The sequence below is a fragment of the Taudactylus pleione genome, unplaced genomic scaffold (genome assembly GCF_031769625.1).
Source record: "Taudactylus pleione unplaced genomic scaffold, aTauple2 ptg000019l, whole genome shotgun sequence".
Lineage (NCBI taxonomy): Eukaryota > Metazoa > Chordata > Amphibia > Anura > Myobatrachidae > Taudactylus > Taudactylus pleione.
The window spans coordinates 19,113,300-19,257,478 of record NW_028284421.1 but is presented as its reverse complement, the minus strand read 5'-3'; the positions used below and the strand labels follow the sequence as shown (position 1 = coordinate 19,257,478).

General features: G+C 45.4%; 2 protein-coding genes across 3 annotated transcripts; both read right to left on the bottom strand.

Moving 5' to 3' along the window:
• Positions 1-24,581: 24,581 nt before the first annotated feature.
• On the bottom strand, positions 24,582-37,064 carry LOC148540382 (cathepsin L-like proteinase). Of its 2 annotated transcripts, none has more exons than XM_088443603.1 (8): positions 37,034-37,064; positions 34,281-34,384; positions 33,324-33,466; positions 32,983-33,171; positions 32,346-32,528; positions 29,571-29,730; positions 27,076-27,193; positions 24,582-24,886 (listed from the first exon to the last, which is right to left on the bottom strand). In XM_088443603.1, the coding sequence occupies exons 2-8, from the start codon at positions 34,381-34,383 to the stop codon at positions 24,784-24,786; spliced, it is 999 nt and encodes a 332-aa protein (XP_088299729.1). In that variant the 5' UTR covers position 34,384; positions 37,034-37,064; the 3' UTR covers positions 24,582-24,783. The 2 variants fall into 2 exon arrangements, with proteins under 2 accessions (XP_088299729.1, XP_088299732.1); XM_088443606.1 differs by lacking the exon at positions 37,034-37,064 and adding an exon at positions 34,886-34,932.
• A 12,843-nt stretch (positions 37,065-49,907) lies between these two features.
• Positions 49,908-112,650, bottom strand: LOC148540381 (uncharacterized). Its single transcript, XM_088444562.1, has 6 exons — positions 112,573-112,650; positions 107,136-107,318; positions 69,820-69,979; positions 66,429-66,546; positions 53,206-53,320; positions 49,908-49,994 (listed from the first exon to the last, which is right to left on the bottom strand). Exons 1-6 carry the CDS (start codon positions 112,648-112,650, stop codon positions 49,908-49,910), a joined length of 741 nt encoding a protein of 246 aa, XP_088300688.1.
• Positions 112,651-144,179: the final 31,529 nt, after the last annotated feature.

Below are 144,179 nucleotides of genomic sequence, written 5' to 3'. Positions count from 1 at the left end.
ATCAGTTCGGCTGCTGACTAGTCTGCTGCCACCTCACCTTCCTGTCTCTTGTACCCCTGGCTGTGCCCTTGCGTCTCCATGTGGCAGCAGTGTGCTCTGGCCAGGGGGTTTCCTATTCCGACTCTGGTAGGTATGTTTTCGCACCTCCATTTTATTACTGGATGAAAGCATTCCAAATTCATTGGTCTAGGGCAGTGATTCCCAACCTCGGTCCTCAAGGCACACTAACAGTCCTGGTTTTAGTGATGTCCAGTCTTGAGCACAGATGGTTAAATCAAAATAACTGAGGTACTAATTAAGTCACCTGTGCTCCAGAATGGCTATCCTCAAAACCTGGACTTAGTGTGCCTTCGGGACCGTGGTTGGGAACCCCTGGTCTAGGGGGATAAATATTGTAAAAGATAAAATTTGCTACCTCTTTTATGGCTTATGGGAGAGTTTGTTATGTGCTGGTCTGCACGGTCTACCTCACCCATTGCCAAGTTATAGTCAACCACAGCTATGGTTTGATTTTGGTTGTGTGGGATCTCTGGGCCTGATTCAGAGCCGGATGCTCTGACCAGAGCGCTCGCTCTGAATCAGGGCCTTCCTACCTAAAAATGTAGTGGCCTCTTGGACGCTTACAAAGCTGTGGGTTACCACCCACAGCTTATGCGAGCGTCCATGATGATGGTCGTGATGGTCAAGACCATCGCGACCATCTGGCTTGCGACGAGACCCTGCGGTAGGGTCTCGTCGCCGCAAGCCCTGGAGTGATTTTGGCTCTATCAGAGCCAAAATCACTCCCACTGACATCACTAGTGACATCACTGACATCACTAGTGATGTCAGTGGGGCCGGACCCAGACGGTAGGCGTTCCCATGGGAACGCCTCCATCTGGCAGCCACGCCCACCAAAGGGGGCGTGCTGTCAGTCACCATCGACAGCGAGACCCATAGCGACAGCTTGGCTGTCGCTATGCGGGTCTCACGCATGCGCACGACGGAGCTCCCTCCGTCGTGCGCATGCGCATTAGGGCACCATCAACCCGCTTGCGAGCGTCCCTGAATTAGGCCCTCTGTTTCCAGTTTGTAGATATAAACATCTTTTTTGTCTTTCCACCTATTCAAACACACTTTTCCTTCTTGAAATCCTCCAATATCTCCCTTTCATATTTTTTTATTCATTTAGCACTTCAGGGACATTTTTCTGGGTCATCCTTAGGGTTCCATAGGTGTCAGGGCCTGATTCAGAGCCGGACGCTATTTGCGGACGGTCGTTCTGAAAAAGGGTCCGGATATTTAAATTAAGCGCTCGCTCTTTGCGGTCTGTTGACGCCTCTCTGAACGAGCGAACGAAACATGCGCTCGCTATTTTGAAAATAAACGCCCCCTGGCCGCTCGCATCATACGTCATCTCCGCTATTTATTAGATTAATCGAGTACATTGAACGGCGTATGAACTGCTCGCTATTCTTGTGGTAGCATTTTCCTACCGCAATCATGCGAGCAGTTCAGGCTAAAAGACAACCAAGTGACGTGGTCAATGGCGCTGCTTTGTTAATTATGCACACCCTTAAAACGCCCGTTTTGACCGTTTGGCACGCCTGCGTTCGGATCTCTACTCCCCGTTTTCAAGCACCTTCCCCTGTTACCACCCACAAACGCCTCATCCTGTCACTCAAATTAGCAGGCACTCGCTATTTTGCGAGCACACAATTTCCGACCGCACTGACTGGTTCGCGCATGCGTATTACAACCCATACGCATGCGCAGATGTGCGAACATCGCTCGGAGCGAACGAGTGGCTCTGAATCAGGTCCTCAGTTCGATGGGTCACCAATATATATCGGCCAGTTTATGTATAGCCAGGGATGTATAGAAATCTGTTGTGAGGTGATATCCCTTATTGAGTAAGGGCTGCATCAGCATCATGACTATTTGTGCAGATAATGGTAATTTTTGGTAGTCTGCGTCCAATACAGTCCCTTTGCCCGTATATATACAGTATAATGCTGGGTTATATGTAGCCTAATTTTGATTCACACAAAATATGTAAATTTGTATTCTTAACCTGGAACATTTAGTTGGTATATACTGCTTCCACCCCAGTCTGCCTTTGTACAGAAGCAGACTTTCGTCAATGGAAACACCTCATTCTGGGGTCAGAATTTCAGTGAAATGCTTGGCCAAGTATGTATAAGCAGGCCATATTTTCTGGATTTTGGGAATGAGATGGATATTTTCTTGATTATTTGCAAAATGTAGGATTTTTTTATTATTAAGATAAACTACATCACTTTTAGACCAGTACCACTCCAGCTAAGGTTTTTGTATCAAGCCTTGCAACACTAGCAGGGAGATGAATACCCTTTATTTCAGCAGCCATTGTTGGGACTTAATCATTGCCCCTTGAAAACTGGCATGGAGTTGTACCATATATGCTCTGTTCAGCATACTGATTTGTCGGTATTTAATTGGACCAAGTGGTAGTCAAAGAACAACTTGAAGTAGCCCAGAATTCCATTTTCATCACGGTGGCACTGGACTTCAGTTTTGCACTTCTATTGCACAAAATTGGCACACCTCCTCAAAATCTGGCTCTTCCTGGATGGCATCCAAAGCTTTTTTTCTTCATCACTGGAATACTGTACATGTCACTTCCAGAATCCATATCATGGATGGATGACATCAATGCATTCTTAGGATAGATAATAAATAGAGAATGGATTTCACCAAAATATGGCTTCTGGTATTTGATTTTGTTTATCACAGGCTGTGCTGACACAGTTTAGAAAATGTTATAACGTTTTATTATAATTGTGTCAGTCACTGTAATAACAAACAATTGTATCACTCACCTCAATCACTGCTGTCTTTCTTTCTCTCATCAGCTACACTGTCAAAGTGAAGGAAGTCCATTGACAATAGACAGGTACTAACCATCGATGGTTTACAATTAGCAGAGATCCAATGGTTCTGCATGAATACTTTTTTCATTCCCTGGTACCCCTGATGTTGACCTATGAAGCCCCACACCACCTCTGATTGGTCCGTTGCGTGGTGATTAATAGAGCAGGAATGACCATCGGTGGGTTATACCATCAATGGTTCCCCGATGGTTTCATAACACTGATGTCAACCACTGATTGCACCATTGATGGTTATTCCTAGTCACAGGACCCACAGTCCTGTAAGAAAATAAACCAGCAGCAGCAGCAAGGGGTGGGTGATCCTCATAGGATGTAGACGTAGGAGGAAATACAGTGTGTGTGTGTGTGTGTGTGTTAGGGTATGAGAAGAAGATCAATCTGCGCCGAGGGTTCGGTGAGTATGTTTGTTTTTTGTTTTTTTTCAACAAACAGCAGGATTCTACTTGAGAAGAGGACCTAACACCTGGACAAGGTGAGTATAGTGTGAATGTAGTGTCAATTTTTTACTTTCAATGGTGTGTCAGTACTGTCTTCGATTTAAAATTAGCTTTAAAGGGGGACTATAGGTACCAGCAGGCCCTTAATGCTCCACATGGTGGTTACCAAGTACCGGCATGCATGGAGGCTTGCTGGGTCCTGTAGTCCCTCAGCAAAAGACACTATTACTGTAACTCTAACTTTTACCAAAATACTATCAACCCCACACCCGCTGCTCAGGGTGCGGGGAATAGCCCTAAGCTTCAGCCCCGGCTTGGTGTTACCTGGAGAGGGGGGACCCCTTTTTTGAGAGGGTCCCCACTTTCTTAGGAATCCCAGGCCTCGTCTGAGTAGTGTGGGATGATTAATGCTTTGACCGGGGGACCCGTGAACTGTGTCCCCCTCCTGTTGCATTACACCCCCACTAGTTAGAGCCCAGTGCTGATTGTTTAAAATATGGGGGGCCACTACATCTTTTTCCACCCATATTTTCACAACCAGGACCTGCTCAAGAGCGCGGTGCTTGTTGTCGAAAATACTGGGACCCTGCCTCTTCTCCCTCCCCCATATTTTCACAACCAGGACCGGCTCACACAGCCCGGTACTGGTTGTACTGGGGGCTACGTCATTTGTTTTCTTTTTTTTTTTTTTAACACTTTCATACACATAACACACAAGAAGCCTGCTAAAATCTGCAGCATGAAGCAGGTCTATAATTTTGTGGATTTTGTGTTCAATCGTGTGGGATTTGTGTTCGATGTTCAAATCGAATATTAGTAAATCAGGGGATCCTATGTTAGTCTATGTAGAAGTACCGATGTTTTGACAATATTTGATTTTGAAGGAGATTAGGTTTTATATTCGATTTTACATTAGATTTTGACTTTAGTAAATCTCGGATGTTCATATTCGAATGAAAATCACCATAAATCCAAAATCGAACAATATTGAACTTTTGTAAATATACCCCATGGTGCCTGTATTATTATGCATTATAGTTTTAGTCCATAATTTCTTATCTTTAGGACTTCTTTACATATTTTGCAGCCTTTTTGCTAGTTGTTTTTATAAATCACACCAATAAAATATATTAAGCTTTAATATAGGAAATATAAACTATTTTCTTGTCCTTCTTATCTTGTATATACTTTCCAACGCAACATGCCAGGTTTTGCCTTCAATAAATTAGCTTTTTTAAGTCCAGCTGGCAAAATCTTTATTTAAAAAATGAAACCATAGCATTCAGTAGAGGTTACAATATAACCTCAATTTTAGGATGAGTTTTAACTTTAAAATGGCACACATGCAACATAATTATTATAAGTGGGATCCTTGATACAATATCGTAACCAATTACAAGTGTATTTGTCCCGATACAACTAATGCTGTGTACATACTGTACTCTGCGACATATCGTTTGTACAGCCGATGATTGATATATCATTAAATGTGTCGGCTCGTATGTGGACACAATATACTGCCTGTGAGCAATATTGTTCACAGATATATCATGTTTAAATACCCAGTTGTGATATCTGGCCAGACATATGGAGCGGTCGATGGTAAGTGTTTATGGTTACCAATTTGGTCACTTGGTACGCGGGGATGGTCGGCATTTTAGAGGGATATCTGGGGGAAGTGAACAGCATAGAAAGTTAATCTTACTCCTACTCCTGTCAGGCGGTCTTCCAGTAATGCAGCTCGTCTCTCCCACAGTTACCTCAACACACCTCAGCCATTGCCTGCACTTTTCATATGCTCGGTCACGTGCAGAACTTCTTTCTGCCCACAGAGCGAGCAGTTTCCAAATGCTTCTCACAACTGCCAGCTGTTTCTCCCACAGCTACCATCAGCCAGGGGGAAAAAGGCAAAGAACCCCCTGCAGAGGTCCCAACAGTGCCATATACCATCAGTAGTTGTCACAAACCGTGCTAGAGACCTCCGGCTGAGACCCCTGTATCTCCCCATGCGCTTATGCCATCGCGCCTTGCTGAGTCGCCAGCCGCTCCTGTCAGTGGAATCCAGAGTGGCGCCTATGCCTGAAGGTGGTTTCCTGCATCCCTGCTGTTGCCTAGGTGTCCCAGCCACACTTCCATGCACTTCAGTGTGTCAGACCTCCGGATCATGGGTGCGGCCATCTTGGATCAAGTCAGGTGGTCCAGATCCATCCAGTCAGCAGCATTCTCCAGTTGCTCCAGCCACTCAGCATCCAACCAGGGGTATAAAAGCCCTTCCCTGACTCTGTCTCATTGCCAGTACAATAGTGCTCTTTGCTACAGCAAGACCTATGTTCCTGAGCTCCGCTGGTTCCCGTTCCAGTTTGCCTGCATCTAGTTCCTGTATACTCCAGTCGGGAGTACTCCTGCTTCCAGTCCAGCACACTCCATCCCGGAGTCCTATTCAAAGTGCTCACCCAATCCAGCACACTCCATCCCGGAGTCCTATTCAAAGTGCTCACTCAATCCAGCATACTCCATCCCGGAGTCCTATTCAAGTGTTCTCTCCAATCCAGCATACTCCATCCTGGAGTCAGACTCAAGTTCTCACTCCAATCCAGCATACTCCACCCAGGAGTCACATTCAAGTACCCAATTCCTATTCAGTAAACTTCAGCCCGGACTCTATTTCAAGTTTTAATATTCCTCATCTATTTCTACAGTTCCAAGTCTGCAGTTCTTGTCGACACGTTACTTCGTGTACCCAGAGACTTTTGTGTTATAGTTTTATTCAGTATCTTTTGTTGCGCATCTCTGCATAGAGGACATTATTCTACATATCATATTAAAGTCCTCATTCAGCTGTATGACCAAGAATTACATTAAACCATCTAAATTCCAACTACCCACTGGTCCAGGTGTCTCTGTTCATCAACCCAGTTCGAGTTCACCAATCCCAATTACCCGAGCCGTGACAGTAGTTCAATAAACCTGAAGGGGCAGCAGGCATTAATATCCATGTCTAGGGCAGCACATGTGTTTTCTTCACAGGAGTGTGATGTTCCTTTTTGGTGGGATATAACACTGCACCCCAAAATTCTGAGGGGCCCTGGCCTCTCTGGAATCTTGAGGAGCCCAGTTCATGTATACCCCTTGCCTCGGCTGTATTCAGCAGGGCACAGAGACAGTCAGAGGGAGGCCGACAGCCTAGTACAAAAAAGTTTTTTCTTGCCAGTACAGTGCATGTGACATCATGATGTCATGCTGCTTGGTTAGATAGGAGCTTTGCCCAAGCCGCCAGAGAAGAGGAACAGCAGGCAGCAGGTAAGTGTTGGCTGGGGTGGAGAGACACAATTCGAGTGGTGGTTGGGGGGCTGGAGATGAAGACATGGGTCTGGGGAGATGCTGGGGCTGTGAAAACAAGCTTGGGCTTTAAGACAAGGGCTGGGGCTATGAAACACAAGGGTTTGGGCTGTTAGACACGGGCTGGGGTTTTGAGACGGGCTGAGTTTGGGGTTGTGAGACGGGCTGGGTTTGAGGCTGATAGACACGGGTTGGGCAATGAAGCTAAGAGGCATGGGCTGGGGAATGAAACACAGTGGAGTGGATGAAGCTAAGAGACACAGGGTGGGGGATGAAGCTGAGAGACATGGGAGATGAGTGGATGGCTAGAGATAGAGAGACATAGGAGGAAGAAGCTGGAGACACATGGATGGTGCTGGAGAGACAAGGGTTGAGGCTGGTGCAACACAGGCAAGGATGAGGCTGGAGAGACACGTGGAAAGGTTGAGAGACACAGTTGGGAATGTGGCTAGAGAGACAGTTGAGGATGAGCCAATGGCCAACCTGCATGTACTTACTGGGAGGGGATAGGGGGCCCCAAAACATGTGTGCCAGGCCTCAGGATTTCTGTTGCCGGCCCTGGCAGTACTGCAGTCCCTTCACTTATTACACACCGCAGGGATGGGTTCCTTTTGGACGTATTTGAATACATTCAGGCAATCTAATTTCATATTGCTGTTAATAGCAGTGGAAGTAATTATAATTATTGGGTCTACGACCCAATAAATAATAAATATGTCCCTATATCTACAGTATTAATTACATATTCTTTTTTTCATCTGGTGCCCTTTTATATTACTGTTTGTAAGTAAAATAATTAATTACATGAAACAATATAATTTAAAGGCATACCAATAAAATTTTAAGTCATACTACAGTGCACCCCAGCAAAATAACTTTCTTCCCCCTACAAATCTTTCTGAGAGAGATTATGACTGTAATACAATCAATTGCTAATTTCTATAATAAACCTAGATATATGGATGTGTGACATAATGTTCTAAAGTATTGCATATTAACACGTGTAATCCCCTACTCCCCCCAAAACAAAAGCAAAAAAAAGAGATTATCATCAGTTGCAAGCTAAGTGAGCATGAAAGTTATACAGGAGGGACAGTAGCTGGCGCTGTGTCATAAGTTATCACTGTGTAGTCACCCTGTTGTGAAAATGCATTCATTTATATCTAGTGTACAGTAAAACCTGTGTGTTAATGCTTGGGCTTATTCTGTATCACAAATATGGTACGGACACCTGGCAGCACTAGCAAATCCATAGCAGTAGAATCTAGTGGTCAGAACTAATGAATGCCTTTGATCCACATATCGACAGGTCACTATACCGACATGGACAAAAAACTGACAGATCACTATACCGGGCATGGACAAAATCCTGACACATTCTAAATCCCAAACATAACAAAATGGAAGCTGCTCAAATCAATTTGGCAGTACTCTTCAGGTGCATGAAAGGAAGGAGTCATACTAAACAAAAAAAAAAACAGAAGGGAGGGTGCAGTGAAAAGTATAGAAATACAACCCCCTAGCACATCCGTTAATGCAGCCTCTAATAGACAGACGTGGGTACCTTATGCCCCAATAAGGATTTCTGAAACATAAACTATATGTGTGACCGCCAGATGTCACAAAAACCTGTTAAGTTAGAAAAAAAACATATTACTGTTTTTTTCGCAGATCGTCTATCCCGGCCTCTCCTTAGGTCTCTGAGCAACTTCGGCTTCTGGACTTCCCTCGTTGTTAGGCAGAGAGATGAAGACTCCCAGAGCCTTTTAGCAAAGTCACTACTCGATAGGACAGTGACTTGGTATTTTATTTTGTAGGGGCAAAGAGTTGCTCTATTCAATAATTTGTCCTGAAAGAGCTCTGTGCGATAAGGACTTAAAGCAATCACAGTGTCCTTGTTTATTCCAGTGTCTTTTAACAAGTTAAAGTTAAAAGACACTGGAATAAAAGGTGGTCACACATATAGCTTGCTTTTCAAAAGAGGGGGGGTGTCCTCCAGCACACTAAATTGTACCTGCAACTATATTTGAAAACTATATGGTTATAGAAATTCAGAGATGCTTATTGTATGCATTTGCAAATACATGGTAAGCCACCAGGCCAATTTCACGGCTTCTCTGATAACTGGTGGTCCCTACACTGCATGATTACAGCACCTAGTCTGGGCCATGTAATTGTCTATTGTAAGGCCTCATGATAAAGGCACATACAACGTTGACAGTGCTACCCTATCCCTCTCCAAACAAACATATTTCAAGAACCTCATCTCCTAGTCTTCAAATCCCCGGCGTCTCTTTGCCACTTTCCACTACCTCCTCTGCCCCTCCCCTCCTCTCTCTCTGCCCTTGACTTTGTCACCTTCTTTACATCTAAAATGGACTCCTTACGTGAGGACATCAGACCCTCAGCACTTCTGCTCCTGCTACAATTTTCTCCCCTGTTTCTGGAGAGGAAGTCATGGCCCTCATCCGGTCCTACCCTCCTTCCACCTCCCCTCTTGACCCAATCCTTTACAGTCTCCTCAGTTACCTATCTCCTGCCTGTTCCTATCTTGCTCACCTCCTTAATCTCTCCCTATCATCTGGCACTATCCCTTCTGCATTCAAACATGCCCTTGTCTCCCCCATTCTCAAAAAACCTACCCTTGATCCTAACATACCCTCCAACTACCGACCCATCGCTCTTCTCCCTTTTGCTTACAAACTCCTTGAGCATATTGTTTACAAATGCCTTACCACCTTTCTTTCCTCCCACTCCCTCCTTGACTCATTTCAATCTGGCTTCTGTTCTCTCCACTCCACTAAAACTGCCCTCACGAAAGTTAGCAATGGCCTCCTTGCTGCCAAATCCAAGGGCCACTACTCTCTGCTCATTCTCCTTGACTGCTCTGCTGCATTTGACACTGTAGATCACCCTCTCCTCCTGCAAATCCTTCACTCTCTTGGTCTACGTGACATGCCCTCTCCTGGTTGTCCTCCTACCTCTCTGATCGTTCCTTCTCTGTCTCCACTCATGACTCCTCTTCCCCCCCATTTCCTCTAGCAATAGGAGTTCCCCAAGGTTCTGTTCTTGGATCTCTCCTTTTCTCCCTATATACGTCCTCTTTAGGTGAGCTCATAAACTCCTTTGACCTCCAATGTCATCTCTATGCTGATGATACTCAAATTTACCTTTCCACCCCTGAGCTCTCCCACTCGCTCCTCACCCGTATCTCCAACTGTCTCTCTGCTGTCTCTTCATGGATGTCCCAGCGCTTACTTAAACTTAATATGTCTTAGACTGAGCTGAGCTTCCACTACCTCACTTCCCACAATTTCATTATCTATTGATGGCACAACTATCTCTAGCCCCAAAGTGCGCTGTCCTGGAGCTATCCTAGACTCCTCCCTCTCCTTTAAACCACATATTCAACACCTCTCGCCAGTCCTGCCATTTCCACCTAAAAAATATCTCCAGGATTAGACCCTTCCTCACCCAGGACGCCACTAAAATCTTCATCCACTCGCTGGACTACTGTAACCTCCTATCTGGCCTCCCAGTCTCTCACCTTTCTCCACTACAGTCAGTTCTCAATGCTGCTGCACTGCTCATCTTCCTCTCCAGACGTTCTACATCTGCTTCCCCTCTCCTTCAAGCCCTACACTGGCTCCCCTTCCCCTCTAGATGCCAATTCAAGGTTCTTACACTCGCCTACAAAGCCCTCACCAAATCCTCTCCCACATACATTTCTGACCTTCTCTCCCTTCACACCCCCGCCTATCCACTTAGCTCAACAAATGAATGCCGCCTCTCTTGCCAACTGATTACTTTCTCCCTTTCCCGCATCCAAGATTTTGCCCGTGCTGCTCCCTACCTTTGGAATGCTCTCCCTCTCTTTATCAGACTCTCCGCCTCTCTACAAATCTTCAAACGGGCTCTCAAGACCCACTACTTCATCAAGGCCTTCCAGCTCTCATCCTAACCCACTTCATGCTCTTTCCTCCCTATCTTCCCCTTCTGTGTCACAAATGTCTGCCCCTCCCCTTTAGAATGTAAGCTCTCACGAGCAGGGACCTCTATCCTCATGTTCTTCTCTTTACATTTTCTTCTACTCCTTACTCCCCATAAGGGCACCTAACACTTGACTGCCAACTCCGCGCTGCTTATTGTGAGTGCTTTAATCGCTATTGCAGCAATGTATATAAATCGGGTCCCTGTCCTGCACTGTAATGTACTGTAAGTTACTTGTTTCTTGTTCACTTACTAGTTTTATGCAGTGGCGTAAGTAGGGTATTTGGAGCCCAGGGCAAATTTGAAAATGGAGCACCGCCACCCATATGTGCGCGCACCGAAGGGCATGGCCACTGAAAAATGGGGCGTGTCAACATGACACACACCCCTTTCTTGTCACTGGGAACATTTCTTTCCATTTGCACCTTAATGCAGTGTCCCTTATACAGTCCCCCCTATGCAGTGCCCCTAGTAGTGGTCCCCCTTATGCAGGCCCCCAGTAGTGCCGCTTATACTGTACCCCCAGTAGTGGTCCCCCTTATGCAGCCCCCGATTAGTTCCCCTTATACAAGCCCCCAGTAGTGGTCCCCCATATGCAGTGCCCCTTACACAGTGCCCCCTGTAGTGGTCCCCCTTATGCAGCCCCCCATTAGTTCCCCTTATACAGTGCCCCCAGTAGTGATCCCACACATGCAGGCCCCCAGTAGTGATCCCCCATATACAGTGCCCCCAGTAGTTGTCCCCCTTATGCAGTGCCCCCTGTAGTGCTTCTCCCTTTTCAGTGCCCCCTCTAGTGGTTCCCCCTGTGCAGTGCCCCCAGTAGTGAGCCCCTTATAAAGTGCCTCCAATAGTAGTCCCTCCTATACAGTGCCCTTTATATAGTTCCCCCAGTAGGAGTCCCCCTTGATGCAGTGCCCCCAGTAGTGGTCCCCCACAATGCAGTGCCCCCAGTAGTATCCCCCCCAGTAGTGGTCCCCCACGATGCAGTGCCCACAGTAGTATCGTCCCCAGAAGTGGTCCCCCCTGAAGCAGTGCCCCCAGTAGTATCCCCCCCAGTAGTTGTCCCCAGTAGTGGTCCCCCACGATGCAGTGCCCACAGTAGTATCCCCCCCAGTAGTGGTCCCCCCGAAGCAGTGCCTCCAGTAGTATCCCCCCCAGTAGTAGTCCCCAGTAGTATCCCCCCAGTAGTGGTCCCCCCTGAAGCAGTGCCCCAGTAGTATCCCCCCCAGTAGTTGTCCCCAGAAGTGGTCCCCCACGATGCAGTGCCCATAGTAGTATCCCCCCAGTAGTAGTCCCCAGCAGTGGTCCCCCCCGAAGCAGTGCCCCCAGTAGTATCCCCCCCCTGTAGTTGTCCCCAGTAGTGGTCCCCCCCCGAAGCAGTGCCCCAGTAGTATACCCCCCCAGTAGTTGTTCCCAGTAGTGGTCCCCCACGATGCAGTGCCCACAGTAGTACATACATGCCTACCCTCCCGGTTTTCGCGGGAGGCTCCCAATTTTTCGGGTAACCCCCCGCACCCCCGGAAGGGTAGGCATTTCTCCCGCATTCTGCCCACTTCCTAGTGAAGTGGGCAGAACTAGGAGAACACCCGCGGCAATCGTGGGTCTCTGTGAAGGGGGCGGGGCTTAAGCTGTGATTCTGCATGAATCACAGCATTTGGCCCCGCCCCCTATGTAAATTGTGCGCAATCGCGGCAATTTTACCGTGAGGGGGCGGGGCTTAATGACGCGAATCATCAAGTCCCGCCCCCGTCGGCCCCCTGCTGCTTCTCTTACCCGGGCTTCTCCCGGGAAGAGAATATTAAAGGTAGGCAACCCTGCAGTAGTATCCCCCCAGTAGTAGTTCCCAGTAGTGGCCCCCCCACCTGTAGCAGTGCACCCAGTAGTAGTCCCCTCCTTTGTAATAGAGCGCGCCCCCCCCGAAATACACATTGAAATTAAACAAAAGAAAAATACTTACATGTATCCACGCTCCTGTTCCCGCCGCCGTCCGCACGTCCATCCTCCTGGGCCGGGCCGCTCTGCATTATGGGAGAGACGTCATGATGTCATGACGTCTCTCCCATTACACACTGCAGGAGCCCGGCTCTTGCAGTGGGCGCGCAGCAGTCAATGAGAGTCTATCTGACTCTCATTGGCTGCTGATTAACACACACATCGCTGCCGCTCGGCGGTGATGTGTGTGCAGCAGCAGCCAATGAGAGTCTGTCTGACTCTCATTGGCTGCTGATTAAAACACACATCTCCGCCAGTGCTGGCGGCGATGTGTGTGTTATGCACAGCCTGAGCCCGCCTGCCACCCTCCTCCTGGCGCTATTAGGCAAGCGCTCGGGGGAAGGGAGGGGCTCAGCTGTGCAGCACAGGACCAACGCTGGAAGCCTAGCGCCGGTCCTGTATAAATGTGTAGCGCTGACCGCACACACTGCGGTCGGCACTACACTGCCTAACTATGGTGGGGCGGTACCTTGGCCGGCGGCATGTACCCCGCTCGCCCTGCCCTAGTTACGCCACTGGTTTTATGTACTATGTAAGGCACTGGGGAACACTTGTGGCGCCATATAAATAAAGGATAATAATAATACAGAAACACATCCAAATTGAGAGCCAGCTTACCTGGGTGTCACCTCTGGGACCTCCAATTAGCACTACAAGAACCAGCATGCCCCCCAAATGCTGGTTCCATCTATGCCTACACACACATAGATTTTTTGAACGATTATCGTTAACAATATCGTTTATCATTCAGTCGTTGAAAAAATCGTTCACTTTCTAAGTTAAAACGACGAACGATTATCGTTCATGCGCGTTCACATTTGTAGTTTGTAGTTCAGTCAGACTGACCAACTCAACGATTCTCATTAAGGGAATGTGCAAAAATCGTTTGTAGTTCAAAAAAATCGTTCATTACACTTTAAAAAATCTGACAGAAAATCGTTGGTAACAAAATCGTTGTGTGTGTATGCAGCTTTACAGTGGAAGCTGCTCAAATCAATTTGGCAATACTCTTCAGGTGCATGAAAGGGAGGGGTCATACTAAACAAAAATATAGAAAGGATGGTGTCCCACATATGTCCTCCAGCACATTCTAAATCCTGTCACATCAAAATTTTGCCATGGACAAATGCCAACATATTAAAATCCTGACAATATACTTACACTCCATATGGGTGGAAATTGTGCAACTAAAGAAATATAAATACCTACAGAAGTGTCATCATAAGCCCATATTTTAGCAGATAGCGTCAATTACTCTGAATATGGGTTTATGTGGACACATTTGAAGGTATTTTTTTTCTTTTGTTGCACGGTTGACACCCATATGGGACTACAAGTCTGGGTATGGGAACACTTCTTATTATTAACAATGGGTGTGTGACTATTTAGCAGATAGTATCAATTAGTATGAATTAGGGGTCAGCGGGTTCGGATTTCTGAAATCCGAACCCCCCCGATCCGAGGCAGATCCGAGTCAGGCTCAACTTTTCCCGCCTGACTCGGATCTGAAATCGAGGCAAAACGTCATCATCCCGCCTTCCGGGTCTCGCGGATTTTGGATCCTATATAAGGTACCCGCGTCGGCGCCATTTTCTCACTCGGCTGTGGACAGTGAAGAGGGAGGGTGGGAGTTAGGGCTGGCTGGGCTGTGTAGTGTAGTGTAGTGCAGAGTAGTGTTGTGCTGTGCTGTGCTGCGCTGTGCTGCTGTTGTCCATAGGGGCTGTGTCCACTACTTCAAAGTCCATAGGGGCTGGCTGTGTTGTGCTGTGCTGCTGTTGTTAGTAGGGGCTGTGTCCACTACTTCAAAGTCCATAGGGGCTGGCTGGACTGTGTTGTGCAGTCAGTTCTCCATAGGGGCTGTGTCCACTCCAAAGTCCTGTGCAGTGTCCCAGTCCTAAAGTGGTGCTGGAGTGTTGTCCAGGGGTGCTCCCCCCAAGTGCTAAAAAAATTATATTTTTTTATGTGTTTGTGAATTGTGTGCGCAGTAGCCGCACGTGCATCAACAAAGTAGTGCCAAGCGTGCGCCTGTGTCATAAGTAAAGGGCCGGTTGGCTTGACCGTTAAAGGGTGCTGTAACCCCCAAAGTACACTCCAGTCCAAACCAAATAAAAAAATATTTTCTGTGTTTGTGAATTGTGTGGGCAGTAGCCGCACGTGCATCAACAAAGTAGTGCCAAGCGTGCGCCTGTGTCATAAGTAAAGGGCCGGCTGGCTTGACCGTTAAAGGGTGCTGTAACTCCCAAAGTACACTCCAAAACAAATAAAATATTTTCTGTGTTTGTGAATTGTGTGCGCAGTAGCCACACGTGCATCAACAAAGTAGTGCCAAGCGTGCTCCGGTGTCATAAGTAAAGGGCCGGCTGGCTTGACCGTTAAAGGGTGCTTTAACCCCCAAAGTACACTCCAGTCCAAACCAAATAACAAAATATTTTCTGTGTTTGTGAATTGTGTGCGCAGTAGCCGCACGTGCATCAACAAAGTAGTGCCAAGCGTGCGCCTGTGTCATAAGTAAAGGGCCGGCTGGCTTGACCGTTAAAGGGTGCTGTAACCCCCAAAGTACACTCCAAACCAAATAACAAAATATTTTCTGTGTTTGTGAATTGTGTGCGCAGAAGCCGCACGTGCATCAACAAAGTAGTGCCAAGCGTGCGCCTGTGTCATAAGTAAAGGGCCGGCTGGCTTGACCGTTAAAGGGTGCTGTAACCCCCAAAGTACACTCCAAACCAAATAACAAAATATTTTCTGTGTTTGTGAATTGTGTGCGCAGTAGCCGCACGTGCATCAACAAAGTAGTGCCAAGCGTGCGCCTGTGTCATAAGTAAAGGGCCGGCTGGCTTGACCGTTAAAGGGTGCTGTAACCCCCAAAGTACACTCCAAACCAAATATCAAAATATTTTTTCTGTGTTTGTGAATTGTGTGCGCAGTAGCCGCACGTGCATCAACAAAGTAGTGCCAAGCGTGCGCTTGTGTCATAAGTATAGGGCCGGCTGGCTTGACCATTAAAGGGTGCTGTAACCCCCAAAGTACACTCCAAACCAAATAACAAAATATTTTCTGTGTTTGTGAATTGTGTGCGCAGTAGCCGCACGTGCATCAACAAAGTAGTGCCAAGCGTGCGCCTGTGTCATAAGTAAAGGGCCGGCTGGCTTGACCGGTAAAGGGTGCTGTAACCCCCAAAGTACACTCCAAACCAAATAACAAAATATTTTCTGTTTGTGAATTCTGTGCGCAGTAGCCGCACGTGCATCAACAAAGTAGTGCCAAGCGTGCGCCTGTGTCATAAGTAAAGGGCCGGCTGGCTTGACCGTTAAAGGGTGCTGTAACCCCCAAAGTACACTCCAAACCAAATATCAAAATATTTTCTGTGTTTGTGAATTGTGTGCGCAGTAGCCGCACGTGCATCAACAAAGTAGTGCCAAGCGTGCGCCTGTGTCATAAGTAAAGGGCCGGCTGGCTTGACCGTTAAAGGGTGCTGTAACCCCCAAAGTACACTCCAAACCAAATAACAAAATATTTTCTGTGTTTGTGAATTGTGTGCGCAGTAGCCGCACGTGCATCAACAAAGTAGTGCCAAGCGTGCGCCTGTGTCATAAGTAAAGGGCCGGCTGGCTTGACCGTTAAAGGGTGCTGTAACCCCCAAAGTACACTCCAAACCAAATAACAAAATATTTTCTGTGTTTGTGAATTGTGTGCGCAGTAGCCGCACGTGCAAAGGAGCAGCGCCAAGCGTGCGCCTGTGTCCCATAAGTAAAAAGCTGGCTGGCTCATTTCTTAAAGGGTGGTGTAACCCACAAAGTGCATTACTCTCCAGCAAAAATAAAAAAAAAATTTCTGTGTTTAGCCGCACGTATATATCAAATCGATATAAATGGAGGACCAAACTTTCTCCGATAAAAATAAAATAGAGAAAGATCAAGAACCACTTCCTCCTAGTGCTGAAGCTGCTGCCACTAGTCATGACATAGACGATAACATGCCATCAACGTCGTCTGCCAAGGCCGATGCCCAATGTCATAGTAGAGGGCACATACAATCCCAAATGACAAAGTTCAGGAAAATGACCTTGAAAAAAACATTTAAATCATCTGAAGAGAAACGTAAACTTGCCAATATGCCATTTACGACACGGAGTGGCAAGGAACGGCTAAGGTCGATCCCTATGTTCATGACTAGTGGTTCAGCTTCACATGACGATGGAGCCCTCCTCCCACTAAAAAAATCAAAAGAGTTAAGCTGGCAAAAGCACAGCGAAGAACTGTGCTTTCTAAGAAGATATCACAAATCCCCAAGGAGAGTCCAAGTGTGGTGGTGGTTGCGATGCCTGACCTTCCCAGCACTGGACGGGAAGAGGTGGCTCTTTCCACCATTTGCACGCCCCCTGCAAGTGCTGAAAGGAGCACCCACAGTCCACTTGCTGATATGCAAATTGAAGATGTCTCTGTTGAAGTACAACAGGATGAGGATACTGGTGTAGCTGGCGCTGAGGAGGAAGTTGGCGAGGAGGATTCTGATGGTGATGTGGTTTGTTTAAATCAGGCTCCGGGGGAGATAGTTGTTGTCCGTGGGATGAAAAAGCCCATCACTGTCATGCCTGGGCAGAAGACCAAACATTCCACCTCTTTGGTCTGGCAATATTTCTATCCAAATCCGGACAACAACTGTCTTGCCATATGTACAATATGTAAAGGTGGAATAAGTAGGGGTAGGGACGTTAACCACCTAGGAACATCCTCCCTTATACGGCACCTGCAGCGTGTTCATAATAAGTTACTGTTAAGTTCAGAAACTTTGGCTAAGACCGTAAGCAGTCCAGGGACACCTAAATCCCATTGTCCTGTTGTATCCAAGCGCCTGCAAACCACACCGTCAACTCCCTCCTCGTCAATTTCCTCCTTAGTCAGGATCGAAAGTAGTCCTGCAGGCCATGTCACTGGCATGACTGAGTCTCCTATCCGGGATTCCTCCGAAGGATCCTGCATTGCTACGCCTCCTGCTGCCGCTGCTGCTGTTGCTGCTGCTGGGAGTCGTTCATCATCCCAGAGAGGAAGTAGGAGCACCATTACTTTTACTAAACAATTGACCCTCCAACAGTCCTTAGCGAGGAGGATAAAGTACGACAGCAGTCATCCTGAAGCAAAACGTATAACTGAGGCCTTGACTGCTATGTTGGTGTTAGACGTGCGTCCGGTATCCGCCATTAGTGCAGTGGGATTTAGACAATTGATGGAGGTAGTGTGTCCCCGGTTCCAAATCCCGTCTAGATTCCACTTCACTAGGCAGGCGATACCGAGACTGTACAGAAACGTCAGAAAAAGTGTCCTCAGTGTCCTGAAAAATGCCGTTGTACCCAATGTCCACTTAACCACGGACATGTGGACAAGTGGAACAGGGCAGACTAAGGACTATATGACTGTGACAGCCCACTGGGTAGATGTATCACCTTACGCAGCAACAGCAGCAGCGTCACCAGTAGCAGCATCTCAGAAACGCCAGGTCGTTCCAAGGCAGGCTACGCTGTGTATCACCGGTTTCAGTAAGAGGCACACCGCCGACAACCTCTTAGAGAAACTGAGGGAAATCATCACCCAGTGGCTTTCCCCACTTAGACTCTCCTGAGGATTTGTGATATCTGACAACGCCACCAATATTGTGCGGGCATTACATCTGGGCAAATTCCAGCACGTCCCATGTTTTGCTCACACAATAAACTTGGTGGTGCAGAATTTTCTGAAAAGCGACAGGGGCGTGCAGGAGACGCTTTGGGTGGCCCGAAAAATTTCTGGCCACTTTCGCCATTCAGCGACTGCGTGCCGAAGACTGGAGCGCCAGCAAACACTCTTGATCCTGCCCCGTCATCACCTGAAGCAAGAGGTTGTGACGCGGTGGAACTCAACCCTCTATATGCTTCAGAGGATGGAGGAGCAGCAAAAGGCCATACAAGCCTATACATCCACCTATGACATAGGCAAAGAAGGGTTATGCACCTGACTCAAGCACAGTGGAGAATGATTTCCGCGTTGTGCAAAGTTCTCCAGCCCTTCGAACTTGCCACACGTGAAGTCAGTTCAGACACTGCCCGCTTGAGTCAGGTCATTCCCCTCATCAGGCTTTTGCAGAAGCAGCTGGAGAAAGTGAAGGAGGAGCTAAGACGGAGCGATTCCGCTCGGCATGTGGGACTTGTGGATGAAGCCCTTCATTCGCTTTGCCAGGATTCCAGGGTGGTCAATCTGTTGAAATCAGACCACTACATTTTGGCCACCGTGCTCGATCCTAGGTTTAAAGCCTATGTGGTGTCTCTCTTTCCGGCCGACACAAGCCTGCAGAGGTGCAAAGACCTGCTGGTGAACACACTGTCAGCTGAAGCGGAACGTGACACGTCAACAGCTCCTTCTTCATTTTCTCCCGCAACTGGGGCTGCCAGGAAAAAACTTAGCTATCCTAAGCAACCCGCTGGCGGTGATGCAGGGCAGGCAGGACCAAGTTTGGACATCTGGTCCGGACTGAAGGACCTGGCAACAATTTCTGACATGTCTACTGTCACTGCATATGATACTGTCACCATTGACAGAATGGTGGAGGATTACATCGGTGACAGCATCCAAGTAGGCATGTCAGACAGTCCATACCTGTACTGGCAGGAAAAAAAGGCAATTTGGGGGCCCCTGTACAAACTGGCTCTATTTTACCTGAGTTGCCCCCCCTCCAGTGTGTACTCCGAAAGAGTGTTTAGTGCAGCCAGGAACCTTGTCAGCGAAAGGCGTAGGTGGTTGCTTCCACAGAATGTGGAGAAGATGATGTTCATCAAAATGAATTATCAGCTCTTCCAGGGAGACCAGCCTCCAGAACATACAGAGGGACCTGTGGTGGTGGATTCCAGTGGGGACGAGTTAATACTCTGTGAGGATGAGGATGTACACAACACTGAAGAGGGTGAGGAATCGGTGGATGAGGAGGATGAGGATGACATCTTGCCTCCGTAGAGCCAGTTTGTGCAGAGACAGATTAATTGCTAGCTTGTTTTGTGGGGGCCCAAATGAACCAATCATTTCAGCCACAGTTGTGTGGCAGACCCTGGCGCTGAAATGATTGGTTTGTTAAAGTGTGCATGTCCTGTTTATACAACATAAGGGTGGGTGGGAGGGCCCAAGGACAATTCCATCTTGCACCTCTTTTTTTTCTTTGCATTATGTACAGTTTGGGGCCTAGTTTTTCAAACTGCCATCCTGTCTGCCACTGCAGTATCACGCCTAGATGGGTCACGTGTTTGTGCCGCCCACTCGTGTCGTTTAGCATAGTCATCCAGCTACCTCGGTGCAACCTTTTGGACATAAAAACACTATTGTGAGGTGATCAGAATAGACTGGAAATGAGTGGAAATTAAGGTTATTGAGGTTAATAATAGCATAGGAGCAGAAAAACCTACAAATTCTGTGATTTTAGCTGTTTTTATGCTTTTTTCAAAAAAATACAGATCCAAAACACAAAACCCAGAACCCAAAACATGGAAGGGTGGTTTTGGCAAAACCAATCCAGATCCAAAACACGAAGAAAGATCCAGATCCTAAACCAAAACACGAAAAGTGGCCGGTGCACACCCCTAGTATGAATATGATTTCTCCAGAAATCCGAATTTCGTGAATCTAGGTAAATCCGAGTCTCGGTTCAAATCTCCTAAAGACATTCGGTTAAATCCGGGTCGCAGGTCTGATCTTTTTGCAGTTTGGAATTCGGATTTTAAATCCGAATTTCGGGTTTTGAATAGCATAAATTACATGATTTTAACTGTTTTTAAAACTTTTTAAATATTTTTAATTTTAAAAATCCAGATCCAAAACCAAAACACTTGAGGGTCCTTTGCAAAACCAAATTCAGATCCAAATCCTTGGAGGAGATACAGATCCAAAACACGGGGGTCGGCGCATATCCCTAATGAGAACACAGCTATAGGTATTCTTTTCCTTTTGTTGCACAATTGTTACCCATATGGAGTGTACATGCATTGTCGGGATTTTCATATGTCGGAATTTTGAATGTGTTGGGATTTTGATGTGTCTGTATTTTGTCCGTACCGGGATTTTTATGTGTCGGATTTTGTCTTTGCCAATATTTTGATGTTTCAGGATTTGTTTTTCCATTGTCAGTATTTTAACTGTGCCGGGATTGTAAGTATTAGTATTTAGGTGTGATTTTCACTACTTCTTGTTGCTTTTCATATATACTGTATACAGTACATTAAGAGATTTTTATTGATCTTAGTACTGCAAAGCCCAATAAAACGTTACATTGATGTTATGCGGACATCTGTATTTGCTCACATTGATTTTATTTTCTGTAAACCCTTACCTGTTATCAGGGGCATATTAAGACAGGAGGGGACGGTCTCCGTCTGGGGCCCCCGATGGCCGGCACTAGCAGCGCACTGAGCACAGCGCCACATCAGTAGACTCTAGTCTGGCCAGAGTCTACTGCGCATGCACAGGTCATCGGGAAAATCACGTGGCTGCCATTTTCCCAGCGATATCCCCACTGCGCATGCACAAAATGCATTTTGTGCAGGGCTTTGGAGAGGTAAGTATTAGAAAATAATGGTGCAGGCAAGGACGGCGCTACCAGTAGGCAAACTTAGACAGCTGCCTAAGAGCGCCGGCCACTGCAGGGTGCCTCTGGAATAATGTGTAGTGCGTACCGCACATAAGTGCAGCCAGCGCTACACTACTAGTAACAAACAAACAGGCGCCGGCAGCTGTGTGCTTGTTTTAGCAACCGAAGAGAGTCAGACAGACTCTCATCGGCTGCTGCGCCCATTGCCGAAGCCGGGCTGAAGCTCACTAATGAGCTCCATTTTCCGGCTCCCACAGTGGGTGATGGGAGAGATGTCATGACATCTCTCCCATCATGCATTGCGGGCCGGCCCGGGTGGACAGAAGAGCGGACGCCGGAGCGGGGATTAAGGTAAGTGGAGTTTTTTTTTTTTTGTTACGTGTGTGTCTGTCTGTCCCTGAGACCACTGCTTGGGGTACTGCTGGGGGGGGACTACTGGGGGCACTGCTGGGAGGACTACTACTGGGGGCACTGCTACTGGAGGCACTGCACTGGTGGGTCCACTACTGAGGGCACTGCATAGGTGGGGATTACTGCTGGGGGCACTGCATATGTGGGGATTACTGCTGGGGGCACTGCATAGGTGGGGACTACCGGGGGCACTGCATCGGGTTGACCACTACTAGGGGCACTGCACCAGGGGGTTAGTACTGGGGGCACTATATAAGAGGGACTACTACTGGGGGCATTATATAATGGGGACTGCATAGGGGGACCACTACTGGGGGCACTGCATAAGGGCTTGCTATCAGAGGGTGGGGGGAGAGGGCGCAAGGTTGAAGAAATGTCTAGGGTGCCAAGAAACCTTGCACCGGCCCTGGGTGCAGGGTGTGCTGTGAGGGTCTCCAAGGACCCAGGGATGCAGTTTAGTTACTGGCGTCCGGAATGCCAAAGCCGGAAGCCCGACTAAGTATTAAAGATAGGCGTCTAAATACCAACACCTATCTTTAGCTAGACGCCGAAATCCCGATGCCCAGCATCCCGAACGAAGGTAAGTTGAGGCTGTTACTGTTAGCAGCGGGGAGGAGGGTTAGTTTTAGGCAGCCCCGGGGGGGACTTATGGTTAGGCAACCCCTGGGGAGGCTTAGGGTTAGGCTAGGGGAAGGGGGGGTTAGGGTTAGGTGCCACTGGGGGGAGGTTAGGGTTAGCACCCCCCAGGAGGGTTAGATTTAGGGTGCGGAAAGGGGGGGTTAGGGATCACCAGGGGGAGGTTAGGATTAGGCACTACCGGGGGGAGGTTAAGGTTAGGCACCACTAAAGGAGGGTTAGTGGGGGGAGAGGGGATGGGTAAGGGCACGTACCAGCCCCAGTTGGGATCCTGATGGTTCAGGCTTCCAGCGTCGGTATTTAGTCCACCGGCAATACATCCGGCGGCATTACATACCGACTGCACCCAATATAAATACACCCCTGCCTGTTATTTGTTGTCTTTTTCTTCATAATTATGTGCACTGCCTTTGTTTTCATTTATAGATTGTTTGAATATTAATTTCATACTATTCAAGCGTGTATATGATTCTCATTTATTATTAACATATATGGTCAGATTCAATTAAGTGTAATAGCCACCATGCCAGATTCCAGACACACACTGGGTTAGGAGCAAAGCAAAAAAACAAACAAACATTTATTTTTTTTGGATGCCGAATAAATCATGGCTGCTTTTACATGTAGCCAACAAATGTGGAAAGCTTTATTTTTACGCTGTAATTTAGATTTGAGTTGGACACCCCCCCCCCCAATCTAAATCTCTCTGCACATTTTACATCTACCCCACGTGCAGTGAAGCATGGTTTTACCTTTTTGCTTTGCTCCCAACTCAGAATCAGCTCCAGGTACTAACTCACAGTAGCTGCTCACAGCCTATTGATGTTTGAGCAGAGATCAGATGTCATTACTAACCTGAGAAAATGCACAGTGCGAGCACTCACGGCTAATGTAATCTGGCCCTTAGACTTTCCAAACTCTAATCTCCAAAAATGGTAATCGCACCAGGGTTTATTTAGCAATAAGACGTCCCTATTATGAGGATTGTTAGATGTTCTCACATCATATAGTAAATCTCTCTAAAGCTGGGCATCCACTATACAATTTTCTGTCAGATATCTGTCCAATCTGGCTGGTTGGAATGAAAACCTGGTAATGTATGGGAGCAAATGACAGTCGATCATATGGTTTTAAACACTGAAAAAGGGACAAACAAATTTGTTCAAATTGGTTACATTTGTGTGGTTTTTGTCTGAACAACCATTTTTGTCTGTTTTCCAGTGTTTGTGAGCAAATGGACGATTGTCATTTGCTCCCATACATTACCAGGTTTCATTCCAACCAGCCAGATTGGACAGATATCTGACAGAAAATTGTATAGTGGATGCCCAGCTTTAGACAAATACATTTACATGACTCAAAAAGGAAATATAGACTCTCAACAGAGCGCACAATTGGATTGTAGATTTGTAATCCTTAAAATTTAACTTTTATTCATTCATATTAATAACCACATAGCAGTTAGTGGTACTTTATTAAAATCGCAGCAAAGTTAAACAAAAGTAATAAAGTAGGAAAATGTAAAATAAGGCTGTGCTTAGTACCTATCCAGGGTGGACCTGTATAAATTGATTCCAAATGTCTAATATTATTCAATATAATTTTACCTATGTTGGGAGCCTGGCCCCCGGCATCCCGATCGAAGGTAAGCCGGGTGCGGACAGCCACGGGGGGAGGGTTACGGGCTCCCGGGGGACTTAGGGTTAGGTGCCCCCCCGGGGAGGGTTAGGTTTAGGCTAGGGTAAGGGGGGGTTAGGGTTAGGCACCCCCTGGGGGATGATAGGGGTAGGTACCCCCCAGGAGACTTAGGTTTAGGCAGCGGGGAAAGGGGGGTTAGGTTTAGACACTTAGAGGGGGGATTAGTGTTAGGCACTAGGGGGGTGGTTTGGGTTAGGCACCCCTAAGGGAGGGTTAGGGGGAGGGGGTTTAGGTTAGGTTATACTTACCTTAGTGTAGTCGGGAATTTCATCCATGTCGGGCCGCTGCTCTCGGTATTTGAACCGCCAGACATGTGGCCGGCGGTAAATCATACCAATCCCATTAATACAGTATGTACAAATCTGCAAGACAATTGTGAACTCTGCTGAGAGTATATCTTTCCTTTTTGCTCAATAGACTTTCCAACCAAAATACATTATGATAGAACATAAACAGACTCAGGCTCCAGCTTTATTTAATAGGTCTAATTGTGTATTCTGCATGTTATCCCAGCACCCCTACACAATAATGTTGCTAAAAGAAATACATATTTAAAAATGTCAACTTTACTTATCTATGGTTTATCTTTATTTAGAAACAGAACCAATACAAATAGCCATGAAGTGATGGAGGTCATATATCTATAATGATAACTCTACAGAAATAATAAAATACATGGTAACAAGGATTTACTTTTAAAAAATTGTATTCTTGTCACATTCATAGACTTCTGGTGATTCTTCTGTAATATATGAGTCACTAGGGAACTAGTGGACCAAATCCAGGGAGGCTGCCATCGATGTTATACCACACAAGTTAACGTTACGCCTCATCTTTGCATAACCATGGTCTCCCCACTCCTTGCCCCAGCTGTGTGAAGAAAATAGAAAATGGATGCTAGCAATGATACTTGCAAATGGCGTTGGGATGTCATGTCCAAAGCTCATCATCATCATCATATATATTTTATACTGCACAATTAAATGTAATTGCTACATGCCTGTAAATTAATCCTGGAATGAGATGGTGCCTGGACTGTCATTGTATTGCTTATTCCTCAGCAATCAAATGACAGACTACAGTGACATCCCTGAGTGTTCGATCCGTGTATACACTATATTGTTTATAATTAAAACCAGAGATATGTCAAATTGTTTCTTAACCTACTAACTTATATAACAAATGACACTTGTTGTGTGTGTTCTGTGCAGTGTACTGTGCTGTAAGGAACCTTTGGATAAAATAACTGCCTTACATTCAGTAAAACATCCCACATTCCCTGTGACTAATCCGAACAGTGGCCATAATACACACAGCGGCTCTGAAAGCCAATAAACTTATTTTAGACTTAAAAACTCATCGTGAGCGAGAATCAGAATTACCTCAGATTCCACTGAACATCATATTTGCATCAATTATCCTGACCTGTGAAGTCATCTGATTACATTAATTGTATTCAAAGAATATGGCATGTGTGTGGCACAATTGATTCCAGACACTCTGAGCTCTGCCTGATCAGATATACAATATAGCCCTCATTGAATTAACTCCTAAAATAGAATCTGCATTTCTGCTTCTTCAGCCCAACCCATGATTAGTGCCATAACAATGCGGAATCAATTCCCGGCAGCGGCAGCCCGACACTGGAACAGATCCTGGCAGCGTGAGCCCGACAGCGCTGGAAATCCCGATCCTTGTAAGGTAAGTATAGACTAACCTAACCCCCCTAACCCTAACCCTCCTTAGGGGTGCCTAACCCTAACCTCCCCCCAAGTGCCTAACCCTAATCCCCCCTGTAAGTGCCTAACACAAACCCCCCTTCCCCGCTGCCTAAACCTAAGTCCCCCGGGGGGGGGTTCTTAACCCTAAGTACCCCCCGGGTGCCCTAAACCTAACCCTCCCCCCCCGCGGCGCCCGGCATCCCTTCGATCGGAATGCTGGTCTCCCGGCGTCGGGGAAATGAGCGGCGTCTACATCTAGACACCGGGCATTTCCGGGATATGACAGTCAGGAAGCCGGCTGTCGGTATAATGTCAGCCGGTTTCCCGATTGCATCCCATCAATGCTGGGTACATGGATAATAATAAAGCATTGATTGATTTGTCATCAGTCTCACACATTTTTCCTGCTATCATTAACAGTGGAAAAATGACATACATCTGACCTCAGAGAAGATTAAGAGAAGACCTGGTCTAAGAAGTCTTTTTGCTTTAAGAGTCAGAGTGCCTGATTCATAGATGTGCGCAATGCCGATATCTATGCAGTTGTGCGATTATTGGCTAACTGAGCATGTGTCATGGTCGCTGTGCGCACACACCGAGGTACCTTAGTTATGCTGCTCGCAGTGAGGATTTCTGTGCAAAGTGATTGACATTCAGGGACCATTTGGGGGTGGCTACAGGAAGTGGCGGCAAAAACGTAGGTGTGTTGCGACCATTTTTGGGGCATGTCTCATCCTACAGCTATGCAGATAAAGTCGTTCCGATGTCTCAGTTCATGGCGGCTATTCTGCGTGACCATAGGGCCACTTATTGAATGAACTGCGATGGAGGTTGCGTATGTGTACGCAATTGCTTGGATTTGCGATGGCCCTGGTGGGCATCTCAATGCATATCCCGGCGTCTGCAACATTTGCATATTTTTGCACAGCAGCGGATCGCAGCTGCGATTGCTTTAGAGTACATATGTGAATCAGGCCCAGAGTTGCATCCAAAAATCCTGATTAGTAAAAGAAAGTTAAATAATATATAATAATTTCCTCTGCTATGACAAGTTCGCTTTATAATAGAATTAGCACATAGTGTTCTTAAAGTATTTTTTCCGTGAAATTTATGCTTAGTAAGACATGTAAAAGAGATATCATTATTAGGAAAGGTATGTACATAGTGGCCCTGTATAAAATGGGCATTGATCGGGGATAAATTGTACAGTTTGTTTAATACAGTAGCTATTATAGCTTTCATGTTTTGAATACCTGTTCTATAACATTACATATTTGTTATAAGAAGAGTTAATATTCTGTAGTTGGCTGCAGTGAACATTAGCATTAACAAACATACCTGTTCTTTATGATCCAGTAATCTATATCCTCATCCTCCTTTTCATCATGCTCTGTGCCATATCCCACAATAATGACTGCATGAGTTGGATATTTACTACATTCACCAGTAAAAATACCTGATATAACAATGTATATTATTAGCATTACTATTATTCCTTACTGATAAAAGTATACCACACTGCTTTACAAAGTGAGAACATGCATATAGGGCTTGATTCAGCATGGATCGCTCTGGCGGTCGCAGCTGTGATCACGCACACAGGTCTGCTGCGAAAATATGCTAATGTTTGCAATTACACAGCCAGGATAGAGACGCCCACTACACTCTGCGATGGCTTTATGTCAGCGTGCGTGATCACAGTGCGATCGCAATTCTATCCCACGTACTAGCACTCCAATACATACGCATGCACAGTACACAGCAATCGGCCACATGCGTACGTGGTTGCATATGCGATCCTTGCTGAATCAGGCACATAAACTTTATATTCTATTCCTTGACATGTCAGTTGCTCTTGATCACATAGTTTGCCAGTGCACAACTGGCAATTTATGTGAGGAAACATAATTTGTCCCTTGTTATCTTATATACACACTATAATGTATACTGTACATTTGTGTGCAATTTATAAGAGGTTGGGTATGATATCCCAGCTGTCGACAGCTAGAATCCTGACACCCATAGGACTCAATGGTGAGTAGTTTTCTAACCCCTACCCTAACCCACCCTTCCAGGTTCCTAACTCTAACCCTGCCCCCTAGTGCCTAAACCTAACCTCCCTGTCCCCGGTGCCTAAACCTAACCTACCCCCGAGTGCCTAAACCTAACCTCACCCTCCCTGCACCTTAATCCTAACCCTGCCTCCCTAGTGCCTAACCCTGCCCCCTAGTGCCTAAACCTAACTTCCCTGTCCCTGGTGCCTAAACCTAACCTCCCCCCTAGTGCCTAAACCTAACCTCCCCTTTCCTGCATCCTATTCCTAACCCTCCCTCCCTAGTGTCTAACCATCCCCCTAGTGCCTAACCCCGCTAGATAACGTTACTCTCCCCCTGCACCCCGATACATACCTTCAGGATGCCGGCAGTCGGGATACTGGTGCCGGGATGCCGACTACATCCCTTTATAAGGCATCATTTTAAGCATTATTCTGACAAAGTACAACACATACAATGAACATAACTATGCATTTACTGATACAAAATGTAAATGAACATATGCATTATAAGAATGGTATAATGTAGTAAACTCAAAGAAATTTCATGCAACAATCAATTCTAGTGTTAGAAACATATTGTGAGTGAGCCGAAGAAATAATCCCCTTTGCTGCACAGTTGCATAGTCTCTGGTTTGGAGCCAGTATCAAATTTCTAGGAGGAGTAGGGGTGCACCGAGAGTGGGGCGAGCTGTGTGCTGCCCATAGCTTTAGAGAGGTTGCACACAGCCATCTACAAAGGCTGCACTGTCCTTCTACAACCCCTCCCAACACTTACCCTGATCTACAAGCTGGTAAGCTCAAGGGTGGATGGTATCGGGGGGCTCCTGCCTCCAGGCTCCAGGGCTTATGTTCTGTCATTCATTGGATCTGTCAGTTACAAAAGCCGCAGGTGGTTTGGAGGTATCTGGTCAGATGGTCAACAGACACTAGAATGTTGACATAGTTCATCATGTCTATGTGTTGGGAAAATGGAAAGAGAAGGTCTGGAGCACAGGTATGGAACTCAAATTTAATTTTTTTTTATGAGGGGAGGAGGTAGGTATATTCACAGATAACATGGTAAATATCAGCCTCTTAGGGGTAAAGAAAGTTTGCGTGGAGGTGCATCCAAAGAGTATAACAAATATATCAAAAAATAGAAAGAACAGTACTCTCTTTTTGGAGCACTCGTCTACCTGTTATGACAGATCTTCTGTATAAACTTGGTTCATCATGTCAACATCCTCAGAATGTTGACTTGTTGAAAATGTAGACATGTTGAGGATGCCTTGGGTTAGGGATATTTGGGTGAGGTCAGGCTGCGGGGGGGGGGGTAAAGGTTAGATACTAGAGGATGGGGTAGGGTTAGGGGCTAGATACTCAACAGAATGCCACTGCTGGGATGTCACACCTGACCGGTGTGACCCGGAAGAAGACACTGGAGCCACTACTGCCGCCGAGAAAGGGAAAATCCACTAGACCACCAGGGACAGATAATTGATACTTTATCACGTCGACATATCATCTGCTGAATGATGATAGTTTGACCATGTCGACATTCTCCTGACCAATAATACCACACCCGTTTTGCAGGGTCAGAATGAGGGTACTAAATAAGGATAGCAGAACTGAAGCAATCCCAAACTGATCAAGTGATGTTTACAGTGAAATTAAATAAAAAACAGAATTCTCGCTTACAAGAATAATAAGCATATGCACAGGCTTTTCTTGAACCTCTCAGAAACAGGTCAACAAAGTAATTCAAGGTTATAATTGTATCTTATACAATGTGACTTACCTTTACAGTACAACTGAAAGTCATTACTTGCATCAATTCCAACTACAATCGGTCCATCAAGTGCCACAGACGATGCCATATTGTCTTCTCCAGGCAGCGAGTAATACTTGCTCACATTAAACATGATTGCATCATCAGGTTTGTATAAACAGGTGAATTGCTGAACAGGATAACATGAAAAACATGATTGATCAACTAATATATTTTAAATAAGATCTTTAGCTATGTGGATTAGTCCACAGCAATTAAACCGCTTGTGCATGAAAGTAAGATGTCCAGGAATGGCAGGTGTACAGTACCAAGTTTGCTTGAGGATGAAACTGTAGGGATCCTGTAACTACTTAGAGTATATTTGGTCCTATAATGCCAACTGTATCATGTTTGTTATTTATGTTATTTGATGTGTCAGGCTTTGCAGGGATAAAACTGCAAATCAAATACATTCTAAAAGCATAGTAGTGGGATTAGGTGACTGGGTTTGTTCGAGTTACTGAGGGCATCAACAAGTCTATTACAGTAGGTTTGGGAGGTATATTCACTAAAATACAGTATGGCCTCTGTCCATAATGAGACAAATGAACAGTAAATGCCAGAATCTGGGATTTCCTCTCAATTCCTGAACGCTGGAGAGATAAAGCTACTGTGGGTTATGGCTGCCCATTCTATAGGAAATCATTCAAGTAATATAGTTAATTTTCTTCTGTTTGTCTAAATCTTTGATGCCCAGGACCTGCACTAGGCTGTTTATCCACTGATTGAGGCTAATTTAAGGAGTTTCTGTGAACAGTACTTTTGGTCTATTCAGCAGCAGAAAGATGGACAGAAACATTGTCTGGTTGTATTTACCTGTTAATAGAAAAGTATTGTGCCAAGACTACTGCTCACCCTCCACTATGGTTTATGGACAGAAGTCCCCAGGGCACTATTAACCCTCTCCACAGTTTGAAGGACGTACTACACTGGGCAAAGTGGCGTAAGTTCATCCCAGATGCCCGGAGTCAAGTTATAATTTGGTGCCCCCCACCGCCACAGCCTCTGACACTGTAATGTAGCAATTGGCATGCAGACAGGCTATAGATAGACGAAGGCAGCAGCTGATGATCTGACAAGGAGCTCTCCGCTAGTGTATGGTGGCTTGTCAGGTACCAGGAAGGGGTGCCATGTGTTAGGCGGCCATAAGGGTACACTCTGAGTACATAGTTACAGCCCTAAGTGGGGTGAATATGTTGTGGACAATGGAGGAGGTGTCCCATCAGTGCTGGAGCCCGGTGGCAGGCGCCTCCATTGTCTCCCATAGTTCTGCCCCACTGGGCACAGTGATTATTATGAACTAAACATCTTATACTGCTGAAAGCAGCTTGACATACAGTACTAATCCTCCTCATGCACAGCTTCTCTACCTGTAGCTGCACTAACCACAACACAGGCAAAATTGGGGACGGGCTTACTGGCCTTGCTTGCAATGTAATATAAATTATTGTGTTATCAAACGTCTAAATTTTAGGTACATTTTGTAACAGTCCATTATATAATTAATTTGGATGATTGCAGTTGAACTGTGGTTCTATTCTATTTCAATACCAATATTCATTGGCTGGAAAACATAGAGTAATAGGAGCAGATCAGGAGTGGACTTTTTTTACATTACATTATCCATATGTACTCCTGATGTATTGTTACACCCCCATCAGGGATTTATTACAGCATAGGATTAAGGTTAATTGAGACTACCATATTACATCTAAAACACCACAGTTTTGCTATAAGAAATATTTGGCCTGGTAGCCAGATTTGTATGTGTATATTCTATACATCAACTTATATGTATGTTATTCTCTGTGCAAATTCCATTTTAAGTTCAGTCATTGCTTCTATTTGTTTCTTTGCTTACTCTTTGTCATTTTTGTCGCTCATAAAAACTAGTTTGTAGACAGCATGAAAGACAGATAAAACCTAGTTCCCTACAGGACAGAAAGAAAGCCACAACGTATAGTAATTAACATGGATTTTGGTTGCAGAAATCCACATTAAGGTCCCCATTTATTAATGATCACTATTGCAATGCGATCTGGACATGACATTACCGCCCATGATCGTATTGCAATATGCGATCATAGTGCCCAGATGTATCATCCGGAAAATGCGGGAACACGGGCTCCGAAAGGAACCTTTCCCTGCGATGTGCCCGGAGAGTTATTGGGGCTGCTGCGCATGCGCGGCCGCCATTGCCGGAGAGGGTTCTGAAGACTGATGTTTTTCTGTACAAGCTTCCTATTTTGTTAATAAACTATATGGTTCAGCAGCTGCATAGGTTCAACTGCATACTAATGACGAAAACAAAACTACCGTGCTTTCATTATTACCCTGGGAAGCAGAGAAAGAAAGTATGGATGCGGGTGGTAAAATATATTCTGATATTTGGTGTGCTCATACATTATATGTAAATATGCTGTCCTACACACTAGTATAATAATTATTTAATTATTACATGAATTGTACATTTGACTAATAAAAGTTCTGAATCATGAAATTAAAATAAGACCTACAATCTATCGATAACGGTGAATGATAATCATGGTATTGTCAGATGTTAATTGATCGCTATTATTGCTGGGTTGCAGTGGCCAGGAACCCATTGCAATGGTTCCTAGATACATTACTGAAACACTGACTGTCATGAATGTAGCAATGCATGGCTAGGGATCTCCATATTGATCCTCCATATTTATGCCTGCTTATAACTGTACAATAAATAATAAAGTTAAGTGATCCTACCTTTGCTGAGTACTCGTAATCTTTGGCCAGCATGACACCATGACGTGCAACGTAGCCCAAAGCATTTGTTGGCAATCCTCCACAGCAGCCCCCATCTCCACTGTCACAGTCTACAAGCTGCTGCTCACTCAGTTCAAATAGCTCCTTAGTCTTGATGCAAAGATGCGACTCAACCACACCCACCTTAAAACATACATTGCAGCATTTTAGGAGTATTCTTTTGTAACAATGGGGTTAATTTTTACAGGTATTATTCATCATTGAATGCAAATGATTTTCTTTGGTTGGTGGTTGAGAAGAAGTCACTATTTCTGCTGATACAAAGAATAATTAAGTACTTATTCTTGTCATAACAGAACTACTCTATGTATATTTGTATTTTGTTCCCTCTATTTATATATATTTGCGGCTGTAAATCAGCTGCAAAAAGAGATCCACACACTATAAGGAAGGTATTTTTCCATTCATTTTATACATAGCTCCATTTTACCAAAAACCTCTACTACTGAGTATATGTTTCCTTTATCTCCCTATTGTACATTGGTAGAATGAGCTAGTGTTTAGAACTATAAGATAATAATTATTGTATGTCTATGGTTAATTACATGACATCTATGCAGATATAAAGTTGTACTACCGTTGCAAATGCCCAACAGGATCCACAAAGTCCTTGATTTTTAATCTTTGTGACACATTTTGAATCCCTCCAATCAACTGAATCTGGTAGATTCTGTTTTTTTGCATGAACCTGCTCAGGAATATTTTTTTTGATCGGTGAACGGTTCTTTGTGTAAAGGCAATTCTTGGAGCTACGCTCCTCTGGTGTCTGAAACAACACAATTAAAAAAATAAATCAATACAATACTGTACATACAGTACATTACATATACCAAATAAAAAAGATGTATTAAAAATGGAACATTTTAGAATTTTTTTTTTTTAATTACCCTTTGAAGCAGTTTAAAATTAGAAACTCACCATATCGGCAAACTGGTTCATGGCCATCGTATACTTAGCGACACCCTGATCAAACAATTGATTGTGCTTCTGCACCTTATTCCAGGTTTCCTCCCAAGCTTTCCTCCGAAACAGCTCGTCATGTACAGTGACATATTTCTTTACTACACAAAATGTATTATATACAATCAGTAATTACAGGATTGTATCATTATTGTCTCAAGATAATGATTACTTCATGCTTGATAGATATCTGTTAAATACATTTGCTCAGTGGTTCTCAACCCCGCTCCTCAGGACCCCTAACAGTTCCCATTTTCCAGCCCATTTTCTGCTCCACTATTTCTACTTTAATCTGTAACCTTCCTTCCTTTGACAACATTTGCTTTTTTTTTTGCGTGTGATCCCAATAGTATGTCTGGATACGTACATTGTGTTGTGGGAAAATGCCACCTAGGCACTGGAGCTAAATGTCATGCTTTTACTAGCCTTATGTAATGCTTATATAAAAGCATGTAACCTGGTAAGTAGATGGAACTGATTGATTCCAATGACTCCATGCCTGATTACAGAGTGGGGAGCAGCGGCGATGCTGCCTCTTTTTGATGGTGCCATAAAGTGAGCCAGTGGAGTGTTTTTAATTATCTTCCCAAACCGCATGGATAAGCATTGGTCACGCACCACAGGTCAAACGCATTTATTCAGTGCCAATGCTCTTATGTTATTGCCGTATGGTAACCACCCTCACAATGCATTCTTGGATATCTAGTCTGCCACAATAGTATTGTTTGTATGTGTTATATAAAACTTTTTGTTGTACTTCTTCTTCCTTATATTATTGCATTAATTATGTAAATAAATACTACTAACTGCTTTACATTGTTAATTAGTGTAGAATTGTGAGCTTAGGGCTAATTTATCACCTAGAGCCATGACTGCTTCCAATACTCAATATACATAGAAAATAGTGGATGTTACCATTTTTGGTTTTCCATGTGTCCCATTCCTGGTCAAGGAGGTGTGAGGCAGAGACACATATGAGGATAGCAGACAAAATCCACAGTTGCTTATCCAAATGCATCCTAAAAGTTAAATATTTACCAGCAAATTAAATCCAATATGTTAGTTGCTGTCACAATAAATTGGATAATATTCATTTAAATAAAAAAAAGACATGTTTTGTTATGTAAAAAATTAAAATTTAATCCCTTTCATGATATTTAAGTGCTTTGTCTTGTTGATGGATTATCTACATTGCTAACTGAGAATTGTGGAATTGTTACATTTATTTTTTAATACAATTTGTATCTTTTTGTTTAAACGAAATATTAATCTCAGCCTCAGCAATATATTAAATAAATGTACTACATATAAGTCAGCATAGCAAGACAATAATGCAGAGGTTCTTAAACTCCACAATTATAGTGCAGGTTTTATAAATATCGATGCTTGAGCACATGTGACTTAATTAGTACCAATTTGATGTAACCATCTGAGACCTGGACTGCAATTGCGGAGTTTGAGAACCTCTGCAATAATGTATAAAGATAATGTATGACATTGGTTTAAATAAATAATGTTACCAGTGAAATAGGTGGCACAATTATTTTCCTTCAAAATCCTTTATTACATCACTTAAATGTTTTCTGTAAAAAAAAAGCGAAACAATGTACATATACAGAAGATACACCAATGACCATAGGAACCAATAATCTCTCTGGACACTTGCATTTATAGTATGAGTTACACATGCTCTCATAATGTGTAATATTAAATATTTTTCTTGTGCAGCAGATTTCTTCCAGCAGAGCCAAAAGTACGGCTGGGAAGAAAGTGCTAAAGGGAAATAATTAATTTTTCACAAGCATTGTGTATTATCTTTTTATTTTACTGTTAAAGCTTAGGTAAGCAAATGGTCGGAAGTCATTCTGTGCAGAGAGCATATATTGCCTTAGCATTGACCTGGATTATACAGCGTCCACCAGAAAATCCAGATAGAAGAGTCAACTGTAGACTATAAAATAAATCATATATGTTATGTAACACATCATTTATACCATCAGTGTACAATAGTATGAAATATGATCATACTTATTTACACTTATTTTGTGATTATACAAAAGACAAGAACATAACAGGTAACCCTGTTGGGGTAATATCATATTAATATAATAAAATATAACTTTTAATATTCAATTTAAAATTAAGGATAAAACTAGCAAAGATATAAAACAAACATGAGCAAAATGATAACATAGTAGTAGAACAATATCTCAGTAAAAAAGGTGTAATCACAGATGGCAATATTGCCTATATAGGCATCACATCTGAATTGACAATCCTTTATATAGGATTAATTTCTAGGGTTACACCACTTCTGCAATTTAGCCATCTGTGGTTACACCTTTTATATACTGCGATATTGTTCTACTTAATATTTTGTCATTTTGCTCATGTGTGTTATATATATTTGCTAGTTTTATCTTTAAATTTAAATTGAATATATAAATGTTATTCTATTAGTGAGAGTGTGTCCCAACAGGGAGACCTGCTCTGTTCTTGTCTTTTGTATATTCTCAATTTACTCCAGGGATCACCTCCTATTTGGTACTTCACAAATTTCAGTGAACCTATACAAGTAAAGTTATACAAATGAGATTTTGATAAAGATACATTTTGATCTGAACATAACAAGTATTTACAATACTATTTCCTGTGCATCCGAACCCCCTTACCCCAATCCTACTTATTTTTGTGATATCAGATGACAATTTGTTTTCCTTGTATTAAATAAGCTATATAATCCTCTAATAGCCTCAAATTTCTGTATGAAGCTGCATATCTGCATTTATCTATGGGATTTTGCTCCTTACTATGACTTTCATTTATTGGCTTGTACATGCCCTCCTGCAATTTTTACTTAATTATTTGCTTTGGGCAAAATATAATAGCCAAGTGGCAAGATTTTGCCAATTTAGCTGCAAATATTTAAACCAGCAATTTGTTTAAAAGCAAAATCAGGTTGGCTTTCCTTTTAAGAAAAAATTCTACTTTCAATCTTGTGGCCAAATCACACAAATCTTGTCACTTACCACAACCAACAGGCTATTATTACATTTGTCCTTTCCATCCATGTTTGTCTATGAGCATAGAGATAAATGTGTTGCATTAGCATAAGACACAAGTGTGCTCTCTGCAGTGAACACAGGTGTATCTAAAAAACTAATTTGCGTGTTCCCTGGGACAATTAAAACAATTCTACCTGGTCATATAAAGCCTTCACAGAAAAACTTAAAAGGAAACTAGAAACCAAAAGCAATTTAAATAGTAAAACCTAAAAACTGCATGAGGGCATGTACAGTACAAGTCAATAAACTAAAGTTATCTAAAACTGCAGAGCCAGAGCAGGAGATGTGATTAAGAGAAATCAGTCATGGGGGCTTATGTAATAGAGTGCAAGCTTGTGCTACTGCGGGAATAAATGCAAGTTTTCTTGTATTTTTAAAGCGGCAAACATTTTGGAAGCAAAACCAGCTCAGATTTGCCTTTAAAACAGTTGCCGCTTTAAAAATACAGGAACACTCGCATGTATTCCTGCAGTGGCACAAGCTCGCACCATATTACAATACCCCCATATCAATGGAACAATGCCATATAGTGGCCAAATGTCTATATCAGCCACTGTCTGTTCAACAAAGACACGAGTACGATTATTTTTCAAGGAAACTGACCTGCAGGATGTGCGTTAAGCAGTGAGTGTTACAGCTGTACATGAACAAATCTATCTACAGTATATATATATATGTCCTCTATAATGTCATCAACACTATCTCTCAACCAGTAATCAGTTCGGTCCACTGTACAATCAGATAACTGGCAGCAGTTAAACATACAATGGTGATAAGATACATGGTTTAATTTAGGACATGTCAGTGAGAACAAAATAGATATAACAGGGCTGATGAAGTGCTGAACATTCTCAGATTTGCAACTCATATGTTCCGTGAGTGCCTACTCAATTATGCTATATACAGTATATGCTATTTATTGGGTCAATTCCCCGATCCCCAGACGTCGGGCCAAGGCATTGGTGAAATCTAAAATGTTGGATTTCCCTGATTTGCCAGTCCTGACCAAAATATGACCGTGATCAGCAAATTGGGGATTTTTAATATGAAGCATTTCACAGATTCCACGAATCATCAATGGCTGCCGATTGGGATTTCCAACCAGCAGATCGGCAGTTCCAGGCCAGTCGGGGAATCGGGTGGCAGATGTATGGGGGCCTTAAGAACTATGGCCCTCATTCAGAGCCACTCGCTAGCGGCAGTACGCTCGTTCCGAGCGATGTTCGCACATCTGCGCATGCGTACGGATCGTTATACGCATGCGCGAACCAGTCAGTGCGGCCGAAATTCATGTGCTCGCAAAATAGCGAATGCCTGATAATTTGAGTGACAGGATGAGGCGTATGTGGGTGGTAACAGGGGAAGGTGCTTGAAAACGGGGAGTGGAAATCAGAACGCAGGCGTGCTTAAAGGTCAAAACGGGCGTTTTATGGGTGTGCATATTTAAAACAGCAGCGTCATTGACCACGTCACTGGGTTTTTTTTAAGCCAGAACTGTTCGCAAAATTGTGGTAGCAAAAACCAACCACAAGAATAGCGAGCAGTTCATACGCTGGTCGATGTACTCGATTAATCTAATAAATAGCGGACATGACGTATGGTGCGAGCGGCCAGGGGGCGTTTTTAAAAAATAAACGAGCGTATGTTTTGCTCGCTCGTTCAGACTTAGAGGTGTGAACAGACTGCAATTTGCGAACGGATCATTTGAATAGCCACCCCTTGTTTTTGAACGAACGACCGCAAATAGCGAACGGCTCTGAATCAGGCCCAATGAGTTTGCAAATGGTTCAGAAGGGAGATAATTGCAGGACCACACAGGCAAGTGTTGGATGTTGTCCTGCTTTAGTCATTTTCCAGGTCAAATGTTCCCCTCTTAATCACCCCTGTTTAACTCCTATGTGACTCCTACTATGTCTTTGACATTTGCAAATACTCTTGTAATAAATTCACACAGAAAAAACAACACAAATACTGTCTAAACTCTGGTTTAGACAGCCTACACAGATTGAATAAATATAGTTGAAAAGTCATGTGGTCTGTATCTGCAGTTATCCCCACTAATCACACACTACAATGATAGCAATAAAACATTCATAATTTTGCAGTTTAGAACATCACTTCACATCCATTTAAAGAAAATTGGTGCAGAGATAGAATGGGATATTTACTAGAGATGAGAGGGTCTGGTTCTCTGGAAACCGGACCCACCAGAATTTTGGGGATCTGGGGGATCCGAGACATAGCTCGAATCTCCCTGCCTGCCCCGGATCCCTAATCGAGGCAAAACCTTGCGATCCCGCTGTTCGATCGCGAGACTTTGCATCAAGCAGGCTTAACGCTTATTGGCTGAGAGAGCTGTCTGTCACGGCTCTTAGCCAATCAGCATTAAGCCCATTGAATATGGGCACAGGAAGTTAGGAAGATGCCACCCATCCCCCTTGCCTGATACCACGGCACCCCCTGCTGCCAACCCCTACTGGCAGCATCCCCCGTTGCCGACACCCCCGCTGCTGAAACCCCTGCTGCCGACACTGCTGGCACCCTGCATTGAGGACACCACCGGCACCAATGCACTGACTACACCATTAGGACCCCCACACTGAGGACAGCGCTGACACCCCCGCTTTGCCAACACCCTGCACTGAGGACACTGCCAGCACCCCTGCACTGCTGCCCCATGTACTGAGGACACCGTCAGCAACCCCACACTGCCGACACTGTCAGCACACATGCACTGAGGACACTGCTGGCACCTCCACTTTGCCGACACCCTGCACTGAGGACACTGCCATCACCCCCGCACTCCCCACGTACTGAGAACACTGTCAACAACCCCACATTGCCGGCACTCCCACACTGAGCACCCCCGCACTACTAACCCACGTATTGAGGATGCCACCAGCGACCTCGCACTGCCGCTACTCCCACACCGAGGGCATCCTCGCACAGCCGACACTGTCAGCACTCCTGCACTGAGGACACTGCTAGTACCCCTGCTCTGCCGACACTGCCAGCACTATGCACTCAGGACACTGCCAGGACCCCCACTCCTCCAACACCACCCCACTGCCAACACCAACGGCACTTCTGCATTGAGGACACCACTGGCACTCTCGCATGGAGGACACTGCCAGCACCCCGCACTGCCGACACTGCTGTCACAGTAAGTGCACTATTGGTGTATCCAACCCACACTGTATAACATACTGTATTTGTGTTTGAAGCTGAACTGCCACATGTTAGTGCCGCCCACTGCTGTCGCTTAGCTTAGTCAGCCAGCTAGCTGGATGCAACCTTTTGGCCCTAATCTAGATGGAAAAAAATCTATATTGTGAGGTGGTCAAAATTGATTGGAAATAACTGGAAATAAATGTAATTTAGGTTAATAATACTGTAGGAACAAAAACAGGCCCAAAATATGTGATTTTAGCTGTTTTTGTGATTTTTATTTACAAAAAGTACAGATCCAAAACCAAAACACGCAAGGGCAGTTTTGGCAAAACCAATCCAGATCCAAGACACGAGGAGATACAGATCCAAAACACAGGGGGGTTGGTGCACATCTCTAATAATTTGTAAATTAATAACAAGCAGTCTAGTATCAGATACCAGCAGATTGGACCAGTACATGCAATCTCCACAACTAATTGAGGGTAGTCCTTCCAAAAAATGTTTTGTGGGGGCCCAAACAAACCAAGGAGTACAGCCACGAAAGTTTCAGTCCTAGTCACTAAAGTGCTTGGTTTGTTAAACTGTGCATGTCCTTTTTAATATCCCACATGAGTGGGTGGGAGGGACAATTCCATCTTGTACTTCTTTTCTTTACATTTTGCACAATTTTGGGTATTGCCGACTGACATTATTATAGTTTATTAAACTGCCATCCTGTCTGCCACTGCTGTGTGGCAATGTATCATAGATGTCCTATATTTTTTTAAACTGCCGTGTGTGCGTTTGTGCCACTGCTCTGTTGCTTACTTTAACCAGCCAACTCGTTGCAGCCTTTGGCCTATATATTGTGAGATGTGAGATGCTTAAAAATACATGGAAATGCCTGAAAATGATTTTTATTAAGGTTAATAATACTGTAGGAACAAAAATATGCCCAAATTCTGTAGTTTTACCTGTTTATATAATTTTTGGAAAAAAATACAGATCCAAAACCAAAACCGAAAAACAAAACACCAAAGAAAAAGATCCAAAACCAGATCCAAAACCAACACACGGGGGTCGGCGCACATCTCTACAAATTATTGTAATTTTGTTAAACAAATTGCATGAACTCGCTGCAAATGACGTAACAGGGAAAAGGTGACTAGATGGTTAACGTCCCTTCCTCTGCTAACTTTGGCTTTACAAATGGAACAGATGCTTTCACAACTGTTACCAGAATTAAGATTAAAATAATTCCACACCCAAGATGTGGCTTTTCTGGCTTTCTTTTTATCATGAGCAAGAACTGCTGCCACTGGTGGCTGATTTACGCACACCACATCCTCATCATCAACATCCACATTAGCATCAGATAGGACACACATTTTCCCCCTCTTCCTTCTTTTGCACTTTCTCCTCACTATCATCCTAATTTTTTATTATTTCACAATACTAGCACAGCCGTCATGGCGTCAGTGATCCGCTGTGAAACTGGGTGACAGCTGTTATACTTACTTCCTCTATCAAAGGACTGTTTAATAGTCATTTTTTTTAAATTACTAGTAGTCTACTTGATCCCTTTCTGGGGTGAAGATCCACCCCCAGCAGCAGCAACAGGTGTAGCACTCAAGGATCCTTCTGAGTAATCACGGATAGGATAGGAGTCAGTCAAGCTTATGAAATTGGATGCAGGACTACTTCTGATCATGAATGAGGATGTTGATGATGATGCAGGTGTTGGTGGTGTAGATTGCAGGTGCTTGGATCCAGATAGAAGGGAGCAGCTAGGTGACACTGGACTGATTGTTGTTTGGTTTTTTTTGTTCCCAAAGTTTTAGAATTTGAAATACCCTTTCCAATTTGATGAATGCGCTGCATGTGACGTAACAAGTAGAAGGTTCCAAGATGGTTAAGGTCCTTACCTCTACTCACTGTTACTTGGCAATGGTTACAAATGGCTTGTCAAAGGTTGTCCGGATTTGGGTGGAAATAATTCCACACAAAGGAAGTGGATTTTTTGGTCCTTTGCCCAGGTATGGCAACAATGGGATTTTTCCCACCATGGGCAACAGCTGTTGCCTGATTTACAGTTTTTACACAAACATCTTCGGCATCAACATGCTCATAATCATCAACATCCTCATCATCCTTGTTGTTATCGGCAACTAGATAAATATCCTCCTCATCCTCCTAGTGCAATTCCACAGAAGCATCCTTGATTTCTATGTCAGAAGGCACACAAATGGTGAAAGGAGGATCCTCTTCAAGTACAGTATAAGAAGAAAGGTCAGGCTCACACATGGCAACCGCGGACACACTTGGACTCTCCTCAGGGATTTGTGATTTTCCGGTGTCTTATTCGTCTTAACAATTTTTTTTTTTGTACAAGCAGAGGAGCTTAAATTATCATTAGAACCATCAGTCATAAATACAGACCAATGCCTTACCCTTTCCTTGCCACTTCGTGTAGTGAATGGCATATTGCCAATTTTTTGTTTCTCTAAAGCTAACTTAGCTTTAGCTTTTTTTTTTCTTTATCAGGGTAAAAGTTGATTTTTTCCCATAGCCTGACTTAAGCCCTGGTGCATCGGCCTTCATAGATGACATTGATGGCCTTGCAGTGTCATCATGACTGCTGCCGGCAGCTACAAGACTGGTATGTGGATCCTGCTCTCCTGTCATGCGACTGTCCTTCATACTCACTGCGGTCTTACAGCAGTGTAACCAAGCAATTATAGTGCAGCTCAGTTGTGGCTAATGCACACAACCGAAAAATTGTTTGTTTTTTTCACTGGTGGTGTGGCTGGCTAACATGCACACACCAAAAAATTAGTTTTTTTTTCACTGGTGGTGTGGCAGGCTAACACACACACACCAAAAAAGTTTTTGGCCTGCAGCCCCTTGACAGACAGCAGCACAACACCTCTGCACACCTACGCCGATGACAGGTGTGGCTAACATGCACACAGAAAAAAATTGTTTATTTTTTTGGCTAGCAGCCCCTTGACAAACAGCAGCTCAGCACTCCTGTGCACCTATGCCAATGACAGGTGTGGCTAACATGCACACAAAAAAAATTGTTTATTTTTTTTTCACACTGTGGGTGAACCTCTGAAACAGGCAGCAGCCCCTTGACAGACAGCAGCATAGCCCCCCTGCGCACGTACGCCAATGACATGTGTGGGTAACATGCACACATAAAAAAATTGGGGTGTTTTTGGCCAGCAGCCCCTTGACAGACAGCAGCACAGCACCCCTGTGCACCTACGCCAATGACAGGTGTGGCTAACATGCAAAAAAAATATTTTTTTTTCACACTGGGACTGAACCCCTGAAAGAGGCAGCAGCCCCTTAACAGACAGCAGCACAGCACCCCTGTTCACCTATGCCGATGACAGGTGTGGATAACATGCACAAAGAAAAAAATTGTTTGTTTTTTTGGCCAGCAGCCCCTTGACAGACAGCAACACAGCACTCCTGCACACCTATGCCAATGACAGGTGTGGCTAACACACACACAAAAAAAATGGTTATTTTTTTTTTCACACTGAGGGTGAACCCCTGAATGAGGCAGCAGCCCCTTGACAGATAGCAGTACAGCACTCCTGCGCACCTACGCTGATGGCAGGTGTGGATAACACGCACACAAAAAAATTGTTTTTTTGTTTTTTTCACACAGGGGGTGGGAGAAGAGCACCCCCTGGACAACACAGCAGAACAGCCAGCCCCTATGGACCACAGCCAGCCAGCCCCTATGGACCACAGCCAGCCAGCCCCTATGGACAGGACAACAGCCAGCCCCTATGGACAGGACAACAGCCAGTCAGCCCCTCTATAGACAACAGCCAGCCCTTATGGACAGGACAACAGCCAGCCCCTCTATAGACAACCGCCAGCCAGCCCTTATGGACAGGATAACAGCCAGCCCCTCTATGGACATTGAGCAGCCAGCCCCTGAGTGACAACAGTAGCCAGCCCCTATGCACAGCATCAGCAACAGCACAGCACAGCACAGCTCCCAGCTCCCTCCCTCTTCATTCTCCACAGCCAGAATGAAAAATGGTGGCGATCGCAAGACCTTTATAGAATCCAAAACCTGCGAGAATCCAATAGCGAAATGATGACGTTTTGCCTCGTTTTCAGATCAGAGCCAGGCGGGAAATTCCGAGCTGACTTGGATCTGAATCGGATCCCCTTAGTTCGGGTGCGTTCGGATCTCTGAGATCAGAACCCGCTCATCTCTAATGCAGACAGATGATGACATTGCATGAGGTCAGAATGTGGTCATCGACTGATCAACATCTGATTGATATCTGTACGATATGGGGCAGGATCTATGTTTGTTGTAAATTGATCTCATTGGCTCATTGTATTACTGTGCATATGGACACCTTCAGACAGGGTTAATGAGAGTAGGGGGTCATTATTTAAAACTATGGACTTGACAGGTACACTTCTGTATTAGGAAGTACTGTAACATCCCGTATTGTGATTTTAATGTTTTTATTTGCTTGTCTCTTTGTTTAGTTAAGTGCTATATAAAAATAATATACAGTATCTATTTTTTCATTACATTTTTTTTATATAGCTGGGGCAAGAGATGGGGAGATAATGGCTATGTAAAGATGAAACGTAACATCAACCAGTGTTCTATATCATCTATGCCAGCCTCTGTGGATTTGGTTTCCTAACATCTCATCAATGGAAGAATCATTAGCGGTCAACATGACCCCAGATTATGTGAAGAAAGAAAATCCTTGTAATCTCTACTATACTCTACTTTTAACTCTCTAGCTATCGTATATAACTATATTCCCTTGATGAAGTCTTGAACTGACGAAACGTGTTGGAGCCTGCTGTTGCCATACCTGCCACATGAACTATTAAGCTGCTACCTCAGATAGGCTGCTTTACCTATTTATACAGCTCATTTTTTTGTACCTAATCCCGAATCCCCCTGTTGTGTATGTTTATGAATTATCTTGTCTTTTAAACAAATATTGTTTTTTTATAACTATTAAATTGATTTTTAACTTTTACTGGTTGCACTTTTTCAGTATAATATCGTACTGAGTTAGTTTTATATATACTATCTCCTTGCACTTGATGGTATGTATTTATACCTATATATGAAATAAGTTAAACTACAACTGTGTATTATTTGCACATTTTTTGCACTGTCACTTTATAATTTATCTATTTATTTATTTATATACATATTTATATATATGTTTTTACGTGGTTTTCAGTCACACAATTTACAGTTATAATCAACTAGCCGGTCGCTCTACATTTAATATCCATGTACAAATATATATACAAATATCTACATTATTTCATGGGGCTCACAAATTCTGTTTAGAAATAAAGAGACAATTTATAGAAGCAATTTGAGATTTTTAAAACTTTAATTGTGTTGTAATTTTGTTTATAAACGTCATCAGAGAGAAGTTTTTTGGATAATATTAGGAACACACCGATATTCCAACCAATTAACTGAAGGTGGAATTGAGGCTTAAGTGTTGGAAAGTATACAGATTAAAAATACTGAATAAGTAATATAACAAAAAAACAGACATACTCTGAGACAAGTAAGAGAGGATCATCAAACTATTTAAAAATGCAGTATACAAATCAAAATAACAAATAACAATAAAGAGTTAAAATTCACCTAAAACTAGAGATGTGGGAAGACCCCCATGTTTTGGTTTTGGTTCGAAAACATCATCATATTTTGGTTTTGGCAAAACCACCCTTGTGTTTTGGTTTTGGATGACATTAAAATGTATAAAAACAGCTAAAATTGTGTAATCTGGACCTGCTTTTGGTCCTAAAGTATTATTAACATTCATTACCAGTCATTCCCCAACGAGCTGGCTGACTAAACTAAGCGACAGAGCAGTGGCACAAACACATGGCAGTTGAAAAGAATATAGCACATCTATTAAACAGTTTAATAAACTATACAACCCTATAGAATGTTTTCAATAATTAAGATCTAATAGCCTAAAAGTAAACGTCTAGTACACTACAAAATATAATACGTATATTACGAAATCACAGGCCTCGAGCCAATAAAAATTGATAATTGTAGAAAAACAATTATCAGAATGCAGCAAATCACAGGCCCAATAAAATCAAATCATACAGATACAAGATACAGAACAGAATGTAAGCTCTTGCAAGCAGGGCCCTCTACCCTCTTGTGCTTCTCCCTACTTTACTTTCATCTACTTCTTACCCCCCACTAGGGCACCTAACACTTGGGCCCTCATTCAGACCCGCTCTTAAGCACTATGCACTCGCAAGGGGGTCGATGGTGGGGCACCCGCTCCGGGGATTGGTACAAACGGGGTAGCTGTCGATGTTGAACGACAGCTCGCCCCGTTTTGTAGGGGGGAGGGGGGGTGGCTGGACAAACGGAGGCGTTCCTGAAGTAACGCCTGCCGTTTGTGGGCGGCCCTACTGACAACACTCGTGATGTCAGTAGTGAGCTTCCTGCTCTATTAGAGCAGTAAGCTCACTGGGGCTTGTGGCAGACGAGACCCTACCACAAGGGTCTCATCGCAAGCCCGATGGTCGCGACCATTGCGACCATCACCTGGCTGCTCGCAAAGCTGTGGGTGGTCATCCACAGCTTAGCAAGCGGCCAGGAGGCCGGCTTAAAAAAAAAAGTGGCTGCCCTCATTCAGAGCAAGCGCTCACTTTTTGCGAGCGGCTCTGAATGAGGTCCTTGGTTGCTTAAGCTCTGCTGCTTATGTGGGTGTTATGGTCGCTAATGTGGCATGTATATTATCCATGTCCTTGTCCTGTATTGTATTGTATTGTACACCTATTTGTTTTCATACATTGTAAGGCGCTGCAGAACACTTGTGGCGCCATATAAATAAATGATAATAATAATAACAATAATAATAACAATGTCTTACAAGCGGCTGTCCAGAAAGAGATGTATGCTGCTGCTGTGACCTCTAGAGCAGAGTTGAGAAGCTGGAGTTGATACTGAAGGAGGAAATGCTGCAATGAGCAACTCGGATGATCTGCACTCGTCATAGTCAATTAGGGGGAATATAAAAGAGAGTCTCATTACCAGAGGTTGCCTATTAGTATTTTCCATAAATTCGGTTTGGCTAACATTGGGCCTGATTCAAAGATTGATGGATTTGCACAGCAGCACACAAGTCAGACACCTCCTTGCTGCATTTGTGATCCCAGCGCTGCAACTGACATCACAGGCTGAGATCACTATCGAGAACATCGCAACTGATGGTCACTCCTTTGGTCAGGCTGCGGGAACTGAAGCTTTCAGCAGCCTGGCCGGTGTATGATCACGCAAGAGGCTAGGAATCTGTGTCCACCAACGCAGATCCTGTCCTTGTCTCTTTCGGAAAATAGAGGTGATATGCCCCCGTTTCCAGGAATGGTGACCAGGCATGCCACCGCACAGCCCCCGAAATGCCGGGCATTGTCAATCATGCTGCAGCTTGGAAGGTCTGCGATTGAGATCGCAGGACCTGTTCTGCACATGCACTGCACAGGCGCAGATCCCTAACCATCAGAGATGTGCAATTCTTAATATCATCATCATCACACAATATTAGGTCATCCCTACTGGAATCCACCATTACAGTCTCTGGGCCTGATTCAGACCTGCCCGCGAGTGCATAGCGCTCGCAAGCGGGTCGATGGTCAGCCAGTGCGCACGGGCGGTGTGCGCAAAGTGCACCATAGCTAGATTGTACAAGGTACTTACACCAGGGCCCCCGACAATGCAGGGGCCGGCAGCCAGGCACTGCAGTACTAAAAATGAGTCACACTATCAGTGTCACTGACTTATTATAACAGTATTATGTTTCTGTGGCTGACCGCAGGGCTGGCCGTAAGGAAGGAGAAGGCGGTCCAGCAAGAGAAGAGGAGGGGGCCCCTCCCCTTCTTATCCTAGTTTTAGCTGTCGCTAGACTGCCTGAGAGCCAGCCCCTTCCCCTGAGCCCCGCTGCCTCCTGTCTGTCTTTTCTATAGTCACCCTCCTGTCTGCATTATATGGCGCTCACTGTAATGCTCTCTGCATTATATGGTGCTCACTGTGATGCTCTCTTCATTATATGGTGCTCACTGTGATGCTCTCTGTATTATATGGTGCTCATTGTGACGCTCTGCATTATATGGCGGTCACTGCGACGCTCTCTGCATTATATGGCGCTCACTGCGATTCTCTCTGCATTATATGGTGCTCACTGCTACACTCTCTGAATTATATGGTGCTCACTGCGACGCTCTCTGCATTACTAGGCAATCTTTGTGATGTTCTCTACATATATATGGTGGTCACTGTGATACTCTCTGCATTGTATGGCACACACTGTGATGCTCTCTGCAGTATATGGTACTCACTGCGACGCTCTCTGCATTATATGGCACTTCCCCACAGGACCACACCCCTTTTTTGGTTGCGCGCCTTTGGCAAGCAGATAGTCCCTTGCTTGCAGTGGGGTGGGGGCCCCAAAGCATATTGTTGCACCTGGGCCCACCACTCACTAGTTCTGCCACTGTGATGTCAGGGTTGTATTTTGGAGTGTCCGTGTGCATTTTTAGTTCCGGGCCCTGGCAGACTGTCAGGTAAATGATTCTGTACAGCTGTGTTGTCTGTCTGCATGTGACATGTCAAATCACATTTATGATATCATTTTAATCTATTTTATACCATTTGTTACACATTAAATACGTTCAAGTTTACAACATTTGTTACTTCTTATACGTTCAATTTAAGAAAAATATACACATTTTGTATAAAAAACACCATCTGTGCCCTTTAAGACCCCATCTGTGTCATTAGATGCAGACTTCCTGGACCCAGCTGACCAGTTGCAGTGGCCAGTCTGAAGATCCTGCAGCTTATGCAAACTTACCTAGGTCTGCAACCAACAAGACCAGTGGTCGTGATGGGGATCCGATGATAATCTTCAGCGCAGCACTCGGATAGCAAATGCATGCAGTAGGCATCTATTTCCTACAGGCACCTAATACTCCATTTGCATTTTAGTTGTACAGTATTGCACAGCCGCTACCCTGCGGCTGTCCACATCAGAATCAGGCCCTGTGTGAGATGCTAATTTATACACTATCTTTAAAATATTCCTCCACCATTCTAATGATGAGGTGTCAATATATGTGGGCAATTCTTTTAAGCCTGACCAGGCGTCATAATAATCAATCTGGTGTGCTCAGTTGACTCATCATCATCACCATTGGGTCTCTTGGAAAAGGTCAGTTTTTTACTGGTAGCAGCATTTGCAGAAGAAACTGAAGCAGGAGACATTGTTGTGTCATATGCCACTTGAACTTCCAACTTCCTCGCAAGGAGTTCTTTGCATCTCTTAAGATCTGTGTCAGATGGAAAGAAAGACATTACATGCAGCTTAAATTTAGGATTAAGCATGGTTGCCAAAATGTTGTGATCCAATTGCAAGATGATGCAAACCCTTTGGTCCTTGTGAAGTGGAAAAATAACTTGATCTAAAAGTCCAGCATACTTAGCAGAGTAGCATAGTTTAATCTCCTTCTATAGCTACCTTTCCAGTAGTTTACGTTTAGATGACTTGTTGCTGTTCCTCCAGTCACTGGAGCATATAAAGGGTGAAATTTAACATCTCTACCTCTACTTACTTCGGCATCACAAATGCTACAGATGCCTTGACAAATATTGTCAAGATTTGGGTAAAAATGTGTCCACAAGAAGAGGTCGATTTTTTGTCTTTATCAGAATCAGAATCAGGTTTATTGGCCAAGTATACAAACATATACAAGGAATTAATTTCCGGTTAGCCACTTTTCCCATAAACTTACATAAACACAACAGTACTATAACAATGACAAGCCACATCCCAATAATCAATCGGTCAATAATCACAACTACTAGCTACTTACTAGAATTTAAAAAAGTTACAGCACCCTACCACATGCTTCCCACTCCCCCAACCCCATCTCATTTATTTAGCAAAATAACGGCCTGTGGAGAAAAAACTATTTAAGTGTCTAGAAGTTTTTAAACCCTGCAATCTATAATGCCTGCCAGAGGGAAGCAATTGAAATAGATCATAACCTGGATGTGTTCGATCTATAACTAACTGGATAAATATAATTCCTGAAGAGGGAGGAGGTCAACGCCTATAATACTTTCCGCAGCCCTTACTACCCTTTGAATTCTATCCCTATCCTATTTTGTAATTGATCCAAACCACACAATGATCAATGTACAGAGAAAAGACTGAATTGTTGCCAAATAAAAAAGACTCAACAACTCCTGCGGCAGATTAAACTTTTTAAGCTACCGCAAGAAGTACAACCTCTGCTGGGCCTTCTTCACAATGACATCAATGACTTCAAGTCCCAGGAAATCACAGAACCCAAAAACCTGAAGGTATCCACCACATTCACCACACTATCATTAATAGTAATGGGTGAAACCACCGGTGGATGCTTCCTGAAGTCCACTATCATCTCTACTGTTTTTATTGGATTTAACTCCAAATTATTCCGACTACATCATGGGCACAACTGTTCAACCTCTTCTATAAGATGACTCCTCACCATCCTTGATAAGACCAATGATTGTAGTATCATCAGCAAATTTCAAGAGTTTCACAGACAGATCACTAGAGGTTAAGTTGTTTGTGTATAAAGAAAAAAGCAAAGGGGAAAGGACACATCCTTGGGGAGCCCCCGTACTAATTATCCGGCCACTAGATGTAAACCTCCGCAACCTCAACTGTTGCCTTCTATTTTGTAAAATGTTAACAATCCAGTAACAAGTAGAAACTGGATCCCTAGACTAATAAATTTAGGAAAGAGTATTCCTGGAACAATTGTGTTGAACGCCAAGCTGAAGTCCACAAACAGGACCAGCGCATATGTACCCGACAAGTCAAGATGTTGTAGGATATAATGCAACCCCAAATTGACTGCATCATCCATTGAACTATTTGCTCAATAAGCAAACTGCATAGGGTACAAAAGGGGGCCTGCAGTGTCCTTCAGATGGGTCAACATTTCCATGACCACATACATCAAAGCAACCAGTCTGTAATCATTTAAACCAGCAATAGAGGATTTCTTAGGCACCAGAATAATTGTAGAATACTTTAAATAAGATGGAACTTGAACCAGAGATCTATTAAAAATATATGTAAAGATGGGGGCCAACTGTTCAGCACAGATCTTCAGGCTAGTTGACGACACCTGGTGCTATCCTAGACCTGAGCCCTCTGAACAGTTCAGCCACCTCCTTCTCTGCCACCCTTAATGCAGGTGAAATACACATACAACATGGTGGGGAGATAATAAGAGTTTCTGTTGATTGGCCAGAGTGATCAGGAGTAGCAAGTAAAATCATATCAGGCTTTTCAAACCACAATAAAAAAAACATTCAGCTCGTCGGCCAATTTCTGGCTCATAGCAGAGTGGGTAGATGTCTTCCTATAGTTGGTAATAACCTGCAGGCCTTTCCACACTGACTCAGGATAATTAGCTGAAAATGTATCTCTCAGCTTATCAGCTAAGCACCTCTTTGCCACCCTAATCTCCTTAGTCAGTGTGTTCCAGGAGCAGTACTATGGGAGAAAATGGAGGCTCCTGCTGCTGGGCTCCAGCTCTGAAGGAGCACCTCCTCCATTGTCCACAACATATTCAGCCCACTTAGGGATGTAACTACGTACCTGGAGTGTACCATCACAGCCGCCCAATGCATGGTGCTATCTTGGACCCGGCACCTGAGAAGCCACCATACACTAGTGGTGAGCTCCATGTCAGACCATCAGCTGCTGCCTTTGTCTATAGTTTGTATGCATGCAAATTGCTACACTACAGTGTCAGCGGCTGTGATGGGGGGAGGGGGCACCAAATTATAACTTGCCTCCGGGTATCTTGGATGAACTTACGCCACTGGTGTGTTCCTGGCCTGGTTATACAGGATTCTATCCCCACCTCTATAAGCCTCCTCCTTGGCACGACAAAGTTGCCTAAGCTTTGACGTAAACCAAGGTTTGCTAGTATTAAAAATACAGAAGGTTTTTGTTGGCCCACCCAACTCCTCACAAAAACAATATATGATGTTACTGTATCAGTAAAATCATTCAAATCAACAGCTGCAGCCTCAAATACACTCCAGTCAGTGCAATCAAAATAGGTCTGAAGTTTCAACTCTGCCTCCTTAGTCCATCTCCTCATTGTCTTAATCACAGGCTTAACAGATCTCTATTTCTACTTATTAGTTGGTAACAATTCAACCAAACAATGATCCGAAGGACCCATAGCAGCATGAGTGATAGAACAGTAAGCATCCTTTAAGATGGTATAAATATTTGCATCCCTGGTCGGACACTTAATGTGCTGCCTATACTTTTGTAATTCCTGACTGAGATTTGCTTTATTAAAATCTCCCAAAACAATTAGTAGAGAGTTTGGATGGTCTTGCTTCATATCAGTTATAGAAGAAGCCAAGTGCTGTAGTGCTTCAGTTACACAAGCCTGAGGAGGAATATACACCCCAACCAAAATTAATGAGGCCGACTCCCACAGTGAATAAAATGGCCTATGTACAACATGACCTATGTACAACTGTAACATCCGTGCATCATCCTTCATTAATATAAAAGCAAACTCCCCCTCCCCTTGCTTTCCCTGACAGCTCCATAACACGGTACCTTCTGTAAAGACAGAAACCCAGCAGGTGCAGCAACTCATCAGGGCATTGCTGTCTGAGCCAGGTCTCTGCGAGGCACAAAACAGCCAATCCCAAAATGCACCCACTTGCCTTGCCAAGGAGCAGCAGCAGTTTATCCATCTTATTGGCCAAGAAGCGGACATTCGCCAGTAGCACTGCCAGGAGGGCAGACTGATGTCCTCTCCTCCACCACCTAAGCAGTGCACCAACCGCAGGGCCGTAGCTAGGGTAGTGTGGCCGGTGCCATTGCACAGGGCACCGCAGGGCAGGGGGCGCTGTTTGGGCCTATCAAATTTCTGTTTATTATCATTCTTGCTTGTAGCTTCCTCTTATTTCATCCATAGTAGCTCCTCTTCTATCTCTTCCCTGGCCCTTCCCCATGAAGCCATGGCCCTTTTTTGGGTGCATTATGTTCCTTTGAAAAATGAGGGGGGCGCCAATACTCTTTCTGGCACAGGGCACCAAAATGTCTAGTTACGGCTCTGACCAACCGTCTCACCCACCGGCGCTTCCTCCTACGGTTGCCAGGAGCCATCCACCTCCACACTCCTCTACAAACAGCAGCCACCTCCTCCACACCTCCGGCCCCAGACTCCACAAATTCCACAGGCTCCATAGCCTCCACATGCTCCAGCCACCTCCCTTACCGGTGCTCCCACCAGACACATGGGGAGCAGCCGCACCTCTGGTCCTGCATGGAGCTGGCACACCTCTAGTCCCATACACAGCCTCCACAGCTCCGGTCCCAGAGATAAGTGTCGGGATTCTGGCGTTGGCATTCTGAACGCCAGAATCCCCTCTGTCGGGATTCTGAACGTATCCCTAATGTACAATTGTAGTTATTACTATTTAAGGATCATTGCTGAGAATAATTCCTATATATTCCTAAGTATTGCATTTGTACTTGAGCTTTCTTGACGACTTTCAGCTTCCGGAGATTAATAAAGTGACTGAACTCTATAAGTAAATTGTTAATTAATGTGTCCAGGGACTTGGGGAAGTCTTGCCTTTTTGTCACACTTTAATGGTAAGGAAGAGAATATCCTTTGGAATATTGACTCAGATCGTGTCATCAGAAGTGAAAGAATCACCAAACAGGTGAGACAGGTGAGAAAATTATCCTGCAGTTTAATTATTCAATGTGTTCCAAAATGACTCCTGCAATGCTTTGTCCTGGAGTGAACCACTTCTATAGATAGACAGTACATTATAGCATGATTATAATCATTTGCTGGATACAGAGTCAGAACATCACTTCCTGATGTTTACAGACGTTTGGCTGATTAGTCATCTTCTCATCTGTTCAACTGCTCTCATTTATCTGATTGCTCTGCAGATTGTTTGTGGGGAAAACATCACCATGACGAGGAAATATGTATGAAATGTAAATGTAAAATGAGGAGCCTTTCATTCCTGTCTCTGGGCCAGTTTCAGAGATGGTTGGTAATGTAGCTGCGTTCACAGCTGCTCTCGCAATAGCGGTTGTGGGAATGTGCAAATGCTAATATCAGCCTTCCCTTTGTGCTTGATGGAGTATAGGAGCGGCGAGACACCCACTTTCAAGCTCCATGGTCTGTGCATTTGCAATGGAGATTGTAAACACTTCAACATCAACGCACCATCAGTTGCACCATCAACATTTGCGGTAGCCTAGGGTGTTCTCTAGCTACTTTCCTCTAATCCAACTAAACATGTCCTCTAAAGCTGTGGATTTGCGATTGATAACGTAAGAGTGTTCCCAGACATGCCTGTAACACATGCATGAAATGGCCCCATTTTTGCAATCACTTTAGGTCACCTCCCAGGCTCCACCCTGATATACCCAGGGATCACACACTGTATGCAAAACCATATGCAATTGTGAAAGGCATAGGACATAAAGGTTTTGCGTGTGCGCAGTAAGGGATTTCTGGACTTTTCGTGCATGCACAGTAGCAGAACATCGTTTCAACTACGGGAACATCGGCACTGAATCAGGCCCTCTATTACATTTATTTTTAATAGATAGAGAGTATCTATTGCGCTCCCCCTATTAGTGTATTTGTGATGTCCAATTACTGGTGTCTACTTTAGTCCCTATCAATATGATCTAGTTGACTGATAATCCTATGGTATAGGTGAACACAATGAGTGTGGTTCCTTATGATATAATGATGTGCTCTTATGCAATACAAAGTTGGAAATAATAGGTAGGTAATGATCATTTAATGTGGTAAAAAGTATACGCATGTGGAGTAGATCATGTTGCTGAACAAGATACAAGATAACAAATTAGTGGGTAAGGTTAAATGCTTTTCCAGCGCTAATACAGGTGATGATCAGCATACAATACTTCCATAAAATACTTCCATAAAAGTTCGACTAGTGAGTAGGTTCAACAGGTGGCATCCCAACCTGTGTTAATCCTGCTCTTTCTCTTCTTAGTTGAGGGAAAAAATGGGGGAATATTGGAAAGGGTGCTTACACTTTGTGGTGTTTCACAAGTGCGGGGTACCTGGATTCCTGGAGTCTCTGTTTAAGGCCTGGAGTTTATCGGGTTCCTCTCCAGGGACGCAGCAAGCGGCACATCTGTCCTGGTGGTCCGCTGGGCGCCAACCTGGAGTGTAGCTCCGTGGTTGGTGTAGCAGTTTTGCTGTGTTACCGGTGAGGGGTGAGCCGTGTGACTGCTGTGCCTTCCTCTCCTTCTTCGGTCTTCAACAGTTAGTCTCCTGGGTGTTGCAGCGCTGGTCCTTCGGCTCATCTGTGCTTCCCGGGTAGAGCACGCTCTAGTGGTAGTGCGGTCACGTGATGCGGAGTTAGGGCAAATTACGGTTGTGCAGCAGCTCTCAATGGTCTCAAAGTGGGTCCCCAACGCGTTTCGGCCCTTTAGGCTTTCCTCTGGGGGTGTATTATCCTGTAGACTGTTAATATCTTTAATTTATAGGGCCAAGTGTCTTTTGATTGGTTTCAGTTTCTTCTAGCAGGCATTATAGTTCCTTATGGTCTTTTGCAGTGGCCATTTTGTTGAAGTTTATCGGCATGGAACAGGTTAATCGGCCATTTTTGGATGGTGTATTGCATAAAATAAATGGTAGGAATTCACATGTTTACTGTTCAGTAGTTATTTGTATTGTAGTTAATATGCATATCTATTGAGTGTAATAAGTAATCCCTTTTAAATAAGAGGATATTGGATATTTCTCATGATGTGCATATACTAGTTTGTCAAAATAATTGTCAGAAATTTAGACTTATACACATTGTAGATATGAAGTAATTATTTGTGGCAAACTATAGATCTGACCTCATTATCTAAATTTAGGCCCTTAGGGGACAGAGGACCTCATTCAGAGTCGGTCATTGCGGCCGCATGGTCGTAAGGAAAAAAGGGTCCGGATATGCAAATGAAGCGCTCGCAAGTTGCGTCATTAAGATGGGATCGTTAGCTGGACGAGCGAGCGGAGGATGCGTCCGTAAGACTAAAAATACGCCCCCTTCTCGTTCCCATTACACGTCATCTCCGGGCATATAAGGATTAATCAAGACCATCGGGAACCATCGGAGCTGGTCATAGACCTTAAGGTTGACCATACCCTCTCTTAAGCACTACGATCAAGTCAGTGTAAAAACCTCCCATGTCACATGTGCCATGACACTATTTAGTTAATTATGCACTCCCATAAAACGCCGTTTACATAGTCAGGCACGCCTGCGTTCGGATCTCCACTCCCCCATTCACAAGCACCTTCCCCTGTTACCACCCACAAACGCCTCATCCTGTCACTCAAACTAACGACCTGGCCAAGTTGAAGGAGAGAGCAATTTCTGATCGTAATAGCTAGTTTGCGCACGCGCATTGCGAATTTTACGCATGCGCAGTTTAGCGAACATCAGTGGCGTACGACCGTGTGGCCGCAACGACCGACTCTGAATGAGGTCCAGAGTGTCTAATTCTATCATGCATTTCAATTCTTCTTTATTTATCCATAAGGTATAATCTCCTCCCCTCCAGTTATGTTCAACTTTCTTTATGCCATAAAATTCTATGGTCTGTGTTTTACACTGATGCATTTCTTTGTAATGTTTTACCAGGGGATGGTCTTCTGATCCTTTTAGCACATTGCGTATGTGCTCGCAGATCCGTGTTTTTAAGGGTCTTATGGTTCTTCCCACATAAATTTTGGGACATGGGTATTTTATAATGTAAATAACACCTTTGATGTTACATGTGATATCGTTTCTAATGATGAATTCTTTTTTGATGCTGGGCGATATTATGGACGTAGTGAGTTTCGTACTTTTTTGTCCTGTTGTTAGGCAAGCTCTACAGATTCCACAGTGATAAAAGCCATTTTATACTGTACCTAGTGCTGATAGGGTATTCAGGGTCTCATTCAGACCCGCTCGCGAGCGCAGGACGCTCGCAAACGGGTCGATGGTGCCCTGACCGTCAGCATCCCGACTGTCTAATGCCGGCAAAGGTCTAATGACAGGTGTTGAAATCCCAACGCCTGTCTTTTTACCTATGCCGGGAGCCTGTACTAGGCATCCCGATTGAAGGTAAGCTGGGCGCGGACAGCCGCGGGGAGAGGGTTAGGAGCTCCCGGGGGGGACTTAGGGTTAGACAGCCCCTGGGAGGGTTAGGGTTAGGCTAGGGGAAGGGGGGGTTAGGGTTATGCACCCCCAGGGGGAGTTTAGGCACTTAGAGGGGGGTTTGGGTTAGGCACTTGGGTGGGAGGTTAGGGTTAGGCACCCCTAAGGGAGGGTTAGGGTTAGGGGGGTTAGGTTAGCAGTACTTACCTTTTAGAGCAGTCAGGATCTTCACCCCTGCTGGGCTTCCGCTGTCGGGATTTGAACCGCCTGCAGTAAATCAAACTGATTCCATTGGAGCAGTGTGCCTGGCAGAGGAAGAGACGGGCGCACCGCTACTGATAATTGTAGCACCAGACTGGACATCGGTGCCCCCGAAATCTGGTGACATAGGCGGTCAGCAGCATAACATAGGTGGTCAACAGCATAACATAGGCGGTCAACAGCATAACATAGACAGTCAACAGCATAACATAGACAGTCAACAGCATAACATAGGCAGTCAACAGCATAACATAGGCGGTCAACAGCGTAACATAGGCAGTCAATGACGTAACATAGGTGGTCAACAGCGTAACATAGGTGGTCAACAGCGTAACATAGGCAGTCAACAGCGTAACATAGGTGGTCAACAGCATAACATAAGCGATCAACAGCGTAACGTAGGGGGTCAACAGCGTAACATAGGCAGTCAACAGCGTAACATAGGTAGTCAATGGTGTAACATAGGCAGTCAGCTGTGTAACATAAGTGGTCAGCAGTGTAACATAGGCAGTCAGCTGTGTAACATAAGTGGTCAACAGCGTAACGTAGGTGGTCAGCAGCGTAACATAGGTGGTCAGCAGCATACCATAGGCGGTCAACAGTGTAACATAGGCGGTCTACAGTGTAACATAGGCGGTCAACAGCGTAACATAGGCGGTCAGTAGCATAACATAGGCGGTCAACAGCGTAACATAGGCAGTCAATGACGTAACATAGGTGGTCAACAGCGTAACATAGGTGGTCAACAGCATAACATAGGCGGTAGCAGCGTAACATAGGCAGTCAACAGCGTAACATAGGTGGTCAACAGCATAACATAGGCGATCAACAGCGTAACGTAGGGGGTCAACAGCGTAACATAGGCAGTCAACAGCGTAACATAGGTAGTCAATGGTGTAACATAGGCAGTCAGCTGTGTAACATAAGTGGTCAGCAGTGTAACATAGGCAGTCAGCTGTGTAACATAAGTGGTCAACAGCGTAACGTAGGTGGTCAGCAGCGTAACATAGGTGGTCAGCAGCATACCATAGGCGGTCAACAGTGTAACATAGGCGGTCTACAGTGTAACATAGGCGGTCAACAGCGTAACATATGTGGTCAACAGCGAAACATAGGTGGTCAACAGCATAACATAGGTGGTCAACAGCGAAACATAGGTGGTCAACAGCATAACATAGGTGGTCAACAGCGAAACATAGGTGGTCAACAGCATGACATAGGTGGTCAGCAGTGTCACAATGGTAGAATAGGGCTTCAATATACATATAGACATCACTATGTAACATAGGTGGTCAGCAGCAACAAGGTAGAATAGGGTTTGAAATATATGTATGCACATCACTACATTGGTGGTAAGCAGCAGTACACATGAGAGAATAGAGGGGTGCTGACATGGACATTACATGCCTGAGATGCGCACAATGGATCCTCACACCGAAACTGCTGCTTGCTGTGCTGCTGATGTTGCAGATTTTCTTCCAAAGATCCAGCTACAAAATGGAGGAGGGGAGTGTCTAGGGAAGGCCAGGTCGGAACGACATATCGTTCATTGTTCGGTAGAGCGTACACACTGCACGATTTACTGCAAATTGTTAACAAGATTGTCAGATTGAGCTGCATGTTGGGATGAACTGAAGATGCAAGGGCCGACACCATGGGAGAATGCATAGTGCTTACACACTTGACGATTTGAACGATTTGTTAATCCGATCCGTCGGAATCAGGCAAATCATTCAAAATATCGCTAGGTGTGTACCCAGCTTTAGGTCGACAGTTCTCAGGTCATCATGTCTAAGGTCGACATGAGAATATCGACATGATAGAATGTCAACCTAATGTCCCTGGAGGCCCAGTGGTCACTTACCTAGTACCGGCGGTAGCGGCGTCCCTGGAGGCCCAGTGGTCACTTACCTAGTACCGGCGGTAGCGGCATCTCCAGCATCGTCTTCCGAGTCCCAGCGGTCATGTGACTAGTAGTTGCAGAGCAGACATGTGATGTACGGCATTCCTGTGAGCATTTACCCCATATCCGTAAGCCATACCTACAACCCTCGCCTAGCTCTCCCCCCCATTGCCTAACCCTAACGCGCATTTTTCATTTATTGGTATGTTATATATATACATTTCAAATTACAGTTACTCTCCTTATTAATCTAACCCTATCTGTGTCTGTACAGTGGTGTCAACATTATGATTGTCGACATGGTAACTGTCAACCATGTGACAGGATACCCATGCATAGGTTTACCATACTATATCTTTAATCCTGGACACTTATGAATTAAAAAGATTCTGTGGCTTGTCTGACTTTAAGCCTGCATTTCTTTCTACCCCCCTGGTGCATCAACTGGTTGGCTACTTGTTTAAAGTAGCATCCTGTCTTGTTTGGCATGAAGAACATGTGATTTTAGGATTGACATAATAAAAGTTAACCTGCTTTTCAGATGTGCCCCTCTACATCTTATTACACACAGTTTAAAAATAGAAGCACCATATGACAATGATACAAAATAATCAAATGGCAATAACTTTGATGTAGTGCAGTGTTCTCAAACCAGTCCTCACAGAACTCAAAAGCTGGCCACACACTAGACCAACTTACATCCAACCAGCCAACTTGTTGATTGGTTGGAATGAAAATCAGGTAATGTATAGGGATAAATGATGATCAGCAATTTGCTCCTAAATGCTAGAAAACAGATGAAAATGGTCATCAGACGAGTTTAAATGTTTGATCTAAACTATTTGTTCAAACAACAGTTTTTGTCCATTTTCCAGCGTTTGGGAGCAAATTTCTGATTGTATACCTTACCAGATTTTCATTCCAACCAATCAACTAGTTGGCTTGTTGGACAGATAATCTTTAGATGTGTGGCCAGCTTAACAGTGCATGTTTTCCAGATGATGTTTCTGGAGCACATGTGTGTTAATTGACTAACACAATTGATCTACAGGTGGTACTAATTATTTCTGAAGATACTTTGAAAAAAACGCACTGTTAGGGTTCCATGAGGACTTAGGGCCTGATTCAGCACAGATCGCAATTGTGATCGCAGCTCCATAATCGCACGCAGTGCTGCTGCGAAAATATGCTAATATCTGTCATCGCTCAGCCAGCATAGTGATGCCCACTACTGCTTTCTCACTTCCGCAATACATCGGAGCACATCGCAACGTCACGCACAATAACAGCAGGTCAGATCAGGTCTCAGAAATTGCAAGTCTTGTTGCACGCAATGAGTACACAAGCTGCTGGCTAATTTATGCACGCCCATGCAATGGCATCCAAACAGGACAGGCATGCCTGCGTTTCTGCAACTACTTCCCCGTCACCACCCCCAAATGCCCACTGCCTGTCACTCACTCGGTGATGGATTCCTATGTCCGTGCTTGATCCCAGTGCGATCGCAGCACAGTGCGGTGCATACGCATGCGCAGCACGCGACATCGTCCGATCTGCGTACATGGTTGCAATTGCGATCCGTGCTTAATCAGGGCCTGAGCTGGAGAAACACTGATATAGAGCAAAAATGGGCGAAAATAAACACAAAATGGTATATGCATATATCAGTAAGGATATGTTTGTTGCCAGGTTGTATGTAATGATGCAAGTCTTTTAGATTTGCAGGCTAGGGTAAAATGGATAGGAAAATACTAAGTACAGTATTAGCACTGTAATGCTTGTGGTTTCCTATGTGTGCATGTGCAGTGAATGGGGATGAGAGATAAAATGCGCCAGCACAGTGGAAAGTATAGAAAGCCCCTAATATCTGTTACCATTGTATGAATCACATGTTCTGTAGAGGCTGATGCTGAATTTCTCTGCCCTTCCCTTAACAACACCCTAAAAGGGGAGAGTTCCCACAGCTGACCTAAGAGGTGGGTGGAGATTGCTTCTAATCTCCCCTCTCTTCCTTTGATGCTACTGTAATCCTTTCAGAGTCACCTCACCAGACCCTCCAAGTGCAAGACTACTCCAGCCCCAGCTACGCCAGAGAGGACTGACCAACTGCCGTTTAACGGCACACCCTTTTTAAATGCATCAGTGCATGCCTGCCCCTTCCTGTCGGGAGCACACACTGTCATTAAGGAATCAATCAGTACAATCTGCAGCTTGGTTAACATATCATTTTTATATTGTAATAAACATAGCACCAGCAAAACTGCCAACACGCGTTTCGCTTCAGGCCTGTGAGAAAGCTGTTTTGATAGCGAAATGCACATCAGCATTTTGGCTGGTGCTATATTCATTACATTATAAAAATGATATGTTAAAATGCCACACTGATATTAACATACTTGGTGACGCTGTGCGCAACTATGTTTGTGTCTGGGACCACAATTATCATAAAAAATCTGTGTGATTCCGGCTGCTGCTAGAAACTAGGTATACTAGGGAATATAACCTGAGATAAACAACTGGTTCATTCATAGCACTTGTGACAGGGCAACTGCTCTAGCGCCACATATGAAATATCCTGATTATACTGGCAGTTATATATTATCTTCCCAGACTGCAATGAGTTAAATTGTTTTTGAACTAATTACTGACCTTCACACGCTACAGTGGGAATTTACCCTGTGAGGACATCTGACTATACTCCAATCATCTTCTATATTAACTATCGATGAAAGAACAGCACTTTAGCCGGAATCGGTATGATTTACCACCGGACCCATGCCCGGCGGTTGGAATCCTGGCAGCGGCATCCCGGCAGAGGAGGAAATCCTGATCGTCCAAGGTAAGTATTGTCTAACCTAATTCTATCCCCTAACCCTAACCCTTCCTTAGGGGTGCCTAACCCTAGCCTTCCCCCCCAGTGCCTAACCCTAATCCCCCCTCTAAGAACCTAAACCTAACCTCCCCGTCCCCGCTGCCTAAACCTAAGTTCCCCGGGGGGTGCCTAACCCTAAGTCCCCCCCCCGGGGGTGCCTAATGCTTACCCCCCCTTCCCCTAGCCTAAACCTAACCTCCTGGGGGGGTGCCTAACCCTAAGTCCCACCCGGGAACCCTAAACCTAACCCTCCCCCCTGCACGGCTATCCGCGCTCAGCGTTCCTTTAACCAGTATGCCGGGCGCCGGTCTCCCGGCGTCGGTAAAATAACAGGCGTCTAGATTTAGACGCCTGTCATTTAACCCTCACCGGGATTCAGCAGTCGGGAAGCCGGCTGTCAGGATTAGGTCCGCCGGCTTCCCGACTGCATACCCTTTAGCCAGTACTGTTACTAAATGATATTAGATTATCTGGCTCTGACATTATTTGAGAGTATGCTGTTATATCAGTTAAAAGTAACTATTGCAATGCAAATTGTTAAACACAATGTATGTTACTGTAATACATTGTGAACTCTTTGTAACTATCTTACAGTACTATTGAAACAGTTATGATGAGTAGCAACTCTTAATAGGAGTACACAGTAGGTAATAGAGACCTGTTTGTTTTTTCCACAAAGGAATCTATCAGCTCCTATCTATTATTTTATATACTGTACTTGATAAATGCTACTTCAAAGCTGATTGGTTGCTATGGGCAACTTCTCCACTGGTTGACGTCTCTACACTTTTCACTGCTTGACAAATAGGCCCCATAGTCTCTACATGCAATAATTATGTATGATTAAGATATATGTGGCATGAATTCATATATGAAATATAAAGGACAAGAAGCACCAGCAGAACAATTGTTTTAAAACACATATTTATTCCTTTGCACATTCTATTCTTTTTGGTTTTATTTCGCTTGCTTCTCATTTGTTTCATATGAGTTTTGAAATTTGGATTATAATTTTATCCGACATTATAATAAAAGTAAAATTTGAAAATAATATTTAATATATTACTTGTGTGCACTGATATAAAGATGTATTTTCCCACTTTCCCTAGTCCTTGTTTAGTTATACCCGCTGTACCAATCCATCATTCTGTGTAAAGTCTGTTTCTTCCCTGGGCGATAGCATAAGTTACCCTTCAGACTTATCAACTGTTGGTTATTATACAACAGGCCCAAATAACTGTGTGCCTGATGTTCCTGAGCTGTCTCTATCTGGCAGCGGTATGTTCTCTAATCTGCACCTTTTTTACTTTAGCAGTCCAGAATGACATGATACAAAGTAACTGTCTCTGACCTCTTGTCACTGCTGTTAATTGCAATGGTGCCTATATACATACAAATCCAGTGATCAAAGTTGCAGGAAGCCAGAGTTGAGATCTGAATGAGATCTGAAGTGCTGTTTTTTATATAATCATTGGTAACTCTGCATTAATTGTGCTCCATACACTAGGACCCAGCTGTTTAGTTCTTGTGTGGGATAAGCCACATATATGCAATTTAGCTACATATGTGTGGCCCAAATGGACAAAGATTCAATCACTCTGAACTGTGCCCAAGCGGCCGTACAGTACCTGCCAGGGTACCCTAAACTAACCAAGCTACCATACATTTTTACTAAAGGCCAGTTTTGGTTCTAAACCAAAAGTGACAGACAACGACAGATATCACAGTTGTTTAGAAATGCTATTTATCATCCCCAGGGTTTCAGCTTCAATTGAAACCTGACGTCGATGTCAGTCAGTTTTTGCAGCTGTAAATGCCATCGGTTTTAATCTTCCAGTTCAAAACCGATGGCAAATATAAGTGAAATAGACAATGGCAAACCTACCTAAAAAGAATCATAGTGATCTGTGCAGGCTTCATTAATGTAATCTGTAGAGAAAGGGCTAAACGTTAATTTAAAAATTGTATGCCCCACCGAATTCATAACCAGCCCAAGGCTTCCCTGGAATGGCTGGTATGGGAAAATAAGGGGGAAAAACGGCATGGGGTGCCACCTATTTTCCTATAACCAGCAATGAGAGGGGTCCCCCTGCCATAACATTAACCAGCCCCAAACTGGTCAGCCCAGGTCTAGTGAATTCCTTAGAATGTGGGGTCCCCAAAATAAACTAAGGTCCCCACTCCCGAGGAACTACAGTACTAGCCCTGGGCAGAAAGCTATTCCCCCCAATCCTGCTGGCAGCGGGTGCTGGGTTAATGTGTAAAAAATTGATCATAATATTGTTCTTTACAGGTAGATTACAGGTGCCAGCAAGCCTGTCTGGAACAACAAGTGCAAGCATGCCTGGACCTTAAGGGTCCGCTGGCACTTGTAGACTGCATGTAAAGAAAATGTTAAAATAAATACAGGACTGAAGGTTATAATCTTTTATTAAAAAAAATAAATAAATCGTACTTCCGAAACTCTTGAGTGGCCTCCTCCACGGCCTCCTCCACGGTCCATGGAGGCATCCACAGGTCTTCATAAAATAATAAACTGAAAAATCAAGCCCCACGCACAGCACTGTACACTGCCTAAACCCAAATTAAGAGGTTGTCCCAGTCACTCCATAGGAAGTAATGGGAAGTGCTGATTGGATGAGAGCAGATGGTTACTATGGCAGTGTCACACCAAAAACCAAACCAACACTTAGTAAATTTACAGCTTAGAGTAAAATCCTATAACAAGACACATGAATATTTTTTTGCTATTAAATTGTCACTCATATTTACTACTATAACTAACAAGGTCTTAGGGCTCTATTTGTCATTGGTGGTCTAGAGGCTGCAATATATATCACTGCACGTCCCAGACTACTACAAAAACATGATTAGAGATGGGTTACGTGCGTTCCTGGGTAATGTGTGTGTGGACAGGGAGGGGAGAAGAGAGAGGGGGGGGAGTTGGAGGGGGTGGGTGGTGTGTATTGTGGTGGGTTTGTTGTGGTAAGGTGTAAAGAACACACAGCACCAACTGTGCAGCACACGCAGCCCAGACCACATCACCACGTGCATCCTCCCCATCATTCTTGCTGGGTCGGGTAAAGCATGGCCAGCCAGCACACCACAAACGCTGCAGCGACTACCGTCTCACGAGGACTGCTTCGCACCTGCACAAGGGCGCCGGCACACAGGGTGTGATTCAGAGCTGGACACTCTGACCAGAACGCTCGCTCTGAATCAGGGCTGGCCTAGCTTAAAATGGAGCGGCCTCCTGGCCGCTCGCATAGCTGTGGGTAACCACCCACAGCTTATGCGAGCGGGCAAAAAGATGGTCGCGATGGTCAAGACCATCGCAACCATCGGGCTTGCGACGAGACCCTTGTGGTAGGGTCTCGTCTGCCGCAAGCCCGGAGTGCTTTTGGCTCTATCAGAGCCAAAAACACTCCCACTGACATCACTAGTGATGTCAGTGGGGCCGGACCCAGACAGTAGGCGTTCTCATGGGAACGCCTCCGTCTGGGCAGCCACGCCCCCAGCATGCCCACCAAAGGGGGCGTGCTGTCACTCACCATCGACAGCACGCCCCCTTTGGTGCGAGACCCCGAGCGATGGCTTCCCCGTCGCTCACCGGTTCTCGCGCATGCGCACGACGGAGGCGCATCCGTAGTGCGCATGCGCATTTGGGTAACATCGACCCGCTTGCGAGCATACAGCGCTCGCGAGCGGGTCTGAATGAGACCCACAGCCAGCAGGACAATCCCTGTCCTGCACCCACAGGCACGTGGACGATCCACGTCAGCCGAACAATTTGGCCCCAACTGGAACTTGAGAGAGCCGCTCCCTGCCACGGACTTCGGGCACCTACCGATAGGTAAGCATCACCCCTCCTCACCAGTGCGGTACGCCGCTACTGGGGACAACCCCTACCACCACAACCAGGGCATCCCAGTTCCAAAGTCTGTAGACCAAAGGTCCAGCAGGGGAACATGCAGTAGTAAGGATCGCATGTCAAGGAGACCCCTCAAAGGGTTTACCCATCTTCCAAACTGTGGACTGCACCTGTTCACCCCCATTGGGCAGCACGCCCCCCCGAACAATCCAGAGACGCAACGATTTCCCGAGGAACACTGTACCTCCAATCAAAAGAAGGAACTATTATTAACACAATTAACAAGAATAAATTCTATCACCTTTACTCACTCACCCAGCCTACTGTGTGTTCTGTACACCTTACCACAACACACCCACCACAATACACACTGACCACCCACCCCTTCCAACTCCCCCCCTCTCCCCTCCCGTCCCTGTCTACACACACATTACCCAGGAGCGCACGTAACCCATCTCTTATCACGTTAACCTACAAGTAGGATCAGGTACCCCTACTATACGCTGCAGCACCATCCCCACTTCCCTCCCCCTCCCCAATCCCAATTACATATCCCCAAACACTACCACACCCCGAAGTGCATCCTAACCAACAACTATACTACAAAAACATATTTGTCAATGTGAACATCAACATTTTCAAACATACCTGTTCCTTATGATCCAGTAATCTGTAGTCACATTCTTCTTTTTATCATATTCTGTCCCATATCCCACAATAATAACTGCATGATTTGGCTTGCTATCACATTGGCCACTAAAAGTACCTATATAACATAAAGTATGTTGTTAGCATTACTATTACCCATTATTGATAAAACATAGGCCCTCATTCAGAGCCGTTCGCTCTTTGCGTTCGTTCGTTCAAAAACAAGGGGTGGCTATTCAAATGATCCGTTCGCACATTGCAGTCTGTTCACACCTCTAAGTCTGAATGAGCGAGCAAAACATACGCTCGTTTATTTGTTAAAAACGCCCCCTGGCCGCTCGCACCATACGTCATGTCCGCTATTTATTAGATTAATCGAGTACATCGAACAGGATATGAACTGCTCGCTATTCTTGTGGTTGGTTTTTTCAACCGCTATTTTGCGAGCAGTTCTGAGTTAAAAAAAAACAAGTGACGTGGTCATTGACGCTGCTGCATTAATTATGCACACCCATAAAACGCCCGTTTTGACCTTTAAGCACGCCTGCGTTCTGATCTCCACTCCCCGTTTTCAAGCACCTTCCCCTGTTACCACCCACATACGCCTCTTCCTGTCACTCAAAATAGCAGGCACTCGCTATATTGCGTACAAACGATTTTCAGCCGCACTGACTGGTTCGCTCATGCGTTCTAAAAACCGTACGCATGCGCAGATGTGCGAACATCGCTCGGAACGAGCGTACTGCCGCTAGCGAGTGGCTCTGAATGAGGGCCATAATTCACACTGCTGTACAGAAGAGTGGAGAAAATACTGTAAATTCTATTTTGCTGCCTTCCTTGTCTGCCTGCCAGCTTCACCTTGTTTGCCAGTGTATAACTGTCAATTTATGTAATGCAGCTCATATGGAACCCTTATTATCCTGCATACAAACTGTCATGAATATTTTATATATATTTTTTTTTTATGCTATTCAAAATACAAATAGAATGTTTTTATACGATCTGAGTTTTTGCAGTTTAGAAATTGTATATGGAGATATAGCTGATGTGATGCAGTGATGACTTATGGTGCGTACACACGGGACGATCAGTCAGCGATAACAATATCGCTGACTGATCATCCTGCACCTTCCCAGAGTGCTGTACGATCGATTTTGATCATCCAGCATACCACCAATGACCAGCGATCAACGATCGCGGGTCCCTATAGTAAGTAATCTGGCCCATATCGACCAGGTTGGCCTGCATGCACGGGCGATGGATGATATCGTTATCGTCCATAGGTGCCTATGCATCGCAGGTCATTGGTGGGTTGGAAGGGACCAAAAAATGTATGATATGATTGATAACGGTATGATCGATATCGTTATCATTCATATCGTGCATTTTAATCGTCCCGTGTGTATTCACCATTAGAGTACCCTGGTGCCTAAAAAACACACAGATAGACTTATATTTCACTTGCATTTGGTATGAATATTTACTAATATGTTTACATGTCTGCTCATTTATAATTTATCATTCTACTACAGTACACTTAGAAGACAGCTTTACTTCTACTCCTTTAATAGATATTTCCTCCATTTTTTAAACAAAGTTTCACTGACAATTATATTCAAATTATCTCTGTGTGACTAACATTTTTTTTTATTTTTATAAAGGGCTGTCTCAACTTAGTGTACTAACAAAATGTAGAAAGTCCAAATGAAAGTAGGGCTGCAGAGTAATATGGATTGCTGGTAGACTGACAAGCTAATATCCCTCCACGGGCTGCTGTGCAAGAACAGACCGGAGCAAGCTGCCCGTGAAACTCAAACCTCACTGCTGGGGTCCACCCAGTGGTGGGCTGGGCCAGGGGGGCAGGGTGCCATGTGCCCCCCGGGCCGCAGCGCCATGCGGGCCGCGGGCAGTCTGTGTCTGTGTGACACAGCTGCACCGTGCATGTAGCGCTGACCGGACGGAGAGCCTGATACAGATGCGCTTGCAAGCGGGTCGATGGTGGCCCAGTGTGCACGCGCGGCGTGGGCGAGCCCCGGAGCGAGCGCAAAAAGCACTCACTCCATGGCTCACTACAAAAGGGGCGGCTGTCGATGTTGAGCTTACTACTGGGGGCACAAGGGGCACTGCTCAGGGGGGACCACTACTGGGGACACTGTATAAGGGGCACTGCATATGAGCATCACTACTGGTGGCCTGTATAAGGGGGTCTTCTCCTGGGGTACAGGGGGCACTGCATATGGGCACCACTACAGGGGGCTGCCCCATATCTTTACTTTTACTTTACATTAATTCCATATGGACCCGCCTCCTCCCTGGAACACTTGAGGGGGGGAGGGGGGGCACCTACGCACACGTGCTTTCGGGCACCCTGGCTACACGCTACTCCTCTGCCAAGGCCACCTGCATGCATTTGCCCCCCAGGCTAAAAGTTGCCAGCCAGCCCATGGGGCCACCTCTTTTAGGGGTCTATGGGCCTGATTCAGAGTCGCGCGCTATTTGAGTGCGCTCGCTCTGAATCAGGGCGTCCCTTTTTTGTTAAATTCCGGCCTCCAGGCTGCATTGGTTGTGCTGCACAGCTGATGGCAGATATATCTGCAGATATATCTGTGTATGGGCGGTCAGCCAACCGCCCGTACACTTGCAGCAGAGGCCAAGGGGTGGGGTTGTGACGCAACCCCCGGCCAGCAGGACCCGCGGCCAGATGACAGATGATGGTTGTTTATATATATATATATATATATCTATATCTATCTTTTAGGTGTGTACCCAGCTTTAGTTCCCTCCACTTCATCTCTCTCCAAGGCTACATAGACCCCTTAGACTGGGATGAGCCCCAGTGAGTCTGGACAGCCAGAGCAGCTTCGCACCCCCCAATCTTCAGCAAACCTTCCCTCACAACTAACCCACACTGCTAGGGAAAAATAATGATCTGAATTGATTTAAAAAGAAAAAAAAAGTTCCATCTCTGTGTGGACCTATAAGGCCATGGCATACCAGGAAAATTCCTGGTTAGCTCTACGGCCAAGCTGCCCCTGCAAGGGAGATAGGCTTATCTTCCAGGAGGTAATGGAAGTGTGTGTGGGCAGAGAAATACCAGCATCTTTGGATTCCCGAGCTTCTCACTCACTATAGCATTACAAAGGTAGTGCTAGGCCATTTACAAGCTGCATCTTCGCCCAAATGAGCAGGGGATGACTTTCCACCACAGAAGATCTAGACAGGTGAGTATTTTACCTGCGGGAGGGATTGGAGTGGTGGAGGAGTCAGATGATCTTGCCTCCGAGCCCAGGCATCAAACTTACGCCACTGATATTAGTCATATGTTTTTTTAAATAACAGAGGTAAACAAGTATATAAAGGATACACTTGAATCTTACACAATGCAACTTACCATTACTGTATTTCTTAAAGTCAACACTTGCATCAATTCCAACTTTAATAGGTCCATCTAGTGCCACAGATGATGCCATATTGTCTTCTCCAAGTAGCATGTAGTAATTGCTCACATTAATCATCAATGCAGCATTAGATTTATATAAGCATTTGGATTTCTGAGTAAGATAACTTGGAAAACATAAGCAATTAAGCAATTTATTTATTCAAGATATTTAGCTACAGTCTGTGAGATAGTAAACATCAATTAAACAGATTGTTCACAGGGTCTTTGAGACATCCACTGGGGCTGGGTACTAAGGGGGCGTGATCAAATGCAGGAGGCTTGACCACCCCCACTCCCTCCAAAAAAAAACCCCAATGTAAAATACAATGTGAGGACATTAATCCTCCTCATTAGCTTGCCCGGGTTCTCGGTGGGCCTATAAAATGTAATAAGTGCCTGCACGCTGTTCCATCTCGGTGCGTCAGATGCCCAGTAATGGAAGTTGCACCAGGTTGGCTTTAGATTGAGATTCTAGAGATGTTGTAACTACATAGAGTGTATTTAAAACTGCAAATTTAGTTAATATATTCAAAAGGCATACAATTGGGTTTAGCTTTGGTTTTGGAAGGAATATGCACTAAATACATTATGATCTGTGGGCCTGATTCTGACCCGCTCGCGAGCGCTGAGTGCTCGCAAACGGGTCGATGGTGCCCAAGTGCGCATGCGCACGACGGAGGCGCCTCCGTCATGCGCATGCGCGAGACCCGAATAACGACGGCCAAGCCGTCATTAAGGGTCTCTCACCAAAGGGGACGTGCTGTCGATGTTGATTGACAGCACGTCCCCTTTGGTGGGCGTGCCGGGGGCGTGGCTGAACAGACGGAGGCGTTCCCATGGGTACGCCTACCGTCTGGGGCCGGCCCCACTGACATCACTAGTGATGTCAGTGGGAGTGCTTTTGGCTCTGATAGAGCCAAAAGCACTCCAGGGCTTGCGGAAGTGAGACCCTACCGCAGGGTCTCGTCGCAAGCCCGATGGTCGCGATGGTGATAACATATAGCTGTACACTCTGCTGTGTATAGTGGTACAGAGTATACACAGTGTGTAGTGATAATTAGGGATGTGCGCCGGACCATTTTTGCCGGATTTGGATTTGGTTCTAATTCGTCGTCCGGCTTTGGATTTGGATTTGGATTTGCCAAACTGCGGTGACTGGCTTTGGATTTGGATTTGGATTTGGATTTTTTTACAAAAATTGACAAAAAAAGCTAAAATCACATAAATTGGTCTTTTTTTTCTCCCTAGAGTATTATTAACCTCAATAACATTAATTTCCAGTCAATTTAGACCATATCACAACTTATAATATTGTTTTCAACATTATTGGCCAAAGGTTGCAGTGAGCTGACTGGTTACTAAGCGACAAAGCAGCGGCACAACGACACAGACACCACAGTATAAAGCACATCTATGACACATTGCCACACAGCAGTGGCAGAAATGAAAAGTAGTGCACCCACCCAGTGGGGTACGGCCAGCAGAGTCACAGTACTTGTTTACAAAGTGGGCTACGGCCCTAGGAGTCACAGTGCACAATCTTATTCGCATTACACCGCACATAGGGCCTGATTCACATTACACCATAAAGTAGTGTCTCTTATTTATGTTATGACACACAGTAGTGCCCCTTTTACACAATGCCCACAGTAGTGACCCTTTTACACAATGCCCACAGTAGCGGTGTCCCTTACACAATGTCCCCCAGCAGTGGTGCCCCCTATGCAGTCCCCTTAGTAGTAGGGTCCACTATGCAGTACCCCCAGTAGAATGCCCCCCCAGTAGTATGCCCCCCATTAGCAGGCCCCCCCAGTAGTATGCCCCCCATTAGCATGCCACCCAGTAGTATGCCCCCCATTAGCAGGCCCCCCCAGTAGTATGCCCCCCATTAGCATGCCACCCAGTAGTATGCCCCCCCAGTAGTATGGCCCCACCAGTAGTATGGCCCCCCCAGTAGTAGGCTGCCCCAGTAGCAGGCCCCCCCAGTAGTAGGCTGCCCCAGTAGTAGCCCCCCCTGTAGTATGGGCCCCCCCTGTAGTATGGCCCCCCATGTAGTAGGCTGCCCCAGTAGCAGCCCCCCCCAGTAGTAGTAAGCCCCCCCAGTAGTATGGCCCCCCCAGTAGCAGGCCCCCCAGTAGTATGCCCCCCCCAGTAGCAGACCCCCCCCAGTAGTATAGCCCCCCCCAGTAGCAGGCCCCTCTGTAGTATGGCCCCCCCAGTAGTATAGCCCCCCCCAGATGGCAGACCCCCCCAGTAGTGCAGACCCCCCCAGTAGTATGGCCCCCCCGCACTCCCAGTAGCAGACCCCCCCCCCAGTAGCGCCCCCGGCCCTTGCACAAATAAAAAAATAAAAAATAAAAACTTACCTGTATCCCTGCTCCCACGCCGTCCGCTCTGTCACACGCTGAGGAGGGAGCCGGAAGACGGAGCTCATGTGTGAGCTCCAGCCAGCTCCCTCCATGCAGCAGCCAATGAGAGTCTGTGTGACTCTCATTGGCTGCTGTAACAAACACACTGCTGCCGCTGGCGGCTGTGTGTCTGTGTCTGTGTAGGGCAGAGCGCTATCACTGCGCTCTGCCCTACACGCGAGGAGACCTGATGTCGGATTCTCTAGTGAGAATCCGACATCAGGCGGCCGCCGTTCGGCCCCGAACGGGGATCCGAGTCAGGCGGTGAACACCCGAACAGGGTTCGGGTGGACTCGGATCCCCAATGTTCGGAGCGGTTCGGATTCCACAGAATCCGAACCGCTCATCTCTAGTGATAATAACATTGTGGTGTACACATTGCTGTGTATAGTGGTACAGAATATACACAGTGTGTAGTGATAACATTGAGCTGTACACACTGCCATGTATTATAGTACAGAATATACACAGTGTGCAGTGATAACATTGAGGTGTGCATACTGCTATGTATGATAGTACAGAGTATACACGGTATATAGTGATAACATTGAGGTGTGCATTCTGCTGTGTATAATAATACAAAGTATACACAGTGTGTAGTGATAACATTGAGCTATACACACTACTGTGTATTATGGTACAGAGTATACACAGTGTGTAGTGATTACATTGAGCTATACACACTACTGTGTATTATGGTACAGAGTATACACAGTGTGTAGTGATTACATTGAGGTGTGCATACTGCTGTGTATTATAGTACAGAATATACACAGTATGTAGTGATAACATTGAGGTGTGCATACTGCTGTGTGTAGTGGTACAAACTATACACAGTGTGTAGTGATAACATTGAGCTGTACACACTACTGTGTATTATGGTACAAAGTATACACAGTGTGCAGTGATTACATTGAGGTGTGCATACTGCTGTGTATAATAGTACAGAGTATGCACAGTATGTAGTGATAACATTGAGGTGTGAATACTGCTATGTATGATAGTACAGAGTATACACGGTATATAGTGATAACATTGAGGTGTGCATTCTGCTGTGTATAATAATACAAAGTATACACAGTGTGTAGTGATAACATTGAGCTATACACACTACTGTGTATTATGGTACAGAATATACGCAGTATGTAGTGAATACATTGAGGTGTGCATACTGCTGTGTATAATAGTACAAAGTTTACACAGTGTGTAGTAGGGGTGAGCGGGTTCGGATTTCTAAAATCCGAACCCCCCCGAGCCCCCCCGATCTGAGTCCGATCCGAGTCAGGCTCGACTTTTCCCGCCTGACTCGGATCTGAAATCGAGGCAAAACGTCATCATCCCGCCTTCCGAGTCTCGCGGGTTTTGGATCCTATATAAGGTACCCGCGTCGGCGCCATTTTCTCACTCGGCTGTGGACAGTGAAGAGGGAGGGTGGGAGTTAGGGCTGTGTAGTGTAGTGTAGTGTAGTGCTGCTGTTGTCCACTACTTCAAAGTCCATAGGGGCTGGCTGTGTTGTGCTGTGCTGCTGTTGTTAATAGGGGCTGTGTCCACTACTTCAAAGTCCATAGGGGCTGGCTGGACTGTGTTGTGCAGTCAGTTCTCCATAGGGGCTGTGTCCACTCCAAAGTCCTGTGCAGTGTCCCAGTCCTAAAGGAGAGCTGTAGTGTTGTCCAGGGGGTGCTCTGTCCATCAGGGGCGCTCCCCCCAAGTGCTAAAAAAATAATATATTTTCTGTGTTTGTGAATTGTGTGCGCAGTAGCCGCACGTGCATCAACAAAGTAGTGCCAAGCGTGCGCCTGTGTCATAAGTAAAGGGCCGGCTGGCTTGACCGTTAAAGGGTGCTGTAACCCCCGAAAGTACACTCCAGTCCAAACCAAAAAAAAATTATTTTCTGTGTTTGTGAATTGTGTGCGCAGTAGCCGCACGTGCATCAACAAAGTAGTGCCAAGCGTGCGCCTGTGTCATAAGTAAAGGGCCGGCTGGCTTGACCGTTAAGGGTGCTGTAACCCCCGAAAGTACACTCCAGTCCAAACCAAAAAAAAAATTATTTTCTGTGTTTGTGAATTGTGTGCGCAGTAGCCGCACGTGCATCAACAAAGTAGTGCCAAGCGTGCGCCTGTGTCATAAGTAAAGGGCCGGCTGGCTTGACCGTTAAGGGTGCTGTAACCCCCGAAAGTACACTCCAGTCCAAACCAAAAAAAAAATTATTTTCTGTGTTTGTGAATTGTGTGCGCAGTAGCCGCACGTGCATCAACAAAGTAGAGCCAAGCGTGCGCCTGTGTCATAAGTAAAGGGCCGGATGGCTTGACCATTAAAGAGTGCTGTAACCCCCGAAAGTACACTCCAGTCCAAACCAAAAAAAAATTATTTTCTGTGTTTGTGAATTGTGTGCGCAGTAGCCGCACGTGCATCAACAAAGTAGTGCCAAGCGTGCGCCTGTGTCATAAGTAAAGGGCCGGCTGGCTTGACCGTTAAGGGTGCTGTAACCCCCGAAAGTACACTCCAGTCCAAACCAAAAAAAAATTATTTTCTGTGTTTGTGAATTGTGTGCGCAGTAGCCGCACGTGCATCAACAAAGTAGTGCCAAGCGTGCGCCTGTGTCATAAGTAAAGGGCCGGCTGGCTTGACCGTTAAAGGGTGCTGTAACCCACAAAGTACACTCCAGTCCAAACCAAAAAAAAATTATTTTCTGTGTTTGTGAATTGTGTGCGCAGTAGCCGCACGTGCATCAACAAAGTAGTGCCAAGCGTGCGCCTGTGTCATAAGTAAAGGGCCGGCTGGCTTGACCGTTAAAGGGTGCTGTAACCCCCAAAGTACACTCCAGTCCAAACCAAAAAAAAAATTATTTTCTGTGTTTGTGAATTGTGTGCGCAGTAGCCGCACGTGCATCAACAAAGTAGTGCCAAGCGTGCGCCTGTGTCATAAGTAAAGGGCCGGCTGGCTTGACCGTTAAAGGGTGCTGTAACCCCCAAAGTACACTCCAGTCCAAACCAAAAAAAATATTATTTTCTGTGTTTGTGAATTGTGTGCGCAGTAGCCGCACGTGCATCAACAAAGTAGTGCCAAGCGTGCGCCTGTGTCATAAGTAAAGGGCCGGCTGGCTTGACCATTAAAGGGTGCTGTAACCCCCAAAGTACACTCCAGTCCAAACCAAAAAAAAAATTATTTTCTGTGTTTGTGAATTGTGTGCGCAGTAGCCGCACGTGCATCAACAAAGTAGTGCCAAGCGTGCGCCTGTGTCATAAGTAAAGGGCCGGCTGGCTTGACCGTTAAAGGGTGCTGTAACCCCCGAAAGTACACTCCAGTCCAAACCAAAAAAAAATTATTTTCTGTGTTTGTGAATTGTGTGCGCAGTAGCCGCACGTGCATCAACAAAGTAGTGCCAAGCGTGCGCCTGTGTCATAAGTAAAGGGCCGGCTGGCTTGACCGTTAAAGGGTGCTGTAACCCCCGAAAGTACACTCCAGTCCAAACCAAAAAAAAATTATTTTCTGTGTTTGTGAATTGTCTGCGCAGTAGCCGCACGTGCATCAACAAAGTAGTGCCAAGCGTGCGCCTGTGTCATAAGTAAAGGGCCGGCTGGCTTGACCATTAAAGGGTGCTGTAACCCCCGAAAGTACACTCCAGTCCAAACCAAAAAAAAATTATTTTCTGTGTTTGTGAATTGTGTGCGCAGTAGCCGCACGTGCATCAACAAAGTAGTGCCAAGCGTGCGCCTGTGTCATAAGTAAAGGGCCGGCTGGCTTGACCGTTAAAGGGTGCTGTAACCCCCAAAGTACACTCCAGTCCAAACCAAAAAAAATATTATTTTCTGTGTTTGTGAATTGTGTGCGCAGTAGCCGCACGTGCATCAACAAAGTAGTGCCAAGCGTGCGCCTGTGTCATAAGTAAAGGGCCGGATGGCTTGACCGTTAAAGGGTGCTGTAACCCCCAAAGTACACTCCAGTCCAAACCAAAAAAAATATTATTTTCTGTGTTTGTGAATTGTGTGCGCAGTAGCCGCACGTGCATCAACAAAGTAGTGCCAAGCGTGCGCCTGTGTCATAAGTAAAGGGCCGGCTGGCTTGACCGTTAAAGGGTGCTGTAACCCCCAAAGTACACTCCAGTCCAAACCAAAAAAAAAATTATTTTCTGTGTTTGTGAATTGTGTGCGCAGTAGCCGCACGTGCATCAACAAAGTAGTGCCAAGCGTGCGCCTGTGTCATAAGTAAAGGGCCGGCTGGCTTGACCATTAAAGGGTGCTGTAACCCCCAAAGTACACTCCAGTCCAAACCAAAAAAAAATTATTTTCTGTGTTTGTGAATTGTGTGCGCAGTAGCCGCACGTGCATCAACAAAGTAGTGCCAAGCGTGCGCCTGTGTCATAAGTAAAGGGCCGGCTGGCTTGACCGTTAAAGGGTGCTGTAACCCCCGAAAGTACACTCCAGTCCAAACCAAAAAAAAATTATTTTCTGTGTTTGTGAATTGTGTGCGCAGTAGCCGCACGTGCATCAACAAAGTAGTGCCAAGCGTGCGCCTGTGTCATAAGTAAAGGGCCGGCTGGCTTGACCATTAAAGGGTGCTGTAACCCCCGAAAGTACACTCCAGTCCAAACCAAAAAAAAATTATTTTCTGTGTTTGTGAATTGTGTGCGCAGTAGCCGCACGTGCATCAACAAAGTAGTGCCAAGCGTGCGCCTGTGTCATAAGTAAAGGGCCAGCTGGCTTGACCGTTAAAGGGTGCTGTAACCCCCAAAGTACACTCCAGTCCAAACCAAAAAAAAATTATTTTCTGTGTTTGTGAATTGTGTGCGCAGTAGCCGCACGTGCATCAACAAAGTAGTGCCAAGCGTGCGCCTGTGTCATAAGTAAAGGGCCGGATGGCTTGACCGTTAAAGGGTGCTGTAACCCCCGAAAGTACACTCCAGTCCAAACCAAAAAAAAATTATTTTCTGTGTTTGTGAATTGTGTGCGCAGTAGCCGCACGTGCATCAACAAAGTAGTGCCAAGAGTCGCCTGTGTCATAAGTAAAGGGCCGGCTGGCTTGACCGTTAAAGGGTGCTGTAACCCACAAAGTACACTCCAGTCCAAACCAAAAAAAAAATTATTTTCTGTGTTTATCAAATCGATATAACATAAATGGAGGACCAAACTTTCTCCGATAAAAATAAAATAGAGAAAGATCAAGAACCACTTCCTACTAGTGCTGAAGCTGCTGCCACTAGTCATGACATAGACGATAACATGCCATCAACGTCGTCTGCCAAGGCCGATGCCCAATGTCATAGTAGAGGGCACATACAATCCCAAATGGCAAAGTTCAGGAAAATGACCTTGAAAAAGACATTTAAATCAGCTGAAGAGAAACGTAAACTTGCCAATATGCCATTTACGACACGGAGTGGCAAGGAACGGCTAAGGTCGATCCCTAGTATGTTCATGACTAGTGGTTCAGCTTCACATGACGATGGAAGCCCTCCTCCCACTAAAAAAATCAAAAGAGTTAAGCTGGCAAAAGCACAGCGAAGAACTGTGCTTTCTAAGAAGATATCACAAATCCCCAAGGAGAGTCCAAGTGTGGTGGTGGTTGCGATGCCTGACCTTCCCAGCACTGGACGTGAAGAGGTGGCTCTTTCCACCATTTGCACGCCCCCTGCAAGTGCTGAAAGGAGCACCCACAGTCCACTTGCTGATATGCAAATTGAAGATGTCACTGTTGAAGTACAACAGGATGAGGATACTGGTGTAGCTGGCGCTGAGGAGGAAGTTGGCGAGGAGGATTCTGATGGTGATGTGGTTTGTTTAAATCAGGCTCCGGGGGAGACAGTTGTTGTCCGTGGGATGAAAAAGCCCATCACGGTCATGCCTGGGCAGAAGACCAAACATTCCACCTCTTTGGTCTGGCAATATTTCTATCCAAATCCGGACAACAACTGTCTTGCCATATGTACCATATGTAAAGGTGAAATAAGTAGGGGTAGGGACGTCAACCACCTAGGAACATCCTCCCTTATACGGCACCTGCAGCGCGTTCATAAAAAGTTACTGTCAAGTTCAGAAACTTTGGCTAAGACCGTAAGCAGTCCAGGGACACCTAAATCCCGTTGTCCTGTTGTATCCAAGCGCCTGCAAACCACACCGTCAACTCCCTCCTCGTCAATTTCCTCCTTAGTCAGGATCGGAAGTAGTCCTGCAGGCCATGTCACTGGCATGACTGACTCTCCTATCCGGGATTCCTCTGGAGGATCCTGCATTGCTACGCCTACTGCTGCCGCTGCTGCTGTTGCTGCTGCTGGGAGTCATTCATCATCCCAGAGAGGAAGTAGGAACACCACTACTTTTACTAAACAATTGACCCTCCAACAGTCCTTAGCGAGGAGGATGAAGTACGACAGCAGTCATCCTGAAGCAAAACGTATAACTGAGGCCTTGACTGCTATGTTGGTGTTAGACGTGCGTCCGGTATCCGCCATTAGTGCAGTGGGATTTAGACAATTGATGGAGGTAGTGTGTCCCCGGTTCCAAATCCCGTCTAGATTCCACTTCACTAGGCAGGCGATACCGAGACTGTACAGAAACGTCAGAAAAAGTGTCCTCAGTGTCCTGAAAAATGCCGTTGTACACAATGTCCACTTAACCACGGACATGTGGACAAGTGGAACAGGGCAGACTAAGGACTATATGACTGTGACAGCCCACTGGGTAGATGTATCACCTTACGCAGCAACAGCAGCAGCGTCACCATTAGCAGCATCTCAGAAACGCCAGCTCGTTACAAGGCAGGCTACGCTGTGTATCACCGGTTTCAGTAAGAGGCACACCGCCGACAACCTCTTAGAGAAACTGAGGGAAATCATCGCCCAGTGGCTTACCCCACTTAGACTCTCCTGGGGATTTGTGATATCTGACAACGCCACCAATATTGTGCGGGCATTACATCTGGGCAAATTCCAGCACGTCCCATGTTTTGCTCACACAATAAACTTGGTGGTGCAGAATTTTCTGAAAAGCGACAGGGGCGTGCAGGAGACGCTTTGGGTGGCCCGAAAAATTTCTGGCCACTTTCGCCATTCAGCGACTGCGTGCCGAAGACTGGAGCGCCAGCAAACACTCTTGAACCTGCCCCGCCATCACCTGAAGCAAGAGGTTGGGACGCGGTGGAACTCAACCCTCTATATGCTTCAGAGGATGGAGGAGCAGCAAAAGGCCATACAAGCCTATACATCCACCTATGACATTGGCAAAGGAGGGGGTATGCACCTGACTCAAGCGCAGTGGAGAATGATTTCCGTGTTGTGCAAGGTTCTCCAGCCCTTCGAACTTGCCACACGTGAAGTCAGTTCAGACACAGCCAGCTTGAGTCAGGTCATTCCCCTCATCAGGCTTTTGCAGAAGCAGCTGGAGAAAGTGAAGGAGGAGCTAAGACGGAGCGATTCCGCTCGGCATGTGGGACTTGTGGATGAAGCCCTTCATTCGCTTTGCCAGGATTCCAGGGTGGTCAATCTGTTGAAATCAGACCACTACATTTTGGCCACCGTGCTTGATCCTAGGTTTAAAGCCTATGTGGTGTCTCTCTTTCCGGCCGACACAAGCCTGCAGAGGTGCAAAGACCTGCTGGTGAACACACTGTCAGCTGAAGCGGAACGTGACACGTCAACGGCTCCTTCTTCATTTTCTCCCGCAACTGGGGCTGCCAGGAAAAAACTTAGGTATCCTAAGCAACCCGCTGGCGGTGATGCAGGGCAGGCAGGACCAAGTTTGGACATCTGGTCCGGACTGAAGGACCTGGCAACAATTTCTGACATGTCTACTGTCACTGCATATGATACTGTCACCATTGACAGAATGGTGGAGGATTACATCGGTGACAGCATCCAAGTAGGCATGTCAGACAGTCCATACCTGTACTGGCAGGAAAAAGAGGCAATTTGGAGGCCCCTGTACAAGCTGGCTCTATTTTACCTGAGTTGCCCCCCCTCCAGTGTGTACTCCAAAAGAGTGTTTAGTGCAGCCGGGAACCTTGTCAGCGAAAGGCGTAGGAGGTTGCTTCCACAGAATGTGGAGAAGATGATGTTCATCAAAATGAATTATCAGCTCTTCCAGGCAGACCAGCCTCCAGAAGGTACAGAGGGACCTGTGGTGGTGGATTCAAGTGGGGACGAGTTAATACTTTGTGAGGATGAGGATGTACACACTGAAGAGGGTGAGGAATCGGTGGATGAGGAGGATGAGGATGACATCTTGCCTCCGTAGAGCCAGTTTGTGCAGGGACACATTAATTGCCAGCTTGTTTTGTGGGGGCCCAAACGAACCAATCATTTCAGCCACAGTTGTGTGCAGACCCTGGCGCTGAAATGATTGATTTGTTAAAGTGTGCATGTCCTGTTTATACAACATAAGGGTGGGTGGGAGGGCCCAAGGACAATTCCATCTTGCACTTCTTTTTTTTCTTTGCATTATGTACAGTTTGGGGCCTAGTTTTTCTAACTGCCATCCTGTCTGCCACTGCAGTGTCACTCCTAGATGGGTCACGTGTTTGTGCCGCCCACTCGTGTCGCTTAGCATAGTCATCCAGCTACCTCGGTGCAACCTTTTGGACATGAAAACACTATTGTGAGGTGTGAGGTGTTCAGAATAGACTGGAAATGAGTGGAAATTAAGGTTATTGAGGTTAATAATAGCATAGGAGCAGAGAAACCAACAAATTCTGTGATTTTAGCTGTTTTTATGCTTTTTAAAAAAAAAATACAGATCCAAAACACAAAACCCAGAACCCAAAACACGGAAGGGTGGTTTTGGCAAAACCAATCCAGATCCAAAACACGAAGAAAGATCCAGATCCAAAACCAAAACACAAAACACGAAAAGTGGCCGGTGCACACCCCTAGTGTGTAGTGATAACATTGAGCTGTACACACTACTATGTATAATGGTACAGAGTATACACAGTTCGTAGTGATTACATTGAGGTATGCATACTGCTTTGTATTATAGTACAGAGTATACACATTATAAATACACACTTGTGCACTCACACTGAAGGAAGGCTGCCTAATACCTAAGTGATAAACACCAGATTACAAGATACAAATTCTTAAAAAATAAAAAGGTCCAAGCGCTCTACCATAAAAAGGTACACCACAACCCTGATTTAACGGGTAAAGATAAATACATATAGTTTCAAAGATACGAATATAAGCTCTATGATATATAGTCACGTTTTTCATAGGAAGATAATTTGTGCTGTCACCAATACTACAATATGATCCAGAAAGTCATAAAGTAATCCAAACTTGAATCCTCCAAAAAAACAGTTTTCAATACTATGTGTCCCTTAATATTCTATTGTCTCTCGTAAAGACGTTATAAAAAATATAAGGTGAACAAATCCATAGTGTTAAGCAGTAAATCATTTATTGCAACATAAAATACACATGATAAATGGTTGCATACCATATAAGTCCTTTTTATAAAAGGTACAAATCAATACATATAGGGGAACTTTTCATTAGCTCCCCCTACTGAGCTGTACCAAAATACTCCACCAATGCGTTTCAACCTATAGGTCTTTTTCTAGGTGTGTTTGTATATCAGATCAGGATCAGGTCTTTATAGGGATTCAAGTCTCCGCCCATTTCCTATCTCGTGTGCGGACATAGGTATAAATAAAAATAAACCTCTACACATCCAAAGTACTAATATATAAGCTCACCGCTAATTTGGTACGCTGTATCCTCATCTACTGCGTTATATAGCAAGCCATAGTGCCCTTTTGTTAGTGATAATCATCACTTCCTGTAAATCGAGGATGCTTCCTGCGTGCCTAGTAATGGAACGCATACTGCCAGCCACATGACCCACGGACATGAAGTGGTGGTGGGGGACTTGGTGTGTGTGCAACGCCATGGAGCACATGACGCAAACCACAGACCACTAGGTCTAACATTACGGCAAAGTACTGGACAAGTCAGGGTGTACGTCTGTGTGCCAGCCCACCGGAAATAAGTACCCTGGGGACATCATTGTATAACATGAGTTCACTATTTTGATAAAAATGCAAAATAGGTAATTCTCTAATATAATTAGTATATAGCAAACGGCTTTGGTATTATAAACAATAAATATAAAACTGCATATCAATTATAATAAAAGTGCATGTATGTATGTAAACAGTAATAAGATCTATAAAATAAACAGGATAAAAACACAATATAAAAATTATTTTAAATCATGTTATTAATATGAATCAAAACCATTTAAAAATGTTAAAAACTATAAAAACCACTTTAGTTCGAAATCTGTATTTAAACCCCACGGCTGTAGTGTTTTAATTTCGTATATGAATTTCATTTCTGCCTTCGCTAAAAATGTATCAGTACCTTTTGTACGCCATTACCTTCAATCTTTTTAATCCCTATAATGCTTTCGATATTTTTGAGGGAATGGTTGGCAACACCTGTTTTAATATTCCGCAGGTGTTCTGCCTATCTGTCTCGGAATCTCCTTGTGATTTTTCAAATATATTGGAGGCCACAAACATTCGATTAAATAATACAATTGGTACTGTTGCACGTAATACAATCTTACATTTTTAAACATTTGTGTAGTGGTATAAGATGTGATTTCTTAAATTTTTCGGGCTTGATTGTTAGGAGAAATACATACATTACAGGACCTACAGCGGAATATCGAATTCTGTGGTAAAATGTCTCATAAATGGGATCTTATAGAACATATTACATATCATTTTTTTTTTATATATAGTTATTTATATAGCTATCGGCATAGTGATAACACTGAGGTGAGCGCTCTGTATAAGAGCACTGAGTATACACAGTGTGTAGTTATAACACTGCTCTGTATAGTAGTACTGAGTTAACACGGTGTATAGTTGTAACACTGAGGTGTGCACACTGCTCTGTATGATGGTACTGAGCAAAAAAATGCTTAGTATTTACATTGTATAGTTACACCACTAAGGTAAGATACATTGCTCTGTATAATAGTGCTGAGCATAGACAGGGTATAGTTAGTACACTGATGATGAGCACACTGCTCTGTATGATATTACTGAGTATGCACAGTGTATAGTGATAACAATGATGATGAACACAACATTCTCTACACAGCAGCTCCTCCCCCAGTAGCGCCACTCACAGTTCCTGAACCTACTTTTCTCGGAATTGCACTGGTCACACCACACCGTATAGTACACTTTGACCCAGTTGGCAGTAGTGGTAACCGCAGCCCCCCCCTTACAATATTCCATGAAGGGAGCCCCTATACTGCTACAAATGCGGGCAATATTCTTACACTCCTTTGTAGGATAGTGCAAGGTCTACAATGGCTGGTCCTGTTGTTCTTTGGGTTTCTGTTTCTCTTTCAGAGGCTGCTCTTCCAGAGAATGGTGCTCCCGCTCGGGATGGAGATATAACTGCAGTTTCTGGACATAGCGAACAGATGGTCAGCTCTGATGAGACATTTGCGCTTTATGCAGATTCAGTGGTGTACTTGGTCAAAGCGATGGCGAAGGCATAAGCCTAGCAGCCATAGTTTTTCCATATGGGAGGACCTGGATGAAGCTGTACATTGCTCTAATAGTCCATTTCGGGCCAGGCATACCCCTGGTGTTAGAACATGCTTGTATATGCCTTGTCGCATTTTGATTTAGTTGCATTTTTGCGATTTGGCCCTGCTAGCCTAGTTAGATCAGCGATTTTTGCCCTTCTGCTGTACAGCATATTATCAAGCCAGCATGGAGGGGCCAGCAATTTATCAGGTTGCTTGGTGGGCATGGCGTTGCATTATGACCCATGGAGGGAGCAGAGGTAAGACCAGTTGAAAGCTTATTCTTGCTTTTGCATAGAGCTTGTTTGCATTGGGACAAGTCCAGTGCTATAGTGGTAATGATGTAGGCCTGTCCCAATTTTTTCTGTATCTTGGGCCTGGAGGACCTTTCAAAGTGTTTCTTGGTCAAGAGAGCTTTGAAGTGGGTGGTACAAGTTGGTCCCTGCTCCTCCTGTTGGTCAGCGTCCACTCTATTTGCGTCTTCCTGCATGGTTATTACAAGTTTTTTCGGCAGTTTTTCGGTTTTAGAGTCCAGATCAGTGCAGCTGCATTGACTATTGCGTCAGGTTTTTACCGTTGATCAGAGTTAGGCCATGAGCTGAGGAAAGTCTAGTGCTTAAAAACGTACCTTAGACTTTGGTAAAAATTTTGCTTTACATCCTAACTTGAGGACGAGCTACTCGTCATATTTGGGGGTCCTGAGGAATTTTGTTTTACCACTAGTTTATAACTTTGGCTGCATGCCGGCTGGTGGACGTTTTGTGTTTTGCCTCAGGTCAAGTTAGGATCACCCCTCCCCGCCCTCCCTCTCTCTCCCTGTATTAGGCTTCTGTCTTTGGTACTCTTTTCTTTCCTATTTGTGTTTTTGTTGTGTATTTACTTAATATTCAGAATTTATTCCAGTTTTGGAGAGGGTTAGATGGTTTAGGGTTTTTGCAGTGTTCCATTTCAGCTCATTTGGGGACGATCATTGCCATGTGCCCCCCTATTGCAGAGTTTTGTGGTTTGATATCATTCCACAGCAGATCTGGAGAACTGGTTTTGTCTCCTGGGATCCTGTAGGTGGTCATAAGATGGATAAACCTGGCTGTGAGTTGGAGAACTGGTTTTGTCTCCTGGGACCCTGTAGGTGGTCAGAAGATGGATAAACCTGGCTGTGAGTTGCAGTGTCCAGGGTTTTGGAGGAGTGGTCCTTTTACATGCTTTGATTAGGTCCACTGATGTCCTCTTTAAAGGATGGATGGTGCATTGGAATGGAGTTATTGAGCTGTTAGTTAGAAGAAGTCAAGGTGTTGTAGATTAGGGTATGGTGGCGGTGCGGTTCTTAGCTGGAAACTGCTGTTGGTGGGAAAGAATGGTAGCAGTCGCCATCTGTCTTTGGAGCTTGAGGTGCTCTCCCTTCCAATAAATGGCTTAGGCTGATTTTACCCTACTGGGGTCAGTGGCAACCACCTAACCAGGTGGGCCTCACGACGTGTCATTGGGGTGGGAGGTGGATACCTTGGGCGTGGTAATGGGCTGGCTGCTTGCCTCCCATTTAGAAGATCGATGTGAGTATGCAGTTTGTGATCTTGCATTGTGGGGCCGCCATACTTTGTCTGTCTTTCTTTCTTATTCTATTAGTTAGTTCAGTTATACATTAAATAGTTTAATTAGTTTAAAATTAAATAAAGCTGACCTTCCTTTCCCCTTATATAAGTCTCTGTGTCATTATTTCATTATGACTATGGTTGGTGATTTACCCTGCACTGTTAGGAGAGAACACTCATCAGGCGATGGGGAGTTTATACACTTGCAAAGTAAGTGACAGGTAATCAGCACTTTGGGGAAGGTAATGGGTGGTGGCTAGGCAAACAAAGGCATGTTGGGACCATTTAAATGCTGTTTCAGTGGGCGTGCATAAATTATCCATTGCGGTATCCTTTGCAGCATGACAGCTTTCAGCGTGTCAGGAGAGACACAAATAGACCCCACAGTGTTTGAGACAGGTCAGACTTCACTCAGAAGCTGTGTGGCTGCCGATCTGCGTCCATGTTCCCAACATTGTCGGACAGATATAAGAAGGCAGCAGTGGGCGTGCCTCTGCTCGGGTCAGCTATGGAAGGCATTAGCATATTTTAGCAATTGCCATCCATGAGAGATCGCAGTTGCAAATACATTAGCGTAAATCTCTGAATCAGGCCCACAGACCACATCAAGGTGACCACCATACCGTACACACAGCATACCAGTAATCGACACACAATACAGACAGCATCGCAGTGACTGCCATACTGCACAGACAGAATCTTCACAGCAACCTTCTTATCACACAGAATTGATGGATCTATCTATCTATCTATCTATCTATCTATCTATCTATCTATCTATCTATCTATCTATCTATCTGTCTGTCTGTCTGTCTATATCTACACAATAAAGTGAGGAGTGGAGGGCACTGCTGCTATCAGTGCTGTGAGAGAGGACAGGTTAGGGCAGTTCTGTGCAAAAGCTTTAGGCAGGTGTTGAGAAACTGCTGCAAAGTAAGAATGATTTCAAAAACAGTGTTAATAGTTTATTTTTATCAAATTACAAAATTCAAAGTGAATGAGCAGAAGTGAAATCTAAATCAAATCAATATTTTGTGTGATCACCCTTTGCCTTTAAAACATCATCAATTCTTCTAGGTACACTTGCACAAAGTCAGGGATTTTGTAGGGGTATAGGGCCTGATTCATTACAGATCACTATTGCGATCACAGCTGCAACTACACACGCAGTCCCTCTGCGAAAATATGCTAATGTCTGAGATCGCTATGCCATTGCAGCCCAACATAAGGATACCCACTTCCTCTTACACACATCTGTAATACTTTGCAAGTCTGTGAAACCATCGGTATCATCAAGTAACATCGGAGCCTTACGCACACAATTGCACAAGGTCAGACCTTACTCAGAATTGCTAACCTCGTCGCAATCAGTGAGAGCTCAAGCTGCGTATGCCATCGCAATGACTGATTTATGCATGCTGTATCGGCATTCAAACGCACTGGCACATCTGCATTTTGACAACCACCCCCTTGTCACCACCCTCAAACGCTCATTTCCTGCCAATCACTCTGCGATGGGTCTGCATAGTCTCTGTGATCGCAGCATGATCGCAGTGGAGCCTTCACACACTTGCACTGAGATACATTTGCACTATGCAACAATAGGCCGGCTGTGTAACAAATCGCACTTGCGATCCGTAATGAAGCAGGCCCTTAGTCAGGTGTATGATTAACCAAGCATACCAAACTGGTGATAATGATCATCATTTACATATGTAGGCTGAAACACAGTCATTAACTGCTATGTAGCAGTTTTAAAACTGGATGAGGAACAGCCAAACTCTGCTACAAAGGTGAGGTTGTGGAAGACGGTTTCATGTCACAGGTCATACACCATGGCAAGACTGAGCACAGCAACAAGACACAAGATAGTTATACTGCACATCAGCAAGGTCTCTCCCAGGCAAAGATTTCAAAGTAGACTGGGATTTTATTATGTGCTGTTCAAGGTCTTTTGAAGAAGCACAAAGAAATGGGCAACAATTGAGGACCTTAGAAGCAGTGGTTAGCCAAGGAAACTTAGTGCATCAGATGAAAGACACATCATACTTACTTCCCTTCGAAGTTGTAAGATGTCTAGCAGTGCCATCAGCTCAAAACTGGCAGAAACCAGTGGCACTCAGGTACACCCATCTACTGTTCGGAGAAGGCTGGCCAGAAGTGGTCTTCATGGAAGAATTGTGGCCAAAAAGCCATACCTCCCACGTAGAAACAAGGTCAAGCGACTCAACTATGCACAAAAACAGAGGAACTGTGGGTGCACAAAAATGGCAGCAGGTGCTCTGGACTGATGAGTCAAAATTTGAAATAATTGGCTGTAACAGAAGGCAGTATGTTTGCCAAAGGGCTGGAGAGCGGTACAGTAATGAGTGTCTGCAGGCAAAAGTGAAGCATGGTGGAGGTTCCTTGCAAGTTTGGGGATGTATTTCAGCAAATGGAGTTGGGGATTTGGTCAGGATTAATAGTGTCCTCAATGCTGAGAGATACAGGCAGGTACTTGTCCATCATGCAATACCATCAGGGAGGTGTTTGATTGGCTCCAAATCTATTCTGCAGCAGGACAACAACCCCAAACATACAGCCAATGTTATTAAGAACTATCTTCAGAGTAAAGAAGAACAAGGTGTCCAGGAAGTGATGATATGGCCCCCACAGAGCCCTGAATTCAACAACATCGAGTCTGTCTGGGATTATGGACCTCATTCAGAGTAGGTCGTAGTGGCCGCACGGTCGTACGGGCTACGGCTGCAAAATCATAAACGGAAGCGATCGTACGGCTGGTTGATCGTAAACAAAGTGACGCCCATTCGTTAGCACTGCACCTCCTCTAGCTACCGACTGATCTGATCGAACGAACGAGACAGTCGTAGTCAGGCGCTGTCAGTCGCTGTATGCTAATTATGTTGTGATGGTTGCTGCCGTATGTGTTGTATTGATGGTCACATGTCATGTTTACATGGACTATCGAACAGATTGTTATTAGCTTGTTGTCAATTATCTAATTAAGAGTGTTTAACTCTTGCTGTTCTTTTTATTCAGTTTTTTTTAATGTGTCAATAAACTTTATTGTTTTTTTTGTGGGGGTTTTCCCCCTTTTTTTTTTTTTTTTAAAATTCCAAAACAAAGTAATCTTTATTATCTGTGAATGTACTGTTGCTAATTGTGTTAACTTTAAAAATGCATGTGCATTTTGCATTAGGATCATTTGCACCCTTATGTTTGCAATTGCACACTGCGTGTTTTATCCAATCAAATCTGACCTTATTTTTCGGGTCACATGATTAAAAGATTGTCCAATAGTGTTTTTTTTTAGGAAACTGAGTAAATATTTTAGCCAATCATCTTTATTTTACCCCATGTATATTTCATGTTTTCTGTAAAATCTGCCATTGCCATCATGAGAGCCGCGGCCTTTACCCGTCGGGAATTATCTACCCTTGTAAATATTTTGGACAGGCCGTTTACAAACACCCAGCCTCCCATTTCCAACTGCTTAAAGCGTGCGGCCTATGTGGAGGTGAGGAGAGCCGTTCGCCGTGCGGGATTTCGGCGCAATATAGCGCAACTACAGAGGCGGTGGTCCGATTTGCGCCGCCGGTCACCAGTCCTTTTGGCTAATTTGTGGGCGCAATTACGCAGACGTAAGTATGCGTTTGTATAAATGTTAAAATTAGTGGACTGTTAAAAATGTCTGTTCCTTTTCCAATTCTTTTATTAAATGTAAACAAACCCTAATGTATGTTGTCCCTATTGTCCTGAATGTGTAAAGTGTGCTTGTATTGTGTAGCCGAAAGTGAAAACTAAACTTAGATTTTTTTTATTATCTTTAAATTTTAGAACCACAGCGGAGACAGAGAAGGGCCCGCAGATTTGACCGCAATGCAGGTCCCAACCTGCAGCCCTCCCCCTCACCTTCCCCATCCGCTCAACCCAGCCCTCCCTCCCCACCACCATACTCCCCCAGTAACCCTCCCTCCCTCTTCCAAAACTGCCCTAGTATTCCTCCCTCCCCTGCCCACTCATCCCAAATCACCACTCCCGTGCCTGAGTCCTCAACCCAAATATCCCTTCCCTTTGATTTTTTTCAGTCTATTTCCCCTCCCACCATTCCACCAACTCCAACTCTATCGCCATCTCCATCTCCAGCACCATCTCCATCGGGTGCTTCCTTGCCAGGCTCTGATGGTATGGTTGCTTCCTTGCCAGGCTCTGATGGTATGTGTTTTTTAATATTATGGTTTTTTTTGTTTTTTTTTAGAGTGTTGTTGTTATCCATGTTTTTTTTTTAATATTTTGGCTGTGTGTGTTGTTTTCATTTTTACAGTATGGGTGTCATAATCATTGCGCAGTAATCCTGTTACTCAATATTTTGTGGTTATGTTTTGTGCCTGGGCCCTTTTTTTTTTTAGTGCCCAAAAATGTATGCCTTTTGTTGTTTACAAAATGCTTTTTTTTTTGTGTAAAAATTGATTACATTTTGATTTGTATTTTAGATTTAAATAAAACATGTCACAGAACTTGGGAAGGTGATAGGAACCATACTAACCTTGTTAATGTTGTGTACACTGTGTTTAAAATGTACTAAGATGTAACTTCATTAGAAAAAGTGATGTTAGCCATAGCAAACAAACACATTGTAGTTTTGGATTATCAAGAACATTCTAGAAGTGAATACGTGCAGTGGGTTTTAAGGATATGGCCATCATGACTTAGGAATACACCTCCCAGTTGTTTATAAATCATCCTTGGGTATTTTTGATTATGCCACATAGTTAGGGTTTCAAAGTGTTTTTACACCATTAAATTTTCGACATAATAATAATGTTGTGTGGAGTAAACTTTAGAACACACCCTAACATCATTGTGTCTACCCACTGTTTGGGACATTGAATAATGTTTAATGTTAAAATGTGGGTCAGTTTTTAGATGTTTTTAACCTACAAATACATTTTTCTGTCCACAGATCTAACCACCATACTTGTTGGAATACGAGAGGAGCTCACTCGAGCAAGTGGCCATCTATTGGAGGCCTACTGCTGCCTACAGCGGATTGTGGGGAGTCTGGAGCGGTTTTAGTTTTTTGTTCCCTTTGTACATTTCAAAATGTTTACATTTCCAGTAAAGTTTTTGTTCTAAAAACATTTGTCCTCTTTTTTCATAAAAATGAAATGGTGTAATTCTGCATTTCAAATACTTTGTTAACAAAGCTGGGTGTCTTTCCATAGTGTAACTAATACAAAAATGTTTATTTTAACCTTAAGAACATTTGCAGTAATGTTTTTTTTGTTTTTTGTTTGGGGTTGCCCTACATTATCCACCTCAAAATGGGTTTCCAAATACATTTACACCAAACCTTTTTTTTGGTAAAACATTTATTAAATAACAAACATGTTGCCAACATGCTTTTAATTGTAAAAAGCATTTCATCACAGAATCACATGAAAAAAATGGCCTCAGGTTTTTATAAAATAAAATATCTTGCTTAGTCAGACATAAACAACAAAAGCTAAACTCAAACATATTTCTTTTTTAACAGACAAAATAAAAAAAAGTAATCAAAATTAACTAAACATGTGGTGGTATATCCGGAAAAATTATATTAGTTGTCCAAAAACAGTACAGGGTATTGCCAATGGGTTCCATTAGTTTTTCAGTTTCGGAAACTGTTTTGATTTTTGAGAAAAAAATAAATAAATTAGGTTCACCTTAAAATACATTTGCTCTAAGTGTAAAATTAAAAATAAACTGAATGACAAATTTCCAGGCTGCAGCCATGTTTCATGATCCATGAACAAAACAATATAACATGACAATAATTGTTTGAATAATGTCCTTTTTTTGGTTTTAAATTCCAAAAAATAAAAAAACAGCTTGCAGTAGGCTGGCACACTTACTGGAGTCTGCAAAGAACGTTGTTATTTCGTTCCTCCAAAAACACGTCCACCCAAACACACAAAGTAACCGGGTTTGTTAAATTTATGGACAAACAAAAAATGTAAAAAAAACCACCACCCAAAAAAACAAACAAAAAAAACCCAGCAAAAAATGGAACCCCCCCAAAAAATAAAATAAACCCCCCCCCCAAAAAAAAAACCAACAAAACCACAAGCACCACTCAAACAACACACGCAAGCACCACTCAAACAACACACACAAGCACCACTCAAACAACTCCAAACACTGTAAACACTAGCAATCCCTTCCTGCACCACAGATCACTCCACCTACAACCCACAAGTAAGGGAACATTTGGCTTTGCCTTAAATAAGGCCAAAAAAACCACATTGATTGAATAATGCAGGCAAGGTGTGCATTGAACGGAGGCAAATAGGGATGCACGGGTAACCAATCCAGGGATGCGCTCACATCTCGGACAACCCACCCAGTGATTACGGAATGCAGGCAAGGTTTGCATTGTACATAGGCAAATAGGGATGCACGGGTAACCAATCCAGGGATGCGCTCACATCTCGGACAACCCACCCAGTGATTACGGAATGCAGGCAAGGTGTGCATTGTACGTAGGCAAATAGGGATGCACGGGTAACCAATCCAGGGATGCGCTCACATCTCGGACAACCCACGCAGTGATTACGGAATGCAGGCAAGGTGTGCATTGTACGTAGGCAAATAGGGATGCACGGGTAACCAATCCAGGGATGCGCTCACATCTATAAAATAGTCATCAAAAGCACTATTCTTCATACTCTCTCACAAGTTTTGAAAATGGCAAGCGAAGAGCATGGTGGGCAGAGGCCAAATGAGGCAGGTAAGTGTTAAACACATTTTTTAAAAAACACAATAACAGTTCATATCTTCCAAAAATGTATTTTTTAATTTATCAAAATTAAAAAATATTGTAGGTGCTGGGAATCCACTACCACCACCAGAGGAGGAGGAGGCGGGGCCAAGCAGGCCAAGGCCCAGAAATTCACTGTTTTCAAGGCTAGAGACATTGGTGACCATGACAATGGATAACCTTGTCCATGCCCCAAGAAATATGGGGGCTGGAGCCAAAGACAGGATTTGGGAGGAGATATCCAGGGCTGTTAATGCTGTGGGGACAACCCACAGAACCATGAAAGTCGTCAAAAAAAGGTAAGAAAATTATATTGTGAGTTTACTGAAGTCAAAAGCGAGATCTTAATTAAATAAACTAACCCTTAAAAAATGCCAAATCACATTGTCAGATGGACTGATTTCAAATACCAGCTGAAGAGGAAGCTACGGAGTAGGGTGGGTCATGCTGCGGGGACAGATGGTGGTCCCATCCCCGAGGAGCTGACCTTGACGAGGTTGGAGATGTTGGCTCAGGGATGTGTGATGGAAGAGGAGATAGTCGGCGTGTCCACTATGTACACTGACATGGCCGACTTCAACGCTCCACATGTGTATGTATGTAAATGTAAATATTTTTTGGACTCAAAAAAGTATAAAGCTAAAACTAGCATGCATTTTTTTAATAAAAAATACAAATGTTTTTTTTTTACTTTTCCAGACTCAGAGGAGGTAGTGCCTGCTCCTGATGTCAGGTCTGGGTCCAGCACAGATGGAGTCTGCAGGGGAGGATCCAAGTACTCCATCTGGGGACCCTGTGGAGTCTACTCCAGGGCAACCATCGGAACAAGCAGTGCCTCTCCTCACCAGGTTGGTCTCCCAAACTCAGGAGAACAGATGTGTTCTTCTGAGGATGGAGACCACTCTGGTGAGGGTGGAGGTGGCCGTGGAGACCATTGCTGGGGCCATAGATCGTTGGGCCAAAACCCAGGAGCAGGCAAACCCACCTGCCATGATGGAGCGAGTCTCCCTTCCTCCCAGGACCACCACCTTTGGCAGCCCAACAGCCACCCCCGCAAGTATGGAGAGCCCTATGCCTAGGCCTGAGGAAATACCATCTACCTCTGGCCCGGCCAGTTGGTGGGTTACACGCACATTTGCTCTAAGTGTAAAATTAAAAATAAACTAAAAAATTATTACCTAAAAAATATTGAAACCACAGAATCGTGTCTGGCCCCCCCCCGACAGCATCACAACACCTTCCTCCGGGGGGGCCATCCTCTGGCAAGGCATCCTCTGGCTGCATGGGTACGCAACTCCTTATTGCAATGTTGTGTAAAATCCCACACAGGACCACAATGCGAGAAACCATATCCGGCGAGTACATGAGTGCACCACCAGAGTGGAGACACCGGAACTGGCACTTTAAAAGGCCGATGCAGCGCTCCACCACCTGCCTGGTGGCAGTAAACGTGGCATTATATTGAGTTTGTGGCCCTGGTGTGGAATTCAAATAAGGAGTCAGCAGCCAGGGCGTGCAAGGATATCCACTTTCACCTGATGGAAATGGGACACCAAAAAATCCATAAATTGTCAATGAAAACATGTTTACACTATTACTATAGCTACATACTGGATTTATACTTACCAAGAAGCCACGCATCATCAGCTTGCAGTGTGCTTAATTTTGGCCAAATCCCTGAATGCTGGATCATGTACGCATCATAATAATAATAATAATAATTTTATTTATATAGCGATTTTCTCCCATAGGACTCAAAGTCGCTTTACAGACATCAGAAAACATGGTACATTGTACAAGGATTTGGTGTTGCAAAAAAATAGAAAACCACACCGAGATAATTAAAATCAACTGAAACCTAGAGAGCACAATAAACATATTGCGGGGTTGGTGCAGACATTTTGGGAAATAACTTCCATGGGTTATATATTCCACCCACAAAGATACCACATGAGGCAGCCATCTTGGGCGCACTACGTAGGATTACCCTGGGAGGAATAGGTTACACCTAGAAGAGATGACATAAAATGGGTGGTTGCAAAATCCTGATGCTAGGAGTACGGTCCCAACATAATAGTCAGGTCCATGTATTTTTCATCCCATCCACGAGTGTACCAGTTGAGGCAGCCATGGTGGGTGCACTACGAAGGTTGCACTGTGGGTGATAAACCATACAAGGACCCAAGGCATATATGGGAAAACTGACACATGTGTGGCAGTATGATATACCCTTTGTGAATAGATCCACATGAAGTACATCCTGCCCATGGAGGATGCACTTCAGTGGATGTATAGCACACCAGTATATCATACAGTGGAGGTATAGCACACCAGTATATCATACAGTAGGGTGGAAGTACATTTTACAAAACAGGGAATAGTAAATACAGCCAACAGTGCTGCAGTTCAGGCATGAGATTTACGGGTGACTGGAACATTTGAAATATGAAATGCACTGAATAAATACATCCATGTGCTTGTTCATCCTGCCAAGAATGATCATGGATCATGAAACATGGCTGCAGCCTGGAAATTTGTCATTCAGGGAGAGGATCTGGAGGGAGGCATCACATAGCACCATTACATTTAGCAAATGGAAATGTTTACGGTTCCTATAGATTTGTTCCCTGCATGCAGGGGGCTGAAGTGCTATGTGAGTGCCATCCACTACCCCTATGACATGTGGAAAGCCTGCAATCTCAAAAAACTTCTGCTTTACCACATCAAGGGTTTCCATATCCAAATGCATACTAATAAAATGTGCTATATGATCGAAGAATGCATCTAGCACACGCCTCAGGATCCGTGAAAATGAGGGCTGGGAGAGGCCACTCACCAGCCCCACAGTGGTTTGGACGGACCCTGAGGCGCAGAAATGTAACACCGACAACAACTGTGTAAGTGGTGTGATTGCTGTAGCAATGTTAATCTGACTTTCTAGATCATTCTTTATTATTGAAAGAGTGTCTAGGATAATATTTGGAGGCAGGCAATAAGTGGTCACAATCACATCATCAGGCATTCCAAAAAGGATGACACGTGTTCTATATATCTTGGCCCTTGCACACCTCCTATGCCTACGCCCAGGAGGAGGCTGAGGAAGGTTGGTGGGGGGCAACATAGCCACTATTAGCTGGCCCACATCACTCTGTAAAGTTAGAATTTTAAAAAATTAGTGGTGTTGAGAAAGAATTTTCAATATTTTTCCAAAAATACTTAGCTTAGTAATAATGGTGCATATTCTTACAGGGTCGGGCTGTGCCATCTTCGGGAACCCCTACAGGTGTTGTTTTTGTACGGGTTTTTATTTTATGGAAGAAAAAGAAAATAATATTTTGAAAAAAAAACACATCTATTACTACTATTATTGTTAAAACTATCCTTAACTTTGAAATTGGGCAATATAAAAAATTGAAAACATAATTATTGTTTTATCAATAAAAACCATAAATGCATTATTAAATGTAAAAAAGACAGCATAAAACACTTTATTATTAAATACGACAAACTTTTAGGTTTTTAAAAATAGACACTTACCTGAATCCAGTACAAACTGGACCATTAAACACCTAAAACAAAACAATATAACATGACAATAATTGTTTGAATAATGTCCTTTTTTTGGTTTTACATTCCAAAAAATAAAAAAACAGCTTGCAGTAGGCTGGCACACTTACTGGAGTCTGCAAAGAACGTTGTTATTTTGTTCCTCCAAAAACACGTCCACCCAAACACACAAAGTAACCGGGTTTGTTAAATTTATGGACAAACAAAAAATGTAAAAAATCCCACCACCCAAAAAAACAAACAAAAAAAACCCAACAAAAAATGGAACCCCCCCAAAAAATAAAATAAAAAACCCACCCCCCCAAAAAAAACCAACAAAACCACAAGCACCACTCAAACAACACACGCAAGCACCACTCAAACAACACACACAAGCACCACTCAAACAACTCCAAACACTGTAAACACTAGCAATCCCTTCCTGCACCACAGATCACTCCACCTACAACCCACAAGTAAGGGAACATTTGGCTTTGCCTTAAATAAGGCCAAAAAAAAACACATTGATTGAATAATGCAGGCAAGGTGTGCATTGAACGGAGGCAAATAGGGATGCACGGGTAACCAATCCAGGGATGCGCTCACATCTCGGACAACCCACCCAGTGATTACGGAATGCAGGCAAGGTGTGCATTGAACGGAGGCAAATAGGGATGCACGGGTAACCAATCCAGGGATGCGCTCACATCTCGGACAACCCACCCAGTGATTACGGAATGCAGGCAAGGTGTGCATTGTACGTAGGCAAATAGGGATGCACGGGTAACCAATCCAGGGATGCGCTCACATCTCGGACAACCCACGCAGTGATTACGGAATGCAGGCAAGGTGTGCATTGTACGTAGGCAAATAGGGATGCACGGGTAACCAATCCAGGGATGCGCTCACATCTATAAAATAGTCATCAAAAGCACTATTCTTCATACTCTCTCACAAGTTTTGAAAATGGCAAGCGAAGAGCATGGTGGGCAGAGGCCAAATGAGGCAGGTAAGTGTTAAACACATTTTTTAAAAAACACAATAACAGTTCATATCTTCCAAAAATGTATTTTTTAATTCATCAAAATTAAAAAATATTGTAGGTGCTGGAAATCCACTACCACCACCAGAGGAGGAGGAGGCGGTGCCAAGCAGGCCAAGGCCCAGAAATCCACCGTTTTCAAGGCTAGAGACATTGGTGACCATGACAATGGATAACCTTGTCCATGCCCCAAGAAATATGGGGGCTGGAGCCAAAGACAGGATTTGGGAGGAGAAATCCAGGGCTGTTAATGCTGTGGGGACAACCCACAGAACCATGAAAGTCGTCAAAAAAAGGTAAGAAAATTATATTGTGAGTTTACTGAAGTCAAAAGCGAGATCTTAATTAAATAAACTAACCCTTAAAAAATGCCAAATCACATTGTCAGATGGACTGATTTCAAATACCAGCTGAAGAGGAAGCTACGGAGTAGGGTGGACCATGCTGCGGGGACAGGTGGTGGTCCCATCCCCGAGGAGCTGACCTTGACGAGGTTGGAGACGTTGGCTCAGGGATGTGTGATGGAAGAGGAGATAGTCGGCATGTCCACTATGGACACTGACATGGCCGACTTCAACGCTCCACATGTGCAAGAATGTAAATATTTTTTGGACTCAAAAAAGTATAAAGCTAAAACTAGTATGCATTTTTTTTTAATAAAAAATACAAATGTTTTTTTTTTATTTTTCCAGACTCAGAGGAGGTAGTGCCTGCTCCTGAGGTCAGGTCTGGGTCCAGCACAGATGGAGTCTGCAGGGGAGGATCCAAGTACTCCATCTGGGGGCCCTGTGGAGTCTACTCCAGGGCAACCATCGGAACGAGCAGTGCCTCTCCTCACCAGGTTGGTCTCCCAAACTCAGGAGAACAGATGTGTTCTTCTGAGGATAGAGACCACTCTGGTGAGGGTGGTGGTGGCCCTGGAGACCATTGCTGGGGCCATAGATCGTTGAGCCAAAATCCAGGAGCAGGCAAACCCACCTGCCATGATGGAGCGAGACTCCCTTCCTCCCAGGACCACCACCTTTGGCAGCCCAACAGCCACCCCCGCAAGTATGGAGAGCCCTATGCCTAGGCCTGAGGAAATACCATCTACCTCTGGCCAGGCCAGTTGGTGGGTTACACGCCAGTCGGCTGTCCGTAGCTTACCTCTTTCTCCGAGCTGGCCAAAACGACGCAAGTAGCCGTGGATATCTCCTCCCTCACCTCTTGTCCAGTCCCCATATTTCTTGTCACCAATGTCTCAAGCTCTTTTTTCTATTTTTTTATTTTAATTTTAGAATTGTGTTTTTTATTTTTTATTTTTATTTATAGGCAATTGTTGCCCTAACAATTGTAACTAAAATTGAGATTTAAGGCTAATTTCCAAAAATAAACAAAATTTTATTAACAAAATGTCTATATTTAACTATATCAATGTATACATGGTTTAAAAAGTATGGTATCTGAAAAGGCTGCTACGCAAAACACAATGCTATATGTTTTAAAAAATGCCCGAAAAAAATAAGTTAAAAAAGCACAAATAAACAGTTGTGTTACGAATTCCCTAATGCACACGCAAGTGAAATCATTTACAAGGTAATTAGCAGTGTTAATAGTTACAATGCACAAATCTTAGCTGCTTGGTTTGTGTGGTTCCAATTAGAAACATCACAAGTAACATCGGATTAACGATTGTACTGTTGTGGCTTACGGATGCTTCTTGCCTACCTTAGCCTGGACGATCATCCTGTTCGTAGAGTGACGTTGTCATGCATCCGCAATTCACGAAGGAGATAATTTATGCACTCCCCTAAAATGCCTGGAAACGCTGAAGCACGCCTCCATTTGCAGACCACCCCCCCCGTATACACCCACAAACGGACTTTCCTGTCAATGAACTTTCGCAAGCCACTTCTGTTTCGGAAGCCCTACGACCGACAGTATTTTGCATCGGTAGAGCTCGTATGCACATGCGCACAGCTAGCCGTGCGCAGGCGCAGAGAGAAAAACATCGGATGCGTACGACCATGCGGCTGCTACGACCGACTCTGAATGAGGTCCTATATGTAGATACAGAAATATTTGAGCAAATCTACATCCACAGAAGATCTGTGGTTAGTTCTCCAAGATGTTTGCAACAGCATCCTTGCCAAGTTCCTTCAAAAACTGTGTGCAAGTGTACCTATAAGAATTGATAATGTTTTGAAGGCAAAGGGTGGTCACACCAAACAGTAGCATCACAAGGAGGGTACGGACCACACCAGTGGCATCACAAGGACGGTGCGGGCCGCACCCGGGTGTCACCCACCGAGGGGTGACACCAAGGTGCAGACTGACACTCCTCCACTGTGGCAGGAGCCAGGTGCTGCACTGTAGTATTAAGTGCAACACCTGGCTCCTGACACTATGAGGGAGCCGGCACTGCAACACAAGCAGTCAGCACCCCCTGCACCCCTCCAGTAATATTAAAAAGCGGGACCATGGGGGATCGGGATCGGGCCGCAAGGCCACGCCCCTCCCCGCGGGGCCATGCCCCTTCGCACAAGGTCATGCCCCCTTTTTGAGGCGCGTTCGGCTACGTTGCGCTCAAAATGTCCCTCCCCACACCGGGTAACACCACGGGTAGGGACACCTCTGGGTCACACCTGGGCAGGGGTGGATTGGCCGTAGACTTGACCGGGACTTTCCTTGGTGGGCTGGACCATGTTGGGGGTCACTAAAAATGTTTGTTTTCTTTTTTTTTCTCAAGACTGTGGGCCTGATTCAGAGCCGGACGCTTTGACCAGAGTACTCGCTCTGAATCAGGGCCCTTCTACCTAAACTTGGAGCGGCCTCTTGGACGCTCGCATAGCTGTGGGTTACCACCCACAGCTTATGCGAGCGTCCATGATGATGGTCGCGATGGTCAAGACTATCAGGCTTGCGACGAGACCCTGCGGTAGGGTCTCGGTGACCGCAAGCCCTGGAGTGATTTTGGCTCTATCAGAGCCAAAATCACTCCCACTGACATCACTAGTGATGTAAGTGGGGCCGGACCCAGACGGTAGGCGTTCCCATGGGAACGCCTCTGTCTGGCAGCCACGCCCCCGGCACGCCCACCAAAGGGGGGCGTGCTGTCAATCAACATCGACAGCACGCCCCCTTTGGTGCGAGACCTGGAGCGACAGCTTCCCCGTCGCTCCCCGGGTCTAGTGCATGCGCACTACGGAGCTCCCTCCGTCGTGCGCATGCGCACTAGGGCACCATCGACCCACTTGCGAGTGCTCAGCGCTTGCGAGCGGTCTGAATCAGGCCCTGTCCCAGCCAGCTCTGATCGGGAGGCAGGCTGGCCTCAGCACAAGTTCAGTACTTTCCCTGGTGGGCCGGACCATGTTGGGGCCACTAAAATTTATTTTTTTCTATTTTTTTTTAAGACTGTGTCCCGGCCAGCTCTGATCGGGAGGCAGGCTGGCCTCAGCTCAAGCTGGAGAGAGGCCCCGCCTCCAATCAGTTCAGCAGCCTCTGTTCAGATGGCTGTTTGAGACTGACAGCCAAGCAATCCCACCCCACCAGGCCACCCGGCATCGCATTGTGCCCACAGCCAGCCCAGTAACAGTGCCCACCCCATTGAGCCCAGTGTTCCCCCTTCAAACTCCCAATCTGACTGCTTTCCCTTCCCATCCAGCAAAGTGCACCCCCATCTTACAGTCCCTTCATATATCACTGTCTCCCTCCCCCCCAGCTCCCCCCCCAGCCATCCCAGTGTCCTACCTGTGAACAATGCAGCCGCCACTTTATCAGCCACCCCCCCTTTATCATTTCTACCACTGGGTTGAGTACAGGATGCCTGTGCTCTTGATCCTGGTGGTCAAAATCACGATGCCAGTAGGGTTAGGATACCGACACCTGTCGGTCGGTATTCTAACTCCTACCCCTAACCCTCCGTTCCTGGAGCCTAAACCTAACCTCTCCCTCCCCACACCCTAAACCTAACCCTCCCCCCTTAGTGCCTAACCCTCCCTGTAGTACCTAAACCAACCCATAACCATCCCCCTAACCCCACTACTTACTTCCGAGATGCTGGCACCTAGATTGTGACAGGTGTCAGGATTCCGGCGCTGGTATTCTGTCCACCGGAATCCCCACGGTCGGTATTATGACCGCATCCCAGATCTCTGGTAGGAATAAAAAAAAAAGGTTGGAGGAAAATAATCATCAGTAAAACACCAATTCTAGGAACCATATATACAAATGGTACCCAATTAGCAAATGTATTTTACTAATATAAAATTGTTAGATCAAAGAAACTCACATTTTGTCCTGTGGTCCTCTGTATGCTCTGTTAGTGTGAATATTCCTCCCGGAGCAGTTTCCCGGCTTCTCTCTCCACAGGTCTCACCGAACTAGCTCTGTGAGTCTCACACTCTCACACAACTCAGCGGTGTCACGTGGGTAAGCCGGCAGCTGCAGATGGGTTTCTCACCCACTGAATAGATACTGTGCAAATGCGCAGGGTGTCTATTCACTGGAGAGAGAGAGAATGGGGACATGCCCAGCAGCTCCTGGAGCGCTGGGCATGCCCCAAGTGTAACGAAAATAAGGGGAGTGGCTCGTGGCCATGGTATTTCACATGACACACCCCTTCTCATATGGACATGCCCCTTTTCTCGGCTGCGAGCCTGAGGTGCGCACAGAATTCCAAAGGTTGTTCTTTCCATTAGCCGATGTGGGCCACTTTCTGAAAATTTTCCAGGGCCGCTTTAGTTTCCCAAATCCACCCCTGCACCCAGGTGTCATCCGCCAAGGGGTGTCACCCGCCAAAGGCTGACACCAAAGTGCCAACTCCACCTCCGGCACTGCACACAGAGTGGTCCCTGGGGGCAGTCCGCACCTCTGGGATCCCCCAGAGTGATTACACTGGGGGTTCAGGCCAACCAGACCACACACTCTACTTGTGAGGCCACGCCCCTACCTGCAAGGTCAGGGCCATTTGCGACTATGCCGCACGTACTACAGCCCTCCCCGCACCAGGTATCACTGCGGGGAGGGACGGCACTGAACCAAATATCGATTTGATTTAGATTTCTCTTCTTTCACTTTGCATTTTGTTAATTGATAAAACAACTATTAATACTTCTATTTTCCACACCGGCCTAAAACTTTTGCACAGTACTGTGTATATATACTGTATATAATTTCATCCAGTGACACCTACTGTAATAACTGTGCATAAATTACAGTATGTGGCAAGATACATTATATATCTATATTTATAATAAAGTTGTAATGTTTGTGTATGTACATGTTTTTGGGAGAAATGTACTCCTTGGGACTGTGTATGAACTATGGAGGAGGAATTTTTGTTTGTCTGTCTGTCTGTTCATTTCGGCATCACGCAAAAACTAAGGGATGAATTTGGATTGCGCTTTTAATATTGTATAGTTTAATCACCTAGAAAGAAACTGAGGTATGTATTATCTCAATGTGACATCAGAGAGAGGAGCAATAAAGGAAAAACCAGATGCTTGACACTCGGAGTGTGCAGTGTGCAGGCTCCCCAAGCCAAAAATTATTTGGTGTATGCAAATATAATTATTTGGGGACAAGTATACTTTACAGCTGGCCATGCACCAGACCAATTTTCCTTCAACCATCCGACTAGTTGGCTGGTTGGAATGAAAATCCGGTAATGTATGAAAGCAAATGATAATCAGCAATTTGCTCCCAAACACCAGAAAACACGAAAAAGGTTGTCCAGGCAAATTGATTAAATTTGTTTGATTTAAATAACTTGACTGTTACAACTTGACTGAACAACAGATTTTGTCTGTTTTCCGGTGTTTGGGAGCAGATGGCTGATTGTCATTTGCTCCCCTGCATTACTGGATTTTCATTCCAGCCAATCAACTAGTTGGATGGATGTAGGAAAGTTGGTGTGAGGTTCTGAATTTGTTGTGGACCCGGGGTGGTGATAGGAGCAGACACAGGAGCAGACTTAAATGAAAAAGTGGGGTTTTTAATAGGTGACTTAGAAGATTTGGGAATGGCAAATTAAAAGTCCAGGTATAGCACTAAAGTGCACTTGATAACTGTAGTGGGGGTTAATGGGAAAATGTCCAGATAGTGACAGGCAGGAACAGTCCAGTAAACAAGTAAGGTGAGCTGAAACAGAATGCAGGAATGATGAGCTGTAACTAATGCAAGTATGGTGAGCTGTAACAAATCCAGGCTGAGGTAATGAAGTCCAGCTGGGAGTGAAGGGAGGCAAGGTGCAGGGAACAGCAGGTTCAGGTACTCAGGCAGGTGAAAGGTATGTGGAGGGTGCAAGGTAAATCAGCAGTTTGGAGCAGGCAAGGTTCAGGATAGTAGCGTAACAGACAGGCAGGCAGGTAAGGCACAGGTACTCTCTCTCAGCCGCAGCTGAGAAACACGTTGCACTGGCAAGGAAGGAAGGAAGGCTCTGGGCCTTCCTAAATACTCAGTGCCGCACTGTGACTGGCTGGAATGAGCACATGACCTACCAGGATTGGACATCTGGAATCACATCAGATGGCGGCGCCCATGCCAACGGAACGGAAACACCACCAGACCTCACCAGGCCTAGTGACAATGTGCCTGCACAGAACCATGCGCAGCCAATGCCCCTCGCCAAACACCAGCACTGCTGCCAGAGACCCCCCGCCATAACGACCTCACAGGTAATACCCGGTGACTACCATGCCAAGAAACCCTGGCCATGACAGTTGGTCTGTTGTATGGCCTGCTTTTATTATTCACTAAACAGGCAGCTTATCTTAACTCATGAAGTTGCAATATACATGTCAATCCAGTAGATGGCGCACAAGGACAAATACTATATATCACAGAGTCGCTGCTCATGCTACTTGCAACCTTTCAGAGTTACTGTAGGTTAAGTAGCTTGCTCACGAGTTAGTAGCCCCAAGCATCTTTTTGTGTTAATCCTTAAAGGAAAAACTGCAATATTGGTTGCATAGACATTTTGTGATCAATGTCTACAATGTGTTTTCTCACCCATTTCACATTATTTTAGTTTAAACTAAGTAAATGAAGGGGCTTTTGGAGGAGAATTTGCTAAATATTCCCCCCACCCTTTAAATTTTTATTTTTTTAGTAATCATATCACATTTCCCATACTTGTATTGGGAAATGTGATCTGCCCAAATTTACTAAAATTAAACTGCAAAAAAATAGCGGAGAGAGCCCTCTGATAATAATGCTTGCTTCAGAAGGCAATATTATGGCTTCCTTCCTGTTTCCTTTACTCCAGCTCTGCTTTGACAGCCAGAACAGAGCTCAGTGCTGGAATCTATGATCAGCCTTGTGTGTCTAAATAGACCATAGGCTGATCACTGAAGAAAATAAAAAGTTAAAAAAGAAAATAATAAAATAAAAGGGCAGGCATGCTGGCACCTGTAGTTTCACTGTGAAATACAATAGTTTCTATATTTTTACACTACTATTACTTCTGTACCCACAGCCCAGGGGTGCGGGGAAAAGCCCCGGGCTTCAGACTAAGCCTAGGGTGCTTTATTGGGGGTGTCCCCACCTTCCATGAGATCCCCAGCTTGGGCTGACTGGTTCAGGGTGTTACTGCTTTGGCTGGGGAGCCCGGTGATAGTGTCCCCTGGCTGTGGCATTACACCCTGGTCTGTTGGTCCAGTGCTGGTTTTAAATATAGGGGGACCCCTACACAATTGTTTACTCCTATTTTTAAAACCAGGACTGGGCAGCAGCCAGGTTCTGGTTCCTAAAATACAGGGGATCCCTACTCGTTCCCCCCCCATATTTTTAGGAACCAGGACTAGCTGAGCAGCCTGGGGCTGGTAATGCTTTTGGGGGGAACCCTACGTTTTTTTTTTTTATTAATGCTTTAATTATACTAACACACACACAAGCAGCCTGCACATATATTACTGATATGTGCAGGCTGCTTGTTTGGGAGGGAAACTTGGGCAGTAAACTTGGGGCTTTAACACGGACAGGATCAATCAAATACACCCTATCCTGACCAACATGGGAGCTTGGTAAATTCCTGATTTTATTGTGTGAAAAAAATGGCCATTTTTGATCGATCCTATCTGTGTTTAGAAACGGATCAAATCGGGACCAACACGAATCTTAGTAAATATATCCCTAAGTGTCTAATTCAGAATGTGCTCTTCTGCTGGCTAAAATGAACATTCAGTCATGCCTTTAGTGTTAATTCCCATTTCTCTTCCCTTTTTCCCATTTCATTTCCCCATTATGTCTTGCAGGGTTTAGCTGCACATCCTTAGACTTGAGAATTCATGGAATCAGAGTTATGAAATTCCTCAATCCATCCCCCACCCAAATAATAATAATAATAATAATAAAAAATATATTATATATATATATATATATATATATATATACACAGTCAGGTCCATAAATATTGGGACATTGACAGAATTTTCAGATTTTGGCCTCTATTCACCACCACAATGGTTTTGAAATGAAACAAACAAGTTGTGCTTTAACTGCAGACTTTCAGATTTAATTTGAGGGTAATTACATCCAAATCGGGTGAACGGTGTATGAATTACAACAGTTTCAATATGTGCCTCCCATTTTTAAGGGGCCAAAAGTAATGGGACTATCAACTCAAAAGCTATTTCATGGACAGGTGTGGGCTATTCTCTCGTTATTTCATTATCAATTAAGCTGGTAAAAGGTCTGGAGTTGATTCTAGGTGTGACATTTGCATTTGGAATCAGTTGCTGTCAGCTCTCAATATGAGATCCAAAGAGCTGTCACTATCAGTAAAGCAAGCCATCATTAGGCTGAAAAATCAAAACAAACCCATCAGAGAGATAGCAAAAACATTAGGTGTGGCCAAATCAACTGTTTGGAACATTCTTAATAAGAAAGAATGCACTGGAGAGCTCAGCAACACCAAAAAACCCGGAAGACCACGGAAAACAACTGTGGTGGATGACAAAATAATTATTTCCCTGGTGAAGAAAAACCCCTTCACAACAGTTGGCCAAATCAAGAACACTCTCCAGGAGGTAGATGTATATGTGTCAAAGTCAACAATCAAGAGAAGACTTCACAAGAGTGAATATAGAAGGTTCACCACAAGATGTAAACAATTGGTGAGCCACAAAAACAAGAAGACCAGATTAGAGTTTGCCAAACAACATCTAAAAAAGCCATTAAAGTCCTGGAACAACATCCTATGGACAGATGAGACAACTTGTACCAGAGTGATGGGAAGAGAAGAGAAGGAAAGGAACTGCTCATGATCCAAAACACACCACCTCATCAGTGAAGCATGCTGATGGTAGTGTCATGGTGTGGGCATGTATGGCTGCCAATGGAACTGGTTCCCTTGTATTTATTCATGATGTGACTGCTGACAAAAGCAGCAGAATGAATTCTGAAGTGTTTCGGGCAATATTATATGCTCATATTCAGTCAAATGCTTCAGAACTCATTAGACGGCACTTCACAGTGCAGATGGCCAATGACCCGAAGCATACTGCAAAAGCAACCAAAGAGTTTTTTAAGGCTAGAAAGTGGAATGTTATGCAATGGCCAAGCCAATCCCCTGACCTGAATCCGATTGAGCATGCATTTCACTTGATGAAGACAAAACTGAAGGGAAAATGCCCCAAGAACAAGCAGGAACTGAAGACATTTGCAGTAGAGGCCTGGCAGAGCATCACCAGGGATGAAACCCAGCATTACCAGGGATGAAACCCAGCGTCTGGTGATGTCTATGCGTTCCAGACTTCAGGCTGTAATTGCCTGCAAAGGATTTGCAACAAAGTATTAAAAAGTGAAAGTTAGATTTAGGATTGTTCAGTTTGTCCCATTACTTTTGGCCCCTTAAAAAGTGGGAGGCACATATAGGAACCGTTGTAATTCTTACACCGTTCACCTGATTTGGATTTAATTACCCTCAAATTAAATCTGAAAGACTGCAGTTAAATCACATCTTGTTTGTTTCATTTCAAAATCATTGTGGTGGTGAATAGAGGCCAAAATATGAAAATTCTGTCAATGTCCCAATATTTATGGACCTGACTGTATATATATATATATATATATATATATATATATCCCCTAATATATATATATATATATATATATATATATATATATATACATACATATATTTGTACCCCCTGGAGACCAGTAATTATTTGAAATGTTTCCATCTATGTTACTAATACACAGAACTGTCACTGACAGCCTAGTTCAATGAATGAAGCAATGCATGGCCAGTATTCTCTATAATGATCCACTGTATGTATGAATGTTCATAGCTAAGACCTATTTTTTAAATTGGCTGAGATTGCAAAATACTGTATAATAAATGAAGTTACATGATCCTACCTTCTCTGAATACGTATAATCTTTGGCCAGCATGACTCCATTATGTGCCACATAATGAAAAGCAAGTACTGGTAGTCCCCCACAGCAGCCTTCATTAACTTTATCACAGTCTACAAGCTGCTGCTCGCTCAGTACAGGTAGCTCATTTTCCTTAATGCAATAATGTGACTCGATCACACCCACCTAAAAACATACAATACAGCACTTTAGGGTAAATTTTTGTAACATTATACAATGGGAATAATTGTTATTGTCATTATCTGTGTGCAGATTTATACATTAGAAGTGTGCAGTTTTGGTATTTCTCTTGCATTATTATATTAACCATACGTTTTACTCCATTCTTGTGCTCTCTACCAAAATGCCCAGGAATTGCGGCGATATAGAGGAGCACTCCCAGACTTTTGCCACAAAGTGGCCCCACCATTGCTGCACAATGCCACAATTCAGGGTGCCATGCCCCCAGCACTTCCCACTTGGGCCTCCACTACTAACATCTTAGGAGGGCATCAGCAAAAAAATGGCAAGTAATTTTTACTCCCACATACTAGGGTTAAAATTTACTTTTGTGTTTATTTGCTATGATGGCATTTCCAAATCTACATTGTACAGTGCCTAGTTCCTATAGTAAATGCCTTTTATGTTACTAAGGGGTCTATGTACTAAGCCTTGGAGAGAGATAAAGTGGATGGAGATAAATTACCTATCAATTAAATCTTGTATACACCGCTGCTGATCGCAGTGAGTTGGATACTTAATTATCGGGGGCCGTCCAGCCCTCGATAATTTACATAATGAATAGAACCCTTACTCTGCCCAAAACTAGAAAGTTACAGATGGATGGAATTAAAAGGGATAGCTGTACTGAGGCTTAGAGAGATAAAGTGGATGGAGATAAAGTACCAACCAATCAGCACCTAACTCATTTTTCAAACAGTCTGTAAAGTGACAGTTAGAAGCTGATTGGTTGGTACTTTATCTCCATCCACTTTATCTCTCTCCAAGGCTTACTACATAGACCCCTAATTATTATTATGACTCTAGGAAAAGGAAGATTAGTTTATAAACTTAGCAATATTAATAAACAAGATATTGTAAGACAGAGACTCTAATGTAGTGCTGCACTTAAATTCCGGAATGGTCTTATATGTCCTAAGTTTATGACATTTCCTGAAAAACAACCCTGAATACTTTCCAGATAACATTATTGGAGTCAGTAGACAGCAGCATTAACAACTGTATTACCATCCTCATCATTCATTTTTTTTGCATTTGCTCGTTAACAATTGTGCTAACATAGAGAACAGACAGTTTACTGCTGTATTTAATTAAGACTATAGATGTGCGCCGACCCCGGTGTTTTGGATCTGTATCTCCTTCGTGTTTTGGATCTGGATTTGGCTTTGCCAAAACCGCACTTGCGTGTTTTGGGTTTTTTTTTTTTTTTTTTAAATATCACAAAAACAGCTAAAATCACTGGCAGCCACCACAGTGCCGACATGCCGACAGTGCTGCAAATGTGCATTTTAAAATGCACAATCAGTTTGTAATACAGAGATTCCTCTTTCAAACAGCCCACTACTATTTCCTAAAGTCATGAAATCACTATAGTGTCTAACTTTGGGACAGCACCAACTGTGCCGACATTGACGCAAGTGTGCAACTTCAACCGCACAGTCAGTTTGTAATACAGAGACCTCACTTTTAAACAGAGCCCAGTACTAGTTTCTAAAGTCAAGAAATCACTATAGTGTCTAAGTCTGGGATAGCGCTGACTGTGCCGACATTGACGCAAGTGTGCATCTTCAACCGCACAGTCAGTTTGTAATACAGAGACAGATGTTCACTGCGTGTGACTCCCGACCCACTGGGCATGCATAGTACTATGATCCTCCATATGCCACAGCATAGTGCGACTGGCTTATGGAGATTCTCCACTGGGCATGCACCAGAGATCCCATTGCAACCCCACGTAGCTGGCAGCCACCACAGCACTGACAGTACCACAAGTGTGTGTTTTAAAATGCACAATCAGTTTGTAATACAGAGACCCTTCTTTCAAACAGAGCCCGCTACTAAAGTCATGAAATCACTATAGTGTTTAAGTCTGGGATGCACTGTGTGTGACTCCTGACTCACTGGGCATGCATAGCACTAAGATCCTCTATATGCCACAGCATAGCACGACTGGTGTATCGAGCGGCTCCACTGGGCATGCGCCAGAGATCTCATTGCAACCCCCAGAGATGGCAGCCACCACAGCGTCGATTTGCCAACAGTGCAGCAAGTGCGCATTTTGGAACGCACAATCAGTTTCTAATACAGAGACCCCACTTTCAGGCAGATTCCACTACTAGTTTCACTATAGTGTCTAAGGGGGTCATTCAGACCCGCTCATGAGCTGCAGTACACTCGCAAGCGCGTCGATGTCGTGCGCATGCATGAGACCCGGAGAGTGACGTGCTCTCCATCGCTCCGGGTCTCGCACCAAAGGGGGCGTGCTGTCGATGTTGATTGACAGCACGCCCCCTTTGGTGGGCATGCCGGGGCGTGCCTGCCAGACGGAGGCATTCCCATTGGAACGCCTACCGTCTCAAGCCGGCCCCACTGACATCACTAGTGATGTCAGTGGGAGTGATTTTGGCTCTGATGGAGCCAAAATCACTCCAGGGCTTGCGGCAAGGAGACCCTACCGCAAGGTCTCCATCGCAAGCCCGATGGTCGCGATGGTCAAGACCATCGCGACCATCATCATGGACCATGAGGACGCTCCAAAAAAAGGTAGGAGGGCCTTGATTCAGAGCGAGAACTCTGGTCAGAGCGTTCAGCTCTGAATCAGGCCAACAGTCTGGGTCAGTGCAGACAGTGCCAATTTTTTTTAATTCTTTTCCAGGTCTTAAACCCGGGACAAGCACTGTTGCAAGGCGATCGCCTAACCTCTAGCCCACATGCCAGCACACATAGCGGGCTCATCCTTGGGCACTCCACCCACCCGCTGCTGTTTTTAATAATAAAAAATGTGTCTTCCTTTCAAAATATTATACTAGTACATATATACACAGTACTCCACCATTAGAGAATTATTCATCCCATCTCATTGAAAGCTGTGCGTGCATCTCATTAATCACAGTATTGGTTATAACATCATAACAACACAGCAACTACACTACTGCACAGTTATGTAAAGTATGTGTACTGATTTGCATCCCGTTCTAAGAGCTTATGTGATGACAAAAAGATTGGTTGTGCGAACATGCAAATACAGTGCGTGAATGTGATATCCATCCAATTTAACAGTATGGTATTCAGTACGAATTACATCAGTGGAGCACTCGCCACCCAGCGGTTAAGCACTGTATTACATGCCGTAGTGTATTTTTCGTTGGAGAATACCACGGTACGCCAAAGTCCAGCCATCACCTAACGTTCCATGGCGCGACACAGAGGCCTGAATGATGCGCTATGAGCCACAAACTAGCTGGGCACATCTGTAATTTGGGCCTGTTTATGTTCCTACAGTATTATTAACCTCAATGACATATATGTCCAGTCATTTCCAGTCATTTTTGACCACCTCACAGCTCACAATATTGATTTCATCTAGTTTAGACCAAAAGGTTGCACCGAGCTAGCTGTCAGACTAAGCTAAGCGACAGCAGTGGGTGGCAGAAACATGTGGCAGTGCAGCTTCCAACATGGCACAGAATGGCACTGCAGTGGTAGACAGAATGGCAGTTTAATAAACTATACGAACTTATAAGAAGTTTAAAAACCAAGAATGTTTTCATCAATCAAGAATTAGGTCAGAGTCCTGAAGGAGTTGGAGTATGTTTATGGACTGAAGACAGGGGAAGGTCAGAGCGATTGATCAGTTTGTACATTTGTTTATTTTAATGTTTTGATCCTAATGAAAATGTATGAGGGAGGATCAATGTAGTATCTAGTTCTTCAGTTCCTGAAAGACATCTGTGATCTGGAGGAGGTTTTTTGAACATCTAATAGAAATGAAGTGGCCTAGCTTGTGGAGGTGCTGCTAAATAGTACACACTGTAAACAGATGTTTACTTTGTGCCCAGGGAGGTTGGTAGGGATAAAGGGACCAAGATTTGCTGAGTAAATCAGCATGTAACTCTCAAGCTGAACTACAACTCCCAGCATCCGTGCTATTTGTCGGGCCAGCTGGAAGTTGTTTGCCAACAATGAGTGGCGTGCGTCAGGTTACCTCAGCCTGCTTTGTGCACGGTATATATCATGTAAATATGTATGTATGTGACCCATATACACAACTAATTGTTGTGTTAAACGTATTGCACTTTATTGCACATATCCTGGCAGGAAGATGCTCTGTCCTGCTGCTCATATTTCTGGTCTCTCACATGACACCCACCATCTACATTATCCAGTTATTCCATTTTGAGTCACCTACATACAAAAGAGGCAAGCGTTTATTGTGCTTAACCGTTATTTATAACAGCCTATCAATTCACCAGGGTTCTGGGGCAACCGAACGGGGTTGGGGGGCAATGAAAAAGCTGGGTAAATTTGAAAATCTACCATGTTTTGCCCACCCAATCAACTTGGTGGTTCAGAATTTTTTTTTTAACAAATGGAAGGAGCATACAGGGAATGCTGTCTGTGGCCATAAAAAAATTCTAGATATTTTTGAAATTCAGCAACTGCACATCGAAGACTTCAGCAACTGTAGCAGTTCAACTTCCAACATGGCACATCAAGAAACAAATGTTTTTATTAATCAAGACTGAGGCCTGAGGGAGTTGGATATATGTCTGTAGTTGAAGGAAGGGAAAGGAACGTTAATTCGTAGTAAATTTAATTTAAGTTTTGGATTCCAAAGCAAATTTATGAGGGAGGAGAGGAGGCATTTACAAAAAATATTTGAATCATTCACATCAGTCCTTGGCCCACATGAGCTCGTTGGTGGTTTTGCATTTTTTTTTTAAATGATATGGGCATGCAGGAGAAGCTGTCTGTGGCCATAAACATTTGTGTACATTTTCGGCATTCAGCAGCCGCATGTCGAAGATTTCAGCAGCTGTGGCAATTCAACTTCCAACATGGCCCTTCAGGAAACAAATTTTTAATTAATCAAGAGGCCTCAGGGAGTTGGAGTATGTATGCAGTTGAAGGCAAGGAATTGAAGGGGTGATTCGTAGTAAATTTAAATAAAGTTTTGGATCCTTAAGCAAATTTATGAGGGAGGAGGGTAGGCATTTACAAAAAATATTTAATCATTCACGTCCTAGCCCCAATTGAGCTCTTTGGTGGTCCGCATTTTTATTTTTTTGAATGAAAGGGGCATGAATGAGATGCTCTCTGTGGCTATAAATGGTAGGGAGACAGAGTTTACATTCTAACATGGTCTATAAAGAAGGTATGGGTTGTGTCTGAATTAGAGATGAGCGAGTCCGGTTCTCACCTGAACATCTGCCGTCACCACAGGCACCAATGCACTGAGGACGCCACTGGTGTTCTCCACTGTGGACACCGCTAGCATCCCCACACTACCGATACTGCTGTCACAGTAAGTGCACTATTAGTGTATCCAACCCACACTGCATCTGATTTGGAATGAAACCTGCACTGTATCCAACCCACACTGTATCCAACCTGCACTGTATCCAACCCACACTGTATACTGCACCAACCTGCACTGTATCCAACCCACACTGTATCCCGCACTGTATCCAACACCATATCTGACCTGCACTGTATCCAACCCACAATGTATCCTGCACTGTATCCAACCCGCACTGTATCCGACTTGCACTATAAACTGCACTGTGTCAGACACGCACTGTAACTGAATGACACTGTACCCCGCACTGTATCTGACCTGCACTGTATTCCGCAGTATATCAGACCCGCACTGTATTCCACATTGTATCCGACCTACACTGTATCCAACCCACACTGTATACTGCACTGTATCCGGCCTGCACTGTATCTAACCCACACTGTATCCTGCACTATATTAGACCCACATTGTATACTGCACTGTATCCAACCTGCATTGTATCCAACCCACACAGTATCTCGCACTGTATCCAACCCACACTGTATCCAACACCTTATCCGACATGCCCTGTATCAAACCCACAATGTACAGTATCCTGCACTGTATTCGACCCGCACTGTATCCGACCTGCACTATAAACTGCACTGTATCAGACACGCACTGTAACCTCGCACTGTATCCGGCCTGCACTGTATCCCGCACTATCAGACCCGCACTGTATTCGACCTGCACTGTATTCAACCCACATCGTATACTGCACTGTATCCTGCCTGCACTGTATCTGACCCACACTGTATCCCGCACTGTATCTGACTTGCACTGTATCCAACCCACACTTTATACCGCACTGTGGGCCTGATTCAGCAAGGAACGCATGAATGTAGACGCACGCACCCATCCACTGCAAGTACAGTATATGCTAATAAATGCATACGCACGCAGAATAAGCAGATGCCTAGCAATATACAATACCACTCTTTCCCTTAATGTGCGCCCTGTTATACCATGCAAGACAGCGGAAACATCGGTAACATTGAGAACCATCAAATACATTAGCATAATAGTGGTTGACCTGACTTCACGCAGGATTTCTGCCACTTCTTGCGTGCAACTAGATCTTAAGCTTCATCCGTTGCCGCAAGGGATTAAATATGCCAGCGTTTGCTCGACCCCCCCACAAACAGCACTTCCTGTCGATCATTGTGCTTTGGATCTGCGTAGCCTCTGCAAACGCAGTTCCCATAGCAGTAGCTAGTTCGCGCAATGCGATGCATACGCATGCGCTGTATGCAACAATCGGCCCCGTTTGTGTGCATCTACATCCGTGCATTCCTTGCTGAATCAGGCCCTGCATCCGACCTGCACTGTATCCCGCACTGTATCCAACACAATATCCAACCTGCACTGTATCCAACCCATACTGTATCCTGCACTGTATCCGACCTGCACTATAAACTGCACTGTATCAGACACGCACTGTAACCGAATCACACTGTACCCCGCACTGTATCCGACCTGCACTGTATCCCGCACTATCAGACCCACACTGTATCCCGCACTGTATCCAACACAATATCCAACCTGCACTGTATCCAACACATACTGTATCCTGCACTTTATCCAACCTGCACTATAAACTGCACTGTATCAGACACGCACTGTAACCGAATCACACTGTACCCTGCATTGTATCCGACCTGCAAAGTATCCCGCACTGTATCCAACACAATATCCACTGTTTCCGACCTGCACTGTATCAGACACGCACTGTAACCGAATCACACTGTACCCCGCACTGTGGCCCTGATTCAGAGCCGGACAGTCTGACAGAGCGCTCGTTCTGAATCAGGGCCATCCTTCTTGATTTTTAGAGCGGCCTCCTGGCCGCTCGTATAGCTGTGGGTGACCACCCACAGCTATAGCGAGCGGCCAGGAAGATGGTTGCGATGGTCAAGACCATCACGACCATCGGGCTTGCGACGAGACCCTTGTGGTAGGGTCTCGTTGCCGCAAGCCCTAGAGTGCTTTCGGCTCAAACAGAGCTAAAGCACTCCCAATGACATCACTTGTGATGTCAGTGGGGCCGGCCCCAGGTGGTAGGTGTTCCCATGGAAGCACCTCTGTCTGGACAGCTACGCCCCCGGCACGCCCACCAAAGGGGGCGTGCTGTCACTCAACATCGACAGCCCCCCATTTGGTACGAGACCCGGAGCGACGGTTTGCCCATCGTGTGCATGCGCGCTGGGCCAGCATCGACCCTCTTGCGAGCGCTCAGCGCTCACGAGCGGGTCTGAATCAGGCCCTGTATCTGACCTGCACTGTATCCCGCACTATCAGACCCACACTGTATCCCACACTGTATCTGACCTGCACTGTATCCAACCCACACTGTATACCACACTGTGGGCTTGATTCACTACGGGTTGCAACTGCGAAGGCAATTGCGATTACACACGCAGTTAAACTGCGATAGTATGCTGCTAATCCATTGTGATCGCTATCCCGTTGCAGTGCTGCACAAGGACGCCCACTTTACTTAGCACACATCCATAATGTTTAACAAGACTGCAAAACCATCGGTACAATGGAGTACCATCGCAGCCTCACGCACACTTGCACAAGCTCTGACCTTACTCAGGAATTGATCACTTTATTGCACGCTATGAGTATTGAAGCTGTGTATGGCATCGCAGTGGGTAATTTATGCAAGCCCCTGTAATGGTGTTTGAATACACTAGGACACTTGCGTTTCATTGAGCACCCCCACGTCACCTCCCACAAACGGCACTTCCTGTCAATCACTCTGGGATGGGTCTGCATAGTCACTGCGATTGCAGTCCCCAACGCAGTGGCTGGTTTGCACACGCGCACTGCGATGCATACGCATGCACAGAATGCAACAATTGGTTGATTACGTGCTTAATCACATTGCGATCACGCATGCACAGAGGAATCTATCGCCAAGTCAGTGACAGACTGTCAGCGTTTGGGGGTGGTAATGGGAAGTGGTCACAAATGCAGGTGTGCCTGTCTGTTTAAATGCTGTTACATGGACGTGCATAAATTAGCCACTGTAATTGCATATGCAGCTCTGAGTGTCAAAAGAGCTCCCATGGCTGCGGCAGGCAAGACCTACCGCAAGGGTAAGATGGCCGCCGATGTTACCGATGTTTACATAGGTATGTGTAGTGGCATGCAGGTGAGAAGACAGCAGTGGGCGTCTTAATGCTCAAGTAATCTTTGCTGACATTTGCATATTTTTGCAACCGCGTTGCATACGAATACGCCGTTGCGATCACATTAGCGTCCATCTAGAATCAGGCCCTATTTCCTGCACTGTATCTGACCCGCACTGTATCCAACCCGCATTGTATCTGACCGGCACTGTATCTGACCGGCACTGTATCTGACCAAAACTGTACCCTGCACTGTATCTGACCCGCACTGTATCTGACCTGCACTGTATCTGACTGATACTGTACCTTGCACTGTATCCAACCCTAGTGTTCCCGCTAGGCAGAAGGAGGGCAAAAAGCGCCCTGCCCTCACAGCCTGCGGGTGCCGTCTTCACCTGTGGGACACTGCGTGGAGAAATGTGCGGTGACCTGGTCACCGCCGGAGAATAGACGCCGGGCGCATGTGCCCGGCATCGATTCTCCCTGTCTGCAGTGCTTGGGGGCTGCCTGGCGTGTCTGTAAGTGCCGGGCACACCCCCAAGTATGATGAAAAAGGGGACGTGTCTTATAGATACGCCCCCTTTTTACGGCCACGACCCCTTTTTGGAAGCGCGAGCGCACAAACATGCCCTCTCTAGCTCCGGCGCCCTGCCTGCCGCCGGAGCTAGAGTGGACACTACAACCCGTACTGTGTCCAACCCGCACTGTGGGCCTGATTCAGAGACGAACGCTCTGACCAGAGCACTCGCTCTGAATCAGGGCCCTTCTACCTCATTTTGGAGCGGCCACATGGACGCTCGCATAGTGAGGGTTGCCACCCACAGCTATAGCGAGCGTCCATGATGATGGTCGCGATGGTCAAGACCATCGCGACCATCGGGCTTGCGACGAGACCCTGCGGTAGGGTCTCGCTGCCGCAAGCCCTGGAGTGATTTTGGCTCTATCAGAGCCAAAATCACTCCCACTGACATCACTAGTGATGTCAGTGGGAGTGACATCACTAGTGATGTAAGTGGGAGTGACATCACTAGTGATGTCAGTGGAGCCGGACCCAGACGGTAGGCGTCCCCCTTTGGTGGGCGTGCTGTCACTCACCATCGACAGCACGCCCCCTTTTGTGCGAGACCCGGAGCAACGACTTCCTCGTCGCTCGCCGGGTCTCGCGCATGTGCACTTCGGCACCATCGACCCGCTTGCGAGCGAACAGCGCTCGCGAGCGGGTCAGAATCAGGCCCTGTATCCGACCCGCACTGTATCTGACCCGCACAGTACCCTGCACTATACCCTGCACTGTATCTGACTCGCACTGTATCTGACCGACACTGGGCCTGATTCAGAGCCGAATGCTCTGACCAGAGCGCTCGCTCTGAATCAGGGCCCTCCGCCCTCAACTTGGAGCGGCCTCATGGATGCTCGCATAGCTGTGGGTTACCACCCACAGCTATAGCGAGAGTCCATGATGATGGTCGCGATGGTCAAGACCATCGCGACCATCGGGCTTGCGACAAGACCCTGCGGTAGGGTCTCGCTGCCGCAAGCCCTGGAGTGATTTTGGCTCTATCAGAGCCAAAATCACTCCCACTGACATCACTACTGATGTCAGTGGGGCCGGACTCAGACGAGAGGCGTTCCCATGGGAACGCCTCTGTCTGGCAGCCATGCCCCCGGCACGCCCACCAAAGGGGGCGTGCTGTCAGTCACCATCGACAGCACGCCCCCTTTGGTGCGAGACCCATAACGACGGCTTGGCCGTCGTTATTCGGGTCTCTTGCATGAGCATGACGGAGCTCCCTCCGTCGTGCGCATGCGCAATTCGGCACCATCGACCCGCTTCCGAGCGTCCAGCGCTCGCGAGCGGGTCAGAATCAGGCCCACTGTACCTTGCACTGTATCCGGCCCGTGCTGTATCTGACCTGCACTGTATCCAACCCGCACTATTTAACCTGCACTGTTTCTGATCCGCAGGTACAGAACACTGTTTTTATGGTTGGGGAGATTTTGGGGAACTGCTCAACAAAAAGTCTGATTGACTGGGGCTTTACATGGGCACAGAGTGCCACTCATCAGTGGCCCAGCAGCCCCAGGAGGGAAATACAGATTGGGCACAGAGAATAGGCATGTGCTGGGGGCATGTGCACTTGTCAGGGGGCATTCATGTCTGCTGTTGCTATTTACACATGGTTTGGGGTTTTTTGTTTGCTGCCTGTTAACTACAACTACTTGTTTTGATCAAAGTTATTCCAGGCTTGCCGACATCTTGGCAGCCCCATCCGAGAGGGGGAAGCCAGGTTGGACAAACAGGAGGTGTGGCGCGGTAGAGGGGGGCGTGGCCGGGGATACTACCCGGCAATGGGATGGGGGCGTGGACACGGAATCGCTGCATTTTGGCCCCACCCCCATTGCAAGGGGCGGGACCATGATGATGCGATTCAGAGTCCCCACCCCACTCCGCTGTTTTTAAAAAAAAATAGTAATCACGCAGGGGGGGGGGGGTTGGACGGTCGGTGACCGCTAGGAGGCTTGCCTGTCTTTTTGGGGGGCCGGGAGCGGCACCCGATTTTTGGGAACCTTCCAGCCAAATCGGGGGGGTAGGCAAGTATGGGATACTCCACACATGATTTTTAGTACATTTCTGTGTTATATTGTTTCTATTGAAAGAAAGTTGTGATTGGTTATTGGTAATACATTACTAATTTGCAAAACATTTCTAAACAGAAATATCTGCCGTGTGTTTGTGCCGCTGCTCTGTTGGTTGCTTAGTGTAGCCAGCCAGCCTTTGGCCTATGTTGGTGAACAATATTGTGAACTGTGAAGTGGTCAAAATTGAGTGGAAATGACTGGAAATTAATATTGTTGAGGTTAGGAATAAAAAAAGGCCCAAATTATGTGATTTTAGCTGTTTTTATCCAAAACCAAAACCAAATCCAGATCCAAAACCGCAAAGGAGACACAGATCCAAAACCAAAACAAAAAACATGGGGGTTGGCGCACATCTCTAGTTTACAGTATATGTCCTTATTTTTGTATGTCCTGTTCTCACCTATTGTCCGGCACTGCAGGGCACTAAGGTGACTTACATATCTATGATAATAATCTCTTTAGATCAGGCTTTACTATCTAGCATTTCATAATATGTCCGTTTATGTTTATCCAATGTTCTCTATTACAGTACATTGAGACATCCATAGTTTGCTGCATTGTGCATAGATGTCTGTAGTGCATTCACAATCAGCAAATCTAAGCAGTTCACTAGTGCAAACATAATCATTTCCTACTATTCGTGCCCAGCGCAGTAACTACTCTAAGGCATTGCTGCAGCAGCAGTCCTGGCTGTAGGGTGCCAATCATCCAGAAGCAAGGGCCACAGGGCAGCGACGGTGCCGCCCCCAGAGCCCTGCGCTGTGTCACACACCCCTAGGTACAGCCATAGGAGTGCACAGCACACTACATTAGGTGTGCACCACCAGAAAAACATTTCTAGCTCTGCTTTTGGGGGTGTCTAAAACCAGTCAGGGTGCAAGTCCAGCATTACCTTAGAGTCATCAGTCTGCCCCTCCCCCGTTTTCAGGAAGTACAAAATAACTAGGGGTGTGCACCGGCCACTTTTCGTGTTTTGTGTTTTGGTTTTGGATCTGGATCTTTCTTCGTGTTTTGGATCTGGATTGGTTTTGCCAAAACCACCCTTCCGTGTTTTGGGTTCTGGGTTTTGTGTTTTGGATCTGTATTTTTTTGAAAAAAAGCATAAAAACAGCTAAAATCACAGAATTTGTAGGTTTTTCTGCTCCTATGCTATTATTAACCTCAATAACCTTAATTTCCACTCATTTCCAGTCTATTCTGAATACCTCACACCTCACAATAGTGTTTTTATGTCCAAAAGGTTGCACCGAGGTAGCTGGATGACTATGCTAAGCGACACGAGTGGGCGGCACAAACACGTGACCCATCTAGGCGTGAAACTGCAGTGGCAGAAAGGATGGCATTGAAAAACTAGGCCCCAAACTGTACATAATGCAAAGAAAAAAAAGAGGTGCAAGATGGAATTGTCCTTGGGCCCTCCCACCCACCCTTATGTTGTATAAACAGGACATGCACACTTTAACAAACCAATCATTTCAGCGCCAGGGTCTGCCACACAACTGTGGCTGAAATGATTGGTTCGTTTGGGCCCCCACAAAACAAGCTGGCAATTAATCTGTCCCTGCACAAACTGGCTCTACGGAGGCAAGAAGTCGTCCTCATCCTCCTCATCCACAGATTCCTCACCCTCTTCAGTGTTATGTACATCCTCATCCTCACAGAGTAATAATTCGTCCCTGCTGGAACCACAGGTCCCTCTGTACGTTCTGGAGGCTGGTCTCCCTGGAAGAGTTGATCATTCATTTTATGAACATCATCTTCTCCACATTTTGTGGAAGCAACCTCCTACGCCTTTCGCTAACAAGGTTCCCGGCTGCACTAAACACTCTTTCGGAGTACACACTGGAGGGGGGGCAACTCAGGTAAAATAGAGCCAGTTTGTACAGGGACCTCCAAATTGCTTCTTTTTCCTGCCAGTACAGGTACGGACTGTCTGACATGCCTACTTGGATGCTGTCACCGATGTAATCCTTTAACAGACAGACGCACGCTTGTCGCTGCTGCTTTGAGGATTCAAGTGCGGCTACAGCCCACACAATTCACAAAGACAGAAAAAAAAAAAAGAATATTTTTATTGTTTGTGGAGCACACTTTGAGGGTGTCACCACCCTTTAACAGACAGACGCACGCTTGTCGCTGCTGCTTTGAGGATGCAAGTGTGGCTACATCGCATACAAGTCACAAACACATTAAAAAATTTATTTTGATTTTTTGGAGCACTTTGAGAGTTACAACACCCTTTAACAGACAGACGCACGCTTGTCGCTGCTGCTTTGAGGATACAAGTGCGGCTACAGCCCACACAATTCACAAAGACAGAAAAAAAAAGAACAATATTTTAATTGTTTGTGTAGCACACTTTGAGGGTGTCACCACCCTTTAACAGACAGACGCACGCTTGTCGCTGCTGCTTTAAGGATGCAGGTGCGGCTACAGCCCACACATTTCACAAAGACCGAAAAAAAAAGAACAATATTTTAATTGTTTGTGTAGCACACTGTGAGGGTGTCACCACCCTTTAACAGACAGACGCACGCTTGTCGCTGCTGCTTTAAGGATGCAGGTGCGGCTACAGCCCACACGATTCACAAAGACAGAAAAAAGAAGAATATTTTTATTGTTTGTGTAGCACACTTTGAGGGTGTCACCACCCTTTAACAGACAGACGCACGCTTGTCGCTGCTGCTTTGAGGATGCAAGTGTGGCTACATCGCACACAAGTCACAAACACATTAAAAAATTTTTTTTGATTTTTTGGAGCACTTTGAGAGTTACAACACCCTTTAACAGACAGACGCACGCTTGTCGCTGCTGCTTTGAGGATGCAAGTGCGGCTACAGCCCACACAATTCACAAAGACAGAAAAAAAAAGAACAATATTTTAATTGTTTGTGTAGCACACTTTGAGGGTGTCACCACCCTTTAACAGACAGACGCACGCTTGTCGCTGCTGCTTTAAGGATGCAGGTGCGGCTACAGCCCACACATTTCACAAAGACCGAAAAAAAAGAACAATATTTTAATTGTTTGTGTAGCACACTGTGAGGGTGTCACCACCCTTTAACAGACAGACGCACGCTTGTCGCTGCTGCTTTAAGGATGCAGGTGCGGCTACAGCCCACACAATTCACAAAGACAGAAAAAAGAATATTTTTATTGTTTGTGTAGCACACTTTGAGGGTGTCACCACCCTTTAACAGACAGACGCACGCTTGTCGCTGCTGCTTTGAGGATGCAAGTGTGGCTACATCGCACACAAATCACAAACACATAAAAAAATTTTTTTTGATTTTTTGGAGCACTTTGAGAGTTACAACACCCTTTAACAGACAGACGCACGCTTGTCGCTGCTGCTTTGAGGATGCAAGTGCAGCTACAGCCCACACAATTCACAAAGACAGAAAAAAAAAGAACAATATTTTAATTGTTTGTGTAGCACACTTTGAGGGTGTCACCACCCTTTAACAGACAGACGCACGCTTGTCGCTGCTGCTTTGAGGATGCAGGTGGAATCTAGACGGGATTTGGAACCGAGGACACACTACCTCCATCAATTGTCTAAATCCCACTGCACTAATGTCGGATACCGGACGCACGTCTAACACCAACATAGCAGTCAAGGCCTCAGTTATACGTTTTGCTTCAGGATGACTGCTGTCGTACTTCATCCTCATCGCTAGGGACTGTTGGAGGGTCAATTGTTTAGTAAAAGTACTGATGTTCCTACTTCCTCTCTGGGATGATGAACAACTCCCAGCAGCAGCAACAGCACTAGTAGGAAGTGGTTCTTGATCTTTCCCTATTTTATTTTTATCAGAGAAAGTTTGGTCCTCCATTTATGTTATATTGATATATATACGTGCGGCTAAAGCGCACACAAACACAGAGAATATTTTTTTATTTTTGCTGGAGAGTAGTGCACTTTGTGGGTTACACCACCCTTTAAGAAATGAGCCAGCCGGCTCTTTACTTATGGGACACAGGCGCACGCTTGGCGCTGCTCCTTTGTTGATGCACGTGCAGCCACAGTGCACACAAGTCACAAACACAGAAAATATATATTTTTTTGGTTTGGAGTGTACTTTGGGGGTTACAGAACCCTTTAACGGTCAAGCCAGCCGGCCCTTTACTTATGACACAGGCGCACGCTTGGCACTACTTTGTTGATGCACGTGCGGCTACTGCGCACACAATTCACAAACACAGAAAATAATTTTTTTTTTGGTTTGGACTGGAGTGTACTTTCGGGGGTTACAGCACCGTTTAACGGTCAAGCCAGCCGGCCCTTTACTTATGACACAGGCGCACACTTGGCACTACTTTGTTGATGCACGTGCGGCTACTGCGCACACAATTCACAAACACAGAAAATAATTTTTTTTTTGGTTTGGACTGGAGTGTACTTTCGGGGGTTACAGCACCCTTTAACGGTCAAGCCAGCCGGCCCTTTACTTATGACACAGGCGCACACTTGGCACTACTTTGTTGATGCACGTGCGGCTACTGCGCACACAATTCACAAATACAGAAAATTTTTTTTTTTCGGTTTGGACTGGAGTGTACTTTGGGGGTTACAGCACCCTTTAACGGTCAAGCCAGCCGGCCCTTTACTTATGACACAGGCGCACGCTTGGCACTACTTTGTTGATGCACGTGCGGCTACTGCGCACACAATTCACAAACACAGAAAATTATTTTTTTTTTGGTTTGGACTGGAGTGTACTTTCGGGGGTTACAGCACCCTTTAACGGTCAAGCCAGCCGGCCCTTTACTTATGACACAGGCGCACGCTTGGCACTACTTTGTTGATGCACGTGCGGCTACTGCGCACACAATTCACAAACACAGAAAATAAATTTTTTTTTGGTTTGGACTGGAGTGTACTTTGGGGGTTACAGCACCCTTTAACGGTCAAGCCAGCTGGCCCTTTACTTATGACACAGGCGCACGCTTGGCACTACTTTGTTGATGCACATGCGGCTACTGCGCACACAATTCACAAACACAGAAAATAATTTTTTTTTTGGTTTGGACTGGAGTGTACTTTGGGGGTTACAGCACCCTTTAACGGTCAAGCCAGCCGGCCCTTTACTTATGACACAGGCGCACGCTTGGCACTACTTTGTTGATGCACGTGCGGCTACTGCGCACACAATTCACAAACACAGAAAATAATTTTTTTTTTGGTTTGGACTGGAGTGTACTTTCGGGGGTTACAGCACCCTTAACGGTCAAGCCAGCCGGCCCTTTACTTATGACACAGGCGCACGCTTGGCACTACTTTGTTGATGCACGTGCGGCTACTGCGCACACAATTCACAAACACAGAAAATAATTTTTTTTTTGGTTTGGACTGGAGTGTACTTTCGGGGGTTACAGCACCCTTAACGGTCAAGCCAGCCGGCCCTTTACTTATGACACAGGCGCACGCTTGGCACTACTTTGTTGATGCACGTGCGGCTACTGCGCACACAATTCACAAACACAGAAAATAATTTTTTTTTTGGTTTGGACTGGAGTGTACTTTCGGGGGTTACAGCACCCTTAACGGTCAAGCCAGCCGGCCCTTTACTTATGACACAGGCGCACGCTTGGCACTACTTTGTTGATGCACGTGCGGCTACTGCGCACACAATTCACAAACACAGAAAATAATTTTTTTTTGGTTTGGACTGGAGTGTACTTTTGGGGGTTACAGCACCCTTTAACGGTCAAGCCAGCCGGCCCTTTACTTATGACACAGGCGCACGCTTGGCACTACTTTGTTGATGCACGTGCGGCTACTGCGCACACAATTCACAAACACAGAAAATATATTATGTTTTTAGCACTTGGGGGGAGCACCCCTGTTGGACAGAGCACCCCCTGGACAACACTACAGCACCTCTTTAGGACTGGGACACTGCACAGGACTTTGGAGTGGACACAGCCCCTATGGAGAACTGACTGCACAACACAGTCCAGCCAGCCCCTATGGACTTTGAAGTAGTGGACACAGCCCCTATTAACAACAGCAGCACAGCACAACACAGCCAGCCCCTATGGACTTTGAAGTAGTGGACAACAGCAGCACTACACTACACTACACTACACAGCCCTAACTCCCACCCTCCCTCTTCACTGTCCACAGCCGAGTGAGAAAATGGCGCCGACGTGGGTACCTTATATAGGATCCAAAACCCGCGAGACTCGGAAGGCGGGATGATGACGTTTTGCCTCGATTTCAGATCCGAGTCAGGCGGGAAAAGTCGAGCCTGATTCGGATCGGACTCGGATCGGGGGGGCTCGGGGGGGTTCGGATTTCAGAAATCCGAACCCGCTCACCCCTAAAAATAACATAAAAAATGTGGAGGTTTAAGTATGTATAAACAATCTAATGTATAAACATGCAAAAATAATTCAATAAATTTTGAGGAGGGTGATATGGTTATAAAAAACATACATGTTTTAACATATATTAAACAGATTATATATATATTAGGGGTGTGCACCGGCCACTTTTCGTGTTTTGTGTTTTGGTTTTGGATCTGGATCTTTCTTCGTGTTTTGGATCTGGATTGGTTTTGCCAAAACCACCCTTCCGTGTTTTGGGTTCTGGGTTTTGTGTTTTGGATCTGTATTTTTTTGAAAAAAAGCATAAAAACAGCTAAAATCACAGAATTTGTAAGTTTTTCTGCTCCTATGCTATTATTAACCTCAATAACCTTAATTTCCACTCATTTCCAGTCTATTCTGAATACCTCACACCTCACAATAGTGTTTTTATGTCCAAAAGGTTGCACCGAGGTAGCTGGATGACTATGCTAAGCGACACGAGTGGGCGGCACAAACACGTGACCCATCTAGGCGTGAAACTGCAGTGGCAGACAGGATGGCATTGAAAAACTAGGCCCCTAACTGTACATAATGCAAAGAAAAAAAAGAGGTGCAAGATGGAATTGTCCTTGGGCCCTCCCACCCACCCTTATGTTGTATAAACAGGACATGCACACTTTAACAAACCAATCATTTCAGCGCCAGGGTCTGCCACACAACTGTGGCTGAAATGATTGGTTCGTTTGGGCCCCCACAAAACAAGCTGGCAATTTATCTGTCCCTGCACAAACTGGCTCTACGGAGGCAAGATGTCATCCTCATCCTCCTCATCCACCGATTCCTCAACCTCTTCAGTGTGTACATCCTCATCCTCACAGAGTATTAATTCGTCCCTGCTGGAACCACAGGTCCCTCTGTACGTTCTGGAGGCTGGTCTCCCTGGAAGAGTTGATAATTCATTTTATGAACATCATCTCCACATTTTGTGGAAGCAACCTCCAACGCCTTTCGCTGACAAGGTTCCCGGCTGCACTAAACACTCTTTCGGAGTACACACTGGAGGGGGGGCAACTCAGGTAAAAGAGAGCCAGTTTGTACAGGGACCTCCAAATTGCTTCTTTTTCCTGCCAGTACAGGTACGGACTGTCTGACATGCCTACTTGGATGCTGTCACCGATGTAATCCTTTAACAGACAGACGCACGCTTGTCGCTGCTGCTTTGAGGATTCAAGTGCGGCTACAGCCCACACAATTCACAAAGACAGAAAAAAAAAAGAATATTTTTATTGTTTGTGGAGCACACTTTGAGGGTTACACCACCCTTTAACAGACAGACGCACGCTTGTCGCTGCTGCTTTGAGGATGCAAGTGCGGCTACAGCCCACACAATTCACAAAGACAGAAAAAAGAAGAAGAATATTTTTATTGTTTGTGTAGCACACTTTGAGGGTGGCACAACCCTTTAACAGACAGACGCACGCTTGTCACTGCTGCTTTAAGGATGCAGGTGCGGCTACAGCCCACACATTTCACAAAGACCGAAAAAAAAAGAACAATATTTTAATTGTTTGTGTAGCACACTTTGAGGGTGTCACCACCCTTTAACAGACAGACGCACGCTTGTCGCTGCTGCTTTAAGGATGCAGGTGCGGCTACAGCCCACACAATTCACAAAGACAGAAAAAAGAAGAATATTTTTATTGTTTGTGTAGCACACTTTGAGGGTGTCACCACCCTTTAACAGACAGACGCACGCTTGTCGCTGCTGCTTTGAGGATGCAAGTGCGGCTACATCGCACACAAGTCACAAACACATTAAAAAAATAGTTTTTTATTTTTTGGAGCACTTTGAGAGTTACACCACGCTTTAACAGACAGACGCACGCTTGTCGCTGCTGCTTTAAGGATGCAGGTGCGGCTACAGCCCACACATTTCACAAAGACCGAAAAAAAAAGAACAATATTTTAATTGTTTGTGTAGAACACTTTGAGGTGTCACCACCCTTTAACAGACAGACGCACGCTTGTCGCTGCTGCTTTAAGGATGCAGGTGCGGCTACAGCCCACACAATTCACATAGACAGAAAAAAGAAGAAGAATATTTTTATTGTTTGTGTAGCACACTTTGAGGGTGTCACCACCCTTTAACAGACAGATGCACGCTTGTCGCTGCTGCTTTAAGGATGCAGGTGCGGCTACAGCCCACACAATTCACAAAGACAGAAAAAAGAAGAAGAATATTTTTATTGTTTGTGTAGCACACTTTGAGGGTGTCACCACCCTTTAACAGACAGACGCATGCTTGTCGCTGCTGCTTTAAGGATGCAGGTGCGGCTACAGCCCACACATTTCACAAAGACCAAAAAAAAAGAACAATATTTTAATTGTTTGTGTAGCACACTTTGAGGGTGTCACCACCCTTTAACAGACAGACGCACGCTTGTCGCTGCTGCTTTAAGGATGCAGGTGCGGCTACAGCCCACACAATTCACAAAGACAGAAAAAGAACAATATTTTAATTGTTTGTGTAGCACACTTTGAGGGTGTCACCACCCTTTAACAGACAGACGCACGCTTGTCGCTGCTGCTTTAAGGATGCAGGTGTGGCTACAGCCCACACAATTCACAAAGACAGAAAAAAGAAGAAGAATATTTTTATTGTTTGTGTAGCACACTTTGAGGGTGTCACCACCCTTTAACAGACAGACGCACGCTTGTCGCTGCTGCTTTAAGGATGCAGGTGCGGCTACAGCCCACACATTTCACAAAGACCGAAAAAAAAGAACAATATTTTAATTGTTTGTGTAGCACACTTTGAGGGTGTCACCACCCTTTAACAGACAGACGCACGCTTGTCGCTGCTGCTTTAAGGATGCAGGTGCGGCTACAGCCCACACATTTCACAAAGACCGAAAAAAAAAGAACAATATTTTAATTGTTTGTGTAGCACACTTTGAGGGTGTCACCACCCTTTAACAGACAGACGCACGCTTGTCGCTGCTGCTTTAAGGATGCAGGTGCGGCTACAGCCCACACAATTCACAAAGACAGAAAAAAGAACAATATTTTAATTGTTTGTGTAGCACACTTTGAGGGTGTCACCACCATTTAACAGACAGATGCACGCTTGTCGCTGCTGCTTTAAGGATGCAGGTGTGGCTACAGCCCACACAATTCACAAAGACAGAAAAAAAAAGAACAATATTTTTATTGTTTGTGTAGCACACTTTGAGGGTGTCACCACCCTTTAACAGACAGACGCACGCTTGTCGCTGCTGCTTTGAGGATGCAAGTGCGGCTACATCGCACACAAGTCACAAACACATTAAAAAAATAGTTTTTTATTTTTTGGAGCACTTTGAGAGTTACACCACCCTTTAACAGGCAGACGCACGCTTGTCGCTGCTGCTTTAAGGATGCAGGTGCGGCTACAGCCCACACAATTCACAAAGACAGAAAAAAAAAGAACAATATTTTAATTGTTTGTGTAGCACACTTTGAGGGTGTCACCACCCTTTAACAGACAGACGCACGCTTGTCGCTGCTGCTTTGAGGATGCAGGTGGAATCTAGACGGGATTTGGAACCGAGGACACACTACCTCCATCAATTGTCTAAATCCCACTGCACTAATGTCGGATACCGGACGCACGTCTAACACCAACATAGCAGTCAAGGCCTCAGTTATACGTTTTGCTTCAGGATGACTGCTGTCGTACTTCATCCTCATCGCTAGGGACTGTTGGAGGGTCAATTGTTTAGTAAAAGTAGTGATGTTCCTACTTCCTCTCTGGGATGATGAACAACTCCCAGCAGCAGCAACAGCACTAGGAGGAAGTGGTTCTTGATCTTTCCCTATTTTATTTTTGTCGGAGAAAGTTTGGTCCTCCATTTATGTTATATTGATATATATACGTGCGGCTAAAGCGCACACAAACACAGAAAATATTTATTTATTTTTGCTGGAGAGTAGTGCACTTTGTGGGTTACACCACCCTTTAAGAAATGAGCCAGCCAGCTCTTTACTTATGGGACACAGGCGCACGCTTGGCGCTGCTCCTTTGTTGATGCACGTGCAGCCACAGTACACACAAGTCACAAACACAGAAAATATATATTTTTTTGGTTTGGAGTGTACTTTGGGGGTTACAGAACCATTTAACGGTCAAGCCAGCCGGCCCTTTACTTATGACACAGGCGCACGCTTGGCAGTACTTTGTTGATGCACGTGCGGCTACTGCGCACACAATTCACAAACACAGAAAATAATTTTTTTTTTGGTTTGGACTGGAGTGTACTTTCGGGGGTTACAACACCCTTTAACGGTCTAGCCAGCCGGCCCTTTACTTATGACACAGGCGCACACTTGGCAGTACTTTGTTGATGCACGTGCGACTACTGCGCACACAATTCACAAACACAGAAAATAATTTTTTTGTTGGTTTGGACTGGACTGTACTTTCGGGGGTTACAGCACCCTTTAACGGTCAAGCCAGCCGGCCCTTTACTTATGACACAGGCGCACACTTGGCACTACTTTTTTGATGCACGTGCGGCTACTGCGCACACAATTCACAAACACAGAAAATAATTTTTTTTTTGGTTTGGACTGGAGTGTACTTTGGGGTTTACAGCACCCTTTAACGGTCAAGCCAGCCGGCCCTTTACTTATGACACAGGCGCACGCTTGGCACTACTTTGTTGATGCACGTGCGGCTACTGCGCACACAATTCACAAACACAGAAAATAATTTTTTTTTGGGTTTGGACTGGAGTGTACTTTCGGGGGTTACAGCACCCTTTAACGGTCAAGCCAGCCGGCCCTTTACTTATGACACAGGCGCACGCTTGGCACTACTTTGTTGATGCATGTGCGGCTACTGCGCACACAATTCACTAACACAGAAAATAATTTTTTTTTTTGGTTTGGACTGGAGTGTACTTTGGGGGTTACAGCACCCTTTAACGGTCAAGCCAGCCGGCCCTTTACTTATGACACAGGCGCACGCTTGGCACTACTTTGTTGATGCACATGCGGCTACTGCGCACACAATTCACAAACACAGAAAATAATTTTTTATTTGGTTTGGACTGGAGTGTACTTTGGGGGTTACAGCACCCTTTAACAGTCAAGCCAGCCGGCCCTTTACTTATGACACAGGCGCACGCTTGGCACTACTTTGTTGATGCACGTGCGGCTACTGCACACACAATTCACAAACACAGAAAATAATTTTTTTTTTGGTTTGGACTGGAGTGTACTTTCGGGGGTTACAGCACCCTTAACGGTCAAGCCAGCTGGCCCTTTACTTATGACACAGGCGCACGCTTGGCACTACTTTGTTGATGCACGTGCGGCTACTGCGCACACAATTCACAAACACAGAAAATAATTTTTTTTTTGGTTTGGACTGGAGTGTACTTTCGGGGGTTACAGCACCCTTAACGGTCAAGCCAGCCGGCCCTTTACTTATGACACAGGCGCACGCTTGGCACTACTTTGTTGATGCACGTGCGGCTACTGCGCACACAATTCACAAACACAGAAAATATTTTTTTTTTTGGTTTGGACTGTAGTGTACTTTGGGGGTTACAGCACCCTTTAACGGTCAAGCCAGCCGGCAATTTACTTATGACACAGGCGCACGCTTGGCACTACTTTGTTGATGCACATGCGGGTACTGCGCACACAATTCACAAACACAGAAAATAATTTTTTTTTTGGTTTGGACTGGAGTGTACTTTCGGGGGTTACAGCACCCTTAACGGTCAAGCCAGCCGGCCCTTTACTTATGACACAGGCGCATGCTTGGCACTACTTTGTTGATGCACGTGCGGCTATTGCGCACACAATTCACAAACACAGAAAATAATTTTTTTTTTGGTTTGGACTGGAGTGTACTTTCGGGGGTTACAGCACCCTTAACGGTCAAGCCAGCCGGCCCTTTACTTATGACACAGGCGCACGCTTGGCACTACTTTGTTGATGCACGTGCGGCTACTGCGCACACAATTCACAAACACAGAAAATAATTTTTTTTTTGGTTTGGACTGGAGTGTACTTTCGGGGGTTACAGCACCCTTAACGGTCAAGCCAGCCGGCCCTTTACTTATGACACAGGCGCACGCTTGGCACTACTTTGTTGATGCACGTGCGGCTACTGCGCACACAATTCACAAACACAGAAAATATATTATTTTTTTAGCACTTGGGGGGAGCACCCCTGATGGACAGAGCACCCCCTGGACAACACTACAGCACCCCTTTAGGACTGGGACACTGCACAGGACTTTGGAGTGGACACAGCCCCTATGGAGAACTGACTGCACAACACAGTCCAGCCAGCCCCTATGGACTTTGAAGTAGTGGACACAGCCCCTATTAACAACAGCAGCACAGCACAACACAGCCAGCCCCTATGGACTTTGAAGTAGTGGACAACAGCAGCACTACACTACACTACACTACACAGCCCTAACTCCCACCCTCCCTCTTCACTGTCCACAGCCGAGTGAGAAAATGGCGCCGACGCGGGTACCTTATATAGGATCCAAAACCCGCGAGACTCGGAAGGCGGGATGATGACGTTTTGCCTCGATTTCAGATCCGAGTCAGGCGGGAAAAGTCGAGCCTGATTCGGATCGGACTCGGATCGGGGGGGCTCGGGGGGGTTCGGATTTCAGAAATCCGAACCCGCTCACCCCTAATATATATATATATATATATATATATATATATTAGGGGTGTGCACCGGCCACTTTTCGTGTTTTGTGTTTTGGTTTTGGATCTGGATCTTTCTTCGTGTTTTGGATCTGGATTGGTTTTGCCAAAACCACCCTTCCGTGTTTTGGGTTCTGGGTTTTGTGTTTTGGATCTGTATTTTTTTGAAAAAAAGCATAAAAACAGCTAAAATCACAGAATTTGTAGGTTTTTCTGCTCCTATGCTATTATTAACCTCAATAACCTTAATTTCCACTCATTTCCAGTCTATTCTGAATACCTCACACCTCACAATAGTGTTTTTATGTCCAAAAGGTTGCACCGAGGTAGCTGGATGACTATGCTAAGCGGCACGAGTGGGCGGCACAAACACGTGACCCATCTAGGCGTGAAACTGCAGTGGCAGACAGGATGGCATTGAAAAACTAGGCCCCAAACTGTACATAATGCAAAGAAAAAAAAGAGGTGCAAGATGGAATTGTCCTTGGGCCCTCCCACCCACCCTTATGTTGTATAAACAGGACATGCACACTTTAACAAACCAATCATTTCAGCGCCAGGGTCTGCCACACAACTGTGGCTGAAATGATTGGTTCGTTTGGGCCCCCACAAAACAAGCTGGCAATTAATCTGTCCCTGCACAAACTGGCTCTACGGAGGCAAGAAGTCGTCCTCATCCTCCTCATCCACAGATTCCTCACCCTCTTCAGTGTTATGTACATCCTCATCCTCACAGAGTATTAATTCGTCCCTGCTGGAACCACAGGTCCCTCTGTACGTTCTGGAGGCTGGTCTCCCTGGAAGAGTTGATCATTCATTTTATGAACATCATCTTCTCCACATTTTGTGGAAGCAACCTCCAACGCCTTCGCTAACAAGGTTCCCGGCTGCACTAAACACTCTTTCGTAGTACACACTGGAGGGGGGGCAACTCAGGTAAAATAGAGCCAGTTTGTACAGGGACCTCCAAATTGCTTCTTTTTCCTGCCAGTACAGGTACGGACTGTCTGACATGCCTACTTGGATGCTGTCACCGATGTAATCCTTTAACAGACAGACGCACGCTTGTCGCTGCTGCTTTGAGGATTCAAGTGTGGCTACAGCCCACACAATTCACAAAGACAGAAAAAAGAAGAAGAATATTTTTATTCTTTGTGTAGCACACTTTGAGGGTGTCACCACCCTTTAACAGACAGACGCACGCTTGTCGCTGCTGCTTTAAGGATGCAGGTGCGGCTACAGCCCACACATTTCACAAAGACCGAAAAAAAAAGAACAATATTTTTATTGTTTGTGTAGCACACTTTGAGGGTGTCACCACCCTTTAACAGACAGACGCACGCTTGTCACTGCTGCTTTGAGGATGCAAGTGCGGCTACATCGCACACAAGTCACAAACACATTAAAAAAAATTTTTTGATTTTTTGGAGCACTTTGAGAGTTACAACACCCTTTAACAGACAGACGCACGCTTGTCGCTGCTGCTTTGAGGATGCAAGTGCGGCTACAGCCCACACAATTCACAAAGACAGAAAAAAAAAGAACAATATTTTAATTGTTTGTGTAGCACACTTTGAGGGTGTCACCACCCTTTAACAGACAGACGCACGCTTGTCGCTGCTGCTTTAAGGATGCAGGTGCGGCTACAGCCCACACATTTCACAAAGACAGAAAAAAAAAGAACAATATTTTAATTGTTTGTGTAGCACACTTTGAGGGTGTCACCACCCTTTAACAGACAGACGCACGCTTGTCGCTGCTGCTTTGAGGATGCAGGTGGAATCTAGACGGGATTTGGAACCGAGGACACACTACCTCCATCAATTGTCTAAATCCCACTGCACTAATGTCGGATACCGGACGCACGTCTAACACCAACATAGCAGTCAAGGCCTCAGTTATACGTTTTGCTTCAGGATGACTGCTGTCGTACTTCATCCTCATCGCTAGGGACTGTTGGAGGGTCAATTGTTTAGTAAAAGTAGTGATGTTCCTACTTCCTCTCTGGGATGATGAACAACTCCCAGCAGCAGCAACAGCACTAGGAGGAAGTGGTTCTTGATCTTTCCCTATTTTATTTTTATCAGAGAAAGTTTGGTCCTCCATTTATGTTATATTGATATATATACGTGCGGCTAAAGCGCACACAAACACAGAAAATATTTTTTTATTTTTGCTGGAGAGTAGTGCACTTTGTGGGTTACACCACCCTTTAAGAAATGAGCCAGCCGGCTCTTTACTTATGGGACACAGGCGCACGCTTGGCGCTGCTCCTTTGTTGATGCACGTGCAGCCACTGTGCACACAAGTCACAAACACAGAAAATATATATTTTTTTGGTTTGGAGTGTACTTTGGGGGTTACAGAACCCTTTAACGGTCAAGCCAGCCGGCCCTTTACTTATGACACAGGCGCACGCTTGGCACTACTTTGTTGATGCACGTGCGGCTACTGCGCACACAATTCACAAACACAGAAAATAATTTTTTTTCGGTTTGGACTGGAGTGTACTTTGGGGGTTACAGCACCCTTTAACGGTCAAGCCAGCCGGCCCTTTACTTATGACACAGGCGCACGCTTGGCACTACTTTGTTGATGCACGTGCGGCTACTGCGCACACAATTCACAAACACAGAAAATAATTTTTTTTTTGGTTTGGACTGGAGTGTACTTTCGGGGGTTACAGCACCCTTTAACGGTCAAGCCAGCCGGCCCTTTACTTATGACACAGGCGCACGCTTGGCACTACTTTGTTGATGCACGTGCGGCTACTGCGCACACAATTCACAAACACAGAAAATAATTTTTTTTTTGGTTTGGACTGGAGTGTACTTTGGGGGTTACAGCACCCTTTAACGGTCAAGCCAGCTGGCCCTTTACTTATGACACAGGCGCACGCTTGGCACTACTTTGTTGATGCACGTGCGGCTACTGCGCACACAATTCACAAACACAGAAAAAAATTTTTTTTTTGGTTTGGACTGGAGTGTACTTTCGGGGGTTACAGCACCCTTAACGGTCAAGCCAGCCGGCCCTTTACTTATGACACAGGCGCACGCTGGGCACTACTTTGTTGATGCACGTGCGGCTACTGCGCACACAATTCACAAACACAGAAAATAATTTTTTTTTTGGTTTGGACTGGAGTGTACTTTCGGGGGTTACAGCACCCTTAACGGTCAAGCCAGCCGGCCCTTTACTTATGACACAGGCGCACGCTTGGCACTACTTTGTTGATGCACGTGCGGCTACTGCGCACACAATTCACAAACACAGAAAATATATTATTTTTTTAGCACTTGGGGGGAGCACCCCTGATGGACAGAGCACCCCCTGGACAACACTACAGCACCTCTTTAGGACTGGGACACTGCACAGGACTTTGGAGTGGACACAGCCCCTATGGAGAACTGACTGCACAACACAGTCCAGCCAGCCCCTATGGACTTTGAAGTAGTGGACACAGCCCCTATTAACAACAGCAGCACAGCACAACACAGCCAGCCCCTATGGACTTTGAAGTAGTGGACAACAGCAGCACTACACTACACTACACTACACAGCCCTAACTCCCACCCTCCCTCTTCACTGTCCACAGCCGAGTGAGAAAATGGCGCCGACGTGGGTACCTTATATAGGATCCAAAACCCGCGAGACTCGGAAGGCGGGATGATGACGTTTTGCCTCGATTTCAGATCCGAGTCAGGCGGGAAAAGTCGAGCCTGATTCGGATCGGACTCGGATCGGGGGGGCTCGGGGGGGTTCGGATTTCAGAAATCCGAACCCGCTCACCCCTAATATATATATATATACACTAGGTGTGAGCGGGTTCGGATTTCTGAAATCCGAACCGCCCCGAGCCCCCCCGATCCGAGGCCGATCCGAGTCAGGCTCGACTTTTCCCGCCTGACTCGGATCTGAAATTGAGGCAAAACGTCATCATCCCGCCTTCCGGTCTCGCGGGTTTTGGATCCTATATAAGGTACCCTCGTCAGCGCCATTTTCTCACTCGGCTGTGGACAGTGAAGAGGGAGGGTGGGAGTTAGGGCTGGCTGGGCTGTGTAGTGTAGTGTAGTGTAGTGCAGAGTAGTGTTGTGCTGTGCTGTGCTGCGCTGTGCTGCTGTTGTCCATAGGGGCTGTGTCCACTACTTCAAAGTCTATAGGGGCTGGCTGTGTTGTGCTGTGCTGCTGTTGTTAATAGGGGCTGTGTCCACTACTTCAAAGTCCATAGGGGCTGTCTGGACTGTGTTGTGCAGTCAGTTGTCCATAGGGGCTGTGTCCACTCCAAAGTCCTGTGCAGTGTCCCAGTCCTAAAGGGGTGCTGTAGTGTTGTCCAGTGGGTGCTCTGTCCATTAGGGGTGCTCCCCCCAAGTGCTATAAAAAAAAATATTTTTTCTGTGTTTGTGAATTGTGTGTGCAGTAGCCGCACGTGCATCAACAAAGTAGTCCCAAGCGTGCGCCTGTGTCATAAGTAAAGGGCCGGCTGGCTTGACCGTTAAAGGGTGCTGTAACCCCAAAAGTACACTCCAAACCAAATAAAAAAATATTTTCTGTGTTTGTGAATTGTGTGCAGTAGCCGCACGTGCATCAACAAAGTAGTGCCAAGCGTGCGCCTGTGTCATAAGTAAAGGGCCGGCTGGCTTGACCGTTAAAGGGTGCTGTAACCCCCAAAGTACACTCCAAACCAAATAAAAAAATATTTTCTGTGTTTGTGAATTGTGTGTGCAGTAGCCGCACGTGCATCAACAAAGTAGTGCCAAGCGTGCGCCTGTGTCATAAGTAAAGGGCCGGCTGGCTTGACCGTTAAAGGGTGCTGTAACCCCCAAAGTACACTCCAGTCCAAACCAAATAAAAAAATATTTTCTGTGTTTGTGAATTGTGTGCGCAGTAGCCGCACGTGCATCAACAAAGTAGTGCCAAGCGTGCGCCTGTGTCTTAAGTAAAGGGCCGGCTGTCTTGACCGTTAAAGGGTGCTGTAACCCCCAAAGTACACTCCAGTCCAAACCAAATAAAAAAATATTTTCTGTGTTTGTGAATTGTGTGCGCAGTAGCCGCACGTGCATCAACAAAGTAGTCCCAAGCATGCGCCTGTGTCATAAGTAAAGGGCCGGCTGGCTTGACCGTTAAAGGGTGCTGTAACCCCCAAAGTACACTCCAGTCCAAACCAAATAAAAAAATATTTTCTGTGTTTGTGAATTGTGTGCGCAGTAGCGGCACGTGCATCAACAAAGTAGTGCCAAGCGTGCGCCTGTGTTATAAGTAAAGGGCCGGCTGGCTTGACCATTAAAGGGTGCTGTAACCCCCAAAGTACACTCCAAACCAAATAAAAAAATATTTTCTGTGTTTGTGAATTGTGTGCGCAGTAGCCGCACGTGCATCATCAAAGGAGCAGCGCCAAGCGTGCGCCTGTGTCCCATAAGTAAAGAGCCGGCTGGCTCATTTCTTAAAGGGTGGTGTAACCCACAAAGTGCACTACTCTCCAGCAAAAATAAAAAAATATTTTCTGTGTTTGTGTGCGCCTTAGCCGCACGTATATATCAAATCGATATAACATAAATGGAGGACCAAACTTTCTCCGATAAAAATAAAATAGAGAAAGATCAAGAACCACTTCCTCGTAGTGCTGAAGCTGCTGCCACTAATCATGACATAGACGATAACATGCCATCAACGTCGTCTGCCAAGGCCGATGCCCAATGTCATAGTAGAGGGCACATACAATCCCAAATGGCAAAGTTCAGGAAAATGACCTTGAAAAAAACATTTAAATCATCTGAAGAGAAACGTAAACTTGCCAATATGCCATTTATGACACGGAGTGGCAAGGAATGGCTAAGGTCTTTCCCTATGTTCATGACTAGTGGTTCAGCTTCACATGACGATGGAAGCCCTCCTCCCACTAAAAAAATCAAATGAGTTAAGCTGGCAAAAGCACAGCGAAGAACTGTGCGTTCTAAGAAGATATCACAAATCCCCAAGGAGAGTCCAAGTGTGGTGGTGGTTGCTATGCCTGACCTTCCCAGCACTGGACGGGAAGAGGTGGCTCTTTCCACCATTTGCACGCCCCCTGCAAGTGCTGAAAGGAGCACCCACAGTGCACTTGCTGATATGCAAATTGAAGATGTCACTGTTGAAGTACAACAGGATGAGGATACTGGTGTAGCTGGCGCTGAGGAGGAAGTTGGCGAGGAGGATTCTGATGGTGATGTGGTTTGTTTAAATCAGGCTCCGGGGGAGACAGTTGTTGTCCGTGGGATGAAAGAGCCCATCACGGTCATGCCTGGGCAGAAGACCAAACATTCCACCTCTTTGGTCTGGCAATATTTCTATCCAAATCCGGACAACAACTGTCTTGCCATATGTACCATATGTAAAGGTGAAATAAGTAGGGGTAGGGACGTTAACCACCTAGGAACATTCTCCCTTATACGGCACCTGCAGCGCGTTCATAAAAAGTTACTGTCAAGTTCAGAAACTTTGGCTAAGACCGTAAGCAGTCCAGGTACACCTAAATCCCGTTGTCCTGTTGTATCCAAGCGCCTGCAAACCACACCGTCAACTCCCTCCTCGTCAATTTCCTCCTTAGTCAGGATCGGAAGTAGTCCTGCAGGCCATGTCACTGGCATGACTGACTCTCCTATCCCGGATTCCTCCGGAGGATCCTGCATTGCTACGCCTCCTGCTGCCGCTGCTGCTGTTGCTGCGAGTCGTTCATCATCCCAGAGAGGAAGTAGGAACACCACTACTTTTACTAAACAATTGACCCTCCAACAGTCCTTTAAGTACGACAGCAGTCATCCTGAAGCAAAACGTATAACTGAGGCCTTGACTGCTATGTTGGTGTTAGACGTGCGTCCGGTATCCGCCATTAGTGCAGTGGGATTTAGACAATTGAAGGAGGTAGTGTGTCCCCGGTTCCAAATCCCATCTAGATTCCACTTCACTAGGCAGGCGATACCGAGACTGTACAGAAACGTCAGAAAAAGTGTCCTCAGTGTCCTGAAAAATGCCATTGTACCCAATGTCCACTTAACCATGGACATGTGGACAAGTGGAACAGGGCAGACTAAGGACTATATGACTGTGACAGCCCACTGGGTAGATGTATTACCTTACGCAGCAACAGCAGCAGCGTCACCAGTAGCAGCATCTCAGAAACGCCAGCTCGTTCCAAGGCAGGCTACGCTGTGTATCACCGGTTTCAGTAAGAGGCACACCGCCGACAACCTCTTAGAGAAACTGAGGGAAATCATCGCCCAGTGGCTTATGCCACTTAGACTCTCCTGGGGATTTGTGATATCTGACAACGCCACCAATATTGTGCGGGCATTACATCTGGGCAAATTCCAGCACGTCCATGTTTTGCTCACACAATAAACTTGGTGGTGCAGAATTTTCTGAAAAGCGACAGGGGCGTGCAGGAGACGCTCTGGGTGGCCCGAAAAATTTCTGGCCACTTTCGCCATTCAGCGACTGCGTGCCAAAGACTGGAGTGCCAGCAAACACTCTTGAACCTGCCCTGCCATCACCTGAAGCAAGAGGTTGTGACGCGGTGGAACTCAACCCTCTATATGCTTCAGAGGATGGAGGAGCAGCAAGAGGCCATTCAAGCCTATACATCCACCTATGACATAGACAAAGGAGGGGGTATGCACCTGACTCAAGCGTAGTGGAGAATGATTTCCGTGTTGTGCAAGGTTCTCCAGCCCTTCGAACTTGCCACACGTGAAGTCAGTTCAGACACTGCCAGCTTGAGTCAGGTCATTCCCCTCATCAGGCTTTTGCAGAAGCAGCTGGAGAAAGTGAAGGAGGAGCTAAGACGGAGCGATTCCGCTCGGCATGTGGGACTTGTGGATGAAGCCCTTCATTCGCTTTGCCAGGATTCCAGGGTGGTCAATCTGTTGAAATCAGACCACTACATTCTACCGTGCTCGATCCTAGGTTTAAAGCCTATGTGGTGTCTCTCTTTAGGGCCGACACAAGCCTGCAGAGGTGCAAAGACCTGCTGGTGAACACACTGTCAGCTGAAGCGGAACGTGACACGTCAACAGCTCCTTCTTCATTTTCTCCCGCAACTGGGGCTGCCAGGAAAAAACTTAGGTATCCTAAGCAACCCGCTGGCAGTGATGCAGGGCAGGCAGGGCCAAGTTTGGACATCTGGTCCGGACTGAAGGACCTGGCAACAATTTCTGACATGTCTACTGTCACTACATATGATACTGACACCATTGACAGAATGGTGGAGGATTACATCGGTGACAGCATCCAAGTAGGCATGTCAGACAGTCTGTACCTGTACTGGCAGGAAAAAGAGGCAATTTGGAGGCCCCTGTTCAAACTGGCTCTATTTTACCTGAGTTGCCCCCCCTCCAGTGTGTACTCGGAAAGAGTGTTTAGTGCAGCCGGGAACCTTGTCAGCGAAAGGCATAGGAGGTTGCTTCCACAAAATGTGGAGAAGATGATGTTCATCAAAATGAATTATCAACTCTTCCAGGGAGACCAGCCTCCAGAACGTACAGAGGGACCTGTGGTGGTGGATTACAGTGGGGACAAGTTAATACTCTGTGAGGATGAGGCTGTACACAACACTGAAGAGGGTGAGGAATCGGTGGATGAGGAGGATGAGGATGACATCTTGCCTCCGAAAAGAGCCAGTTTGTGCAGGGACAGATTAATTGGCAGCTTGTTTTGTGGGGGCCCAAACGAACCAATCATTTCAGCCACAGTCGTGTGGCAGACCCTGGCGCTGAAATGATTGCTTTGTTAAAGTGTGCATGTCCTGTTTATACAACATAAGGGTGGGTGGGAGGGCCCAAGGACAATTCCATCTTGCACCTCTTTTTTTTCTTTGCATTATGTACAGTTTGGGGCCTAGTTTTTCAAACTGCCATCCTGTCTGCCACTGCAATGTCACTCCTAGATGTGTCACGTGTTTGTGCCGCCCACTCGTGTCGCTTAGTCATCCAGCTACCTCGGTGCAGCCTTTTGGACATAAAAACACTATTGTGAGGTGTGAGGTGTTCAGAATAGACTGGAAATTAGTGGAAATTAAGGTTATTGAGGTTAATAATAGCATAGGAGCAGAAAAACCAACACATTCTGTGATTTTAGCTGTTTTTATGCTTTTTTTAAAAAAAAATACAGATCCAAAACACAAAGCCCAGAACCCAAAACACGGAAGGGTGGTTTTGGCAAAACCAATCCAGATCCAAAACATGAAGATCCAGATCCAAAACCAAAACCAAAACACAAAACACGAAAAGTGGCCGGTGCACACCCTTAATATACACATATATATATATATATATATATATATATATATATAAACAAAAAAAGATGGAATGAAGGGCGCTCCAAACGAAAAAATATTCACTATAGCTGAAGGCAAATAATGTGGCCTTGATTACAGTAGATTCTACCAATCAAGTTTTTTTGAGGAATGTGGATGAAACAATCGAGACATCCAAATGTCTTTTTTGTATATGCAGTTCCTCCTTTGAGAAACGCTTGAGTTACACGATCTTGGAGGTCATCAAACGTTTAAAACCACGGGTGAATCCGGTATATTCCTGCAATTACACCCTTGCACCAAAGAACACACCCAAAACAATGGCCAACCATTGTAAATAATTCAAAATGGTTTATTTTCACATTAAAACCAACAGGATATAATAAGAAAGTGCTTACACGTATTAAAATTTATTTTTAATAAGGTGCTGATTTAGTTTGCTGGACCATGTGGAGATGGCATCAAAAAAACCTCTACCTCACCCAAAAGGGTGCGAGCTCGTGGTAGTGGACCCCAGGAATTCAACTCTTTAAACAGACACCTTCAACCCGACGTGTTTCTTCCCTTAATAGGACTTCATCAAGGGTGAATCTTACTATATCAATTTAAAAGCTGGTAAAAGCACCTTCAGAAAGTTTCTCCGTAATCAGTTTCGCAAGGGAAACAATCCGCCTCCTACACTGCTGCATACACGTGACCTGCTGCGTCATTATATATATAGATATAAATATATACTATATATATATTTAATATGTTTACTATATGTTAAAATATGTATGTATTTTATAATCATACCGCCCTCCTAAAAATGTATTGAATTATTTTACTTATATATTCCTCCTACCTGGCACCCTCCCTCCCTCCCCCCCTTTTCCCTGCAGGCTGCAGCAGTTACTTATAGAAGTCACTCACAATGAGAGCCTGACAGCGGACACTACTGCTGCCACCTGCTGCCAGAGTCAATACCTGCCGCTTGCCAAGTAAGTGCCAGTGCGTCACTGAATGTGTAATACTCCTCATTGTCAGGCACGGGAAAGAGAGCTGGCTGGCAAGCGCACAGCGTGATTTCATCGAGTCACATCAAGCGCACACATAGGTTAAAGAAGACTCTGGGAGGCAGAGCAACTGGGCCCATGATTAACCCGGTCAGTAATCAGTCCTGACCGGGTGCCTGTTGGGGGGATGCTAATTGGCGGCGATCACTGCAGGCGTGTGTGTGGGAGGGTGCTAGACATTAGATGTGCCTGTGCACACCAGGCAACCCCCGTGCACACGCCTATGGGTACAGCCCTGTTTGTGCCTGTGTGGAAGGCTGTGCTGGGATCACGTGTTTGATCCCAGCATCAGCAGAGGTGCAGGGGTAGGCAGAGGGGATGTGTCCTCTGCGGGACACATCCGTTGCCGGTGCTGGGACAGTAATGTCCCTAGCGTCGGTGCAGACACCGCGGGCACCTGGTGAAGGGACCGCCTGGTCCCTTTCATCAGTGCCGGCGGTACTGTGGCGCCGGGAGAAGCTTGGCTCCGGGCGCAAGCTCAGCGGAGCTTGGCGCCCGGTAGCCAACAAGCGGCGGGTAGCCGGCGCTGGGACAGAGTACCTGCTCCCAGCACCGGTCAAGCGCTGGGCGCGGCATTCCTTGCAGCGGGTGTTTGGCTCTGGCCGCGAGCCAAACCTGGCTCGCGGGCCAGCAGCCAATCAGAGGCGGACGCGACAAGCCAATCGTAGCTCGCCGCATCATAGCCCCGCCCACTCGCGCCGTCTTGTATTAGACGGCGCCGAGAGGGAAAAGTCAGTTCGGCGGCAGAGAGGGAGGAGAGAAGACCACCCTCGAAGAGCAGAAGATCGGCGCGTCAACAGGGGCGGCGGCCGTGGAAGAGGCCAGAAGACGCCTCTGTCAAGAAAGAAGACAGGCGGCGCCGGCTGGAAGAAGAAAGGAAGAGGCGGCACCGCTGGCCAGGATGGGCCAGCGGCCGAAGAATGCGGCTGAGGACCGGAGAGGACTGTGGGGGTAGGATATAAAGAGCTACACGAAGTTCCCCCCCGCAGCCTCTTCCAACGTAGCAGGTAGGCCCTCCGTGAGGCCCACTATATACCCCCCTCCCTAGGCCGCCAGGGTTGTCGGGCGCTAGGCCCGTGGAGCATTGTCGGGCACTAGGCCTGTGGGTAATTAGTCGGGCACAAGGCCCAGGGCACAGTAGCGGGCATTAGGCCCCATAAAAAGAATTCCCCTTAAGTAGGTGTAAGTGGCCTGGGTACTAGGCCCAGGTCACTATTCAATAAAATAGGCGGGCAGCTGCCCGAGCCACCCACCATATAAAGTGGTCTGGGCATTAGGCCCAGACCGCTGAGTGAGCCCCACAGGTAGGCAGGCAAATAGGCCTGAGCCCCATAAAAAGTGGTCTGGGCATTAGGCCCAGGCCACTACCAGAGCCCACCGTTAGGCAGGCCCCTAGGCCTGAGCTGCAAAATAGAGACGGGACTCTGGGCAGTAGGCCCAAGTCCCTTGAGTACCCTGCAGTAGGCAGGCATAAGCCCTGAGCCGCTGGTAAGACCCTGGGCGTTAGGCCCAGGGCCCTGAGCCCATTAGGTAGCCCCGCATAGATGATCAGAGGTGTGAGCAGTGGTGGAGAGCTGTACGGCTCCCACCAATAAGGTAGAGTTTCTCCAGTCACTGGGAAGAGGAGCTGGCCAGTTCTGGATAGGTAGCAGACATTTAAAGGGACAGCACCGTGTTTTGCTCTTGTATATTTAGTCTGTGATTGGTGTTCCGTGCAGGGCAAAAGTTTAGTTGTTGTTATATCTGTCGCACTACACACACTGTAGGTTGAGGGTGATGCCATTTTAGTATGTGTAGTTGCTTGACATAGATTTAGGCCTTGCACGGCTGTGTTGTGTATCCCCTTACAGGGACCTGTAGGCGAGTGAGCGGACGAAGAGCAAAAGTGGACACGGTGAGAAATATCTGTGTGTACTGTCTCTCCCTGTTTGTTTGTCACTATCTATCTCTCCTTCCTTCTGGGCGGACGGTGAACCTTGCAACCCGCTGCAAGGACGGATCTTCACCTGGTGCGTGAGTACCGATAGGTGAAAATTCGGGATCTGAGGCCAAAAGTGCCAATGATGATCTTCACTTAAAACCTGAATTTATCCCCCGGTTCGGTAGGGCGCGTCGGTCGATGTGAGGAAGGACGGTACTCACCTCGTCTCCTTCTCCTTAGGTCATCGTGTCCGTGTTCTATTTGGAGGTTCCAGGACCGTCTGCTCAACACACGGCCTGAAGGTGAGAGGGTGCGACGCAAGGTAAGGAACAGACGTACACCTGCACGGCAGCAGGCACTGCACCGCACCCACCCCTCACACCTGCCTGGAC

Excerpts from the sequence above, each read along its gene's own strand:
- LOC148540382 (XM_088443603.1), bottom strand. The coding sequence starts at position 34,383 with ATGCATTTGGATAAGCAACTGTGGATTTTGTCTGCTATCCTCATATGT. Across the intron at positions 33,172-33,323 it reads TGAACCAGTTTGCCGATATG|ACACCAGAGGAGCGTAGCTC; the intron begins GTGAGTTTCTAA and ends GTGTTGTTTCAG. Across the intron at positions 32,529-32,982 it reads CCTGTTGGGCATTTGCAACG|GTGGGTGTGGTTGAGTCGCA; the intron begins GTAGTACAACTT and ends GTATGTTTTAAG.
- LOC148540381 (XM_088444562.1), bottom strand. The coding sequence starts at position 112,650 with ATGCTAGCGGTGTCCACAGTGGAGAACACCAGTGGCGTCCTCAGTGCA. Across the intron at positions 69,980-107,135 it reads ATTATACGTATTCAGAGAAG|AAATCCAAATGCTTATATAA; the intron begins GTAGGATCATGT and ends TATCTTACTCAG. Across the intron at positions 53,321-66,428 it reads TACTGGATCATAAGGAACAG|TGTGACAAAAAGGCAAGACT; the intron begins GTATGTTTGAAA and ends TTACCATTAAAG.